We start from the raw sequence: 112,506 nt of genomic DNA on the forward strand, positions 1-112,506 counted from the left end.
GTACCATAAACAACAGCATTTATTGTGCCCATATACTGCCTCCCTTCACAGCAAAGAAAAAGATCACAGTCTGGTTTCTGTGATCTGTCTTTTTTTCCTCCAGGGTGACCTCACATTATCAGCTTGCTTCTACTCATGCTTATGCCACATACAAAATCATAATACATGTTTTTAAACCTCCACACATCTATATTTTCTTTCCTTTTAAAAGTAGCTGCCCATTTCTGAATATTTTCCCATATGTGGTAGTTATGCAAAAAGACTCCAAAGTACTGGAAAGAAGTACACCCAAATATCCAGACAATTCTGAAAACAAAATTTGAATTAAAGCCACAATTATATTTATTAGCTATGATCCTAGAGAATATAAATGAAAAGCATCATAATTTATTAAGAGAGATGCTGACAGCAACAAGAATCATTGTGGAACAACACTGGAAAAGAGAAACCTTGCCTTCAGTGCCGGACTGGGAGGCTAATATTTTATAATATGTGGCAATTGGTTTGGAGATGCTGTTTCTCACAATCAGGGCCAACCCTGCCATAAAGCCCAGTGAGGTAGTTGCTTCAGATGGAAATTCCAAGAGGCAGCAGAATTGTGCTGGAAAAGAGAGCCTACCCTGCACTTCTATACAAGTCTGCTGCCTCCAGCTTCAATGGGGAAAAAAATACAGCAGCACTCTTAGTTTCCTCAAGAAAGCAAATCAAGATTATTTTCTTAAGATGGAGCTTTTTCAGCCTCCCACCCACTATGCAGTGTACAGTTTAACTAGCTGATTAGCACTAGCACCATTAGGAACTTTTTTACAAGATGCTGCGATCTGGATTGCACAATGCTGCTTAGAAAAAGGCTTGGCTGGTATCTTTCTTCTCTTGCTTTTTAAAGCATCACTGGTAATCCATATCTATCCTATCAGTGCTCATTGTTTTCCTCCTCTCCCATCTACTCTGGAACAAGTTATTATTAGACTTCTCCATATACTGTAATTATGTACACTAGTAGTCAACAACGTTGCTTCTGTGTTGTGGGAATCTTCATTCTTCCCTCTCTCAGAAGTAAAAGCTGCCTCCCCACCTGAGAAGATCAAGTTCTGAAGGCTCAGATTATAAAAAATGGTTTATCATGTCCATAGCATACCTCCAGTATATCCTAACCCCATAAGATAGAAAAGGGTTTTGTAATGGTGCAGGTTGAGATATAGTCACCCCACCTATTTATTATGCAACTGGCTTGCACAATATGCCTCGGGGATAACAACTTTCATGGATCAAACTTTCTAGCTGACAGCTTGAATGAGGACCAGCACCCATTCTTTAAGAAATGGATCACAAAAAAAGTTGTTTGCCTGGCATACAAACCACAATTTAGTTTACATGTTGTATAAATCCAGCCTGTGTAGTTAATTTGATTCTGTGTGCTGTGCAAGTTAGTAATCCATGGTTAGATTCACTATAGTTACAGTAAGCATATTATGGAGTTAAGGTGCTGTGTGAATAAGGACTGCAGCTTTTCCGATGTAGGTAAACTCCAGCTGCCATCAGTCCCAGACCCAGGTTCAGAGAAAATAATAACTCATCCAAATCCAAAGAACCACTGATTCACATCTCATCATACAAGTCTCCAACACTGTAAGACAATGATGGTTCTCTTGCCTCCTGGAACATTTTGGTATCTTTGAAACTATTTTTGCATTACATCCTTTGAGACAATTTGGAACATGGAATTAAGAGCAAAGCAACTCATTAGTGAAGTTACTCAGTCACAGATGGCTGAATGTTAGTGTAGCCACTTCTATCCCCAATTCTTAAAAAAACATAATGTACACTTATGTGAGAAATCAATCTTTGATTAAGATCACAAAATCAAACTACAGAACAACAAACACCAGCTGTACTGTATTCACAACACATTTAATCTGGGTTCTGAATCCATTTTTGAATAAAGTACTGAATAAGTTGAATAACAACCTCCCTGAGCACAGTATGTACCAAAAACTACACCAATGCGGGCTGTGGTTGCACAAACGCCAAGCTAGTTAGCGTTTACGAACGCAGCAGCTGGATCTTGAACAGCCGCACATCCACAGAAGCACCTTCACCGCGCAGCATTTAAAGCGCCCCCCCCGGTGGGCGGAGTTGGCGCACGTGCAAAAACAGGCAGATTCCGCAGTAACAGCCAATCCCATCGAAGCGAACGCGCCTCTACCGCCGCTTCCTCGCGACAGTATTCCCCCTTTGAGAGGAGGAGCAACGGCAAGGGCGGGGGGAGATACGGGAGCGGGAAAACGGGCAGGGAAGAAAGAAGGGGCGTGTCCAGAAAGTTCGCCTCTTTGGACCTTGAGTCCAATTAGCAGCCTGGCCAAATGAGTGGCAGCCCCTGAAAGCCAACCGGAGGAGCGGCATCGGCAGTCCTGTCAGAGCGCAAAGCGGGCCTTCTTATATGCCGACATGGAGCGATCGAGTGGTTCTGTCAGGCACGTCTCCAACCCGCTCGCCAAGGGTTTGCGGGGCCGCCGCCGGCTCTCCGGCCCGGCAGCAGTCGTGAGCGGCGGAGGTGGCACGGCCGCGTGGGCTGCTGCCGGAGGGGGCCTGGTGGACGTTGCCGAGCGTGACGCCTTCGAGAGAGGGCAGGTACCCGGCTGCGGGAGAACAGTTGCCGGGGGAGGCGGCGTGGAAGAGGAGGGCGAGCTCTGGGAAAGTGGAGTCGGGTGTGTGTGTGTGTGTGACAAGCGGCTCCGGAGGATCAGGGTGTGGTTGGAACTTATTACCAACTTTTCAGCTACTTCTGCACACCTTCGGGATTCATTGGCCTGTAACAAAGTTACACAGATTTTTATGTTGAAGTGGGCTTAACTTCTCATATACCCCAATAAAGAGCAAGTTTCAGCTTAACGGATGGAAATGTTTCAGTCTTGATTAACAGCTTCTCTCTTTCAATCCTTCCCTTCCTTTTTTGCCTATCGACGTGGGGAAGAGAAGCGGCCTTTTGGCAGCATCTTTTTGGAGTCTAGTTGTCATCCCCCCCCCCCCGCCTTCCTTAACTAAAGAGAGGACACGACTAGAAATATGGCATGGTGTGGAGGGAATTTTTCGGAAAAAGAGTGTTTAAAAATTCGCTTGTTTTCTCCATTTAAGAAACGAACAGCCATACCAAACTCTTACAAGGCTGGGGTGGAGGAAGCTTGTAACTCTTTAGTGCAGTGGATTAATTCCATGAAATTAAAGACCAGGGGGTTGGAGAAATGGAGGTAACTGAGCAGACAAACAAACAAACAAACAAACAAAATCGAATCGGCCTACCTAAGAAGAGTAACAATACAGTATCAACAAAATTGGAACAAAATGGTTATTTATAGGCATTAATTGATGTGGTTAGAAATTAATGATTAACAATAATACTTGCGTTATTCAGTTCTAGAACAGTAACATACATCTGTTGCTTCAGAAGTTCAAAAGAGGTCTGTGATTTCTTGAAAACCTGTGCTAGATACTGTTGTGATATATAGCAAAAATATCCCACCATGATAGGCAATTTTATTGAAGTGAAATAATTTTATTTGTAAAAATTTTCCTAAGACATGTGTCATCAGAGATTCAGTATTGTGGTGAGCAGTGAGCTAACTTTTTAAACATTTCTATCAGTGATCTCAAAAGCAGCATTTTACTTTTCTCATATGAATAAATAGCAAGTATTAAAAATTGAAACATTGAGTTCTAGAATGTGCTTGTCTTACAAGTTAAGCCCATGACTTTTTTCTGGTGACCCCAGCTGCAGGAAATTGGGCCTGTGTCTGAAAGTGATATCCTTGTTAGTATTTTGTAATAGAGTAAAAAGTAATGTAATGAACACTAATAAATTTTCATGTGCCATAGCCAACTTTGTTGCTTATGTAAATTGGTTGCCAAAATGGTGAAATATGTGCACTCAGAATTCAGAGAAAACTTTAGTGACAAGTTAGGCCAAGGCCAAACCATGCAAGGGAGTGTTGTAGAGCACAAATGAATACAAGTCTGTGTGTGGGTGACCTACTTCTGCCTAGCAGCAACTAGTAATGATAAAAATAAAAAGACAGATTGTCATGAGACCTTTTTAGGTTGAGATGGCCATTGTCAAATTTTCTGATTCATATCTAGTATTATGGTTTCATGCTGGAATCTTCCTCTGAAAATGGTTATTTGGGTATAAGACAATTTTTAAGAACAGCTGTGGAACATTTTAGGAGATTGATGCAGCCCAATTTTTTGTGAGAATTAGATGTCCAGTAATTCTTGTTTAATCAAGATTGACCTGCTGAACGTCTATAAAGCCTCAGAGGGCACTATTGGCAAAATGTGGTATTTTTCTTGCAGATAATTCTTTTTTTTATATAAATTTTATTTAAAATCTTACAGAGAACATAAAAACTAACACAAACTAATACAAATGGAAAGAATAAAGAAAAAAATAATAAAAATAGAAGCTTCCAATTTTCTTTGCAGCAAATATAAGTGCAGTTACAAAATTATCTCTTACTCTGTGATTACAAAAAAAGCTCACTTTTTCTATTATTTGATTTTTTTTTTAATCATCAAAAACACAAGTCATAAGTGCATTTTTTTTCTGTTTAATGCAAGAAGTCTATAAGGGGTTTCCAGTCAACCAGAAATGTAGATAATGTTTTTTCTCTGATCAAAGAAGTTAATTTAGCCATCTCCGCAAGTTCCATCATCTTCACCAGCCATTCCTCCATTGTGGGTAGTGTCAAACCTTTCCATTTTTTAGCATATAATAGTCTCGCTGCAGTGATCATATATGAAATCTAAATTCCATGATTTTTTTCCTAGTTGCTTGTCCATTAGTTCCAAAAGAAAAGTCTCTGGATTCAGTTGTACTTTAATCTTTAGAATCTTCTGAATATATATGCATGTATATGTGTGTGTGTGTGTATATATATATATATATATATATATATATATGTGTGTGTGTGTGTGTGTGTGTGTGTGTGTGTTCAAAATTTTCTGGCTTTTTACACATCCACCAAACATGATAAAATGTCCATGTTGTTCACTTTTCCAGCAAATATTCGAAGTACCTTTATGCATTCTAGACAATTTCTCTGGTGACAAATACCAACAACACATAATTTTATAAAAATTCTGTTTAAAGTTAAGACATAATGTAAATTTCAATCCTTTCAGCCATGTATTTTCCCATTGTTCTATTTGTATATTGTAACCAAAATTTTTAGCCCATTTTATCATACATTCTTTCACTTGTTCTTCTGTTTCATATTTCAAAAAAAGTTTATACATTTTAGTACATAATTTTGCTTCAAACTCAGCCTCACATTGTTTAACACTATAAACTCTTTTATCCACTTTAAATCTTTCTAACAATTGTACATAAGAAAACCATTGACAAGGAAATCCTTCTATTGTTAAATCTTCTCTAGATTTTATTTCATGATCCCCTTGAGAAAATTCTAGTACATCATGGTAAGTTAGCCATTTATGTTTACTTATAATTTCTCGTCTATAAAATGCTTCTTGTGCTGAAAGCCACAAAGATGTTTTCAGGCAGAACCTAAATTTATATTTCATACTCTAAGAACAGCCCTCCTGACATAATGGTTTTTAAAATCTACATTCACCTTAGCATTGTCATACCATAGCCATCCAAATCTCCGATTGTGACCTTCTAACTCTGATAACTTTCTATTTCTTAACATTTAATTTCTTAAATTTCTATTGTAGGGGAGATGGGCGGGAGAGAAATCCAATAAATAAATAAATAAAATAACAATACCCACTCAGGCAGCAAAATACAACTTCAAATCTGGTAAGCCCAATCCTCTTTCCTTCGCATTTTGTAATCCCTTATATTTAACTCATGGTTTTTTCCCCTGCCATAAAAATTTAGATGTATTCTGCCATTGTTTAAATTGTACATCAATTGTCAAAAGAGGTATTGTCTGAAACAAAAATAATATTCTAGGTAAAACATTCATCTTAATCACAGAAAGTTTACCTAACAATGACAATTGTAATTTGTCCCATCTTGACATAGTTTTTTTAACTTCATTCCGTGTCTTAACATAGTTATTTTGAAATAATGTACAATTAATATTTGTCATAGTAATACCCAAGTATTTTACCTTCTTCTCTATCTTAAAACCCATTTTACTCATCAATTCTGTTTGATCTTGTATCTTCATGGTTTTTTGTTAACAACTTCGTCTTCTTCCTTTAAAGGTTCTGCCAAAACCAAAACCTAAATCGTCCACAAAAGTTCTTAACTTCTGTGACTCTTTTTTAATCTTTATGCTCACAATTCTCTCACCTTGTCTTATGTCTCTACAGTATTCAATATTTCAAGAACTAAAATAAAAGAGACAGTGGGTAACCTTGTCTTGTTCCTTTTTGTATCACACGTGGTCTCCATTAGCGATTATTTGTACTGCCTGGTGAAGTATAAAATTTCACCCATTTTATAAAATTCTCCCCAAAATTCATATCTTTCAAAACCTTAAACAAGAAAGTCCAGTTCAAATTGTCAAAACCCTTCTCTGCATCTAAAAAGATAAAGGCAGCTTGTTTTTCATTATGTTGTTCCAAATATTCCAAAATGTCCAACACAATTCTAACATTATCTTTCAGCTGTTTTTTAGGTAAAAAACTTTGATCCTCATGAATAAATTGTTGCAAAATTATTTTCAGTCTTTCAGCCAAAATCGTTGTAAACAATTTATAGTCATTATTCAGTAATTATATTGGTAATTTCTTACTGAAGTCATATTAGTGTTATATTAGCCTCTTTCCAAGTCTCTGGCATCTTTCCTTTCTGTAAAATATAATTCGTAGTATTTTGTAAGGGTTGTAAAAGTTCATCCTCAAAGCACTTATAATACAAACTTGATAGTCCATCTGGTCCAGGTACCTTTCCTGGTTTATGTACTCTTCTTAATTGCTTCTGAAATTTCCCTTATTGTTATAGGCCCATTCATAATTTGTCTTTGATCTTCTGTAATCCACGGTAAATTTTATTTTCTAAGATATTAATGTATTTTCTCCAATGGAATATCATATCCTTTATACAGATTAGAATAATATTGATAAAATGTTTTTAGAATGTTCACATTATCCATTAATACAGTATCTCCCTCTTGTAATTTCAATATCGTTTTCTTTTCTCTTTCTCTTTGTAATTTATAAGCCAGCCATCTCCCTGGTTTATTTGCAAATTCAAAATTTCTTTGCTTTGCATAATTCAATTTTATTTCCATTTTCTTATTGTTAACATAGATAACTGTTGCTGTAAAATCTTAATTTGTTGGGAGATACTTGTATTGCCTGGGAGTTCCTTCATTCTTCTTTTTATTTCATCCAAAATATTTTGTACATTATCTTGCCTCTTCTTCCTAAGTTCAGAATTATGTTGTATTAGATAGCCTCTAATGAAAGCTTACTTGCATCCCAAACCATTCTCAAATCAGTACCTTTATTTAAATTATTTTCAAAAAATTATTTTATTTTTACAATCCTCAACAATTTCATCTTTCTGTAATAATGCTTCATTTAATCTCCATCTGAAAGAACTAGATTTTCTTTTATAAATCAGACTCACAAGGTTATGATCTTAAAAAGTCTTTGGTAAAATCTCTAATTTGGAAATTTTAGTAGCCAAATCACTTGAAATCCAAATCATATCTATTGTTGAAAAAGATCTTTGTCTTTCTGAAAAATAGGTGTACTCTCTCGAACTACCATTCTTCTGTCTCCATACATTAACCAACCCTAAATTGTCCATCAAATTAAAAAAAAAAACTTTTGGGAATTTTACCCTGAGTAATTTTAATATCTTTCTCAGAAATCCTGTCCAGTTGGGGAGAAACCACTCCATTCCAATCCCCCATTAAACACTAACTGCAGATAATTCTTGATGGGATGGCTGACATAACTTGATTATAACATATTAATGTACTTGAGTAGATATGGGGCAGTGGGTTGTTCATTGCTAGCTGTTGATGAGATTTTAATTTATGATGTAATAATGAGATGGGGAAGAGCATTCAGAAGAACAGAAGTGGAGTTTCAGTTGCGTAATTTTTCTTGACCTAATACTAGAAAAAAATCAAATTCAGATTTAAAACCTTGGCAGATTCATACACATGAAGATGAAGTATCCTGTTCTTAAATTGTTAGAGCCTTGGGAATAACCCCAACACACTGAATTAAATACAGAAATGGTTTGGTTCTGTAAGCCAGTATAGATGTCTCATTACAGTGATTATGTGATTAGAATAAAAACTTCATTTTGAATCAGTTGGAATGCTAGAATGTTACCTGCCATCTTGTTTTCCAAAATACAGTGGGGTGATCATGGTAATGGAAACAAAACTGTTACTTTGTTTGATATAAGCAAAGTGGAAAAACTACACTTCTGTTCATCTAAATGAAGAAATTGATGATCAGTAAAATTCTACAGTATTCTTTTGTTCTTAAAAGTTGGTATTGAAAATGAATTGTGTGTCTAACAGAATGAGTATTAGTTCTCATACAATCTTAGCTGGATTTTTAAAATTAGTTTGGACTAAAATGCCAAGACATGCTGGGGTAGTTTATTAATGAAGATGTGCATTATCATTACTCTTATTTATATGTATGTATGTATGTATAAAACATATTGATGAATTTGACTTGTTTCACACATTGTGTTAAGCCATATTAAGGTTTATTCAGTAAATATTAGTTAGGGAAACCGTGACCTACTATGATATATGAACGTAGCTGTTCTGTTGGCAGCAGATGATGAATCTAGAAACAAGCTGACTTCCTTTGGCAGTGATTATTAATCCCAAATAACAAATATGTGAGGAATTTGATATAAGTTTGCTCTGACATGTACTCTGTTTACATCCTGTAGTGTGACTGCTGTTGTTCAGGGACTGCACAAAGGTAAAGCAACTCTCTTGGGGCAATCTGGGAAGACAAATTGAGTGTACCTGAGGACTGTCCTTATTGAATACATGTATGTGGTCTAGTCATCAGGTTTGAACCCTATAAAGTTACAGTTATCATTTATACATATTATATAATATTTTCCCAGTTTATACTCTAGGGCTCCTTTAGAAATAAAAATGTTATATATGAGAGAAGAAAAATATTTATAATTTTACTTCTATTATAATTATTTAATATATATATTTACTTCTTCAGAGCCCTAAAATATAAGCTGGGGAGAAAAGTTATAAGGTGAATTTAAGAAAGTTTGGATGGGCTGGCTTTTTCATGCTACAGGTACATTTGCTCATGCTGATCTCCATGAATATTGAACAAACATATGTTAAAGAGGGGAGAAGTTACCTGAAAGTCCATACAAATAAGCGGGATAATCTGATCTGTAGAGGAAGCCATTTCTAGAAAAATCCTTTCTCCTCTCTTATAATGGAAATTAAAGTGTTTTGCTTTGTACAAATACTACCAACAAGTATTTTTGGAGATTTTTTTCCTATTGGGGAGCCAAATGTTCTTTGCTCTGGATTTACCTATAAGCACATTCTTTCTGGCAGATGCCCAATGTGTTATCCCTTGCTGTGTCAGCACTACAACCATTCAGGTATTAAACAAGATGGTTAGTTTTGCTTAAATATTAGCTTTCTAAGTGAGCTATCTCTTAATTTTACTAAGAAGTTATATAGATTTGCTCAGAGCCCCTTGTGCAATGTGGGCGGCCATATCAGTTAAACTAACAAACAAATAAATATTGTACACAGAACACTGGCTACTTTTAAAATGTGCTAGCATCTAAAGAGCTGTTTTAAACAGCTATTTAGAGTGTGTGTGTAACTTTTTAAAAGAATAAAAACAATACAAATTTTGAAAAAAGTAAAGTAATGAGTGAAACAAGTATAAAGAAGGAAATAGAGAAGAGGAAGAAAAAAAAGAAAGGCAAGAAAAGGAAAAGTTATAAAGAAGCAGCTTCCTACCTCCTTAACAGCAGTTACAAGTACATTTATATTTTCCCTTCTCCCTATAAGGTTACAACATAATTTCCTTCTTTTCATAATCTACCATTTCTAATCCTCAAACCCATAAATCATGTTTATTTTTTTCTTTTTTCAGTAAAAATCCATAAGGGGTTTCCAGTCACTAATAAATCTAATTATTGTCCTTTCTCTAATCAAACAAGTTAATCTTGCCATCTCTGCTAATTCTGTCATCTTCACCAGCCATTCCTCCATTGCTGGTATATCAGAGTTTTTCTATTTTTCTGCATATAATAATCTCACAGCAGTTATATATATCAACAATATTCCATAACTCTTTTCTAATTGTCTATCCATTAGTCCCAACAAGAAAAGTTCCGGTTTCAACTGAATATTAATCTTTAAAATTCTTTGTGTGTATTTGAACCCAAAATTTTCTGGTTTTTTGCAAGTCCACCAGCCATGATAAAATGACCCTTCATGTTTCCACATTTCCAACATAAATTTGAAGTACTTTTATGCAATCTAGATAATTTTTCTGGAGTCGTGTATCAACAGTACATTATTTTATAAAACCATAATTTAAATTTCACTCAGCTATTTAATGAGTTATGATAACACCAGCATAGGCCAAAACAGGGGTGGGGGGGTAGGTGGCATAGTTATTGGTGTGAGATGACATAGGAAGAAGCCAGAAGTGCATCTATAATTCAGCCTGACTGTTCTAGGGTTGGGCACCTGTTTTAGCATGTGAGGAACTGTGTGGAGCTGTCATTGAAGAACCGGAAAAAGTTGCTGCATGAAACTTGGCTATTGTTGCTTCATGAATAATAGAACATAGGGCCTAGCATAAATTGATAGGAACTGGCCCATAAGAACAGCACTGCAGGCTCAGATCAGTGGTCCATCCAGCTTTGCAGTCTTTTATTTAGCCATGAGCAGTTCATCGTCCAATGAAAGTTCACAGACAAGAGCAAAGTAGTGAAAAGTCTTCCCCTTGAATTTGAAAAATGCACTTTAGCAGTTATTGACTTGAAGCCATATATCTATCTTTAATGTATAGCTCTTTTGTAAAGTTGTATTATAACATTCTTCAGGAGTATATTCAGCAAATGGAACCTGTATTCTGCTCCTTAATACACTATGCAGATAAGAAAACATGCTACATGAATTTGAGGATTAGTAAACCAAATATGTCATTCCTGGGAATACACAGTTGAATTTGAGGTGATCGGCATTGTCCACTAAATACTTAAAGTAAGGAAGCATAATTAATTCATGAACACTACATATAGTAATTGCTATTATTTTTAGATACTTGAGACTTACATGAATTCTGTAGCTGCTGAAGGATAAAATATTTGCTGCCTTTTCTATAAATACTAAATTAAAGTGATGGTAAAGGGACTGGTAAACCAAATCTACAAATCACACTTTCTGAAAATATATTAAAGGGGGTAACAAATAGCCAGCTTTTTAAAAGATCACTCTGCCTTGAACTGTATTGAATACAAGAACTGTATTTCCAACATAAACTTTTCTTGTATTCGTTTAAATCTAGAATTAGCACTACCCAAATAAATGAAATAGTTATGCAGTACCTTCAGATTCAAACTTTGTCAGCTGATATTTGTCTAAGGTGGTGGCAAAAGCTGAAGTGGGAATTGAGTCTGAAATTCTAACTTCCCAAAATGAAGAAAGGAGGCATTAATCTGGCCATTATTAATGAGTAGAACAAAAACCTGATTGATAGTTCCAGGTTATACCGTAATCCTGTTTTTGCCTGTAGATACAAGAGACTGTCACTGGGGAAAACTAAAAGGAAATAACATTCTGTTGTGTGTGGTTTCTGCACTGGATTATATAGGTACACTGAATTGCTTATAGAAGTCCCTTTTCATGTAAGTGGTGCTAGCTGTACTTTGTATTCAGATTTCCTTATCTTTATTATCATGAATGTAGCGGTTTATGAAGCATTGCTAGAAATGGTGACTGGGGAGGAATAGCAAATTTGTGATTCTGTTGAAAATGGGTTGTAGTTGTGTTATTGGTGAAAGCACTAGAAAAGAGAATCATCTAATATGATATGGTACAGCTATTTAATATGATTGGACCCAGGCACCTGATCAGTCTGGATTATTTTCTGCATTTGGGGAGTTTTCACTTCATCCTCTGCAATACTATGGAAGTCTTGATTGACATTATCACTCGTAAGCATTTACTGCCCTCTTGCAGAGCTATGTCAGTCCCATCATTTACTAGAGAGCTAACAGCAATGAGGAAGATAGAACATCAACTATAGTGCAAATGGAGTATCTCAGGATGCAGCAGATTGAGCACACAATCTGTTTGAATAGAGGAAGCAATGAAGAACATAGTACTTTACTGCCTCCATTGCTTCTGCACAGAACAAGCCGGCTTTGCTTTTCCACACTATGAAGCATTTCCTTTACTAAGATGTTAGACTGGAGGACTGAAACAGTCTATGGCTCATCATGGGCAATAAATGAATAAATGTATTTCTGAAAAGATTGGTCTTGACTTGGACTCTAATGTTGGGGCAAATCATAGGGATATAACTTGGCAACCACTTATGCTGTTATTTGGATTCTTTGGGGCTTGCACATCTCAAGGAAGTCGATAAGGTGTATAAAGAAATTTGGACTACCACCTGCCTGCTCAACTCTTGCTCTGCCTAGCTGCTTAATTTGGCCAGGATGAGACTGGTTCCTTGATGAAGGAGATAATCTGTGTCACCTTGCATATGGATTACATTTATCCAAAAGAGGCAGATTTATGAGATTGTAGTTCAGACTCAAATACTCCATTTACTGAAAGGATGAATGAGAAGCAGTGGCCTTGCAACTTCAGACACGTCTGAATTATATTGATTATCTGATGGCCAACTGAAAAGGACAGCCCAGGTATGTTACTGTCAGTTGTTTTATTGTATGACTGAATGGGAGGACAACCCTGCTAGTTCTTTTATTCTTTCTGGTGGCTTTCAGCATGGTATACAGTATCACTGTGAAATTGCTAGGGGAGCAATTTCAGAGTTTTCAGAATTCTGAACGTTGGTGACACTCAACCAGTCAACTACAGGAAGCAGTTGGTATATTTGAACATTGTCTTAAGTTCAGTAATGAGCCAGATGAAGGAAACAAGGTAATATTAAATTTGGACAAGATGGAGATGTTGTTGGTAAATAAAAAAACTGGACTTGGAAATTGAGATTTTGCCTGTTGGTGGGTGGGGTGGGGATACATGCCTCCTGAAAGAGCAGGTCCATAACTGAGGAGTTCTTTTTGATCCTCAGCTGTCACTGGATTTACAGGTTGGGTCTGTAGTAAGGAACATATTTGCACCAGCTGTGACCTTTCCTAGACTTGTTGGACTTGGTGGCAGTTATCTATACCTTGGCTACATTATGCCTTGGCTATTGCAACATACACTATATATTGCCTTAATGTCTAGAAGTGTCAATGTGCAAAATGCAGCAGCTAAGCTGCTAACAGTGCAAGGTACCTATTTTATATGAAGCTTGTGTTCCATTTGGTTTCAGACAGTACGTTGACAAATAGCATAAAGAAACAAACCTACCTCCACCGGCTGCACATTGCTTACTGAACACATTTAAGATGTTGTTATTTATTTATTTAAGTTGGTATACTATCAGCTATCAGCAGTTTACAACAAAGAAACACTTTTAAATCAAGACATTAACAGTTAAAATAACAAAATAACAAAACAAGTAAGTAAAAATCAACAGTTAACTATGTAAGATCACTTGACTCTGCAGGGAGTACATTTCAGAGACTTGATATGGCAAGAGTGAAAGCTTGATCCTAAGTCACCACCAGATGACTTAGGATCAAGCTTTGAGATAACGGACTTTGAGATAACATCTCTTTTTATACATACTGTACTGAGATCATCTGCCATAAAGTATGTATAAAAAGAGATGTTATCTCAAATAGCCTTAATCTAAGCCATACTGGGCTTCAATTGTAATAACCAGGACTTTGTATTTTGCTCAGAAACAAATTGGCAGCTAGTTCAGTGCTTTAAGCACAGGTGTAATACTGTATGGTATTTTCTTATTCTTTGTGAGAGTAACCTGGCTGCTGAGTTTTGTATCAAGTGAAGTTTCCAGATGCTAGACACAAAGCAACCATATTTAGAGCATGTTGCTATAAAGCCTGGAGATACTGACCTTTAAAGCCCAAACTACTTATAACCTGACCAGCTAAGAGACTGCCTGTCCCATTGTGAATTTGCCTGGCTATTAGGTTCTGCAGGAGACACTATTTAGAAGATAATCCCAATTGTTAGAGGACCATATTTTTGGCATGAAGGACCATAATTTTGGCTTTTCCTATATTGCTCCTGGATTATGGAATGTACTCCATGGAAGTTGCTCCTTTTCTCTTAGTTTAAAAAAACCTCAGAAGCTGCATCTCTGTCTCCCGGCTTTTAATTATAGATTAATGTTTGTATTTTAATTTATGTTTTATTGTATTCAGTATATTGTTAACTGCCTTTATTCACTAGAATAGGAAGATGGGATATACATTACATTTGATATATAGATAAAAATAAAACAGCGTCCACAAATGAATCACAAGATAGTCCATCCAAGATGAACAGGTAACTCTGCTTAAGTAAACAAATATTAATTGGGCAGCAAGGAGATACACAAAAAGAGCAATCGTGCCTTTAAAAACAGTTTCTGGATTTGATTTAAGTATTTTGGTTTTAATTAATTAATTATGAAGTGTGGCACTGATCTGGAGTGGGAATTGGTATACAGATGGCACAGGCTTGCTAAAGGACAGTTAAGATGCTGTTTACATTAAGGATCAACAGTATCAATCTCATAGTGGTATTCTCATTTTTTGTTCCACAGGATCCCTTCCCAGCATGTGGATTTCACCACCTGGTGAGCACTTAAGTAGGATGAGCTAATTCCTTTATAGCAAAGGGGTACAGATTCTGAAAGCTGAAGTTATAGCTTTGTTTAAAAATAGCTCCATTGTTCTGGTGGCCACTATTGACAGCCATCAATTTGTGTTCAGAAGATAACACATTAAATATTTATTGTACAGAAATGAGGCAGCTTTTAACAAATAAAAGAGGGGGCGAGTGGGAAACTGCTCCGGGGAAAGGAAAAACATCTTAGATTTTAATGTTTTTTCCAGCACAGATAGCTCTGTGTTTTGTAGAAAGTGCATGAGGTTGCTCTGACTTTTACGTACTTGAAAACAGACCAACGAAATAGTTTTGAAGAAGTTGATGAAGATTCTCAGTCATCTAGGTGGCATTATCTGGAGGTTGAGTCGTGGCAACTGGACTTCTTTTCTTTTTGGTTTGATACGTTTTGCTGCTTGTCCAAGCAGTTTCTTCAGTCTAGAAAGTTGGTTGGGGGGACCCCTGGAAGACATTTTTGGCCCCCTCCAACCAACGTTCTAGACTGAAGAAGCTGCTTGGACAAGCAGTGAAACGTATCAAACCAAAAAGAAAAGTCCAGTTGCCATGACTCAACCTCCAGATAGTTTTGGAGAAGCTAATACTGTATCTTAAGATGGGATTTATGCAGTATATGTGTTAACTATGAATTATTTGTTGTCTTTGTTATGAGAGAGTGCATTGCTCACTGAGCTTGATGGTTACAATACAGAACTATTATAGGCACACTGCCAAGCAGATTTATAACAAGTCAGAATTTCAGCACTTGGAATACACAGAAAAGGTTCAAACTATGGCTAAGGACAGTACATTGAAGTCCAAACTAGAAGAAATAGTTGTATAATTTCATCTTGTTAGAGCATTTAATTTTCTTATAGTTCTGGTGATCTGAGCGCTCTGTAATTCTAAGACTAGGTTCTCACATTATGCTAGAAGCCATATAAATAATTTTTAATCCAAGGCAGAAATATAATTTAAGAAAGCATCTCAGACTTGACCCTCCCTAGTTTCCACAAATATAGAGGGAGGGAGGGAGAGGGAAGCATATTCAGATTTGCAAGATTCTGTTACTGTAACCTTATAATAAAAGTAGTATTAACATTCATAACTTTGGTTTCCTAGTCTGGTCTACCTCAAAGGGCTGAGATACATACCAATACCAAAGAAAGGAGACTCTGCAGTCTTTTGTAAAGTATCTTTAATTTTCCACGCTAGCAGAAATAATGTTTAGGATCACCCAATGCAGATTAGAGCCATACATGAAAAGAGAGATCGCTTCCGTCTTTTAGGATTGACTGTCAGCAATAAAAGAACCAGCAGTCAAGAAATATGCTGCAGACTACTTGGTAAAGTAGCAATGAAAACCTTGGAAAAGATATTCAGGTACTATGATGTGTCTATACCTGTAGAGATCAGAATCATTCATGCAGGCAGTGGTTTTCTCTATGACACTCTATAGAAGTGAAAGTAAAAGTTGGACCGAAAAAGGTAGGATAGAAAGAATATTGGCATTTTTTAACTGTGTTGGAGAAGACTCCTGAGAATACCATGGACATCCAAGAAAACAAATAAATGGTTCATAGAACAAATCAATCCACTCAAGGCATAAATGACCAGGTTCAAATTACAATAATTTGGACACATTATGCCTAGTTCTCCTGAGAAGTCTATAATGTTGGGGAAGGTGGAAGACAAAAAGAAGATGATCAACAGCAAGGTGATGGGTGCATTGTTGGAAGATCTGAAGGACCAGGTTGGGGATAGATCATCCTGGAGAAAATATGTGGTTGCTAAAAGTTAACATCAATATGATGGCACATAATCAGTATAATATGTACTTTATGTGCCTTTTTCATATTCTGTAAGCTGAAAAACTATCACAAATCTTGAAAAAACACAAAAGTGGATAGGAAACTATATTCCAATCTGTATATTAGTTTTGGAGTTGTGAATCATGTTGATTCATTTTCAGTTACAGACAAGATTAAAGTTTCAAGTGTACTTCATTACAAGTTGCTCTAGCCTTTGGCAGCATTCTGTGATTACATGTTCTTGATGCATAGTGTAGCCTGCTTTTAAACTTCAGTGTATTTAAGTGGCTGTTTCTTTAAAATTGTATTAATCTCCAGTGTACTTGGAAAGTCCCTGTGTGGGTCATTTTCTTGGCGTGAGTCAATTTGTTCTGTAAGATGACCATTTCCTGTTTCCCTTGCTGGTAAGCATAACAGTACCCTTCTCATTTCAAATTGTTGTCTTTATAAGAAGAAAATTATTTTTTCCCAAATAATGTATGTTTAAAATGGGAAGGCAATCTTAGACTCATTAAACATATTGTAATAGAGGTAAACTAGACATAAGAAACTAATATTTCTTTTTGGAAGGACATCATTTTAAATTCAGGGAAGCTTTCCTTTTATAGTTAGTATGGGACTTTGAAATGGAGAGGCTCTCAAGTGAAAAGGAGTTGCTAAATCCAAGGCTAAGAGGAGGGAGAGTAGAATTGCCAATTCAGTATTTGCATGCTGTCAAGTGGACAGCAGGCACTGATAGAACAATGTTTTCTTTATAAGCTGAGCTCCATATCATTTGCTTTCTCAAATGACCTAGTGCACTTTTAGTAAATCTCCATTACCAGCTATTAGGAGAAATGTTTTTCCTCTTGTCAGCAGCCTCGCTAGCTGTGTTTTGTTGAGCGGAATGCAAAGTGGTACTTAATGAAAAGAATGGTAGCAGTCTTCTGCTTTTAATATTTTGCTACTTCTGTGTGTTTGTGTGCATGTGTACATACATATGTGCACACACATGCTGAAGTTTGAACTTTCTGAAGAAATATAGGGATAAGATTTATTTCCACAGTGAGGATTTGTTGTGTTATGTTATGCACACTCAAACTGAGAGGCATGAGAGACTCTTCCATTATAGTATCTGTAAACTCCACACCTCCCTTTTGGAATTTCTGTTTGACTGATTAGCAGAAGCTCCTCTTTTTTCTTGTTTCTAACTATTTCCAAAGGATAGAAAATGTAATGAAACCAATTGGCCTCTGAAAAGAACTCACTAATGACAAGGAAAGTCAAGACCCTATAGTATTCAACATCCTAAAAGTCTGTTCAGGACCATGGAGAGGTAGAGAGACTGAATCATATTGAATGCACACAGTCCCAAAGCACACCAATGGTTGCTGTACTGCTTTAATTTGCTGTGGGTGCACAAATAGATAACTGGGGGAGACCTTTGAAGCAGCTCCATTAAAACCTGAAGGACACAGCTGGTTTAACAATTCAAGAACAGATGCTTCCTTTGCCCCAGACCCACTTTGTGAAGCATCCCCTTCTATCCCTTTAGCATAATTCTGTTGCTATTTAACAAAGCCACCAAACAAAATTCTTTAGGTAGAGCAAATTATTATCATGTTCCTTTCCAGTTAACCTAGCATTTTTAGTACTCATTCATTCACTCATTTGCTCTTTTTAGAACCAGAAACAGGATTCTTCAGATCCAAAAGGCAGGTTCTCAAGACTAGGTACAGTAATACCTCGGTTCACGAACACTTCTGTTCACGAACAATTCGGTTCACGAACAGCACCGTTCGCAAAATTTTGCTTCCGTTCACAAACTCTGCATCAGGTGACGAGCACGACCCGAGCAGGCCATCTTCCCTGCTCTGACACGTGGTTGTGGCTTCCTGTAGGCAAGGGGGACTCTCCCTCCAAACAATAACCGCCTCCCCACCCGCCTTCCTGTCCTCCATGCCAGAAGTCGCCTCAAGCAAGATTAGTGTTCTTTCTCTTCATACTGTACTGTACTGTACTTTATTTCATATTTTTGTGGTTTAAAAAAAAATACATATGGTTCAGAATGGATTAACCTTATTTACATTGAACCTTATGGGAAAATTTGATTCGGTTGGCGACCAAAATCAGTTGGCGACCACATTCATAGGGATCAGAACGGATTAACCTTATTTACATTGAACCTTATGGGGAAATTTGATTCGGTTCGCAACCAATTCGGTTCGCGACCAGAATTGTGGAACAGATTAAGTTCGTGAACCGAGGTACCACTGTACCTTACAGTGGTTGCAATGTTTTGGGTTTTTTAATAATTTTTATTAAAATTTACAGATGCAAAGATAAACTAATACAAAAGAATTATAAGAAAAATATAAAAAGGAAAAGGAAAATAATAAAAGTGCAAAGAAGAAAAAATTTAAAAAATTTAAAAATACAAGAAGAAAAATAAAGAAACGACTTCCCCCTTCATCATGACAAGTACAATTTCAGTAACTTATCACCATCTCTGATACTACAACAAAAAAAATCTCTTCTTCTCATATCTCATCTCTTATCTATAAACAAACTCTGGGGAAACAGTGGCAAACTGAACTTAGCTCCACTCAAGAAGAGGACTCAGGATTGCCCACAAGCACTCCATACAGTAGCTCCCCACAAGGAGGCCATAAGACAGCAGTCTCCAGCAGATTTAGAGCTCTGGGAGCCAAGAGATTGCCATCTTTGCCCAAGCCATGCAGTCGGCGTCTTCAAAAGGACACTCTGTTTGCATACTTCCTTAATCATTTCTGGAACTTGCTTGTTAATGGTTTTTTGGATAGTAAGAACCTTCTGAATGACAAGTTTCATCACACCGGGTGAGTCTCCTTCAATCCTTGGCGAAAGAAGTTTTATGCAAGTTTAAAGACTTAAAAAAAATTCATATTTTGGAAGAAGCAGCAAAAGGGTGATTAGAACGTTGATTTTGGAAAGTTACAAATGGACTAAAGGGCCAGATAGATTTAAAATAAGATTTTGAAATTAATTACAGAATCCTTCCTGTGGGTTGTTTAGAATTCTATAAAAAATATATGAAGATTTTGAAATTAAGTATAAGAAACCTTCCCATGGGAAAATGCTGTTGATTAGAAAAAAACCTTATTAGATGGGACTTTGAAGTTTATACGCTAGAGGGAATCAGAAAGAACCAAAGATTATACTTAAAGGAGAAGAGACCCACTAATACAGAATGGAGCAAAATAACTTTGGAAGAATTTAAGGATATTTGAGAACAATGCACTCAGAAGTTACTCTTAAGATTGTCTGCTATTATAAAAATGGATTTAAAAGAGGTTATAGAAGAGCAACAGGTTCTGTTGGACAAGATTGAGATGGAGGCTGATTTGAATGTGGATTTAAAAATGACAGGTTACAAGGATGATATGGGAAAAGATGTTACATAAGATTTACAAATGAAACCAGCTGATAATAATTAAAAGGGATATATAAATAACAAACCAGAAGAGTGACTTGGATAACTTTCTTATTTTGGATTTACAAAAGAGACATGTTAAGGTTTTGAAGGAATTTCTGAGAAGAAACAAAGAGAAAATGAAAAGAAATCAAGTTCTGAGGCACTGTTTAAAAGTATCAAAGATCAAGATTGTTAAAAGCAAAGGGAATCTAAAGTTGGTCTATTTGATCAAGATTAAAATATATATGTTGTTTCTGGTAACTCTTAATGGATCTTCGTTGACCAGAACCAAATGATGAGGCTTTAAAGAGTTGTTTATAGACAAGAGATATATGGGAAGAAGAGATCTTTTGTTGTAGTATCAGAGAAAGTTGATTTCTTTCCAATTAAGAAAGTTTTAAAGTTACTGTAACACAGATTAAGTTATTGTGTTAAAAGTAAAGTAAAGGAATATGAAGTTGGTTTATTTGATTAAGGTTAAAATATATATGTGGTTATTTCTGGTAACTCTTAATGGACTTTTGCTGATGAGGACTGAATGACAAGGTTTTAAGAATTTGTTTATTGTAGTTGCAGTGTTTTGGAACCTGCTTTTTCTTCTGGCAGACAGGAAACCTTCTCAGAACTATTTACAGATAGTCCTGACTTAACAAGAACAATTGGGACCGGCAACTCCATCATTAAGTGCCACGGTTGCTAAGTGAAAAAAATCACCTGACTGTGACAGGCTTATAACATCATTTTCCATTTGGTCATTAAGTGAATCATCGTAATTAAGCGAGATATCATGTGACTGCAATTTGCAATTTGACTTGCATGTTCTCCATTAACTCTGTTTGTTGGAAGCTGGTTGTAAAGCATGTGAATGGCGATCACATGACCGTGGGATACTGTGACAGTCATAAATGCGAGGACTGATTGTAAAGCTTTTACACCATCATAAACAGTCGCCAAACAACATAGTCAGTGAGTGAGGACTATCTGTGGTTTAAATGAGGTTTAGCCCTGAGTTTTAGGGGATTATCATGAGTGATAAGGCTTAATTGTATACCTCAGATCAGATGCCACAAAGTGCAAGAGAATGCTAGAGCAATTAATGAACAGGGTTGAAGGAACATAAGGTTTCTTGCAAAGAAATTGAATGAGTTGGTCAAATAAGGAGAACAAACAAACAAAAAAGCAAGTAATCAACAAAAGATGGGAATCTTTGAAGATGCAAAGAAAATATGAATTTTAAAGAAATTATGAATTTTAAAGAAATTAAATTATTCAAAGTAAGAAACCTATTGAGGAAGCCATTGGGCCATTACAAAGTTAAGTTGTCAAAGATGCACTAAAGGAAAGTAAGGAAATTGCAGAGAAAGCTTTTGGGTTCTTTGCTTTGTTTTCACTGCTGAAAATATAGAACATATTTGTGGTATGTTCGATGGCTTTTTCAGGAGCGTCTGAGACAAAAACAACAAAAAACTATATCTAATGGACATAAATAAATCCCGAAGCCAGATGACACTGATCAAAGATCAACTATGAAGCTGCTGATTTTGTAACAAATATGCTCTTAAAGCAAATCATATCTTGTTTTAACTTTTTCAAGTAACAAAATATTTCTTTCCTCTTTTGAGGAGTATTTGCTTCATTTATATTCCACGTTAAGCATTTGTAATCCATAATCAAACCAAAAATTTAGAAAAATCAATACCTGTAGCACCTAGTTCAGTATCATCCCTTTCAGTTTCCCATTGCACTTGTTGGAGTTTTTGTGTACTCTCCTCTGACACCTCCATTTGAATCTCCTCTAGTTCTTCAAATTTTTCTAGAAATTCCCTTGCATTCTGGACAGAATTCAGTCAAAACCTCTGATGTTTAAAAGTAAAAATGACACCTTCCAATTTGTCCCATCGAATTGGGATATTTTTGTGCTTTCTCTTAGTCAAAAAGAATACTCTTCTCTTTCGCAACATTCTAATAGGAATTTCTTTAAGAACAATTATGTCTGTATTATCAATCTTCAGTCTTGTATTAAAATGCTGCTGCAAAACTTGATCCCTTGTCTTCTTCCTGACAAAGTGCACCAAAACATTCCTTGGAACATTTTTTATTCTTACAAATTTTGTATTAATTCTATATATTTGATCAATTTCTGCCTCTATATCTTCCTCATCCCAATCTAAAAAATTTGCTAAGACTTTAATAATCTTTTTCTCTTATGTCTTCAGCAGAAATATCTGGGGTTGCTCTAAATTTCAAAGAATTTTTTTCTCAATTCAAATAGAACCAGATTATCTAGTTCTCTTTCCAACTCTCCATCTATAATTTCTGTCTTACTCTCCAAAATTTCCACCTTGTCATTAATTTGTTTTACATTTCCAGTCACTTGTTTTACAGAGAGTTAATCTTCTTAACTTCTTCCATCTCTTTCATCTTTACAAGTCTTTCGTCCATTCTTTTTTCAAAAGCTGTCAATTTAGTACCAAGTGATTCAGCTAACTTACTGCCCAGTTGCTCAAACATTTTCTGAAGCAAGTCTGGTGTAATTCCTCTCTCTGCAGATTGCTCTAGCAATCTTCCCCTCTCCTCCATTCTTGCCTTTTTTCTTGTGGTTGCCATTATGATATTATAATCCAAAAATGAAAGTGTCTCAAACAAGAGAAAAAGAAAAGGCAAGCTTCCCCCCTTTTTTCCTCTTTTGTCTTCCTGTGCCTTTAATAATTTTGTCTCAAGTGGCACTCCATAGTTACAATCAGCATCACAATCAACATCTCTATAGTTACAGGCAGTATCACAATCTGGCTCATATTACCTTTATCTTTTGTTTTGCAAAATCCACCAATTGTCTACACCAGTGATTCTCAACCTTTTTGAAGCTGCCGCCCCCCTAAGGAGTGGAAAATTTTTCAACGCCACCCTTTGTGAAAATCCTGTAATTTAGGGTATGGCGGGGGGGGGGGGGAGTTACTGAATTATAAAAGGCAAAAATTTTAAGTAATTTTTTTCAGTAGACTTACACACCAAATTTGTTCGATTTAACTCGATACTTTTGCCCTGGAAGATAATTGCATTCCTTTTATTAAAATTAAAATGACTAATGCAAAAAAAAAATGCTTAAATGCTCTTTTATGTAAATACGTTTATTTATTTTTTTGATGCTCGTTTTTATATTTTTTTAATTTTTAATTTTATTTTTTTAATTTTTTTTGCAAATGCTTTTTTAATGTTTCAAAATTCTTTATTCTTAATTAGATAATTAAAAAAACAGCACAAAATACGCTAAAAGAGTAATATCAATGAAACATGCTTGATTATGTCAGTGGGACGGTTGTGCTTGATGGTTCAGAGCCATTTTCTAAACGTTCGGTTCAATATTGTTAGAGAGATGAAGGCGCAAGTCCCCTCTTTCCACGATTTGGAGTCAACTTCTCTTTTTTGTAATAAGATCAGTCACAGCACTGAATCCTCGCTCGACAAGGTAGGAGGAAGGGAAGGCAATTAAAAAATTTTTGATGATAGTCCACAGTCCTGGGTAGAGGCGATTGATGTTACTTTGAAGCCAAAATTCTATGAGACGATCACCATTCTGGAAGCTCGCTTTCAAAGTTTCATTAGTTGAAAGTTCGGCCAGTTCCTCCTGAATCTGAACCTCTGCTGTCTCAGTATTCATAAAAGGGTTCATGACCCATTGAGGGACTTCCAGGGACAAAATATCCTCAAAACGCTCAGAAAAGTCCTTGTGCAAAGACTCAAGGTGTTGACAGTAAACTTGTGTTTCATCGAAGGGGATTTCACTGCTCTTATGCAGATCCGACAAGATTGGAAACTGGCTGAACTCGTTGCGACCAAAATTCTGCTTCCACAAAGTGAGTCTTTTTTAGGAAGGCAGAAATAACAGATTTTGTTGTGATCAAATTGAGCTCTTCGCCTTGAAGCTGCAAATTAATCCCATTGAATTTTGCGAATAAATCGGCCATGTAAGCAACATCAATCTTAAATTGTAGCAATTTGTCTCTCAGAGCTACATCTTTCTCTTCGAGGAACTCAAGTACAGAGTCAAAAAGATTCCAGAACCTATTGAGGCAGGCGCCTTTGGAAAGCCAACGAACCTCGGTGTGTAGAAGCAAGCGATTGAATTCTTCATCGTTGTCCTTACACAGCTGCCCGAATAATTGATCGTTGAGAGCATTACTGCGAATTTTGTTCACAGCAGAGATGACATATTGTAATGACTGATGCAAACGGTCACTGAGGTTTTTTGCAACTAAATGCTGTCTCTGAATCACGCAGTGAACAGCTAAAATACCTGGTACCTCTTTCTTCAAAAGGGCGATGAACCCACAATGACGACCCACCATTGCAGGAGCTCCATCGGTGGCAACAGACATAATGTTCGCAAGAGGAATATTTTTCTCTTTAAAATAATCTTTGACAGTATTAAAAATAGGTTCACCTTTAGTATCTGCAATCAAGCTTCTTGCAAAAAGCATCTCTTGAATAATTTTTCCTTCCTTCACAAACCGGACGTACGCTAACAGTAAAGCCTCATTAGTACTTGGCAAGGTTGATTCATCAACCTGAAGAGAAAATTCGGTGGGTATCAAAAGTTTGCATAAGGAAGCTTCAACATCTTCAGCCATCTCATCAATTCGTCGTTGCACTGTATCATTGCTTAATGGGACATTTTTTATAACATTGGATGCGGCTGGATGATGTAAAACCGTTTCTAAAACTTCCTTGACAGCCGGCAGTATCAACTCTTCGCCGATGGTATGAGCTTTCCCCAATTTAGCAATTAATTTTGATATATTATAAGAGGCTATCAAACCATCATCACATTTTTTTGATGAGGTTGCTAGTAAGCCTGAGACAGACGGTGCCTTCAGAAACTTGTCCCTGATGTTCGTGAAAAACGACAAATCTTTATTTTGTTTGTCAGGATGAATTTTTTGCAGATGCTCCTCCAAACGAGACGGTTTCATTGCCTCATTAGATAACACTTTGTTACAAAGTAAACACATGGGTAGTTGCGAGTTCGACGGCAAAGGAACAAATCCGAATTTCAAGTACGTGGAACTGTATTGACGACACTTCTTTTTATTAACTGACATCATTGGCGGCTGCAAAATATGATGAGGGAAAGATAACTATTTCTCAAAATTAATAATTCACGACCACGATAAAGAACTAATAAGCGCACTTACCTAGCCGACTGGCCAAATAAACAATGAAAGTAAATCGAAACTGAGGGGAAAAAACAGAAATGAAGGGAACGAAAAACAACTCAAGAAACACAGGTCAAATCAAACATTCATATTGAAAGGACGCTCAGCGCATGCACTGCGATTAATCGTGCGGGAAGACAGCTGACGCACACGCTGCGATTAATCGCGCGGGAGAACAGCTGACGCATGCACTGTGCTGGTTGGGATCGGAGAAGAATCGTAGTGTCGAGTTCTTCAAGGTCAGCCTACCTAGAATACAAATTTGTCTCACCATTCTTAGAAGTGCGTGAGGGCAGCCGTCGCGTAAGTTCATTTTATTGCTGGTACAAATGGTATAAACCGGATAATCGATTTAATAAATTTTTTTGGGAGTTTTAAAATTAAGTTCGAATGCCAAAACATCCTCATTGCCCCTCTACCTCCCAAAACATGCCCACCGCCCCCCTACTGCCCAAAACAAGTTCACCGCCCCTCAGCATCCTCCCACCGCCCCCCGGGGCCGGTACCGCCCCTGTTGAGAACCAATGGTCTACACTCTTTAATGGTAAACAAAACACATTCCCATGAAGGTTGGGTTCATTTGTCTAATTTAATTCCAATTTGTTCAAAAGCACTTTCACCAAAAAATATTTCAAAATAACTGTCCCCTTTATCTGTTTTAAACTTTCTTACATTGACTCCTTGTTAAGCTTTTTGCTTAACTTTTTTTATTTATTTTAAACTTTTTTATTTATTCCTTTGTAATCCAGAAAAAAACAATAACTCAGCAAGTGGAATTTTCTTATCCTGCTGCTCAGAAAACCTCTTTTTAGCTATACAATTTGTATTAGTTTTTATCTTCCTTTTAAAAAATGTTTAAGAATTATATATTAAAAAAAAGAAACAGATTTGGAATAAATAGATAATTTTACACTGGAGAGATGATTTTAAGTAGAATCCTTCTGGAATTTATGTTAGAATTTCTGCTTTTAAGCTTATTTGTAAATTGTCTGGAGTTAGAAGTGATGATAGCAAACTGTGCAGGGTAATCAAATAAAATAAGGATTGTAATAATCCAGTACAGGTAGTCCTTGCTTAACGACCATTCGTTTAGCAACCATTTGAACTTATGATGGCATTGAACAAATGGTAGTTATGACCAGTCCTTTAAGTTACAGCCATTGCAGTGCCCCTGCATTCACGTAATCAAAATTTGGGCATTTGGCAGCCCACCTGCATTTATGACTGCAGTGTGTGCTTCACCTCCCACACTCACCTATCTCTCCCCCATCTCTGCTCTTTTGGCCGCCCTGCACTCCATCGTCGCCTACTCCTGTCATCTCCCACCACCGCCTGCTGATCTTCACCATCTTCTTCCTCTCACTGCTGACAAGGCATGCTCAGCTAAGGCAGCTGCTGGCCCTTCATGAGGCCTGCTCCAGATTAAGAATAGGAATTAGTTGCCCAACACTGAACTTATGCATTTTATCAGCATTCTCACAATATTGTTGCTATTATTTATTTTGTCAGATTTCTATCTTTTCTCTAAGAATATAAATATTTTTCATGGTGATCTTCATCTCCATAATAACTCTGTGAGGTAGTTTGGGCTGAGAAAGACTGGCCCAAAGTAATCTAGTGTGTTTCCATGGCTGAAGCTGGGTCCCCATGATCCTTGTCCAAAATTTGAATCACTATGCCACGTTGGTGTAATCAGTATCATAATATTAATGGTATATCTAAGGTTTAGAATGAATCCTGAAAGGCCTTCCTCCTGCTTCCTGATGATACTCACCATTCCAGAAATGGAATGATTTCTTCCTGAAGATTAAGGAGTTCCTGAAGATCAAGACACTGCTGGATGCTACTAAAATGATCTGTCTTTTTATTTCAAAGAAGATATTTGGAGTATGGCATCCTTTGGTTTTTTATGGATGTAGGATAAGTTACTCTCCAAAGGATGGCAAAAATTAATTGCAGCTTCTATTCTGCATAATTAAAATTGTAATGCTAATAACTTATTAGCACTATAACTCCCTCATGCTTTGCTGTTGGCTGCTCTTGATGAAGCTGATATGAGAATGGATAATTAAATTAATTAAGCTCTGGGCAATTCCATTAGCCACTCCCCCATCTCTGAGAATGATTTGATTTTTGTCTTCATGTTTAATCCACAATTTGCTACTTCTAATTGAATGGAATTGCCCAGAATTCCCTTCCATTAGAAATATTGACAGGCAATATATACTAAATGGGTGTGTGATTTCATTACTTCTGATTCTGGAGATCAAACTATAAACTAGCAATTGCAATGCAAAATCATGTGATTTTATGTTAATAAAATTAAAATGGCAAAAATAATAGTCATTGATTAACAGCCATGTAGAACATAACAAAAGCTTGCTTTCCTGCTCTGTTCTAGTATAAAATTGAAAATTAGGGCTGCCAATTGAATGAATGAATGCTGGGTGGGTAGAAGAAGGAGTATAAATTTAAACAGTTTAAATATAAAAGAGCTTTTAATAAAAATAAAATGGATGAGAATATATGTTCTTCCAGCATTTCAAAGTAATGAGAGGCTGCTGTTGTATATATGTATGTATTTATTTGTTCAATTTCTATGGCCGCCCATCTCAGACAAGTGACACTGGGTGGCGAATAATCATAAAATCAGTTAAAACCAAGTACAAACACCATACAAAAATAAATACATATAGCAGCCAAGAAAAATTATAACTGTAGATATCAGTACAACCAGGAAATCGGGCCCTTAACACACTTGGGGCCCCAGGCCTGGGCACATAGCCAGGTCTTCAAGGCCTACGAATGGCCAACAGGATTGGGGCCATCCTAATCTCTGGAGGTAGGATGTTCCTGAGGGCAGGGGTTACAGTAGAGAAGGCATGCCTCCTAGTACCTGCCAGCCGACATTCCTTGGCTGATGGGACTCGTAGCATGCCCAACCTGCTGGACCAAATTGGACAGGTAAAAACAACTGGGAGAAGACGGTCCCTCAGGTAAACCGGTCCCAAACCATAAAGGGCTTTTATTACTGAAAAGAAAGCTGAATCTATGGATTCTGTTGAAACTTAACTTGGAATATATATTTGGTGAAATTCTATCTAACTAATGGTTATCACTCTCATTTGCCTTTCTAGTTCTGCTAGTAATACAGTATTCCAATATTGTAAATTTGTAAATCTGATATTCCATTTTAAGGAAAGTTACCTGGTATCTGAATTATGCATCTGCAAGGAAAAATTGCTCCTGGATCAGACTGCCCTTTTGAAATGAAAACATTGTATTTTGTTTTATTCTTCATTCTGTTGTCTCATTTATGATGTTGATTGTGTTATCTATATTATCTATATATTTTAATCCTAGGGTTTCAAATGCTGCTAAACACTGGGGAGGATGTGATTTTTTAAAGCAGAAAAAGCCATTTTTATGAGTTGCTTGGTAGTTTCCCCTCTTTCTGTTGTACAGGGTTACCAGAAGCATTTTTTCAGGATTTTGGAGTGGTTTTGCATTCTAAATGGGCTTTGGACACAGAGTTTTGTCTTTGGGCCTTCCTAGAGAGGAAGTTTTGCCAAAAACTTTCTTCTTACTTATAAAGGAATAATGGTAACCTTGGCTCAGTATGTTTCCTTGGACCTTTCCAATTTCTTGGTATATTCCCAGTTCTTCATTCCATATGAGATATTACTTCCATCTCAGTTTTGACAGCAGGAAAGTCTCAGAAAGAAATTTCACGCCTGCTTTCCATTTGGAATTGCCCATCTGTTCCCACACTGACACTTCTAAGTGCCAGTAGGCAAATCCATTACAGGTAGTCCTTGCTATCCAACCACAATAGGGACTGAATTTAGGTCGCTAAGCGATTTGGTTGTTAAGTGAATCGGAGCTGATTTTATGACCTTTTTTACGTGGTCGTTAAGCGAATCCAACTTCCCCAGTGGTTTTTTGGTCAGAATTCACTTAACAACCACGTGGTTCGCTTAACCACATGATTTGCTTAACAACTGCGGCCATTTGCTTAACAACCATTGTAAAAAAGGTCGCAAATTGCTATCACATGACTGTGGGAGTTGTAAAGCACTGTCCCCAAGACTGTCATAACTCCAGACCGTTGTTAAATGAATGGTCATTAAGCAAGGACTACCTGTTCACTCATTGTGCTAATATGACCTGTATAAACCACAACTAGCTGGATTCACGCACTACATTTAAGCAATGTGAATAAACTAGATTGTGGCTGAGTGTGATATCTTTTAATCACTGTTCGGATGCTTTTCTGTTTTCTCTTAAGATGAAGTTCCATTAACCCATTAACCCAAACTGATCCTAGTCTCCTACATCAGTTACTATGAAGCCTTGATAAGATTGTGTTATCTATCTTTGTTTTTCCCCTTGGTGTATGGTATTGTGAGAAACAGATATCTTGAGAACAGTAAAGACTTTCAGCTACTGGTGGGTACGTATCTGTAGAGATTAACAACAGTTGTTTGGAACTGAAGTGAGGGTAGAGGAAAGACCGTCTACTTTTCTTGGTGCAGTTGATCTTCAGCTGTTGCTTTTCTTTGTAAATTCAGCCATGGATGAAATTGCGGAAGGGTAGAGGACATGTCCCTTATATTTGGTCTGAAATCTATTTGTCTGTCTGTCTGTCTGTCTATCTATCTGCTGTCAACTCTTTCAAAGCTAGATGTGAGTGAATTTGTGAGGTAATAAGAGAAAGAAGATTGATGTAACCATGGGCAAAAAGATGGTCCAACTTCTTTCAGCATTAAAAAGAAAGGCTGCAAGGAAACATCTATTCTCTCTTCGCTTGCTTCATCCATTCCATAACCTTTTTCTTTCCTTAGATTAGGAAGAACCTGGTTACTCAGTCCTCTCCCTCAGGGAAGGGAGGGAGACTTGACTCTTATTTCCACATCTCATAACTGACAGAGGGTAACAAATCAGCATTAGAAGTGATTTGAAAGTTGTTTAGACCCTCTTTTGTTTTCCCTTGAAGAAATATTGAGAAGCAAAGGATATTGGTTGAGAAGTTTTTTCTGTAATTTTTGCAGATTGGCAGCTCTGCAGTGATAAATAAATGAATTACTTGGGACTGTTTGCAGTCAACTGTTGATGAGACTGAATCTACTGGATATAGTAAATGTTTGAGAGAAAAGACCAAAACATGGCTTATAATTTCAAAAGTAACGTGAATCATTCTTCATCGTCAGTTTTTCAGCAGATCATTCCTTGCCAGCAACAAGCAAGGGTGGAGTGGGAAAGGGGAGGAATTGAGAATTTCCTTGCTTTTTTCACAGTCAGGATTTCTGATTTCTCTTCTCTGTAGTTCAAGAACAATTGAAATGTGAGTTTTATAGATTGGATAATACTGCTTTTTCCAGTTCTCCCACAAATCACATTAATTAGGAAAAGGGCTACGTTATGGTAGAACAACTTGCATCTTCCTTTCAGTTCTGAGTTCATGACAGGAAGTAATTTCTGGGTTCCTAAAAACTGTTTTTTAAAAAAATTATTTTTACTTTGCTGTTCCTCTGAGCAGTTTGAAGCAGCTTACATGCAAGCAACTATCAGTCCTATTAATCCACCAATCAAATTTCACTCAAATAATTGTGTCAGTGCCTTAGAATCTGGTAGTGTTACACAGCCTGTTTACAAGCTTGATTCCTAAAACTCTGGTGTGGCCTTGCTCCAAGATCTGGTGATGCACCAGATCTAGCACATTTGTTTAATCCTGAAGGCAAAGTTCGACCAGAATATAACTCAGGATTTTTTCCTATCTTTGTATTGGAGAGCCAAGGTAAGTAGGCTTATCTTATTTGTCCAGCTCTTTTGGTGGTTTATGCAACATTTGGTAATTTGTGCTACTGAGATGGCTCCATTGTTGTTAACATGTGCACAAAAGCCTTTGTGATTTTTAAATTTTTTAAAATAATTGTTTTTTAATACGTTAACTGTTCTGTAGTCTTATTGTTACACCACTCAGAATCACTTTTTTGTGAGATGGGCGGCCATATAAATTTGATGAATGAATAAATAAATAAATAAATAAACTTTGGGATGTTTCTTCATAAAATAAGCCTCCTATACAATGTTTTGGATCAGGCTGTACTGAGATGAGATTTTTCAGCTTCTGTTTGTGGAGACGTTGGCTCTTGGCCCAACTGAGATTTAATTGTGAAGGAAATTGCATATCCACCCAAACCCCCATTCAGCTCAGCTTGGCGTGGGCACTGTGGAAGCTTTCTGCTCTTGTTCAGTGTAACTTGGACAATTTGTTCCTTTTTGCTGCACATTGCAATTTCCAGCAATGCTTTTTTAATAAAGAAAATTTGAGGTGGGGGATGTTGGTGAACACCCTAATACTTCAGTTAAATAATTAAGTTGAGGTTGGCAGACAGTCTTTTATGAATGTACACTCTGTGTTACTCTTTTGTGTAGATCCAGCTGGCTTCAAAGCTGTTGAAGCTTTTTCCTGCTTTCAGCTTATGGAATGATGGTGTTTCAACACCCTCTTCTGAATAACAAGCACAAAATAGTTGTGCTCCTGTCTTATCTGTGATACACATATTTTTGGTTGTGACTTACAGATTCATACACGTACATATGCACAATCTAACTTTTCAAAGGCTTTCTTTTGTGGGTATTGTAAGGAATTTTCCCTTTTTTTAGTTTTTTATTAACTTGTTGGTTGTGACTTGCTGACTATTTCCTACACAGCTGCTTGAAATAGTTTTATGGTATTGATTTTGTGGATAGAATATTTCATTAAAGACAGACTAAAAAGTGAGCTGCTTATAGTCAGAGTAACTGAAACAGCATACTGTAAAAGCATCTGTAATAAACAAATATGTGCTCTAGAAGACACCAAAAGACAGAAAATCTTATATTCTTCTGTGTGTGTGTGTGCGTGCGCATGTGTACTCTACCCATTAGAAGTCACTCAAGATTTAAATGTCCTTTTGTGCATTGACATTAAATTCAAATAATTTCTGATTTGTAAGGTGGGAAATCTGTAGAATTAATTGCCACAGGTAGGTAAAATATCCATTATGGTAATATGTTTTTAAAGAAGGGTTAAAAATAGACTGTGTCATTATCTCATTGGCACAGTCTTTTTTACCAGATCATGAGAATAAATACAGGAATGCTACTTTTTTTTTTTTTTGACCTCTTGTGAATTCCTAGATTTTCCAAATTGTTCTTGTTAGAGGCAAAATATTAATCTCAAATCATTCAATCTTAATACGGCAGTTCTCATGTATTAAAAATCATACTCAAGACTTTTAGACAAAAATATTAAAAGATCCAGCATATGAATTGTACTGAATTTGCTTGACAAAATCATACCCTTTTTGGCAAGAGCGAGAGCCTGAATGTTCTTTCCTGTCACTTCTAGACTTGGGGGGGTGGGGGTGACAATGATTTAGCATTTAATGAAGGAGAGGAAGTAGAAATAAGCAGCCATGTGCAATTTTTGCAAGGCTGTTTTTGCAATCAAGTGGGAATCTCTACTGATGGGAGCAGAGGAACAACTTTAGGGCCTTGAATCTGTCACTGCAGTGCAAATAATTGCATTAAGTAATTAGCAGGGCTGTAGGTCCAAATCATTATGCAAAGTTCTGTGGGATAAGGGCATTGAGCCCCTGAGAGTTTTCTTAGTGTGCAGACAGAGCTCTGCCTCTTAATCGCAGGTGGCTTTTTTCACAATTCTGGTCTGTGCTGCTTCAAAATTCAGGCTGCCTATCTTTATTTCAGTTTTCCTCTGGTAACTTTGAAGAATCTTTCCCACATCCCCCTGTTTAGTCAAGCTCAGTCCCCAAAGTGATTTGCAAGCCAAATCCATATGAACCTTTTTTGAATTTACAGCTGTGTATCAAATATTTTTTTGGCACCTATGGTTAGCTGTAGCAGTTTGTTTTATTCAGTGGATTACATGATCAACATTCTATGTTTTTGTCATGAAAGTGAAGGTTTTCACTGGTGAAGTGAGGACAGTGCTAAATTTGGGAGGTAGGATGCTGATCCAAAACAATCATTAAAGCATGTAGACACAAGGCCTGATGCAGCTTTGCCCGAGGCTTCCCTCAGCAGCAGAGGCCATAGAATTTGATGGGCGCGAGGGGGCGTGTTGGAAAGGGGCGGGAGTCGGGAATTACTACTTGACAGTCAAACCTTTCAGCGCCTTTCCTTATGGCAACCAAGACCGTACGGCTAATTTACATGTTTGTGAAAGAAGCGTATTTGCTGTGACCGAGCGCTTAACGGGGCGGGGAAAAGGGATTCCCCTTCAGACTGGGAAACCCAGGAGACGATTCACGCGCGCGGGTCTTTGAGGAGGGGGTTCCGCGGTGGGCTCTTAGGCTCAGCGCCCACCAGCGGCACAAGCCCATCTCTCTCTTCCCGCCAGCCGGTTAGCCATCCATTTGCGTGCAAAAGGGTGGATGTCGCTGGGGCGGCGGCGTTAAACTGCGAGGCGTCCTGGTGATCCCTCCAGGCAGGAAAATCCTCCCTCTGCCGCGGGCGCAGCAAAAACTCCTCCCTCCCTCCTTCCGTCGGGTTTGTGACGGGCCTCGCCCGGCGGTGGCTTCTGCACGGTGCCTTTGTGCCGCCTGAGCATCTGCTTGGAGGAGCCCTCCCTGCCCTTCGAGGGAGGAGGGAGGAGGCTCAGGCTGGGCGGGAGCGCCAGCGCCTTTTGTCATTCAGAGCACACACGCAGACGCGTCCTCGCTCGCTCCGGCGCTGCGCCTGGCGAGGCGTTGCAGTCCAGCAGCCGTGGAGGGTCGGCTCCTGGTTACCCCCACAGCCGCCACCTTCCTTCTGCCCCTCTGGATCCTCTGGTCTGGAGGAAAGCGCTTGACGGAGGGGCCGAACATGGCTATCTCAGCGCTGCGGTAGGAAGATTACGAGAGAGACCCGCCCCACCGGCCAGGGAGGCGCGGGGCGGCGCGGCCCGGGCGACAGCAGCCCTCCCACCATGGAGGTGGGCAAGATGGTAAGGCTAGGGACATGGCCCAAGAGGAGAGTATTCTGTACCGGGCCAAGAGGATTGGTGGCCATGGCGGGCAGGCGTATGGCGCTTGAACTCACCCTGCCTGTGCAGGTGGGTGATCTTGGGATGCTCTCCGGCGGGCAGACGATGGGGCAGAGGAAGAAGCTCTGTAAGGGGGGCAGGTCAGAGGAGCTAAGCTGACTACAGCGTTCCTAGAGGAAACTCCTTTCCATAGAAAGCCTGCGATGAGTGCTGAGCGGGCTTGCTTAACCCTCCGCGCCGGTTCCTTTGGATCCGGCACCGAATCCAGGAAACCCGCTGGAGCGCTCTGCTTTCTGTTCGTTGGCATTGGAGAAGGGACTTGCAGGCTTGTCGCTTCCCTTCCATTTCCCGGAGAGAGTTTGAGGGAGGTGCTTGCTTCTACATTTCAGCCAGGGTTCGGGATCAGCCACCCATTTTTAACTCTTCTTCCCCTGTAGCGTTTTTCTCTTTTGCCAAATGCCAGACCCTGTTTTTTGTTTTCTTTTTGTAGAAAAAGGATCCTCCTGGTTGAATAACTCATCCATAGGCATCATTCCTGGCCCGTTCACTATCACCATTTCTCACTCTTCTTTCCCAATGGACTTTGGCTAGAGTGGGAAGAGCATCTCTCTTCCACCTTACTCAAGCGCGCTCGCGCTCTCTCTCTCTCTCTCTCTCTCTCTCTCTCTCAAGGCATGAAGTTTGTTAGACTTTTTTTTGCTTCTGTGGTGGAAGAATGCCTGATGTCTTCCTTTTAAGACACACGGCTGCTGGGGAAACCAGAGGCAGTATTTTCTTTTCTATATTGCCAAACTAGAAGTCAAGTCAGGCCAGTGCTGATTTTGGGACACAGCATGCAAATATTGAGACACCCCCCCCCCCCAAGAGAAATGGGAGGAGAGTCCTTCTGCAGCTTTGTGCAAGGATTGGAGCTGCTATTTCAAAGGCTCCCAGGGATTTCTTGGATTTGTGGGGAAAGGAGTTGGGGTGGGGCACAGGAATCATTTTCTTTCCTGCAGTCACAGCAAGTAAATCAGAGGAATTGGAACTGTGCTCAAGCAACAAAAAGAAGGCAGGTTTTATAGGATTGGAGGCGTCATGTTGTCCATCAGAGTATTCATGAATTGTAAAGATTACTGATTGGTTGTTAGTGACATCATTCTATGGTGGTAATTAAAAGTATATTGATAATTAATATTTTAAGGATGGCTGGATACCACAGCATGGTGTTGACCAGGCAGAGAGCGTCTTGGTTGAAGCTGGATGAAAGTGAATTGCTGGCATGGCAGCTTCAATGGATTACCTTGGGCAAAAAAACTGATGAATTAAGGGGAAGCAGAGGTAATGGAAAAGCTACGAGCCCAACAGTAAATGATTGTGCTTCATATTCTACTTGCACATTCTAATATTTTCCAAAAGGCAAAAATACTTATTTAATATAGAAGATAAAACTAGATATCTGCTGTTAGTTTCCAGATAGTTCTGATACTCAATGCAAATTTCTAGGCTTATAAAATCTAAGTGCAAGCTGCAAGTTTATAGATTTTAGGGTTCTAATAAAAAAAAGTGGATCCTATAAGCTGACATCATAATGTAACACATGAACTTACCTTAGCAACAGAAAGCCACTTGACTAATAGGATGTTGCAGTGTGTGAGATCTTTTGCAATGAAGAAAATATATTTGACAAAGGGATGCCAAGAAGGTACTTTTCCCTTCCTATGTCTTGATTTGATATGTGCATGGAAATAATCAAGAGAATGTCTGCTTTTGATTGAGATAATATCAGGATATCACTTGAAATAGAGAATATCCCATTCAGCTGTTCAGGATTTCCTAGTTAGCACCAGTGCCTCTAAAGCTATGGAACAAAAATAGATGGTTGGGTTGTTAATGTAATTTTCTCATAGCATCACAGTCTTAATCAGAGGGACCATCACAGTTTGATGGGCTACTGGAAATAATATCCTTTAAATTATCATAGCTAGAATGCAGTCAGATTTGGACAAGGTATTTTAATCCTTCATTCTGTGCTCAGTAGCATTATTCTTTACCATGCTTCAGAAGGTGATCCTAGGTCTTCAAATTAGGAGCATTGAGTCTCAAAGGTTGAAATAAATGTAGGAGATGCTTTCTCCAATTGCATACTTTTTCTGAAATTTACTGTAGCCTGGATGAAGCAGTATATGAACTGTTGGATTAAGTAAAAACTGGTATAAGGCTAGATTTATTTTTTTGGGGGGGGTTAATATACAGTAATAGAAAAAGAGCAAAAACATAGTATAATACATATAAAAACAGCTCGGTTTTTAAACACAGATTTTAACCTTGATCACATGGAGTAATACTGATCAGTCCTTCCATTACATCAGTAAAGAACCAGTTCATAAACAGAAAGTGAACCCATATCATAAATCTAAGATTGTAAATCTAAGGTGGTACTATCCATCAGAGAGGAGAGGCCCCATCCTGAGGTCATCCCTAGATCTGCCCATACTTGACAGTCCCAGTCTTCAACTCCCCTTTTGAGGGAATTTTGTTGAGAGGATGGTGGGGAGCCAATTACAGACCCTAGAGGAAATGAATTATCTAGATCTTTTTCAGTCAGGGTTCAGGCCTGGGATGGAGACTGTATTGATCACACTTTATCACGATGCAGCTTTATCAGGACCTCTCAGCGACCTTCAGTACATTATTGCCTGTCATTGGGGACAATGACTGACAGTAGTTTTACTCCTTCCTTAGTGGACTATTCCAGTCATTGGTTAAGGGGGAGGAGAAATAGGCCTGTATGTGATGTAGATATTTTTAATATCTACATTAAATCACTAGGGGAGATCATTTGTTGGTTCAGATATGGTATCATTAATATGGTTATGATACCCAGTTGTATCTAGGGCAAGGCAGTGATGCAATTGAAATTTTGTCCTGATGTCTGGATATTGTTGGGATCTGGATGGGTTGAAACACACTGAAATTGAATTCAAGCAAGACAGAGTTGCTGTTTGCTCATCAAGGTTCTCTCTGCTCCAGTGTTTATCATTATTATATAAGTTTCATTAAAAGAATTTGGGAAGAGAACTTTGTTCAAAAAAGCATAATGATAAATCTCAAAACATACAGAAGCAAGCATATATATATATATATATATATATATATATATGTATGTGTGTATGTGTGTGTGTGTGTGTGTGTGTGTGTATATATATATATATATATATATATATATATATATATATATATTTTCCTTATATTACTCAGGTCCAGGAGTTTTTCCTGTTTTCATAAATTTAATAGTATCCATTATTTCCTCAAGAGAAAAAAGTTTAGCCACATAAATAGCTTGGTCTTGTGTAATATTTGGAAGAGCTATTTTTTTAAAAAAATTCTCCAGTAACCTTCAACTCAGTATTATAAAGTTAAATATACAATTGAAGAATTGCTAATTTTTTAGATCAGTATCATTAGATAGTATGCTCTGAGCTTCGGTGATAATAGAAATGACATTACTTTGTTGCTGTTTGACTTGGGAGGCTGATAATTTACTAGGGCTTTCCACTTCCTCCCAATATTTTTGCTTGTTCCAATTTAGAGAATATTCTATAGCATGTACACAAAGGAATGACGTTCCAGTATAGCAAACATAAAAGTTCCAGTGTTCCAGTATGTCTTAGGTATATGTCAAAAGCTTCTTAATTTCCTTCAGTTTATTTTCCTTAATCATTTGAGAAAATGATGAAGCAATTCACTACTGAATTTATTAAGAAAAACAAAAGCCCAAGTGAAAGTAACTAACTCAGGGAATGAAAAATATTAATTAAAACATTTATGCTACATTTTGAACAAGCAACCTGCTATTTATAAGATAAGTGTCATAACTATTGTGTTGTTACAGCATTCCTGGTAAAGGTGGCTTTGGAAGACAGAGAATATGGTAATGAATACCATTGACTCAGTTGAGGAGGCATTCCTGCCTCTGCAAAGTAGGCAATGAACTTCTGAGTTAGTCTATAATGAAATAAAATGCATCAGCCAAAACAGACAGGAGTGCTCAAGGCAACATAAGAGGGAAAAGAAACTTTAAAACTGCAGTGGGAAAACACAGAGATAGCATTTGTAATGGGAAGGATAAGTACAGAGCAGTGTCCATTTCTGTTCTTCAAAAATCATTGTTGGCCTACTCTAGCAATGGAGCAATTGGGCAGTGCAGATAAGCCCTCAATCTTCTCTTTTCAGAGCTAAATATTTCCAATTCTTTCAGTTTCTAATGTCAGTCATTTAAGAGCTGCTTTGTGTCTGAATAAATTACACTGAATTAAATGGACCATTTCTAAATAAATAGGTGTTGTTCACTTTTCTTTTTCTGTTGTGCTTTAGAAAGACCAGTAGCATTTCTAAAGGGAAGTAGGTGAGAGATTGGTTTCTAAAAATTATATTTAGGGAGCTGGTGCATCTTTTGAGATGATTTGGAAGTTAAACTTGTATACAAGTTTGTGTACAACCTTGTCGATACCATCTTTGTTTGGTTTCTGTGTGTTCTCTGAGTTTGCTTTTCTTCCTGCAGACATTTCATTACCAGGCTAGGTAACATCATTGGTACATGAGAATGTAAAATTTGGTGGCTGTTTATATATGGCAAATTATCCCTCTGTGATGTCAGCCAAGACTGTATGAAAGAGGAGATCCTGAAGGATGTGGGCCTCTTGCATCTGGCAAAGACTGGAGGTGCCCAGAGATGGGGGTGGATTGTGTACACAAAGAGCTTGATACTTATGAACCTTACTGTCTGGCATATGATGAATATTCATTCCATTACTCAAGTTCAGTTTAAATGGTATTAAGGAAATGTTCTGGTTTTCATGTATCCTTTTGTATATAGTTTTTTAAATGTCCCTTTTAGATTGTTTCCTTGAGACATGTCTGTCCCGAAAATATTTTTTTACAAAAAAAAAATTCCAGAGAATTTGCTTTTACTGTTTTGTACAATCAGACCTAGAACATAATAAACACTTTTCCAGATATTAATATCATAAAATCTGGATCCATGCTGGCATTATCTTTTGTTTTTTTCTTGTGTCAGTTATGTGGTAAGCTGGGCCAGAAATACTCAGGCTGGACAGTTGGACAAATATGGTCTGAAAATGTGTCTCAGCTCTAGTTGAGTTTGTTATGGTATGGGCAAGCATTATTACTTGCTGTAGTACAGGGATGTGTAACCTAAAGCTTCAGGGGTACATACATCCTCTCATTTTGCAGCCCATGGACAGCCCCCTACCACACAAAAAATCAGTGGTCATTTTCCACCAATTTGAGATGGGAAACACAAAATACCATGCAGTATAAAAACATCAAAATAGGTAAAATAGAGTTTTTTTAAAAAAAAGCAAACTCTCAAAAAGTCCAATGGAAAAAAACAAGAAAACCCTGACCTCATTCGTATGTGTGACCTGGCTCTGTCTACTTCTCATTATTGCTCTCAAGCACTCCCAATAATGTTAACGTTGCCTCCAAAAGTTTCCCTACTCCACGCTAGAAACTTGGAAGAATAGAGAAGCATTTGATTAGCTTATTGTGCATTCCCACTGCATTGCTCTTAACAGCCCAGTTATTAACCAAGCTGTCCACTTCACAGCTTGTGGGTTACCCAGATTTGACAATGGAGAGAAAAGTTCTCCCTCTTGCAGGATTGGAATTGCTGCTTGTTCTTTGATTAAGGCCATTTTGTAGTTTAAGTGTACCTTCTATCAGTCTGCTTGGACAGTTAGAAAGATGGCAGAAAGGGCCTGGGTTATACTGAAATGGGACTTGGAAGTATAACCAAACTAGAACTGAGGAGCAGTCCTCTACAACCCTGAGGTTCCACAGCCTCTATTCTTAATAGCTCAGATACACTGTATTCTATAAAAGGAAGCAGTGTTCAGTGTTTATTGTCTCTGACCTTAGATTTAAGCTGCAGATTTCCCCTGCCTATTTCTGAGTCTACAGACATCCTTAAAAGATGTTATTAGCTGGCCCAAGGTTGTCTGCATTTAACTTTTAGCTGTGGCCAATCACTGATGAGTTTAATCTTTGTGTAGAGCCAGTAGTAAATATGTTCCTCCTTGCAGTACCCAACTATGTCGCTAATTTTCAGCTTAGGGTTCATGAACATGGATCAGAAAGTAAGCCATACAGTAGGATAAGTGGACAACATTTTAGTGGCTGAGACACATTTCTTTTTCATTTGGTAGCCAAACTACTGTGGGAAGACAATGGCTCTGTGATGCAAATGGTTGGGCCTATCCTAAATGTTGCTTGCATCTGAAAGTCAGCAGGAAATTGCACCTCAGTTTATTAGTGGTTTGCCACTGAATTTTCTGGAGGCTCAGCAGTAAAAAAGTAGGTTGGATTTCCATGAGATATACTTGGCTTCCCTTTAGGAATCAGGAGCAAACATATATGGGTGCAGAATTTACTGTTGCATGTGAAATCATGCACAAGATATGGCTAGAAACTCAAAAGGATTGAAACCAAGCATTTTTTTCCAGATCTTGTAATTAATAGTAGCAAAGATTCAAGAGATGTCTGTTAAGAGAAAGAGGCAAATTGTTGGCATTTTGACAGCAGAGATTTCCATATTAGTGTTATGCTAGGATTTCTTAATTACTGGGGCTTTACTCTGTGATAATTAGAGATAATAAGCAGCAATATCTAGTACGTGCCTATCTATTACTATTGCAGCCAGTGAAAGGGAGGGTATATGTGTGTCACCAAGCAGGCAACATCCTGCATGTTGCAGCTGATAATTGCCTTTTTGGAACCTGGTCCATATAGAGTTGTTGAAACAAGAAGTGCTGAAGAATGCGGCTCTTTTGGCTGAAGATTGACTGTTTCCCTCCTTTGTGGGTTATGGAAGCTTTCAACCCTGAGAATGTCCAGTTCTGTATACAAATCTAGGAAGGAGAAGGCTGGCTCTTGAGCTGGTACAGCAGGAAGGAAATGAGGCTCCAAAATTCTGCCTTGCACCCCCTAGTCCCTCCCCCAGTTGAGTCAGAGAAATCTCATTCACAACTCTGCAGCTGGGAGAATTCCTCCAAAGGAAAGCCTTTTCAAAGTTGCACTACAGTATTGGCTGTCAGCTTAGTCCGCCAATGCAACTTCCTTTTTCCTTCCTCCCTTCCTTCCTTCCCTCCCCCTCCAGTTGATAATGTTCTTTTGTAAGATGTCAGGGCAGTAATAAATGCTTCATAACAAGGCAAAGGATCAAGGATCTCTGCGGTTTTAAAAAGAGAACTTGATGACTTTCCAAAGAATATTTGGTTTGAGTTTAAATCTAGCACTCCACTTGGCAGAGCCAGGGGAAAAAAAACATGCTTAGCTTTCTAAGAGGCAGGATCCGGTTCTCAAACCTTGCAAATGCCCAAGGGAATGTTTCAGATTCCCTGACATCAGCACAGTGGCCCAGCATTAGGAGGGCTTTGGTTAAATGTTTCACTTTTCAGTTTTCCGTCTTGTGGTTACGACGTGTTAAAATAAAAGATTTTTCAACATTTACTTTGAATTTCTGAGTCATGACAAAATTTTCTTCGTATGTCAGAATGCTTGAGGTTTGTGAAAAAGGGGAAGCTAGTTTATGTTCTACTTACTTGATTGTAAAATTAGTCCTTTATTCTTTCCACTTCCCTGTCAGTTCATAACCACCTATGCTGTAGGTCACATATTAAAATCCTTTTTGAGTATCACAAAACAGAAGACTATGTCTCCCAGTACCAGAATAGAATATGATGGTCCAGACAACCTAAGTTTGCCATTTCCTGAGGTCTTTTGTTTTGGGCCATTCAAAATGGATTCAACATGTAGCCTATAGTATGGGAGGTAATTAATAGACATTTTAAAGGCAGGTAAGTGTCATAGTGGTAAAATGATGATGTATATTGGGGAAACCCACATTATGCACATGGATAAGATCAAAACTTTCTGGCTTTTTTTCTTCTGGGTTAAACTTTAAGATGTCATTTTCAATTATGGTGATTCTGTTTTAGGATGTATATTGTATGTATTTTCCTTAAATGACAAGAAACCATGCCATCATTTTTTAATCAGCATTTTCTGATAAGCAGCTGCTTAGGATCTACAAAAAGGAGATTCAGTTGCTGCTTGTGACCTTGGATCTTCTGTTGTCCAACTATGTCATAAATGGTTGAACTGTTTTGGGCCAATTTAGCAGCAGGAGATATTGAGGCTAGGGAGTCCATTTGATCCGAGACCAGACCATATTCTACTGTGAACTGAAACAGGAGATATCCAATGTGACAAAAGGATATTTAAAACAGTAATGCTATTTTTTTGACCAAAGATGAAAGCAAGCTCTGCTTCCTTTTATGGTATCCAAATATGGAGCGAGGTAATGGACAATGCTGAGTCATTTGGGGTGACAGCCTGACAGGATGCAAAGGGCACATGGCAAAACACATAGTTACTCCTGTACTGTTTATCTCCATCAATAGACCTCACAAATAGGAGAGCTGTCTTCTAATTGCTGAAATGACTTGTTGTTTCCAGGAGCTATATACACAATTGAAAAATGTCCCTTCATTCCATTTTTATAAAATAGTAAGCCACTTTAAAGTGAGGTGATGATGGGATTGTCCAAGATCTCTTGCAGGAGTTTTCTTAATGGAGACAGCTGTTAACAAATAAAAACATTTCTGTCAAAATAAGGGTACACTATTTTATAAAGGCTGTCCAAACCTCCCTGGAACTTCTTTCAATAGTGCCTAAGCCAAATTTGCTGGCTTAAATATAAGCAAAATTGAGAGTCTTTCTTCCATATCTAGACATAGTTCTCTTTTCACCCAATTCCTTGCCTTCTATTGGCAGTTTCCAGCATCTCATTGGAGTAGGTGAGCAGGTCTCCCTACATATTATGGTAGATAAATAGAGCAGTGCAGCCTCTCATCTAATTCTGCCAGTTACAGAAGCCATAAATGACACCTTGAGGCTTGTGTTGATTGGTTGTCATGCTGTGTCCCCAAAAAGCTGATACTCATTCATCAGTTTATGAACCAAACAAAGTTAACTTTGTGTTTTTAACAGGTGGAAAATGTGGGGCTACTGTACTATAAATTAACATACTTGGAGGAGGTGGAGCTGGTAGTTTGATAGCAAGCCAAAGTGATATTCTTTTCTAAGACTGCTTCCAAGCCGTAAATTATTATCACCATGAAACAATTTTGCCTCTGAGCTCTTATACCAGTGTCAACAAAGACAGACTGATTTTGTCTTCTTCCAGCACAGGAATTCTTTCTTACTCCTATTGGAGGCCTTGGCATTGTTCTAAGCAAACATTTCTTGGCAGCTGCTAAATATGGCAGCCCACAGTTGCTTCACAGAAATGTATCTAGAGATTTGCAGATTATGGAGGACTTGGTGTGAGGATGGGGTTCTGTCTCGATCTATGATCACATTTTCTTTTACTAACATTTCCCTCCTCTTCCTTCTCTCTCCTTCTCTCTTTTTTTTAAAGACTGTCAGCATCAACAAGGCCATTAATGCTCAGGAAGTTGCCGTCAAAGAGAAACATGCCAGAAATATCCTTCAAAAATTAGAGCTCTGGAAAAAGGATGCTGAAGCTGCAAGGGTGGGATCTATCTGGCTGGAGCCAAATTTCATCATGACCTGGCTGCGATGGGCTGGGATGAAGTACCTGCATTATAGTATGAAAAAGGGCTTGCTCCTGCCTTTTGTTTGTAGAAAAGTACAAGCTGTAACAGTGTGTTAAAAAAAGAATACATGAGCAAGGTTTGAGTTTTAAGGCAAGGCAGTTTTCCCTTTGACTGAGGGAGAAAAAAAAGATAAGGTAAAGCTGGCACTTGACCAGTTTTCCTGAAATAGGGAAGAATAATAGCATATTAGCCATCTGCTTCTGCTCTTATCAGTCCCCTTTAGAAACATCTGGCATGCCTTTGCCCTGGTTTTCAAGGTCCTGCTAAGCAAGCTTTGTAGGGCCATATTGGAGTAGACTTGTTGTCAGCTATTGATAGGAGGAGGGAGTGATGGTATTTTGCAGTTGGTTCACATAATTCCATTCACCCCAGAGTTGCACATGGGCTTGATGCTGCTCCACAGAGTTGTTACCTATGGGTGGAAGTCTTTATCTAAGATTCCTAGTTTGAGTATGACAAATCTAGTTTGTGCCCTGACAAGCCATCAGTTCCTGGGATAGATCTTTTTCTCACATCTGCAAGGATAATTGACAATTCCTAATGAAAGAAACTCCAGCTTGGTATCGATGGCATAATAAGTACAACAGGTCAGGGCTTTTCCCAGTGTATCTTCAGGATAGTTTCCCTTCTGGAGTTCTGTAATTCTTATCACGCTGCTGGAGAATGAAAATATATATATATATATCTGTGAATTCAGTCAAGTAATATTAAGATGAATCTGGCAGGACTTGATTATCCAGGCCTCACTTCAATCCTGTTGCTGTCACTGTTGTTTTACATTATTTTGTATTCTTTGTGCTACTTTTCTCTCATTTTCCTTAGCTTGCCTCTCACCATGCATCCTGGGAACACACCATGAAAAAGGAGCCCACACCTTCTGGTCTGTTGTGAACCGCCTACCCCTTTCCAGTAATGCTGTCCTGTGCTGGAAGTTTTGTCATGTCTTCCACAAGCTCCTCCGTGATGGACACCCAAATGTAAGGCCATCCTCTCTTCTCTTTTCCTCTAAAACCTTTGCTTTTGCTGGTAAGATGAAATAAATAACACACCTCAGGATAATGTCACTACTTAAAATCTTAAATGGACCTGGTAAAATTTAAAATGTGTGACTGGAATGTCTTTGGCACTCAAAAGATAGTATAGCTACCTTTAGATCAAATACAAGGAATATAACAAGTGATCACTTTTTGAACTTGTTGGTTATAGAATGCATTCAGGTTTAGTAATGTTCTATCATAATTTCTTAATGCAATGAGCCATACTGTTTTTAAGTTTTGTTTTACTCCACACAAGTGTTATTCTTCAAATCTTGAGACCCCACTTTATGACAGTGGCAAATACTAGTGCAGTAGAGATATGCTTAACCATGGTTAACACTAACTAATGTTGTTGCCTTACTCCTGATTATAATTCCAAATTTACAATAAGATCATTGTTTAGCTTATTGAACAAAACTCCATCCCTGATGATACCAGGAGACATCAGTACAATTTGCTTGTCATATGCAAGTACACAGGCTAGAGAAGTACAAAGTTGGTGCTTTCAACATGTTTGCTATGTGCCTATGAAATATTTGACCATACACACTATTGCAAGCCTTGGGCCTAAAACCACTTTCCAGTCTGCAGCCAGTCCTTAACAGTAGCTCAGATATGGGGATATAATGGTTATTGAAGGAAAGCCAACCATTCTTCTCTCAACATGCCCCCCCCTTTTTTTCAGCTGAGGATATTAGACTGGTTATTACCAAAGCCAATTGATTAATCTATTTGCCAATCTTAACTTCTTAGATTCAGTTTCTTTCTGATGATTCTGTTGTCATGGGGGCACTCAATGACTGTTCACATAGCCTACAAGTAGTCCTTGACTTACGGCCATTTGTTCAGTGACCATTCAAAGTTACGATGGAGCTGAATGAAGGGACTTATGACCTGTACCCAAAGTAATGGCCATTGCAGTGCCCCCGCAGTCATGTGATCAAAATTTGGGAACTTGGCTAGGCTCTCCAAAGACAATGCATTTTTCCAAAGACAGCACAGCCTTTGGAAAGCTGCTCTGTCCTTCAGTAGGCTTTCTGAAGACAGCACATTTTTCCAAAGACAGCACAACCTTCTTAGGAGCCACATATAGGAAAGGTTCACCAGGGAAGCTGGGTCCGAAAAGGAGACAGCAAAGGCAGTGAGGCGCTTCTGCTTCAGCTGTGGTGGCTAGGCGCAAAAGGCTAAAGGTCACTGTAGGGAACTGGGAGAGAAGGCAGCTGGGTGAACAAATGCTGGGGCTTCCCAAGTGCTGCAGCTTGCAGGGGTGGGCTGGGGTGGCTGAGGCTTCTAGGGGTGGCTGAGGCTTCCAGGGGTGGCTGCCGCTTTGCGCTGTGGCTCATAGGGTTTCTTGCAGCCCTAGAGTTGAGCGATTCTGGGCCTGCTTGCCACCCCACAAGGCAGGGTACAGAGCATCCAAAAGGGCAGAGATGGGGGGAGATAGGCAGATGTGGGGAGTTGGAGGCTATCCCTTACCTTACTGAGGCTCAGGGTTGGCTTAGATTGGGGTGGGTCCTCAGCTAACGACCAGTAAAATTTGCTTAACAACAGCAAGGGGAACTGCCGAGATTGCGGTCGCTAAGTGATGTGGTCACATGATGTCTTGCTTTATGACCGCATCGCTTAGCAACCAAAATTCTGGTCCCAATTGTGGTCGTAAGTTGAGGACTACCTGTATCTCCCTTCTTCCTGCAGGTCTTGAAGGATTCTGTCAGATACAAGAGTGAGCTCAGTGACATGAGCCGCATGTGGGTAAGTGCTATCTGGGCCTATGAAGAACTGCTTCTCTTGTTAATATACATACCTTCCAAGTTCTTCTGAAATCAGAAATCCCTTAAATCAGGAGGGCACAGAGTTGTTTTAGTCTGGTTGGATAATGTCATGTATTTTTTTGAAAGCTTAGGCTAGGAAAGGTCCACAGATCAGTGAGCTGAATTTGGATAAACTTGGCAAACTTGCCAGTTTGCCAAGAAGATTGAAGATATGGCATTTCTTGGTGTGTTTGTTTTATTAACTTTCTTTTGTTGAATCCACACTCACTGGGAAGCAGTGTTTGTATGGCATATGCTAGCTGCTAATAGCTTCCCAGACTTATCAGTTTGCTCATCCTTTTCTTGCTGTCCAGTTTCTTGAGAGATTGGTGGATCTAGGGAAAGAGTAACTCAGGTAAAGAAAGTGACTCCACACAACTCTCTCTCTCTCTCTCTGGGTGTGTTTCCCTTTAAGGGACACTGAAATCTTAGTATTGAATAAAAATAGTGGAAATTATTTTTTCACATTTAGAAAGAAATGAATTGGTTTGTTATTAACCGTAAAAATGAAACCAAAGGTATACATGGAAAGGAGCACCAGCTGCCACTCACAGGCTCTCTTCCATATCCCTGCTCTTAGCAAGTATGTAATGGCCTGCGTTTGCCAAGTTGGCATCTTGATATCTCTCAAGCATTGGAAGTGATAATTGCCTTCTGGATATTGGTTACAGGACTACTTTACAGGTTCTTATTTTTATAAATAAATAGAATACTGTATGGAGAATAAAAAGTTTATAGCTTTATCTTAAAATATAGTGTTGTAGTATTGGTAGCTGTTTGCACAAGAATATGATGGGTGAAAGGTAGCTGAGTGGAGAATATGTATATATTTTTCCTCTGAAAAGGGGAAAAATATAAAGGTCAAGGAAATTGACCCATCAATGGCAGCCGTAGACGCCTGCTTCTGAGTTTTGCCCAGAGGTGCTGGCAAGTTGTGAGGTTCTTATATAAGGATTTCCACATGGCTGAGAAATCCCTGTTAAAATAGAATGCTTTGGTAGTTATGGACATGGCCTAACCAGCACTACATTTGTGGAGTTCAGTGACGGACACTGTCAGTAGGGCTGTACCGGTGGGGATAAGAGAGGAAAGAGTAAAATACTGTGTATCTTTAATGTGTGTGTCCTTGAGCTAACTTAAATAATGGTCAAGGCAGTTATGATACATTTTTACACAAAGGGCTTTGAGGTACTGCAGGTTCTCCCCCATTTAAGCCTTTGTGCGAGAAACAAATCCAGCCCTGTTACTACATTTTCCTTAGGGCCATCTGAGTGAGGGCTATGGACAGTTGTGTAGCATCTACCTCAAGTTGCTGAGAACCAAGATGGAATTCCACACAAAAGTAAGTTTTTCTTTATTGCTTCTACACTTATCTTGGGCAGTGAGACATCTCACCATTTTCTTTTTCTCTGCAAAGTGCTCTGGATAGCTATGGACATCTTGAGATGGACAGTAACCTGAACTTGGGGTCCAAACAAGGTTAGAAGTAGGAGCAACTTCCTTGATGAATACTGTGGATTTAATCTAATTTATAAATAAGATTCCAGAGTTTTTAGGGGTGAATGCATCATAGGCTTGATGCATATCATTCATTTTGAAGACAACAGAACATTCTGGACCATGTCTGTGTAATGTGTAGTCCTGGCTGCTTTTATTGAAGAATATGGTCATTGGTACTCCTTTGACTGTCCTGAAGATTTGTAGTACTAATTTATTGGTCCCAGAGATGATGCTAGAGAGAATGGCCTGTTGGAACTCTGCTACATTTCTTGTTGTTTTTGTTGTTAGTTTTTTAATGTGCTCGGTGCCTTTATGGTATACTCCAGCATCTGATACAGGCTGATCTTGCTGGCACTTTAACATCAGAATCATCTAATCAATATCTCTGCCTGCTTGAGCAGGATTTCTTCTTTGGCAGACAGAAACTTTCCCCAAAGTTTCTCACCATAGTTTTGCCCATTCTCCTGCTTAACACAGCCAATTAAGAACTATATTTCTCCCATATCTCTTAGGGGAAGATATGGATCAGCCACTTCTGTATTCTTTGATCTGTAAGTGTTGTGTCCCCAACTATCTGTGTTCAGGGTCAGAATTGTTGATTATAGGACGATAAAGAGGACTGTGATATATGCATATGTATGTGCATTCACTTGTAAACAAAGCACATATAAGTGAAGTATGCATAGCAATGTAGGTGGAATTTCAGTTTTCCCAGTTTATCTGTCTCCTATCATCGACATACAGCCCTCTGAATGTTATTCTATAGGCTTCCCTCCACTCCTTAACTTGCACTGTGGTTTATATTGTGATTGGCTCCAGGCCGTCCCATTTGACTGGGCTGTATCCCATTTGGGAGTGGAGATGGCAGCAGGTATTTATAGAATGGAATGTGGCTGTTTGGACTAGGAAGCTTGGATTATATGAGCGTCTTTGTGAAGGCAGGCCTCTGATTTTATAAGCTGTTTCATAGGCAAGCAAAGTGCAGCCGGTATGCATGTGTGAGAGAGAAGGTAATTCCCTCTTGTGGTTGGAGGATGCCTGTGAATAGAACAGTAATGAATTACTGCTTCTGAATCTCTGGCAAAGCACCAATGTATCCAGCTGCCTGGATTATTTAATTCTTTTGAGATTCTGTTTTCTTTAAAGCCCACATTGTAGGCATGTCTTTGTTGTTACCGTTCTCTTGTTTCTTTCTGGGCTGCTGTTTATGATTCCCTATCATTAAGAAATATGCTTTTTTTTCCTCCTCTGCATTCCAAAATGAGATTCAGAGATGCACTCACTTAAATTTGGGAGCAGAGTGAGGGAAGGGGATACATATGCTTCATTTATACGCAAAGTCTTATGCCCTCAAAGTGATTCAATTGCCAGGCAGTCTTAGCTACCATCCCAGTTATCTTCTTTGCTTTTGGGCACTGGAACTCAGATGAATTTGAGAGCAGTATCCAGCAGGAGCATATTTATCCAGACCTGCCTTGAGCCAGACCCTTAGTACTGTTCTTAATCTTTGTTTCCCTTTGTATAGAACCCCAGATTTCCTGGAAACCTCCAGATGTCAGACAGACAGCTTGATGAGACGGGCGAGAATGACGTGAATAACTTGTAAGTCCTACTTGGTGAGAGTTATGGGGAAGTTGTGGATTTAAGGAGGCACAGATTAGTTTGTGGGGTTCCCTCTCATGTAGGCCAGAAAGATTAAAAATCAGGTTGAATGCGGCATCTGTGGGCTCATCCAGAGGTTTCCTTCTCAATATTGTTGGATTGCTGTGTAGAGTATTGTCAGTTTGCTCTCTTGGACAAATAAATAAATAAAACCACAAAGGGATTCTGCCACGTTGAACCTTCATTTTATTTTGTAGGAGCCTCTATTCAGTCTCTTCTTTCCATTTTAGTTTCCAGCTCACTGTGGAAATGTTTGACTATCTGGAATGTGAACTCAACCTATTTCAGACAGGTAATGTTTTACAGAGGGCAACAGTATTCAATATTATGGCAAGATGCTTTTCAGGAAACTGTTTGTTCACTCTTTGTAAGTTCCAAACACACGTGCATTTTCTGTCTCTTTAATGGGGATCATGGCTCATAAGAAGTTATCCTAAACTTTTCTTCTGCTCCAATGTGAAACAAATAGGCATTCTAGTTGATGATATAAAAAACCTAGATTAGGGAACTGGTGATGTTCCATATGTAGATGCTCCAATTCCCAGCATCCACAGCAAGATAGCCAGTGGTGAGAGATCCTGAGAGCCTGTAGTTCAGGGGCATTGTAACATAGTGAGGGCTGTGAGGTCCTCATTCCTGACTAAAGTGAAAAACAATATTATATTTGTGTTCATTGGCTGAATATGACCTAAACAAAAAATGCACATACTCTTGAGGCTAGGCAGTTGGATTACACAGGCATCTCCTCTGGTTTTTTTAACATAACCTAAAAGCCTTTTTCAACTGCAGACTGTGGTTGCAGATTTTTGTGGTGCTTCTATGCTTGCTCTGAAGATAAGCCTAGCATCAGAAAATGATATTTTAAGTTCAGTAAACTGAAGGAAAACTATAACCTCAGTGTTCATTATTTTATCCATTCCAGACTGAGAGGAGTAAATATGCCCTTTCCAGCCATCTTAAGACTACCCAGTAGACTTCAGGCTGGGAAAATGGCCCTTCCCCTGCTTCTTTGTCTTCTCCTGCTACCAAGATGGGTACCTTGCATATCTTGGCTCATGTCACAGAGTTTGCCTACTGTGACATGTGAACAGTACATGACCCTTTCCTCATTCTTTCACTCTTTCTCTTGAGCAACAACTGTTCCTGTAAATTACTTAGCACTCTGAATCTCATGAAACAGTTTTTTGCTCTTTGTCTGCCGCTACAAGTTTTGGTTCTAATATAAGATGTGTTTTAATAATGCCTTCTAGTTCTTGTCTTTAAACAATCAGGAATGAAATCAATTCTTCAATTTCCAGTGTCAATAAATCCTTGCTCTTGGTTGACATTTTTAATACTTCTCTGCTTATTGCTTGGACCCTCCTTGTGCTGCATAATTTCCAGGCGTGTGTGGGAGGGTGGGTGCCCATGGTCTATGTCCCCCATCACCCTATTTGTGCTCCCCCAAGTGTAAAATTGGGACCCAATGTTCTTTGCTTTGGGGCTGTTGGGAACTTTTAAGAGATAAAATAGGTGTCTTAACTTTGCAGAGATGCAAAGCAGCCATAGGGTCCCTTTAAATCTCCAGCTCTCTCCACCCCCATCCCGAGTCATTTCTTTTTTCCTGGTTTTGACTTCATCATTGACTTTCACCCTCTTTCTTGGAGCAATTTCCCTCAAATTTAACTTTAAGTTATAACTTTTGTTGTTACCACTCTGTAGATTCTGTTGTAGAGTGTTGTTATTTATGGTATTTCTGGAGGTTTTTATCATTGTCCTGTGATTAGAACATGAAAATTATCCAGCCTGTTAAGATAATTGAAGTAATCCATGTGCCGGTATGGTTCCCCTTCAGTGTTCAGTTCCTTGGACATGTCTCGCTCTGTGTCGGTCACAGCTGCTGGACAGTGCCGCTTGGCCCCTCTGATTCAGGTCATTCTAGACTGCAGCCACCTCTATGATTACACAGTTAAATTGCTCTTCAAGCTGCACTCCTGTAAGTACAAATCTATCTATTCCTTTTTGGCCTGAATTCCATCATCATTTTCATTCTTTTTAGCCACAGTAATTAGGATAAGGACACTCTCCATTTCATCACCTACAAGAAGGCTTTACTACTATCAGATTGTCCTAGGAACAATATATTATTTCATCATATTTAATTTTTGTTTTAATCTTGAAACTGTTTCACAAACATTATTTTAGAAATACAGCCTCACTTGAGATAGGCCAATATTACTATTTCCATATTGGATTACTTAGTTTACTTATTTTTTTAATTTCAATGAGGGCAGAGGAAAGGTGATAAAGGAAGATGTATGTCACTTAAATGTGATGTGAATTAGTTCGTTCATTATATGAGTATCTTAGAACATGAGGTATAATAGGAGACAGTGATAGTTTTTACCCTATATATCACAGAATAAACTGAGCCAGTCCCTACATCTGAGGTTAAGAGAAAGGGTTTTCAAGGCAGAGGATGAGAAGATCCATTGTGGCATTGTGCTACCTGAAAAGGCAGGCGTTATGTATATTTTAGTAATGCTGAGTGTTGACTGGTTCTCTTGTTTGCATGTCCACACAGATATAGTTAGCTGAGGCATCCAACATTCTCCTGTTCACTCTTTTTCTTGATATCTTTTCTCTAGGTCTCCCAGCTGATACACTCCAAGGACACAGAGACCGTTTCCTGGAGCAGTTCAAAAAGTAAGTGTGTGCTTGTGAGAGTTGCTTGTCCAGAGGAGGAGGGAATAGGAAACATGTGTTTGTATCATGGCTAGGGAAGTGGTCACGATGTGTTCATATTCAGTGGGCTATTCATATTGGTGGATAGTAATAGTTTAAAATTAAAAAAACAAACAAACAGCCAGTTTGGTCTAGTGGTTAAAGCACCAGGCTAGAAACCAGGAGTCTGAGTTCTAGTCCTGCCTTAGGCATGAAAGCTGGCTGGGTGACTTTGGGCCGTCACTCTCTCTTAGCCCTACTCACCTCACAGGGTGATTGTTGTGGGGAAAATAGGGGGAGAAAGGAGTATTACGTATCTTTGCCGCCTTGAGTTATTTATAAAAAATAATAATAATAAAGATGGGATAAAAAGTCTAAAAAAATAGTTTGTCAGATGTTCTGTCTGATTATTGGATATAATACAGTTTTCAACTTTGCAGGAGGTAAGGTGTTACATGACTGACTTTTTGGGATACATCGTGTGAAACATACAACCAGAACTAAAACACAGCATTATTCCATTTCAAATGATAATTCCTGCTCTCGCTTCAGCTGCTCTAGCAATCTATTATTTTATTTTTAACATGTGTTGGAAACACACTCTGGCCTCTGAGACTGAAGTTTATAAAAATGTTTCTATTTTCTGCCACCATACAAATCTTTGAGTAGTAACAGACTGATGTTTCAAACCACTTTGGGATCAGTACAAGATCTGATTTGTTCTCACGATATTGTCTGTATTTGGTCATTGAGTTGAAACTGGTATTGAGTTCACATTTTTCTTTGAATCACAAAGTTTCCAGAGATCTCCTGCTGCAGTTATGCAGCTCTTGTTGGTAGTACTATCCCATTGGAGGGAATTTTTACCCCACTTCCAGCTCCTGAGTTCAACTTAGTTATTATACAGCAGCTGCAATGATGCTTCTCTTCCTCATAGAGATTCAGCATCCTGTTCCTAAAGCTGTTCTGATCTCTCTTCAAATATGCATTATATAGTACTTACGTCCCCTCCCTCCCCTAACTGGCAGAGTAATGTGCAGCCTTGGTCACAGCCAAGTGCCTGGATGAAAAATTGCTGCATGCCTGTCCTACCACCTTTGTAAATCACAAGGACGTTGACTTTCCCTCCATAGCAACTTCAGATTTATTTATTTATTTATTTTGACAAACCATAAAAATTTAGACAAATAGGATTGTGAAATATGTAGTGTACAAATGTCCATAATAAATAAATAATATGTACAGAAAAATAGAGCTCATAGGAGGGAGAGTGCTAGCAATGAATCTTATTTATTTTTGTGTGATGTGGTAAGGAGATTTTTATTTTTCATGACCAGTAGTAATTCAGGGAGAGGACACCAATTAAATAATGTTCTTTGCTTTCTTCTGTTGGTCTTCTAGAAGGAAATAGAGTGAGCACTCACTGGATTATGTTGTTCTCTGTGATCACTAAACTCACAAATATAAAGGCATGATAAAGCTCAGCCTGGCTTGATACTAGCAGACATCTTGACTTTGCATTGGTTTCATATTGCCTTGTGAGGGATTGGGATGTGTAAATGCCAGTGGTGTATGTGGTCTTTCACAGCACTGTCTGGGTAAGGAACCTCTTTTGAACCTGTCTTCAGAAGGAACCAGCCCTGTCAAAATAGGCTGCATACCATTTCCCAGATGAGCAAGTCCACTGACCAACACTACTTCTCATTTTGATTATGTTTCTGTTTTCTCCCCATTCAGTCCCTCACAGACATCAGATCAACAGTTACAGCTTTTTGTCTTCTGTAAACAAATAAATGTGTCCCTTCAAGTCAATTTTTATTCCTGGAGATAGCCTAGACTAGTCTCTGCAGTTTTCTTGGCAAGATTTTTGGAAGTGGCTTGCCATTTCCTTCTTCCTAGAACTAAGAGAGAGTGATTGGCCCAAGGGTCACCCAGATGGTTTTGTGCCTAAGACAGAACTAAAACTCATAATCCCCTGGTTTCTAGCCTAGTGCTTTAACCACTACACCAAACTGGCTCAATATTTTTTCTATTTTCTGTAGGATCTAATAAAAATTGTGAGCTTATTCTCTGATTTAGCTTTCCTGATACCTTCTTTATGGTTGCAGGTTATCTAGGTATAGGAGACCTGATCTTCCTTCCATTTCCTATATGTGTCCTTTTTTGTTTCGAGATTATCATTTATTTGGCTGCTGCTTCTATTCCTAATGTTTCCCTTATTGGAATTATTTTCAGTTATGCTCCTAGTATGTTTAGGACCTCTCACTCATCTTGAACTCCCTTTCCCATTTAGTTTCTCTAGCCCTGCTTCTGACTGCTGAGTTTATTAAAGTCCACTTTTTTGAAGGTCCAAGATGCACATTTTCCTATACTTGGCTTTAGTTCTACTTAAAATCAAGGATTCCAGCATTATATGGTCACTTTCCTATAGTATTCCTGCTACTTCCACTTCTTCAGCTAAGTCTAGCCAGTTGGCATCAAGACAAATATAGCTGATCCTTCATTTTCTGAAGTAGAAAATGGTTAGCCAGGCAATTCAGGAATTTCCTGGAGGGACCAAGCTTGGCAGAGCATTTCCCTATTGGTCAAAATAATTAAAATCCTCTATCACTACTACTTTATGTCTTTTTGAAAGATATTCAATATATTTTTAAAAGGCTTCTTCCATATCTTAATCTTAACTGGGTGGATGAAAGCAATTGCTTTATTTATTCCCATCTTATTTTAACCTAGATGCTCTCTCCAGTGCTGCCATATTAATTTACTTGGATGTTTGAGCAGGAGTGGGTACTTTTAACATATAGTTCAATTGTTCCTTTTTATTATTTCTGTTCCTTTTGAAACAGACAAATAGTATCTTTCAACTATATTCCAGTTGTGGGTTCATTCCTCTAAGATTTGTCAGTGACAACTCTGCGTTTAATTTCTAAACTATCCACTATTATGCCAATGTGTTTTTGTTCCTTTATGATTGAGTAAGCCAAAATTGAGGAATGCACTGGTCAAGGAAGTTTCACCAAGAAATAGTAGCTCTTGCTCTTATTTAGAACTTTTCATTCCTATGCTGAGCTTGCCAGTGCTATCCCAGCCGAGGATGGTCTTGAGTTCTAAAATCATGTTTTGTTCAAATAAGAACCCAAGAGAAACACTACTGGTGGATCTGTAAAAAACTATAAGCAGGATATGTAGACAATGGTCACCTTCTGTTGTCGCTTGCAGCAGCTGATACTCAGGTCTAGACTGCCTCCTAGCTTAAATTTTTTGGTCTAGCAATGGTGACTAGTAGTTATTGATGGACTTTATTATTTTCTGTTAATTTGTCTTTTCGCCTTTTAAATTTAGCTAGGAGCGAATTCCATACTTAAGCTATAGTTCCTTTTAATTGACCTGAATCTCATTAGGTGATCTTAGTTATAATATTATGAAAGAGGGACAATATCTGTTTACATCATATGCTATTTATTTATGCATCCATGCATGCATTCAATTTATATGGCCGCAAATCTCAAACAAGTGACTCTGGGGGAGCTAACAATAATTTTAAAAAAGCAAAAAACAAAACATACAAAATACAGTTGGTAGCTGAGATAAGAACAACAACCATAAATACAAATACAATACAAATATCTCAATAAAACTAATTCACAGAGTCCAGCAAACACTGTTATGAATGTTATGGATTTAATTAATCTTTCCATTGGCTGTTTTCAAAACAATCTTGGATCTAGTACCAAAAATCCCCACAAAATTGAATTCAACTTAAATGAATACAAAATTCTATCAGAAGGACAACATTGGACCCCAGTGCTGTTATTTGCTGAGTAAGCTGCGTTGTCTTGCTAATCTGGATACTACAGTGAGCTGTAGGCTGGGTCAGTATGCCTCTATTGTAACTGCTTTGCATTATCATTTCTACATTACTGCTGTTAAATACCTCTTCTCTGAGCTTGAATGACCAGCCTGATTCTGGATTGCCATTTCATTTTACTTCCCTCTAAGTCTGGCAGACTGGCCAGACAACTATTTAAAATGTGTTTAGACTTTAATATATATTTCCTTAAATTTTGCAGGCTGAAGGATCTCTTCTATCGCTCCAGCAACCTGCAGTATTTCAAGAGGCTGATTCAGATCCCACAGCTGCCTGAGGTGAGAACCCATGACTTTCTATGAATGCCATCTATACAGCTGGCTGTTCTCACTTTTGTTCATAGTATTTATGCTGAAGACTTAGGGGAACTGTATGTCATAGCTGAATTATGCCATTCAGATGTATGAACTAGATGTAGTTTTGGAATGCCAAAATGGGTAATGTGCAATAATCTTGGGCACTGCAGTATTGACCCAACATATGTGATAAGCCGCTTCAATGCAGCGGTTCTTTGTTTAGCAGTAGCATTCTTCCTTCCATGCACTAGAATCCCCCCAACTTTCTGCGGGCCTCAGCACTCTCTGAACACATCAGCCCGGTTGTTGTCATCCCAGTGGAAGCCTCATCCCCAGACAGTGAACCCATCATGGATCTTGTTGAGATGGAAACCTCCTCACAGCAGGTGAGTGGGAGGGCAGAGTTCCTTTGAAGAATGGAAAATCTAGGCCCATCCCAAGAGGAAGGTATTTGTTCTAGTCAAGTTGATGTGAAATAGTGTTTCAGTTTAGCAAACTTTGTCACCATTCAGCCTTTTTCTGTCTTGTTGACAGAGATTTCAAAGAGCTGGAAAACCAATGCTAAGCCTTTTTCTAGGCTTTTCTGCTTTGGGTTTTGTATGGGCAGCTGCTGTATAGGTACCTGTCTCTCTACAAAATAGAAAGATCTGTTTAATCTCAAAAAGAAGGAAAGCAGAGTGGAGAAATCAACTGGACTTGAAGTGTCTTCTTGGTGACAAAATAATGGGAAATTATCTTCTGTGTGGCTGACTTAGAAAGAATGCCTGCTGTTCACTAACTGTAAACCAAACTCCTCCATATGCTTCAGTGTCAGTAATTGTTGTTTCCTTTCTCTCCTTCTGATTAGTCACTCTACTGAAAATTCCCTGAGATTTAAGTCAAGCCCCTCTCCCCGTGAGTTGGGACAGCATGAAGTTTATCCTTGCATGAAGCTGACTGCTTCCATCTTTTCTTCCAGAGTCTCTTTGACAATAAGTTTGATGATATCTTTGGCAGTTCTTTCAGCAATGATCCCTTCAATTTTAACAGCCAGAATGGGATGACCAAGGATGACAAGTGAGTGATGATTAATTTCTTACTATGCTGTTCCTTAATTTATAAGCAAACTTTACTTCCATTGTTGCTGAACAGATGGTTTTTTTATATACAGAGTGCAATGCAAACACAAAAAGTAGCTTACCGGGAAGCATCTTCATAATCTCTGCTTTATGTATGGGGCAGTGACAAGCTGCAAGTCCTCCTTTTAGGGTGGGAATGGAGTAATTTCTGATTATAGTTACACAAATGAGTACCTTGTTCCTCTCTGCAGCATGCCAAAGTGAAATACGTTTCTATAATACAAGCAAATAACATGGAAACTTGTTTTGTTTTCAGGTTTATGTTTTTTTGCTTCAGAATGTGTTTTTTTTTCTTCTGCACAGTATTCCTAGTACTGGCCATGCCCTAAATCTCCCGCACAAATGGCACTATGGCAGAAATGGTAGCATGACAGCCAAGCGTCTGTAAACTTTATTTCCTGTGACAGAGGACTTAATGTGTTTTGTTTTGAAGGATCAAGATTTTATATTGTTGAAGGCTTTCACGGCTGGAATATGATGGCTGGTGTGGGTCTTCCGGGCTGTGTGGCCGTGGTCTTGAAGTTTTGTTTCCTAACATTTCGCCAGCACCTGTGACCGGCATCTTCAGAGTGCAGGAGCACAGACAGGAGCAGTTCTCTCTGTGCCCAGGGTGATGTGGCCCTTTTGTGGGTATTTATAGAGATCTGAAGGGGTGGGGAGTGGGTGGGGTGGGGTGTGTGTGTGGGGGGGGGTTGGGTTAAGGAGTGGCTGCTTGTTTTGGTGTCAGAAAATGTGTGTATCTTCCTGGGGGTTGGGCTTGATTAATCACCCTCAGCGGCCACTCGTTAACAACTCAATAGAAGAAAAAACCCTGCCTAATCCTCAGGAAGATACACACATATTCTGACACCAAAACAACCAGCCACTCGTTAACCCAAACCCCATCCCCCCACACACCCCCTAACCCCCCCCACACCCAATCCCCCCCCCCCCTTCAGATCTCTACAAATACCCACAAAAGGGTCACATCATCCTGGGCATAGAGAGAACTGTTCCTGTCTGTGCTCCTGCTCTCTGAAGATGCCGGTCACAGATGCTGGCGAAACGTTAGGAAACAAAACTTCCAGAACACAGCCACACAGCCCGGAAGACCCACACCAGTGATCAAGATTTTCTTCTTAAAATATATTAGTTCAGTTCTTTTCTTGATTTGCATGTGCTCATGGGGTCTGACTTGAACCTTTCTCCATGCTAGCTTTCCTTCCATCCAATCTGAAAATGTTATATTCAGATTGCACAAGTGTTTCTCACTCTTTCCAGGGACAGGCTAATTGAACAGCTGCACAGAGAGATTGACACCCTTAAGGATGAGCTCAAGAACTTCAAAGCTGAGGTGAATACAAAGTCCGTCACTAATGGGATGTTTTTTCTGAGCCAAATATAGAAACTCATATTTGCTTTGGACTCTGGTCTGGAGATGAAAGTGTGTAGCAAAACCAGAAAAATACAGAAGCCCAGGAGATGTAGAAAAGAGGCATCTGCAACCTTTTGCTTTAATATCCAGAAAGAAGTGATAAAGCATTCCAGAAATGCAAAATGCTACCTAAGCTAGAATTGAAGACTTGGCTTTCACTTTTCCTGTCATAATAGCAGTCTCAGCCAAGGGTCAGGTATTTCCTTTTAATCTTCTTTGCTCTGAATTACATTAGGCCAGAATGAATTGACCCATAGGTATGCAAGCTAAGAATATGGTTTTTGCATTTGTTATCAGCAAATACCTCTTAAAGAAGCATTGATAAAGCAGCTGTTAGGGTGTTGAGACTTCCCTCCCAGAACACTGTTCAAAACCAGTAACCAGAAGTATTGATGGCATTAACCTTTTTTCTGTTTGTCCATGCCTGTCTGCCTCTCTACAACAACGTTTTGGAGTGGCACTTTTTAAAGCCTAATGGTTGCAGAGTCCCAAAATCAAGGACACAACTTCAACTTGATATGGAGTCTTGATTTATTTGTGGTGATATGTGCTTAATTGTACATAGCCAGAACAGTGTAATCACTTCAATACCTTGAGGTTTCCCAGTGATCTTTCAGCTTCACCCTGTCTCTAAACGTGGTACCTGCAGAGTCACCGCCTGGTGATGCAGCTGAAGGGGCGTATCAGTGAGCTGGAAGCTGAGCTTGAAGAGCAGCAGCACCTAAAGCAGCAGGCACTGGATGAGAGTGACTTCTTGCGCACAGAACTGGATGAGTTGAAAAAGAGGCATGAGGATACAGAGAAAGCCCAGCGAAGCCTGACAGAGATTGAGAGTAAGTGGAGGAGAGGATTTGACAACCCTGGCTTTTCTCATCAGAGATAGAAAGACTGCAATTTAGGCATCATTCACAGACTGTAGATATGTGGCCCATTCACCTGAACAGTTGTTTTACTAGAAAGTAATTAAAATTAGTTTCTATAGAAGTCATGTAGACTATGGTAGCAAACTAAATGATACCTATTTTGGCTCTAGGTTTTTAGGGAACAATTCAGAATGTACTAAAATAGGTAGACTAATGATATGTCAGCAGATTGCCTCCTTAACAAATACTAAACTGATTCACACTGGCTGCCTCAATTTATAGAAGCAGGACTTGTATTTGGTTTGAGAAATGCTATAACAGCCATCCCCAAGAAGAGTTTAATCAGTCTACAGCTGAGTCTTCTTTGTGCTGTCCAGATGTGACACTCAAACTGTTGTGAAGCAAGACCTCTCACTTGATCTTCAAGGTTAGAATTGGATCTTATGTGAGGGAGGATTATCCAGATACACTGGGCATGTTCCTTTGTCAGAGGGGCTGCCGTGTGGAGAGGAAAAGAAGCCCATTCCAGTCCTCCCTAGTTTTGTGCTGAAGTGAGACCTGCACTGGAGGGAGGTGGGTGGGTCAGCTCATTTCTGAAGTGGTCCTCCTTCCCTTCCTCTTTCCTCTTCAGTCACAGGCCCTGCCCTGTCTGTTTCTGTTATAGGGAAAGCACAAGCCACAGAGCAGCGCTATGTGAAGCTAAAGGAAAAGTACAGTGAGCTGGTGCAGAACCATGCAGACCTCCTGCGCAAGGTAATGCTATCTTACTTTCCTCCATTGTGAGTGCCAAGAGAAAACTAGGGGTCATCTTGCCTGGCTTGCTGCAGTGAGTTCACTGACTGCAAAGCAAAAAGCCTGAGGAACCAGTTAAGGTAAACCCTCGTTAACAGTTGACATACCTTCACAAGAGATTTGAGACTGTCTGGGTCAGCTATAGGCCTCTCTGCCATCCTCTGTAGAAATATACAATAAGTATACTCTCCACTCACTTAGACAGCCAATTACAGTTTTAGTTAGATCTCTTCAATATGGTCTAGAAAAGTAGCAGACAGAAAGAGGGTAGAATATATTTTTGAACTGGGCAGAGTGAAAGTATTTGATGTGCCTGCCATTTGAAAGAGATCTGCAAAATCTTCCAAGTATTAGTCAGAAACTAAAGGGACTCAAGAAAAAGTTCTGTTGAATGCTAGACCCCTCCAGGAATCTTCAGCATAGCATATGTGCTCCAGCCAGAAGAGTTACCAAATTGCCATATAAACGTTTGCAAGGTGGGGAGGCAAGGAGAATTCAGAGCATCCCACAAGATAGGACTCCCCTTACTAAGACAGCGATGGCTAAAACCTCCCTTTCTTTCCTTGCCTTTCTGTTCTGTCTTTTAGAATGCTGAAGTCACCAAGCAGGTGACTGTGGCAAGACAGGTCCAAGGTGACACAGAGCGTGACAAAAAAGAGCTTGAGGACTCCTTTCAGCGGTTGAGTGAGCAAGCCCAGCGAAAGGTAAGGAGATACCAAGAGAAGCACAGGGATTGTCATTTTTAGTGGAAGAGAAATGGAATTCAGAATGACAGTAGTAGGAATATCAGCAAATGGTGGAGGGAGCTGTCTTGAAAGAGCATGCAATCATTGTTTGATGCTCTTATCATTTTTCTGTAGACACAGGAACAGGCAGAGATCTTGGAAACATTGAGGAGAGAGCTCATTGCCAGCAAACAGGAGCTTCAGTGTCTCCGGAGCACTGTTGATTCCACTGTGCAGGTGAGTCTTCCTTTACCTTTCTGTGGTAAGTATAACCATAAAAAGAGCAGGACCCCAGTACCAACAACCATTCCAAGAGCAGAAACAAAAATAGCCAGAGGCATGAAATAGAAAATTAGATGGCTCAGTTGGAGAGAGAGGACTGAACACACATAGCCAGTTGCATCCCTGGAGATAAGTAGGGTTCTGGGTGGTATTTTATGTGCTTCTGATGGAACTGGTATACTCAAAGGGAAAGAAAGATTCCACTTCTCCCCCCCCCCCCCCCCCCCACCTATCTAGTCTGAAGCAGAGCACACCACTCGTCTGGCTGTCCTGAAGCAAGAGAAAGACACTCTCACTGAGACAGTGGCCCAGCGTGGTCAGCAGTTGGCAGCTTTGGAAGCTGAAGTACAGCAGCTGAAGGCTACTCTTGAAAAAGAAAAGGAGTACAGCAGTAAGACAATCCAGGAGTTGCAGAACCACTTGGGAGAAACAGTAAGTTGGCTGTGACTACATGTATAGTATGTTACTGAGAGAGTCCAGAACCAGCTTTCCTTCAAACCATGGAAGAGCTGAAATGTCCTCAGCCTCTTCTTGGATGGGATTTTAGGTTCTTTCCAGACCCAGAAGAGAAAATGGTCAAGCACATTAATTTATTTATTCCAATGTTCTCTTCAGCATTCTATTCTTTTAGCTGACTTTTCTGACCAACTGAGCCTTGGTCTTGAAATGCACCAATATTTTAGTCCTGTCTCTTGTTGTGAAGTGAATGGAATTCTGCAATAATTTAAAATGAAATTGTATAGTTTTACCTTCTTCCATGAGCCTCACCAACCACATTTGGTTTGCAAGCCATCCTAACAGAAGATAAACCTGGTTTACTTATATTTTGCATCACTGCCATGTGTTGCAATTTGCAATCCAAAGGCTGGGTAGCAAGAATTTGATGGGGAGTCAGACTCCCTATCTGGAAAACAGAGGGTGGGGAATGTGTATAAGCATGTGTTCCTTCCAAAAAGCAGAGGTGTAGGGACAAAGCAAACCCTTGATGTGCAAAGAACATTGAGGAAGTGGTAAGAATTTACAGCACATCATTGCTGATGTGATTGATGGGAGGAATCAAGCTGCAGAGGCAGACATTTCCTGTATGTGATAGGCTTCTGTACATAAGTATGTTTAATAAGGGGTGTGGATAATGGGGGTAGAATGATCTGAAGGATGGGCCCTTCCAACATATTTTTATGGTTCAGGGTGATCCATTCAAAAGAGAGCAATAAAGGATGTTGAATCACTATGTGAATTACTAGCAGGAAACTTGGCCCGTTTACCTAGTGCAACAACCCTTTACCTACTGCTTTTAGAAGATTATGGGTACCTTGATTTGGGGGAAGTTCATTTGGTCCCCTTTACCCTCTTCATCATAGCAGGTAGCAACATCTAGATGACTTGATTGATCTTGAAAAAAGTTAAATCATTGGGCCTGGTTAATGCTTGGATGGAAGGACTATAGGCTAGACTGGAAAGATGAAAAAACATTATGGAATAAGGCAATGGCAAATCACCAAAAATATGGATGTGTCTATGTAGTCAGTGGGAGTTGAGCTCAACTCAAGGGAGGTATTATATTTTATCTATAGTATTCTCTTCCCTCATAATTTGGTTATTGTGCTGAATTTATATGGACTGGAGCAGTCCTATAAAATTACAGTAACATTCGCACAAGGCCCCCATGGAATCTGCTGATTGTGAGTATTCATGGCAGAGGGCCTGGTTATCTAAAGGGCCATCTGTCTCCCATTGTTTCTTCCAGTTTAGTTTCTTTATTTGGGCTTCAGAGATATTTTCACAAAAAGATGAGTTTGCTTCCACTGGTAGGCTGAGAACTGAAGCCTAATGCCTCTTCCTTTGCTCTCAGGAAAGCAGCACACAGGCTCTTCAGCAGCAGCTCCTGGACAAACAGTTTGCACTCCTTCAGTGTGCTGTGAAAGAGGCTGAACAGATGGTACAGGATGCTCTTAATCAACTCGAAGACCCCACTCATATCAGTAGCACAAGCTCTGCAGGTTAGCCAGCAGGGTTAAAATGATGTGTAAAGCCAATTGCTGTTTCCTTCACTACTAAAATGTCTAATTTTTAATTTTAAAAAAGGGATGTAGTTGTGTATATATCACATTAAATCATGTGCTTCAAGTTGTACTTCTTAGAAGAGCTTATGTAATGCATTATTTTGTCATTGCATAGATTACCTTTTATCAAGGACCCTTGCAGCTTCTGATTGCATGGAGCGGCTACAGGAAGCATGTAGCCAATACCTTTCTGACCAGTCAGGTGAGACATCCCTAACTATACCAGTTGAACAGCCATTGTACAGCATCAACCATGCAAATAGAAAGCGCTGAAAACATACACTGTTCATGCATTCCGGAATTGCTGGACCCTTTTGCCTGTAACATTTTGTTAAAGAAAGTGAAAGAGTAGAAAAAACATATACCACTATGTGTTTCGTGTGGCATTAAAAAAACCTTGGTGAGCCTAAGAAGACTTTATGTGCATTACACTTATCCTTTTTGGTTCAAAAGGTTAAGGATTTTGTTAATATCTCCTGGATTCATGTGCTCTCTTTTTGTATCTAGATGTGAGCAGTTTGTTGTCATGTGTGCCTCTATTTGCTCACTTGATTGGTGATGCCATTCTGCAGGCTAGTGCCACATCGCACAAGGCCCCCATGGAATCTGCTGATTGTGAGTATTCATGGCAGAGGGCCTGGTTATCTAAAGGGCCATCTGTCTCCCATTGTTTCTTCCAGGCCTGTAGAATTGGGTAGAATTGGCATGCTCCAGGTCCTTTCCATTAAGCAGTGTCATCTGATGGGACCTAGGAAACATGCCTTCTCTGTCACAGCACCTGCCCTCTGGAACATCTTCTTCTCTGAGATACATCTGGCCCCCACCCTGGCCATGTTTAAAAGAGCTCTGAAAACATGGCTTCCTCCTCAGGCCTTGAGTCAGAGTGAGTGGTGGGTCCTGTGTGTTTTACTGTTTTTGAATTATTGTTCTTCCAGATGTTGCATTTTAATTGTATATTAGGATTGATTTACTATATGCTGCCCAGAGTCATCATAGACTGGGGGATACACACACACACACACACACACACACACACACACTCCCTAATAGCATGCATACATACATATACATAGTACATATAGATAAAATGCTATCAGGAGATGTAAGAGTCTTCTAGGTCATATGTGTGAGATTAATCTTTTCTTTGCATGCTTCCAGTGCTGTTGGAGACCAGCAAGCAGTGTGGGAATGAAACCTTGCGCTATCTGGGAATGCTGAAAGATAAAGCCACTTTGGAAAGTGCTGACTGGGCTACCGTCAGGAATTGTCTCAACCAGATCACTGCAATTGGACAGGTGGGATGCCCCACAGCTTAAGGAAGGATGAGAAGCAGGGTTCCTTGTCTGATCCAGGGGCAGCTATCCGAATCAATGAGCCTACCATACTATCTCCATTAAAGAGAAATTTTTGTTTGGGGAGTTTTGTGCTCCTCTTTTGCTGCTGAGGAACGTTCGTGTGAAGACAGGAGGAACAAGAGAAGGAGGGTGCAGTTTTGTGCATTATCTTTCAATCTGCAGGACCTGCGGCCCAAAGGCCTGGATGTTGAACAAGAGAAACTGGGGGATCTGGTTGATGAAGAGATGGCAGCAACAGCAGCAGCTGTTGAGACGGCAGCTGCCAGGATTGAGGTGAGATGCAGAAATGTTAGACTCCCACCCCACTCCACTCCCTCATGTGAAATTACTGGGAAGATGGGTTACCAGTTTAAGGTTTAAGTGGATAAGGGTTTCCACTGCTGTCTGAGATATTGGACATGCTAATTTGAATTCTGAACTCTGACCCCCTCTCCCCCTTATTGAAACAGGAGATGCTGAGCAAATCACGAGCAGGGGACAGAGGAATCAAGTTTGAGGTCAACGAGAGGTTGGTATTAAAAGCTGGCACTAATGCCTTCAAATATTAGGTTCCTCCTGCTGCTTATAAAGAAGTTTGAGCCTGGGAATTTAAATATTGGGAAAATTATGGGGGAGAGGGAGAGTGGCAATATCTGCCATACATTTTCTCCCACATGGCATTTATAATATTTGAAAACTGGACTGAATTGCTTTGTCCATTCAGAATCTCTTATTCCTGTGCTTGTGTCATGGATTGCAGACACACATGTTCCCTTGCAATCCTCCTTCTCATGTTAGCATTGGCACACCAAGGAAAAGTCCAGCAAATGATTGCTGTGTTTGCTTCCTTCTCCCAATTCCTAGCAGTTTTGAATCTCCATCAGACTGGGAGAGAAAGACCTTTAAGAGCAGAACTAATGCTGAGTTCTCATGGATTCTGAGAGGGTAAAGCGGAGACGTTTCTGAACACCAGTAGCTGATTTCCTACTCACACAGAAACAGCTTTACCAACTCCATTTTTTAGGATGCCAAGCTTTAGAAGGAGAAGACAAGCCTATTGCTGACATCCCTGGTTGAAATACAGAAACTGTGTCAATTGCATTACTAAAGTGGTTAAGCTCTGCAGAGAAACACATCAGAAAAATGCTTCTGGGAATCCTAGAGTGGAATTATTCAATTTGAGCTGTAATCTCTCCTTTTTTCCCATTACCACTGATTTTGTATCTTGCAGGATTCTGGGGTCCTGCACAGACTTAATGCAGGCCATCCAGGTTTTGGTGTTGGCTTCCAAGGACCTCCAACAAGAGATTGTGGAGAGTGGAAGGGTGAGCCTGTACCAGTCAATAACTTGCACTTCCCACCTGGTGTGCTCTATTGTCACCACAACTTCTCTATCTCACTTATTTCTATGAAACAAATATATCAGCAATTGTGGTAGCACTGATTAAAGGTGAGGCAGACAGACAACCTAATTCTTGCTGAATCACAGACCTAATGAGGCCTCATGCTGTTCATGTATTTATTGAATTGTATAATAAGATTGGGTGGGTAGTGGAGAGATTGGGGTCTCTGGGATCAAGATGCAGCATTAAGAAGGTGCAGAAGGGAGATAACACTATTATTAGGACTTTCATTATCTGGTACTTCCAGAAACTAGGATATGCTTGGTTTTTTTGACCATGACTAGTTGGGAGTTTGTCTTTCAGAGGAAGGAGGGGAAGGTATCCTTTTTGAGAGAAGGAGAAGAAGTTAGAAGTGCCTTGCCCCTCTATTTTACCCTTATCCCACTGCTTAGTTCCCAAATGTATCATTTTACCCTTTCCACTCTCTTTATAACAGGAAATAAGCAGGGTAAAACAAAGCTCCCTTTCCTTTTCTTTCTGTTTCTGTCTGAACTGTTCCCCCCCCCGCAAATATTTGTCTTTTGTTATAGTCCAAATGTGAAGGGAAAAAGGCAACTGTTTTCTAAGAATGGAGAGTGGGTGGGAGAAGCTAAATAAATTTTCCTTCAGTAAATGCTATCAACTTCTAGAACATCTAACCAGATGGTGTTGGTTTCATCTAGTAGCAGATGGAGACTCATAACATCATGTCTAGAAGACCTTTGACCTGCATGAACTTGTGTTGGGGTGCTGAACTTGTGGCAACTGTGGAAGATAATAAACATAGGCGGATTTAACTATTTGTTACTATTTTAAAATTTGTTATCAGATTTTTATCCCACCTGTATTTTGGTCAACTCAAGGTAGCATACTTACCAAATACTCCTACCTCCTATTTTCCCTACAACAACATCCTGTGAGGTAGGTTGGGCTGAGAGAGAGTGACTGGCCCAAAGTTCTTGTCTAAGGGAGGACTAGAACAAACAATCTCCTGGTTTCTAGCCCAGCTCCTTAGCCACTATACCAAACTGGCTCTCTCTCTATATTTCACTTATAACACTTAGATGTAATTCCTTTTCTTCTGCAGGGAGCAGCATCCCCCAAAGAATTTTATGCCAGGAATTCCCGTTGGACAGAGGGACTCATTTCTGCTTCCAAGGCTGTAGGCTGGGGAGCAACTGTGATGGTGTAAGTTTCTACAGCATGGCCTAGCCAATTGTGGGATTGTTATGTTGCCATTCAAGTTATGGGCAGACATCTGTGCAGTATTGCTTTGAGTCATGGCTAGAAGAGTGGAAGAAAATGATTCACTATTCATTTGTATTTGTCTCCGTAGAGATGCTGCTGACCTTGTAGTTCAAGGGAATGGGAAGTTTGAAGAACTCATGGTTTGTTCGCATGAAATTGCAGCAAGCACAGCTCAGCTTGTTGCTGCTTCAAAGGTAGGTTTTTTCACAGAGCTAAGTTGAGCCATGAAATTCAATGCTAGGGGATGTTTTATAGATATAAACAAAAAAAACTGTAGTAGAGTTTTCTGGAAACACAGCTTGGGTATCTTGAAAACATGGGTTTTGGGATGGAAGGATAAAAAATGAGAAAAATTGGGATGGACAGAAGCACTTTTTTTTGGTCATTTTATTTTTAGATAATGGTATTGCCATAGTATCGCCCCATATGCTTATGATTAGTCATTGAATGTTGTTTTCAAGATGGACAGTGGACATCCCTGTCTCTCCTACTTGTTTGTGGGAGCTGTATCTTTTTCTTTTAATAGGTTTTGAAGTTTCTCTGAAGATACATATTGTGGAGTGTCATATTTTCTATGGGGGTAAAAAAGTAGCATATAAATTATTTTTTCCCACCTGGAAAGAATTATCTGATTCTCCTGTTTGATCTCACAGGTAAAAGCAGACAAAGACAGTGTAAATCTCAGCAAGCTTCAGACTGCCTCTCGAGGAGTCAATCAAGCAACAGCCAGAGTAGTGGCCTCCACTAAGTCAGGAAAATCGCAAATACAGGAGAAAGGTAATTTTCTTCACTGCACAGGTAGATATCAAAGGTCCCTTTCCTTTCCTGAGAACTAATTTTATAAGGGTGAGTGGTAAATGGTCGTGGCCCTCTCTGAATCTAGTTGTCTTGCATATTCATCCAGTGGCTCATGGTCCATGGACACATTATGCTTGCCTGCTATGTGGCAAGAAATCTCAGCCAACTGAGGGTAGGGCTGGAGAGTGTCACCTTTTAATGAGAATAATAGTAATATATTCCCCTACAGATAGCATGGACTTCTCTGACATGACATTAACACAGATCAAACGCCAAGAAATGGACTCTCAGGTAAAGTGGGCAAGTAGCAGAGAAGGAAGAATGCTTGGCCAATTGGAGAAAAGACAAGATGACAGTATAGGAAGGGGTTGGAAAAGAGCCTGGTGCTATGGAAAGTATTATCTTCCCTGTTAGGTGCGAGTCTTGGAGCTGGAGAGCCAACTGCAGAAGGAACGCCAGCGCCTGGGTGAGCTCCGTAAGAAGCACTATGAGTTGGGAGGCATAGCCGAGGGATGGGATGAGAATGGTAAGTCAGATCTGTTAGATCTCTAACTAGGTGACTCACAAGCTCATGTATTGAATGGTGGGCCCCAGAAACTAGGGTTCATTTATTACTTTAGCCACAAGCTCTCTTGCTCAGTTGCAATGCTTTAGCTGTTCTTGCAATTCTTATCTCCTCTGGTATTGTGGAAATTAAGAAGAAAAGAAACATCATTGGCATCTGCCCCTTAACTAGAACATCCTGAGATGACACAGGCCAGTGATCCTGAAGTAGCCCCTCAACTCATTCCAGTCTGGTATGTTTGTAAGTCCAAGACCTTGACAAGGAGCAAGTTAATGGCAAGGAGACCGAGTCCTTTGAATTCAGCCTGTAGACATGGAATGAAATAAAGTCATACTTTTTATTTATTAAGCTAAGAGTGGGGATAAATGAAGTGGATTGTGACTGAATACTAGGATTCTTTGTCCACCTAAATAAAGACAATGATTTCAGGACTACAGTCCTGATTAAGGATTCCCATGGGAAATTTGTACAAGTCACGCCCTTGTAACTGCACATTTCAGGTTTTTTTCTCCTTCCATAAATATTTTGATTGCCGTAGCTCACAAAGAGAGTTGAAACCTATGTGAAGAGCTGCCACTTCTCTGATAGACTCAGATCGGAAATGCTAATAATATCACCATCTCTTGGATTTTATTGTATTTAATAACTGTATTTTATATTTGTATTATTTATGTTTTTACTGATTTTAAATTGTTTTGTTGTGAACTGCCCAGAGTCCCTCCTTGTGGGGGAGTTGGGCGGTGATATAAATTTGACATATAAATAAAAATAAATAATTGTTCCTCTTGTTCTTCAGGTGCAGATTAGGATCCCTGAGAAAGCAGCCAGACAAGAGGACCCTTCAGTTGGTGTGACTACTTCTGAATATGAATGATGAACTCATTTGAATATACCACAAAGCCTGTGCTCATCAACAATGCATTCATACTTGGGGCTGGCCCTGTCAGGGTTCTCTTTTGACTAAGAAGATAGCAGCAAAGCTGTGGGGGAGAAAAATAGATCCTTAGCAGCAACAGCAGCATCCATAGTATTGCCCTGCCATAGCCATAAAACACAAATTCTGCATTCATGTGTGTTGCAGCATCTCTGCAGAGTTGGATTTCCTCTTGCCCCTTCCCAGGTCATTTCCTTATTTTGCACAGCCTCTGATTTGTTAACTTGGGCTCAGTACCAGACCAGGGATAGTGCTGATCTTGCTGCTCATTCTCTTTGCTTGCCTTTTCTCAGACCCAGGATGGTGGCAGGTGATGCTTGGTGTCTGAGTCTGCCATACACATAGATAAAGGTACCAGTCTCTCTGAGGGCCTCTTCAGTCTCTACAGAAGAGGGGTTTATGTAACCTGGTCTGCCACATCTCAGGAACTGCTATCATCTCCATTTCTCATTCTGCTGCCCATCCTACCTTGCTCCAACAAAGTGGGACACTGTCCACTGCCTCAGAGTAGTTCACTGTGCTTTGAGCCAGCAATAAACAACTGAGAATCTAGAAGTAGGAATTGCTAGTGGGGAAGGGAGGCTGAAGGGGCCCAAGGAACTGGCTTTATATTTGACAATTGTTAGGGGCACCAGCTGTTAGTCCACATATCAGCCAGTTGGCCTTTGACCACCTGTACTCCATGAGCAAAGCAGAAGCTGCCTAGAGCCAGATGACCTCAGCACAGCCTGTTAGTTTTCCTTCAGCCATCTAAGAAATGACCAGTAGCACTAGGCAGCTGTGCCACCTGGAAGGTGAACTGGATTCTCTTATAGATTATGTGGTTTCTCTTCCCACTGCCTTCTATACCACTGCCTTCCGTGACAGCTGCCTCAGGCACCTCATGATCACTGTGAGCCTCTAAGGAAAGAAAAAGCAGAAGAAAGAAGAGGAATAAAGATGCTGATGCCTATAAATTGGATATTTCCTTTCAGTCCTGCTCTTGCTGTACAGGGAAGGGCCTGAGGACTAAGCTCTGCCATTAGCATCAGGCAAAATGTTATACCAAAGGAAGTCCTGAGTGAAGAACATCTATAGTCTGACATTAGATTATTGAAAGCTGTCTTAGTGGTTGTCAGATATGGAGAATTTTACTTACTCCCATCTTACTTGTGCTGACTAGTGCTATTGTCAGCCAGACAACAGAACAATACGGGCAGCAAAACCTGTACTGTCTCCTAATTGAAGCAAGACTGCCAAGGGAACAATCTAGCCAATTCTGCTCCATATCTCAGATGGGGCAGTCAGCCTGAAGCTATGTATCTTTCTGCTGTGTTGGGTAGGGCTGCTCTACACCTGATTTCTGCAGGCAGGTTGGCTGGTGTATGTCAGATATAGGGCTGGGGGCCTTCAGGGTATGGTCCAAGTAGAATAATTTGGCTAACTTGTCTTGCATTGCCTAAGATGTCTCCGAAGTAGTGCTTATATTTAGCAAGTGCTGCCAAGGGACTTGGGGTTTTTTGGAAGTTCTAATCTTGGAGAAGCCATGAGAAGGCTACTGAGCCTAGTATCAGCTCTTCTATGGAGACTAGAGGCCATTTTGGCTTTGCCTTCAAGTAAAGAAGCTCATGAATCTGGTTCCTGAATGAGCTGCCATGGCCTTTGGCATACCTAACTCCTTGCCAACCTCTTTGTCCCCAACTCAGATAAGCTTATCTGTTGCACACTGCCATTCGGGGAGGGGGCAAAAGACCTAGGGCTTCTTCTCTTCCTTCTTAAAGGGTCTCTCCATCTATCTTCTCTTCCCCCCTCGTTCTCTTCCTGAAAACATTGCATAGGCCAACCAGCCTATCAAATACTGGTGCCTGTTATGCCCCAGGTCGCCTTGCCATATGGCTGGCAGCCCAAGTACCAAATAGCACTTCTCCCACCGCCAGCTTGAATGAGGCCAATCAGCTGCCTGTCTGCCTCTCTCCAAAACATCAGGTACTATCCTGTTGCCACAGCACACGAGGCATTTCCTATGGCGCTGAAATGCCCTTGCTCAGCCTTTCCAGGGACATCCCTTCTACGTCTGGTGCCCTCCCCAACTACCTCAGGTTTTCAGGCTGACTGGCCATGCATGTGGAGGACAAAAAGGAAGAAGACTGACTTAATGTGAGACTTGGATAAGGACAGTTTTGTTGTGCTAGAAAAGTGACTTCCTCAGTGCTTGCTCTTTCTTGTGTTCTTTTTTTTTCTTCTTTTCCTAAACTGAGCAGGTGGTGGTAAACAAACTTCCATTAGAGCAGTTTCCCTTAAGTGACAAAAAATGCTACCATGGGCCCAATCTCCAACAACTGACCCAGGCAGCCAGCTCTTTTCTTTCCAACAAAACTTTTAATTATTATATTAAATACATTTTTCTTTGTATAATATGTTAAATGTGTGTGTTCAATTTTTAAATAAATATTTCAACCCACTCGTATTGGGTTTTGAGTTTTGGAAAAGGAATTAAGGGTTGTAGTTCTGCTTTTAGTATGTTTTTAGCTATCTGAATCCTACAATGTGCCAAAGCCAGCATCAAAATTTAAATTGGCTGAACAGGATATTATATGGATCAGAAATGCACAACTTGAGGGTCACGATTTTCACCATTTATTACCCAATTGCAATTTTTAATAGGTGGGAGAAATGACTAAATATATTACAAAAATATATTTAATTGTTATTAAATGTATATATGATCAAATGTTTTTGTTCTGACCCACCGATTTTCAGGATGACCTTTAATACATCGCTCAAAAACCAAGGGCAACTTCTGGCCTAGAAAAAGTTGCATTCTTCTAAGAAAGCAAGTTTCTCATTTGAAGTTGCAGTTCCCAAACTTAAAAATCCACATTGCCTTTCTGCAACTGGTATCAGAATTATATAAATTCATAGCAGTTGTTTTTGTTCTCCCATGTTATGTCATCATGGAAAACTAGTGTCCATTATAAGTCCCTGGAGACTTTATCCATGACTGAATGTGAAAGGTGAAGTGAAAAGCATTGCCTTACTACCAGAATAGAAATAGCACGTATAGCGTTAAAATATTGATTCTAGCTGTGTGTGGTTCAGATGAGGAACTGGACCTTGCTCTTGTGCTAAAATGGGAAAAAGAGATTGCAGAGAAGCTGAATGAATTCTTTGTTTCTGTCTTCACAGGAGAAAAATTGGGGCATAGCCTGAGCTCCTGTTCTCAGGAAGGGGATCAGATTAACTGAGCCATATAGTGGTGACAAAAGAAGTGCTAGGCTTTATTGACAAACTGATCATCAACAAATCACCAGGCCCCAATAGCATCCACCCAAGAATTATTAAGAAGCTTAAAGCTGTGGGCCTTCTAACTAAAATATGCATCCTGTCTCTACACTTAGCCTCTGTAGTTGAAGACTGGAAGCTGGCCAACATAACTCCAATTTTTAAGGGCTCAAGGGGAGATCCAGGAAATTATAGGCCTGTCAGCTTAACATCTACTCTGGGGAAGATACTGGAAACTGCCATTAAACATAACATTATCAAACATTTGGAAACAGGCTTTGCTCAAGCATATTCAATATGGCTTCACTAAGAAGCTTCTGTTTAACTACTAGAATTTTTTTAGGGTGTTAATAAACTTGTGGGTAAGGGTGAGACTTCTCAATAAGCTTAACAGCCATAGTATAAAAGGGCAGATCCTCTTGCGAATTAACTAGCTAATTAATAGAAAACAAGGAGTAAGAGTAAATGGACATTTCTCACAATGGAGGGATGTAACTAGTGGGGTTCCCAGGGTTCTGTCCCAGGACTGATGCTTTTTAACCTGTATAAATCTGGAATTAGGCATGACAAGTGACAAGTTTGCTGATGATACTAAATTGTTCAGAGTGGTAAAAATAAGGGACTGCAAAAAGCTCCAAAGAAATCTCTGCATGTTGGGCATCAAAATGCCAGATGTCATTCAACCTTGCAAGTGTACAATGATCCACGTGGGTGCCAAAAATCCTAACTACTCATAAAACTAATGGGATCAGAGCTAGCAGCGACTGATGAGGAAAGTAATGGTAAACAATGAAGGTGTTGACACAGTGCATCTGCTGTAAAAAAGGCCAACAGCATGTTACAGATAGTAAGAAATGGTATCATAATGCCCTTATGTAAATCAGTGCTTTGATTGCATATGAGCATGAAACTCAGCAAACTCAGGGAGGCAGTGAAGGACAGGAAGGCCTGGCGCAATATGGTTCATGCGGTCACGAAGAGTCGGACACGACTTAACGACTAAACAACAACAACAAAATGATTGCATCTGGAATATTGTGCGCAATTCATGTTGCTGGGTCTCAGAAAGGATATAGTGAAACTAGAGAAGGTTCAGAGAAAGGCAACTAAGATGATCAAGGGGCTGGATCCAGGAGAGCACTGCTTATCTTATGTTATTTCCTGCTACCTTTTCTGAATCTCTACATGGTGGCCAAGTCTAAACAGAACTCAGCGCTAAGACAGCCAGGTCCTTACCCAACTGACAAATGTCCATTTATTTGCCACAATCCAGTCATATGCTGGAGAACTTTGGCTACTTAAGCCTTTTTATGCCATTTTATACAAATAAGTAAAAATGGTTGCTTCTGTTTATTTAAGAGCAAGGATATCATTTTCTCTGGGTCCCTACTCCCCACCCCTTAAGAAGGCCAATGAAAAACAAAAATTAGAAACAGTTCCTTCAATTTAATTTATGCTTCAATTAAAAACAACAACCAGAAATTCCCCGAGCAAAATGTCCTTAAAGAAGGAGATTTAAAACTACAGTCCCGTGCATACTTACTGGAAAATATGCATTGCATTACTTGGATTTTTGTTTGTTTGTGCCTAATGTAATCCAAACAGCAAAACATCTTGTGAGGCTGGGATATAATTTGGGTAGAGAAATGCACTTAGGTCCTCAAGTGAGAATTGTGCTCAAAAAGGGCTGATTGACCTGACATCCTATTTGAATGGTATGTGCAGTCTTCATGATCCTTTTGGATAGCACTGATTACAGATCCTTCTGTTATCTCTCTGGGTTGGGTTCAGGAGATTCAATATTACAATGACCTTGGCCCTTACTGAATGATCAATTGCAGAGTACCCAAATATTTGTTGTATCCTGAGATCTCTGTGGGATCTCAGAATGGTACATTTCCTATGGTTTATATATAGGGTGTACCAAAAGTGAGGCCCCATAGACAATTTATTATTAAATTACATTATATGTTTGAATTGGTTGCTATTTTCTTCTAAACACTTCCTTGTTTCACACATGATCTTTGAACTTTCCTAAGTACAGTGACATTTTATCTGGAAAAAATGTTAATAAAACATTGTGTTTGGCCTATGGGGCTGACTTTTGATACTCTGAATGAATGAATGAATGAATAAATGAATGAGTGTGCACACCTACACATACGGAGAGAAGTCAACTGGAATGCAAAATTACATAGTACTCTTTCATTTTACTAAGAAATTTCAGTAACTGCAAAACATTGCCAAGATGCTGATGAGGGCCAAAATGTCCAAACATACATAATACTATTTAACAACAGTTGCATTGGTAATCAGTATGTGTGTCCTAATTCCAAATGCTTATGTCACCCCAATATTATAGTATTAGAGAACAATTGTATACTTCTATAATTAATGCATACTTCCCATTCCTAATTTTGCTTACATTGTTTTATAAGACTACAGCTCTGAAAAGCAGCCTATATCCCCTGCTTTCATTTTACCCATAACACTACCACAACCCTTCCTCTTCTTACACTCCTTCAAGCAGCATTTATCTAAGATTGCCTTGGGGCCCTGAGCATTCTTAGAAAATAAACATGATGGGTCATTACAGCTTCCCTGCCCATTAAAATAAATGAACATGGTTCAGTTCGCCCACTTGCCACTTAAAAAAAAAAGTACATTGAGATGATGAAGAGAGGACAGCAGGGACTAACTTCACTAGTTTGCCTTAGAGAAAATTGGAATTTTATAACTGGTCATGTCCTCCATGGCAGCCATGAGAGTAGCCTAGTCCTTAAAGTTGTTAGGATAGCTTAAATGCAAAATGATCAAAATTGGCAAAATATACAAAAAACAGCACAGTGTCTTATATTTTATAAAAGGAAAATAAAAATAAGTTGACCAGTTCCTCAGTGGCAATAGCAAATTCTTATAAGTAACAAAGCAAAGATGGAGTTTTTGGAGACAATGGGCTCCACTAAGCAATCAAAGACCAAAGTTTGAGATACATACGTATTCCCTGACCATGTTTCTATTCATTTTACAGGAGTTTAAATCTCAAAGGTCAGACGATTTGCATTCTGACACTAAGGAACTTGCTGACCAGGCTGACTGATTATGCGCCATCAAGTCAATGTCAACTCTTAGCAACCACATAGATAGATTTTCTCCACATAATGATCTGTCCCTAACCTGGTCCTTCAGCTCTTCCAACGGCACCCCATTGCCACTGACTGATTCTATCCACCCTACTGCTGGTCATCCTGTTCTCTTTCCTTCCACTTTCCCAACATCACAGCCTTCTCCAGAGAGCTGGGTCTTTGCATAATGTGTTTGTAGTAAGATAATTTGGGCCTGGTCATTTGTGCCCGAGTGAGTACTCTGGGTTTATTTGTTGATGATCCATTGGTTTGTTTTCTGGGCTGTCCACAGTATTCTGAGTCTTCTCCAACACTAAAGTTCAAAAGTGTCAATACTGTACTCTTTCTATCCTGCTTCTTCAAAATCCAACTTTCACTTCCATAGTCACAAGGAATACCATGGCTTGCACAATTCTGATCTTTGTAGGTATAGACACATCACGGCATTTGTATATCTTTTCCAAGGCCTTTATGGCTGCTCTCCCAAGGGTTAGTCTGCAGTGTATTTTTTGACTGCTTGTTCCTTTACTATTGAGGGTTGATCCTAAAAGGCAGAAGCTATCCACCACTTCAATATCTTCATTGTCAGTTCTAAGGCTGATTGTCCTACCTGTTGTCATTAGTTTGGTCTTCTTTATATTTTAGTCCCATTCTTTCACTTTGCTCCTTGATTTTTTATTACTAGGGTTTGCAGATCCTTTACATTTTTGGCTAACAGGGTAGTGCCATCAGCATAGCACAGGTTATTGAAATTTCTTCCAGTTTTTTTCCTCCAACCATGCTCATCTTCAACCCAGCTTCCCTTAATTGGCATATAGGTTGAATAAATAAAGGGAGAGTATACAGCCTTATCTCACTCCTTTGCCAACCTGGAGCCAGTCTGTTTCCCCATGTTCTGTCCATACTATGGCTTCCTGACTTGTATGTTTCTCATGAAGACAATGAGATATTCTGGGATTCCCATTTTTCTGAGCACTTTCCATAGCTTGACATGATCGATACAATCGAAGACCTCTCTACAATCAATGAAGCACATAGTGACTTCTTTTTGACATTCTTTGGCTTTCTCATTTATCCAACATATATTATCCAACAATGTACATATCTTAAAAATATTTTATTGCTAAAAAGTGCTAATCATCATCTGAGCCTTTAGCGAGTCGTAATATTTTGCTTGTGGAGGGTCTTGCTTCAGTGTTGATGGCTGCTGACTAATCAGGGTGGTGGTTGCTAAAGGTTGGGGTGGCTATGGCAATTTCTTAAAATAAGGCAATAATGAAGTTTGCCACATCAATGGACTCTTCAAGACATATTTCTCTGTAGCTTGAAATGCTGTTTGATAAACGCGATGCTTGCGAAGCGCATTAAGGCAAAGTGCAATAAAAGGAGGTATGCCTGTATTTGAGAACTCCTGAATAGGAGTTGAAGTGCCTTCCACATCAATAACATCATGACTCCTCCTTGAAAATGCCAACTGTGCCGATACATATGAAGTGTTGAAGACCCTCCCCTGGCTGATACTATAAGCTCAGAAGGAACAATACAGGATTGCTGTTGTTCAGTCGTTAAGTCGTGTCCGACTCTTCGTGACCCCATGAACCATACTGCGCCAGGCCTTCCTGTCCTTCACTGCCTCCCTGAGTTTGCTCAGTTTCATGCTCATTGCTTCAGTGATGCTATCTAACCATCTCAGCCTCTGCCGTCCCCTTCTCCTTTTGCCTTCAAAAGGATTATTACTCCAGAATTACTCCAGCAAATACAGGATTATTACTCCAGAATTCCCTATCGGACACCAGCGAGGGACCGGAGAGATGCTGCTTGTACAGTCCCGTTTTTTCGCCATCGAGGGTGACAAGCGTTGCTGCTTCCCTTCCTTCAGAAGGAAGCGAGCAGGAAGAGAAGCCACGCTGAAGCCACGTTTTGGTCACTTAGCCAGTTCAGAGAAGAGCCGGTAAACGCCCCCCCCCGCTCTCCCTCTCGCTCTCTGCGGTGCCCGCAAGCACCTCCCCCTCCACGAGACGCCACGAGTCACGCCTCCTTTCCCTTCGCGCTAATTCCTTCAACCCTGAGGCCACGCCCACCCCAGCTCGCCTCCCCGCCTGCCTCTCGCTCGCTGTCTCTGGCGCGCGGTGCATGCCGGGCAAGGAAGGGGGAACCGCGAGAGGAAGGAGGGAGGACGGCCGTGGCGGCGTCGCGGCCTCGATGTCTCGGGGCGGCTCGGCGCCCGGCTGGGGCTGGTGGCCTCCGTCGCGGCGGCGGGGGCGGCAACAACAGCGGGCCAGGAGGAGGGTGGCTGCCGGTTCCGGCTTCCTGGAGGGAATCTGGGCCTCTCCCGCGGCGGTGCTGGCGGCGGCGGCGGGACTGGTAGCAGCGTCGCTCTCCTTGCTGGTGCTCGTGCTGGGCCTCTCTGGAGCGGCGCTCTCCCTGATCGTGGCAGCGGCGGCTGCAGGGGCCTGGATAGTCTCCTCGGGGTTAGGCGGCGGCAAGGACCGGAGGGGGACCCCCTTGCTGACCCACCGCACCCCCTTCGCTGCCAAGAGCAGCGAAGCGGTCCTCGCCAACGGGGGGCCCTCCATGAGCTACTCCTCGCCCGGGCTGCTCGTGCCTGAAAGGAGGCGGCGGCAGATTTGCGGGTAAGGGAAGTGAGTGGAGCTCCTTGCCCTTTCAGCTCTTACAAAGACGGGCCCTGCTGGGAGTCTGTCAGTTGCAGTCTGTACATGTTCGTATGCCTGTGCTTCCAGAATGGAATTGGAACTGCAGCAATGTTGCCAAGGTTCTTTGGGCTCTCCAGTTGTGAAAGGGAAGAGGAGCATAAACTTGACTGGATAGAGGTTTCTTTTTCCATGGCTACACAGCAGTATTCCAGTGACATTCTTTCTCTTTCATCAAACTTGGTTAGGGAATCACTGGAGAAAATAAGGCTAGAACCTGCTTCTCTTCTCCTTCTTCCCGCCTGCTTGTACATGGGGAAAGGTAGCCATATACATTCAGACTGCATGCGCATGTTTGCACAATATATATTCTCTAATTTGAGCTAGCACTCTCTCATTCATTTATTTATATATATATATATATATATATATATATATCTCATAATTCTTAGCAAAACATATTTTGAGCTAGTCAATTTAGCTAAGTATTTGCTAGAGCTCAAATGTGGGGCCTCTTGCATGAAGAACAAGCTGTAGGTTCAGAGAGCTACAGTCCTTTCTCCTGTAGAAAGTTGGGCTACTTTCTGCTGTTCAACCCAGCATTCTTTTTGTTCTTTCTGTTCTGCATCTTCTCCCATTTTTGTGGGCTTCCTGTAATTAATGGTAGTTAGGATTTTTGGGGGGTTTTTTGGGGGGTACAATTTCATTCTGTCCCTCTGGTTATAGAGCCAGGTACTTCCCTGTTCCCATCCTTTTCTGGTTTGTCTTTTCCTTCCTCTTCTATGCATGTTTCATTCTACTTGGCAGAGATGGCTACTGTTTTGCTTGACCTTGGTTTTGGGGACTAAAGAGAAGCAGAGGTTTGGGGAGGTGGGGTGCTTTCTTTACACTGCCTGGGGAAGAGGAATAATTAAATCAGCATCTTCATCATATTGTGTTTTGTTGTTGTTTTATCTCTCAGCTTATTCTGACATCATTAAACCTGGCTTGATTTCAGCACTGCATTCTCCTTTTCCCTCATCCATTACCACTGCCTTATCAGAGCTCTTGTCAGTTTCCTCTTCCATCTGTGCTCTGGGTTTCCCTGGTGGAGAAGCTCAAATTCCCTTGCTTTGTCTATGGCAGGTTTGCTGCCTTTCTCATATTGTATTCAGACCAGATGTGATGGAAGGGAGAGAGCTGGAAATCTAAGTGGGTCTTGTCAGTGACTTACAATGAAGGTTTTTCTCAAGGTTGTAAGCCAGGCTGAATATATTAGCTGAGGTAAACAGCAGTGTCGTGTGTGCATGACAGATGTTCTGTTCTTATTGTAAGTCAGTATTCTCAGGTGATCCACTTTTCACTTAAATTGGCAGGTAGTAAATAGTCTATATAAATAAAATATTCAACTCAAAAATAAGTGAATGAATTCTATGGCTGAAGTTTGCTGCAAACCATCTTGGATTTGTAGTGCTCTCATTTTCTGGATTTATTGATTTTCATGTTGATGAGAATAGCATGCTAGATCTTCTATTTGCACTTTGAAATAACTTACAGTATGAACTGATGGGAAGTGATATCTATTCATTGCTGACAAGACTAAGTACTGAATATAATGAATATAAAGGATACTATGCATTGGTCTGAGATACCCTTTCTGATGGCACTTTTTACAGGAACAGTCTTGCTTATTTATTTTATTTATTTATTAAATTTGTATGCCGCCCATCTCCCCCAGCAGGTGACTGCTTAAGTCTTGCTGCTTAAAATTATTTCTCCATTTTCCTTGATTACATGCTTTGTTCTCCACTCTTTCCAGGGAACACCTGAGTCCATCAACTCATTTTATGCCCACTCCTCGTCGGCGCTATCCTATCCAGCAGGCCCAGTATGCTGCGTTGGGAACCCTACCTTCAATTTGCTGGGATGGCTATCGGCGGAAAAACAGGCTATCCATTCACCATTCTAGCATGGCCCACAGCCCTGTGACAGTGAAGATTGCTCGACCAGACAGCAACATTGGCCGTTCCCCACTGTGAGTCTGCTTCAGTAATCACTTTTGAGCAGTTCTTAGGTTTGCAAGCTTGAAGGTTGACTCTTGGAGTGATCTCACCTCTCATTTCTCTTCCTGATTTATGATGATGTGTGTAAATATTGTAGAAAGATGGGCAATCTCTTAAGTTGTTTCCTTGTGCCCCAGTAACTTAGAACACATCCTGGTTAGTTGATTGGTGGGACTGACTGAGCTATTCCTCTTCCTGTTATCAGCCTCCACAATCCTTGGCGCTAAAATGACTTCTTCATCACTCATCGTATTGCCTTAGAAGTGCTTTGTGAGGTCACAAGTGAATCCTGAGCTGATGTGAACAGGCTGCCTACATTCAGCCAGTTTTCAAACTGAATCCCATTGGATAGAGGTCCAGTGGGCGTGAGGAGTGCAGTAACTTAGCTCCTGGGATATCATATGGGTAGTAAATTCACACTTGTGACTACTATTATTTCGTCTGACAGGTTGGAGCAGTTGGTTTCTCCTGTGGCTTTCTCTTCAGCACCTAACACTATCCTGGATCCATGTGCAAAAGAAACTGTCTTGAATGCTCTCAAAGAGAGCCGGAAGAGAGCTGTGGAGGAAGAAGAGGAGGACCAGAACTTTCCAGGTGGTCAGGAAAACAAGAAGAGGTAATGGCTAATGGTCTCTCTGGATGCTGCAGAACAAGTCTCCAGAAAATTAGCACAGTAGTTAAACACTTTGGTTTAAAGAGTGGAACTCAAGCTTATACGTTAATCTGAACAAAACACTTTCTGAGGTGGGTCGTAGCAATACTGCTTACACAGGGACAGGAGTTATTCAATATTTTAATCCTCAGATCAAGACAAATATTCTTACATATTCCTTGTAAACTTCCTGCATTTAGTAAGGTCTGCACCCCAAAGCTATTAACAGGTAATAGATTTGCAGCAAACATGTAGTTTTGTATGCAGTCAAGTTATATATATCTCAGTCAGGACTTGCAAGCCAAGCAACAGGGCTTAGAAGAATCAGAATGCTTGCACCAGTATCTTCTCCTGTATCTTCTGTAAGTTACCATAGCATTGCTTCATGCTTTCGTTGACTCCAGACACTTTGTAAGCATATTGCAACCATGCTTATAATAGAAAAATATGGCAAAGGCAGGCAGGAATGAGTACACAAAATGTGCACCTCATTATAGGTTTTGAGCCATCTAAGATCAATATTCCCTGTAACAAATTATCATATCTAGACCAATTATTTGGGCCCATGTCTTTTGGGACATCTTTATTCTTTGCTAGAAAATGAACAACTTATTTTGAATATGAATAACATTTCCAGAAGTGCAGTTGCATTTCTTCATACTGATCTTTTGATTATTTTAGGACATCTGTATAATAAAGTCAATAGATTGTTTCATGGACTTTGTACAAACTGTTTTCAATAAGGCTGCTATACCTGGAGAATGTTTTTTTTTGCTGGGGTGAAGAGATATAGCAGATGCCATGGTAAGTACTGGGACTGCTACCATTACTCATGGTATTTTAAGTTTGAAAACAGTTTAAATATAACGTTTTTAAAAATACATCACATCCACTTGCCACAACAGTAAGATCCCTTCAAGCTGAAATCCATTGAATAGTTTCTGCTTCACCTTTGAAAAATTGGCAAAATGTGTTTTCTCTCCCTCTGATCAGCCTCCCTATTTTTGTGCTGGTGGTTGACATGGAATTTTAATGGGTGACTTTACTCCTTTACACTAGCCTGAGAATGGAACTGAACTTCCTCATTATAGTGAACCAGTTGGACCAGAGTTCTTTGGGATTGCTGGTAGAAGGGATGTGCTCTTGTTTCCACCTGAAATCATACTTTTAATCTTTTTATTTCCTGCAGACGCCATGATAGTACTGGAAGTGCTCATTCGGCATTTGAGCCCTTGGTGGCTAATGGAGCACCTGCATCTCTTGTCCCCAAGTAAGTCCATGATGTTTTTCCTTATAATGCTAACAAATGATCCTGTGTATGTTTTGGAGAAGAGAGGATCACATGGGGAAAATGTTTGAGCCCTTTTCTCCCTAGTTGCTGGTTCTCCTGTCAGTTGAAGGATCCAGATGAATTACAGTGTGTGTGTAATTAAGTAAATTAAATTAGATAAGTAGGTAAAACAAAATAAAGGAATTGGTTTTTAAATGCCTGGCTAAAGAGATGTAGCTTCACAGATCTTTTAAAGTTAGGAGCGGGAGCCAAATACAGCTCTTGGGGGAGTGCATTCTGTAGCTTTGAAGCTATGTAACAGAAGGTGGTCTCCTGTGGGTTAGATAAATGGGCCTCTGAAAGCTGGAACATCATTCCGAGAAGAGGAGGACATCATTTTCCTGGAGAGAGGATTCCAGTTTGGCTCTCCTGGAAATATATTGTGTATACTTTGTGCTTGTAAACCACAAGAAACAAGATAGGTTCCTTCACTGCACTTTGGAAGTTGTGCTTCTTCCAAATTGTCTTGCAGCATACCTATAACCTCTGCCTCTTTTCCCAGGCCTGGGTCTCTGAAGCGGGGACTCCTTTCTTCCCACTGCCTAGAAGATTGCTCCTCTAAGAGATCGCGCACCTCTTCCCTCAGTTCTGTGAATAGTCTGTCTGTGGGTGGAATACCAAGCTCTATCCGCAATGCTATTGCCAGCTCATACAGCTCCACCAGAGGTCTCTCACAGGTACGCTGTTAGATGACTAGCTCCCTTAATGCGTGAGACAGTGTAGGTATTTTCCCAGTTGTAGGCGAAATTGTGATTCTCAAAAGATTCCTAGTGAGCCCTCTAAGAAGCAAAGATGCGATAGTAACTTGCTATTCTCTTCTTCTTTCTTAAACAAAACTTGATCATCTGCATACAAATATTAACTTCTCTGTTTGTTCTCAAATTAGAAGAATAAATATGGCAACAAAGGGACTTGTCTCTTAAAATGTAAAAATATATGTTATGACTGCAGATCAATGAAGTTTAGTTTGCCAGTTTTCGTAAATGGTTGTAATACGGTCTGTCTGAATTCAGTCCAAGTTTTTCATGGAATCTGATATGGCATAGGAATGGAAGTTGTCAGAAGAGGGTCTGGAGTTGGCTTCTTAGTTGGTAGATTTGTCAGAGGTGTACAAACCCTGCTACTAGTTTGTATGCTGCAAGTAACACTATAAAATCCTTTCATTCAGTCTGATAATTGTCATCCAGGTTGTTTACTAAGATCCTTGTGACTTTTGACAGTCCCAGCTGAATCTGCAGGGCACTTGTGGATGTTCCTACCTGGACGATATCTTCATCACGTATCCATCCAAATAGTAAGAGTGGAGTAGCCAGCCAGTGCAGAAAATTATCAGGAATTTTGCAAGCAACAGAGGGAATTAGAAGAGCCTGTTAGAATCAAATGGCCAGCAAATCCTAGCAGTGGCTGACAGTTCTACAAAGCCTGAAGGTAGCAAGCTGCTATGGCTATACTCAAGCAGACTTCTCACAGGAGTGAGTCTAAACTTTCTCACCAAAATGAATAAGCATGCTGGATGCCAATCTGTCCAGGCAGAGACTACTGAGAGATTGAAACAAAGAGATACAGCTGAGTTGGGGAGCCTGGTAGAGCAACAATGTCACAGAGGCCAGTGATTGGACAGGGTTTCAAGAATAAATGTGGCATAAGTGATTCTTGAATAAGTTTATTATAAGTGTGTAAGTTTTAGATGGCAGCATTTAATCACGGAAGATTCTTTGTGCCATTCACCTCCTGTGTAAATAGGTTTCAAAAGAGGCTACATTAACTTCCTAACCATATAGATTCTCTGCTTAGGACCTAAGTAGAGTACCGAAGAGATTCTTCTTGTTCCTAATAATACTTCTTGCTTCATTTTCTTTCCTTCAGCTCTGGAAGAGAAGGGGGCCAAGTACCTCTCCTCTTTCCAGCCCAGCATCTTCTCGGTCTCAAACACCTGAAAGGCCTAACAAGAAAGCAAGATATCCCAGCTCCAGCATCACGTAAGTGCGGTTTTTCTTTACCCTTCTGATATTCTGTAGTCTTCTTATGGTTATCAGAAGCTAGAAGGATCAAGTATAATGCAATTCCTTCAAATCCTCTTTCTGATAGATACTTTGGTTTCCATAGACATATCTTGTGTGTGTGTGTGCGTGCGCTTTCAAGTCACTGTTGACTCCTGTTGACTGCCTGGACAAATCCCTGCAGTTTTCTTGGCAAGATTTCAGAAATGATTTGCCATTGCCTGCTTCCTAGGGCTGAGAGTGAGTGTCTGGCCCAAGGTCAGCAGTTCACTTTGTGCCTAAAGCAGGACTAGAACTCATGGTCTCCCAGTTTCTAGCCTGATGCCTTAACCACTACACCAGACTAGCTTTCTATAGATATATCTACAGTACATGATTCCTCCCTTCTCTTGTTTCACTGGTGAAGTTGAACAAAGAAATCTTTCCTGCATTTAAAGGTCTCCTGAAAAGAGATCACTCTTCTGCAAGGAAGGGCAAGGTTTGCATGTGGTCTTTAATAGGCAAGATCCTGACTAGTTTTTTGGGGGGTGGGGTATGTATTTATCGAAAAGAAAGCTGACCATTAAAAACATTTGGAATTCCAAAAGTGTATAGAAAGCATTTTCCATGACATTTGACCAAACTGCATCTCCAAAGTTAACCTGACCATTAGACAAATTGAAAGAGTGCTTTAGGCAGTGAATGAAGATGTGCAGTGAATTGGGCTGTTGTCCTTGCAATCTGTTGCCTGGAATTTTTTGTCACTAGGGCAACACACTCAGGTGACCACAGGGGCCCTGAAAATCTCCTCAAATCATCCAAAGGGCAGATGGCCAACTATTGGCCATGAAATGAGTGACAGTAGTCCATGGGAGGAAAAATGGTAGAGATGAGGGAAGCAGGTCTTCCTCCCACCTCAGACTGCCCCTCTGCAAATCTTCCCACCCTGAAAGAAGAAGAGCTTAAGCATCATATCTCACTTGCGTTCTCCTGTGCTACAGCGAAGAAGAGCCTCAGAAATCCAACACACAAACGCCCGTGACAGCAGACAAAGAGATGCAGGAAGAAAAGAGTAAGTGGAAGGGATGGGGATGAGATGTGCCAAGAAGAAATGGGGAGCAAGACTGAGGTGCAGCATTGAGTCTGGGGTATGATGTGAGGATCCTAAACAAAAAAGAAAGAAAGAAAGAAAGAAAGAAAGAAAGATCTCATTGTGGGTAAGGGGGAAAATGTCTGTTTCACAGCAGTCTGCTTTAGAATGACTTTTACACAGATGGATTGTGATGATTTTACAGCTGCTCAGAATGAAAAAAAAGTCATATCTATGCAATAGCAGCAAAGTGGTGTTTCAGTATTTCAAGCCTATGTTGCTAAGCGGTCTTAGCTATATATCTTTTTTTCTCTGTTGCATGTTTTCTAATCAGTTGGGAGGCTCTATTAAAAACAACTTACAGACTATCTTGAGGTCTCTGGAGGAAATATTGAAATTTTAGTTAATACTGAGTCATAAAAATATTCTTACAATGTATCAGCCCAGCTTATTCCTGTTTATTTTTCTGTAGCTTCTGTGTTCACATTATGCCTATCTATTTTTTAAAGCCTTTAAAGATGTTGTATTTAGACACGGATAATTACTACTGCAGAAGCCTGAGCTGCTTCTGATTGGGCAACCACATGCATATCTTGTCAACTGTGGTCTCCTTCTCTAGTTTCAGAATCACCCTTGCAGAATAAACGCAACTATGTGACTTCACTATCTTCATCAGGAAGCAATGGCAAGCGCAAGCGGAAGATTCAGCTACTTTCAGCTCATCATGGAGATAATTTCACCTTGGTATATCTCTTCAGTGACTGCTTTCTTTCCTTCCTCCTTTTTTCCAGGAGCAAGAAATGTTGGGCACATAGTTGGGCTGACATACGGAAGACACCATATGGCTGGTGATAAGCTATCCAGCCAAGAAGACAAGATAGTTAAATTGAGTAGGATGGGTGCTGCTAAGCATGCCACATGCCTTGATGCCTGAGAAAAAAGTGGGAAGCATTAAAGTCATGTAATCTTTGGATTTATTTATACATTCTCAGAGCTAAGGGAAGAATACCTCTGTCTTTTGTGTGGTGCTATTTTATGACAGTGCTCTTTTGCTCATTCAGAACAAATACTTAAAATGTTGTTTTCTTGGCAGCCTCCACCACCTCAGCTGGGCTATCCAGTCACCCCAGAGGACTTGGATGCCGAGAAGAAAGCAACATTACAGTGGTTCAACAAAATCTTGGAAGAGAACATTGGTAGGTGATACCTCTTGCCTGCTCTAAGCTGTCCTTTGAGAGTCTACTCCAAGAATAGGAGATTTATACAAACTAAAAGTGGCTAATGATGATGACTCTTTCTGTGCAGGTCTCAAAATGTCTCTTTTGCTTGTTCTGTTGGCTCTTGTTAGTCACAGATACATTAGTTGGCTTTCATGTCAGCAGATGCTAGATAATGGACTCTTGTGACCTTACAATTGCCGGAAAGCTCTGATGGTTTTCCCAACAGATTCCACTCCAAGCCCACCTGTGGAGACCACCTCTTCACCCCAAACCTTGAACTTTTCCCTGATATCTGGCAAGCCAACCCCCGTATCATTGCCCGTCTCTACTGCAACAACCAATCCTCTTCTGGAGAGCCTGAAGAAGATGCAAGATGTAAAGAGCTCTTCAGTACAAGCAGGTGAGCAGTTTCAGAGGGAAAGGGACATTCATTGGCTGCCTGTGAAGAACGTTTGAGTGTGATAACGGTCTATGCTCTGAGGTTGGTGGATCTGAAGCTGTTCTTAAGTATTTATCAGCTTCCTGTAGAATTGACATTGACGAAGAATGCAGGGGAACAAGGACTAGGATTTCTGTAAGTAATCTAGGTCTCATCTGATGATCCTAGAGATGGGTAGGGTTAGGAGTTTTATGTTCATTAAAATATTATAGATGATTCCATTAAAACGCTTTTTTTCAAATTTTGTCCTGAACAGGATTCAAAATACAGTATCTTGCTTCCCGCTCTTCCTTTCCAAAGATCCAGAAGCAGGCTGAACTTTATAGCCTTAAAGCTCACCTTAAAAAAATCAGATGGTCCCATAAATTTATGAATTCTTTGCATTTATAATGCAGAAACTATTCAGCTCACAGACTGACCAACGAGGCCTTCCTTTCCCCTCTTGAGCTAAAGGGAAAAGGCAGAGGCAATTTAAACTGACTAGTATGCTTTTTTCCATCCAGAAAAAAGATTGCTCCTCACCTCCTTCATAAAGAAAAATATTCTTTTTGTTCAAAAATATTTTTCCCAGTTATTAAGGGAAAAGCATTGGAGCTCATCTGGCCTACTGGAGTATTTGGAGACTAGAATCCAGACTTTCCCCTGGACCCAGGTCTCCACTTACGTTGTGGAGATACTGTGGAACTCCACAGGCCTGGCATCTTGCCAGCTTTGAAGCAGAGTTTTCTACTTTTGAGAAATTCCCTCCTCCTGGGGCCTATTCAGTCCATTTGTTGGTTTTCTTTTAAATGGTTGGAGCATGTCCTTTTTCAGGAGACATTTAGAGCAATTTGGAAAATCCTTAAATATGTTTTTTAATGTTCAGTTTTACAGAATTATAACCATCATTTCATCTATTCCTTTCTGTTTATTATCTGAAGAGGAATTTCTGATTAGATATGTGTAATCCTGTTAAGCTAGCTCCTGAATGCCAAATAGCTGACTGTTGCAGACCATTTTCTGGGGATTAGCAAGCAAAATGGCCTACATTAGACAAGAGAGGATAAGATAGATTCTGAAATGTTTATCGTGCAGCCTAAAGAAATATTCCTTACCCTCCATCCATGCTGGACAGTAAGTCCAGAATATTTTTGCCTTTTTGATGTATCCAGCTTTGAATTTCTCCCAAGGTAGAGATTTAATTCTTGAACTTCTCCCCTGGTTGTAATGACAGTTGGATTGTTTCAGGGTAGGAATATCACCCTTTTTCTCTGCATATACAAAAATGAAACAAATTCTATTCTGCAGTAAATAGAGAAGAGGAGGAGGGAAGAGAACATTTAAGTATTCCAGATTGTCTAATATAAATATAGTGGTACCTCGGGTTACGAATTTAATCCGTTCCATGACTCTGGTCGCAACCCGATTTGTTCGCAACCCGAAGCAAATTTTCCCATAAGGTTCAATGTAATTACCGTTAATCCGTTCCGGCGTCCGCGGACCACGCATCAAGGGCAGAAAAATGGCCGCGGACCACGTGGCAGGGCGGAAAAACGGCCACGAACCACGTGGCACGGGCAGAAAAATGGCCACGGACCGCGCGGCAGGGCGGAAAAACGGCCGCGGACCGCACGGCAGGGCGGAAAAACAGCCACGGACCATGTGGCACGGGCGGAAAAATGGCCGCAGACCACGTGGTACAGGCGGAAAATGGCCGCGGACCACGTGGCACGGGCAGAAAATGGCCGCGGACCACGTGGCACGGTGGAAAATGGCCGCGGATCCGGTTCATACCCTGAGGCGGAGTTTGCAAACCGAGGTAAATTTTTGTGGCCAGAGGTGGTCGTAACCCGAAAAGTTCGTAAGCAGAGGCGTTCGTAACCCGAGGTACCACTGTAAATGAGTAACTATTTACTGTGGAACAGTGTCTCCTCCTGAGTACAGTAATGTAGTGTTTTCTCAAATTTTTCCTTCCCTCTACCCCAGCCAATACAGTTCCAGGGGCTGCAGAGACTCCTCAGATACCAGCCTTCTCTGCCTCATTGGATTCGAGCTCCTCTGTGCCGGTGACATCTCCTGAGGTAGCGAAGCCTCTGACGCTCAACGTACCTGTTTCCCTGTCTGCTGCTGCTCCTTCTTCAGGCACTGCCCTGCCCACTAGCAGCACAGACAGTGTGGTGACAGCTTCTTCTGATCTGGGCCACACTCCAGCCAGGCCCTCGTCTGCTCCAAAGCCGAGCATCCTCTTTGGGATCCTCACCAGTCCTCCAGCCGACAAACCCCCAGCTGCAACGACACCATCTTCTTCTGCACCCAGTACAGTGCCTGTTTTCAAACCAGTGTTTGGCAGCCCAGCAAAAAGTGACAACTTTGGCTTCTCCACAAGCAGCACCTCAGTGGTTCCTGCCACTGTGCCATCTGAGACTACGCCTTCTTTGGCACCTCCTGTCCCTCCCAGCAGCACATTCAAACCCATCTTTGGATCGCTGTCCACACCGGCAACGACTGTTCTGCCTACAACTGCGTCATCTTCTCCCTTCACATTCAGTCAGTCTCCTCAGCCGGCAGCATCATCTGGGCTTCCTGCCGTTAATGCCTCCAGCAGTTTAGGGTTCCCTGTTCTCTCGGAAGCCACTATGACCACCTCAGTGTCACCCCCTGGAACAGCAAGTGTGACGTTTGTCTCCATGAGCAAACCAGTGTTCAGTTTTGGGCCTGGCATTCCATCCTCTGCCGCTACCCCCAGCAGCAGCAGCAGTGCCACTACTGCCACGGTTGCCTCCACATTGGCATCCCAGCCCTTGCTCTTTGGGGCTGTGCCCAATGCCAGCACAGCTGCCATGCCTCTTTTCCAATTTGGCAAGCAAGCTGCACCCACAGGCCCCACTGTCAATCTCTTGGCACCTTCCAGCACCACTGAGCCTGTTCCCAGCATTGCTGCTGCTGCCGCCGCTGCTGCCGCCGCCACCACCACCAGTACTTGCTTCAGCATTTTTAGTGGCAGCAGCAACAGTTCCACGCAGGCCTCTTCAGCACCATCAGCCACCACACAGCCTCCACTGACATTTGGGTCCTGCACCTCTGCATTCAGCGGCACCTTTGGGGCTGCCTCAAAACCACCCCCTCCATATCCCGCAGTCACAAGTCAGCTGGCTTTTGATGCAGGTGTCCCTGAGGGCCAGCCAGCAGCTCTCAAGCCACCAGCAGCAGGACCACTGAACTTTGGGACTCCTTTCAGCTTCACTGGCTCAGTAGCCCAACCTGCAGCCCAGACAGCGTTTGGTAGCACTACGCAGACCCCTTTTGGAGGGCCCAGTCCTTTGACATCCTTTGGAGCCAAAAGTACTTCCCAGCCAGCATTTGGAGTTGCGTCGTCCATCTTTTCCTTTGGGACAGCCACCACGTCCAGCACTCAGACTACGAGCAGCAGCACAGGAAGCTCTGTATTTGGAGGTTCAGCCCCAGCTCCATTCACCTTTGGGGTGTCGAATCAGCCAGGGGTAGCAGGCAGCGCCTTTGGCGTTGGTGCCAATGCTACCGGCACAGGAGTGCCTACGGTTGGATTCAGTTTTGGCAGTGGGCAGAGCGGAGCTGCAGAGGGAGTGACACCCTTTGGAACTTCCTTGGCACAAAACCCTCTGGGTGCCCAGAACCAAAACTCTGCCTTTGCTTTCAGCATCCCAAGCACACCTGAGAGCAAGCCAGCATTCGGAGGTGAGTTGCCTTTGCTTGGCCTCCTGCTTGTTCAGTCTCTGGCAGGAGAGCAGGATGGACCTGACAAAACAGCATCCCTACTCATTCTTTTGGGGGGATTGGCTATCTTCAAAATGGGTTATAAGAGAAGCATAGTACACTTGACATTGCTATTTTCTAGTTTCCCTATTCTTATGGGCTGTTTTGATTCCTAGGCCATGATCTAAAAGTCCTAGCTTTATATTTGCAGCCATTGAGAGTATGTGAATTCATATCTCTGCTCAGGAAGATGCATACAGATGAAGATTTTTTCAGCTCTGACCAGGTTCTGTTTCCATTCTGTCCCCTAAATCCAAGTCTCAGTTCCTCCAGCCCTATCTGTTTCTCTGTGCTCATTGCAACAAACATTGACAGTTCGCTTCAAGTGTAGGTGATTGAGATAATGAGACTTGAGCCCAACTTAGGTAGCCATAGATTGGACCAAGTTGCGTGTGAGGAAATAAAATGAATAAAAGGCAGGGATTTCTGGGTTGACAGTGCCTGCTCCTTGGCTGATTTTTAGAGGAAAGTAGAATGGAGAAGGGAGTAAGGGGCTGATAGACCCCTTTGGTGTTCCCCCAATACAAAACATCCAGAGAAAGTGGTTTCTGTCATTCTTGTGTGCCTGACAATAGTAAAGAGCAGGGATTGTCATCTTGTTTCTCATTAATGTGAATTCATCCTCTAGTAGGAACTTAACCTTGCTACTATTTTGTGGTTTAGGAACTCCCACCCCCACATTTGGACAAAGTACACCTGCACCAGGTGGTGGCACAGTAGGGAGCTGCAACCTTTCCTTTGGAACACCCATCACCCCCACCTTTGGAGGAATGGCACCTGCTGCTTTTGGTAAGAGTTTGAAAGTTGATGGGCAGGAGGCCTTTGTATTGCAAGATGGGCGGTCTTTTTGCAACATCTAGAGCTGCAGGGATCACAGTGAAATAGTGAAATCACTGGAGAACAATGTTGTTTTGTTTTGCGGGTCTGGGGGTGAGGAGATTTAAAATAAAATAGGTGTGTTAAAATAAGGAAGGCTTGACATTATTATAGTTCTAAATCCAAAAACATTGTCACCAAATAAAGTGATGTTGCCAAACTTAGATGGCACATTCTTCAGAAGGGTCCAGGGACTGAAAATCACCTATGAGTAGCAGGTTACACCCCCCCCCCAAGCCATTTGACTTACTTGCTGTGCCCTAACAGTCTCTGTGGGAAAGACCAAAGAAAGACCTTTTGCTTCTCTGTCCCCCTCCAGGGCCAGCAACACCCACCTTCTCCATTGGAGCCGGATCCAAGACAGGAGCCCGCCAACGGCTGCAGGCCCGGAGGCAGCACACTCGTAAAAAGTAACCAGGAGCAGCTTCCTGCCTGGACTTCAACTCCCAGTTGATCTGCTGACAGACCCTCCTAGTCATACAACGCAAGGAAGACTTATTCTGGTGTACATCCTCGGCGGGACTGTCCTGGGAGTCTCTTCTCTGTAACAACCACAGGAAGCTATTCTGGATCAGAGTGATTTTTACCCCTTCGAATGGGATAGGAGAAACCAAGCCCTTTTTACTTGAACAGTCTATGGCTGAGTCTGGATGAAAAATTTGTACATATCCTCTATTTTCCCTTCTCCATGTGGACCTCTCCCATTAATCTTCCCTTCTTTCTCTGACCTTAACTTCATTCCTTTTTGGCTGCCTAGTGAAGGGAGTAGGGTGTTGGGGAAAGTGTTTGGCTTGCAGCCATCTAAATGTTTCTGACTGAAACCAACCGTTAGTTCCCGTCCTCAATTTCTTCCCTCATTGGAAGCCTTTTCCAGGGAATCTTCAGGGCATCCTTGATCCAAATTCCCATCAAAACCTAGTCCAAGGTAAGACCCCTCTGTCCCATTGGGATAGCCACCGTCTTGCCAAGGCTTCTGGCTTCATGTGATTTTATCTTGGCTCTGAGTTGGAACGCTAATCGTTGTTAGCTGTGGCTACAGAGCCTAACAACAGAGAAGTGGTTGAACCTGAACGCTACCCAGAGTCGCTTTGTGTGAGATGGGTGGCTATATAAATGTGACAAATAAAGAAGAAACCTGGAGAAATGTCTTAGAATCAGAGGTCCAGAGGGATCTCCCTCACTTGTATGCTGCTCCGTGAGCATCTGGCGAGGGAGACAATGCCACTCACCACTGCTGCTTTTCAGTTATGCAGCCTTTCCTTTCCCCCTGCCCTCCCCCCTTTCAAATGTCTGTGTTTTGCTCACAGTATGTTTGTGTTCTTTTTTTTTATTGCTCTGTGAATTGAGTTTGGAGGAAGAATTGAATTGTATGCGTGGCGGCATGTTGGTAATGCCGGACTTGTTGTAAACATTTTTCAGGGTGCCTGTCTCCAACGGAGACGAACCCTGCTTAATTGGGTGTGGACAGTCACTGCATGGCTACATGTGCTGAATGAACTGAAGTGTGAAGACTTCTGCTTGGAAGGCTGGAAGTGCCAACTTGGGTCTGTAGCCAAGACCTTCAGAGGAAGGCAGGAAAGGCCACCTCCCTGATGCTTTGTGGCTCCAGGACCTTGTGGAAAGTTCTTATTCTGTGCTGGGCCTCGGAGTAGGGAGGAACAACATTTCTGTGGTGGAAGAGTAAAATCTTAAGCCCTGTGGGGCTCTGGCTGAAATCTGATTTTTTTTTTTCCCAACTCAAAAGAGCTTGAATCACAGCAGTCAGCCATTGCGGTAGACAAGCAGCTCGGCAACAAAAATGGTTCCTCAGCCAACTTTGCTCTTGGAAGAGTCAGGCCAGCTGCCAGTGGTGTGAGTGTGTGCGTGAGCCTGCCTAATTCTAAATTTAAAAAAATATTTAAACATTTTTTAACAAAGTGAAACTTTATTTTTATATTTAAGCTAAATTGCCTTTAAATTCCTTCAAGCTTGGTTCATAGAGGTGTGAAAGTACAAAGTTGTTCATTAGCAATTTGCCTGTGCTGTTATGAGACAACAGGGCTTATAGGGAAGTGGGGGGAGCATCTGCTTTCTTGCCACACCCCCCTCGGGCTTCACAGGTCAGTGTTTCATGTGTTCGTTTAATAATGTGAGTATGGCTCAGTCTGTTCCATAATGCTTGAGAGCTCTTGCACGTTTAAGCGGTGCTGGGAAGGAGAGTCTGGATCAGTGCTTGTCATTTGGAGGGAAAGCAGATGTATGGCTAGTAAAAGAACGGCCGCTTCTGTGATCTCCTTGGAGCGAAGACTGGCTTTGCTGGGGAAAAGGGCCATCTTCAAGAATCCCATCCAATATTTAATATGATATTAGTTAATATTAACCAATTAACTAATATTTTTTTAATAATATCAGCTAATGTTTAACCTCATCTCTCCACGTAAGGCCATGGAAGGTGTGGATGGCTACCCCTCTGCTAGCAATATGGGGATGTTTTTTCTTGGTGCTCCGTGTCTGCAGTGAACCAGTCATTTCTCCAACTGGGAAGCAATTGACCTCACCTCCCTATAAAAATAGAGCACCTTTTGTTACCAAGATATTGCTGTGTGTGAGTGAAATGAAGTATGTAAAGACAAAAAGAATGGGCTGACTTTTTTAAATGTTGCAATGAAGACTTGGATCATTCCTGTCAAGGGTTTTAGTGTGAATGTGCAATTTCTTTTCCTTGCTTATGTTGATTTAAAATAAAACTGCTTGAGCCAGAATGTTTTTTTTTTTTTTTTTTACTCTGTTCTTCGGCCAAATAGCCTCCTGGAGTGGCTTTACAGATCAATAAAAAAAGCTAGTCTCTGTTCCAGTGGTTTGCACTTTCCTTTCATATCTGTGTTACCTACAAACATTGAAGAGGGTCCTCCTCCACAGCACAGGGGTCAACTTTCCAGCTCAATTTCTCTGAAGACCTCCATATATACGTCACTGCTACCCTCCACCATACTTGCTTGTACAGAATGGAATGCAAGCAGTTAGGTGAGGTTAAGTTACAGTTCACTCAGCTGTCAGATGAATGGAACATACAATGTGCAAGTTCTCATTTCAGTATGTCACATCAACTGCAGAAAAGTTGACTTTCTTTCCCGTCCAAGGCCTTTCTCTTGCAAATTCCACTGATAAAGACCAGTGTGCTTCTGAAGAATTTCACTTATTTGGAAAAGCTGTCTGTTTCTTTTTTCTTTTCCTGGTTGCAGGATTGGGATTTGTTTCTAATTTACTGCCAGTCTCGGAAAGCAGCACTGCAGAACTACGAGCAAAACCACAAAGAACAGAAAGCAACTTCCTATATATCAAAATGCAGTCATGACATACGTTAAGGCTAATTCGAAGTGTGCAAAACCTTCCTCAAGCAAAATAATAGGAAATCTCTGGCTGGAGATAAAAGCTATGCAGAGAGTGGATTCAATCTAATGTGGGGATAGTCTGCTGGCATGCAAATTGAACCTTATCTAGTGCAGGAATTATGTTAGGCTGCACCAAGGACTCTCCCATGATTTGCTGGGAAGATAACCAGATGGATGTTGGCTCTCAGTTTCTAGAAATAAAATCTGTTTCCGGCCTGTAATGTTTGGCAGTCTTATATTAGGTGGAAAACAAATTACTGTTTCTTCTTCCTAGCAAGATGTGCTTTGATAAAGCCATCTCTGCACCTGAAAAACCTCAATTTCTATGTGCGCTGGGCCCATGCTCCTGTCCAAGACTGGCTAACTACTAACATCATTTTTCCTTATCCTTGTTCAGTGTCCCTTTTGCCATTTGTTTTTAACGAGTTGAAAATCCAAATGCAACTCTAACAACAGTACTGTGTTGATTTTGAATTACTACACCTCAAATAATTTTGAGCATTTCTTGATCTAAGACTTCATGGCACATCGCTTAGTGGTCCCCATAATGCAGGTTTGTAAGCGATAAATCGAAGCTGATCTCAAGACTTACTAGGTATCTTCTCTTAAGAGATAATTCATTTTTCTGTTGCACCAAGAGAAAACAGATGAGCGTACAACAGTGTGTGAGCAAGCTATGGGCAGTCTTATTTTAAAGTATGAAGAAGTTGTACTTTGTAAAGGTATCTTATATTTGAAACTTTGTGGCTGAAGCATAAAAGATGCTTCTTGATGCTTACTAGAGACCCCCACAAGATAGACATTGCTTTACTAAGAGTATCTGGTTCTTGCTATGTTATATAGGGATCTTTACCTCCTTTCATAGGAGCAAGATATTTGCTGCTGTAGAGGCCTGAATAAAACTACAAGGAAGCTGCAATTGGGGGCAGTATACATTCCAATTAACTGTGAAAGATAAGGTCCTGCTGCCAGGGTTGGGAGGAGGAGACTCACAACTTCATAGGTTTGGCCTCCAGAATCCTTTAAGACTTTTTCAAAGGCAGGAATCATGCCTTCTTTATAGCATAGTAGGAGTAACACATAGAGCATTCTTTCACCTTGCAGCACACGCTTCTGTGTGCTTCCTTTCCAGTACTGCTACAAAGAATCCATTGGTCAGTGTTTCTTCTGGCGATGCCCGAAGACAGGACTTAGCTTCAGGAAAAACAGGTAAGCCACGAGGAGTCCAGGATGGCAGGACTTCTACCAATCTCCAAGGAAGACAAGCAGAGAAGTACTTTAAGAAATCAGGGCTTCCCTGTTCCTTCTGCACTGCTGCCTAGTACCTTGCAGTGGTACTCAGACTTTACCTTTGAGCCCCGGGACCCTAAGCAGCTACACATCAGCATCTTATACTCTGGCTGATCTCCAAAAGCTAAGCAGGGTCAGACCTTGTTATTCTTGAACGGGAGGTCACCAGGCAGTCATCTAGACTGGGAAATCAAACAAACATCCTAGAAAATGGCAACAGCAAACCACTGCTATGCTACTGCCAAGGAACCTACATGGAAGTGTCCCTGAAGTCACCAAGAATTGAGTTTAACTAGGAAACTTTAATTCCTAATGGCTATGAATCTGAAAAATGTCATTTTCTGTTCCCAGCTACCCCACCCCTAAAAGAGAAGACTGCTGCTTTCAAATGTATTGGTCAATGAATTGGTGTCAAGAAGAATGCACGGACCATGAGGTTTGGGAACATGGGAGAGGTATAGATCAACACACCAGGAGGGCATCAACTAGGAAGGAGATGAGCTATACTGACTTCCAAGAGACTTCTTGCTTTACAAAAGCCCTCTCCACCAGCAATCCTTAAATAGTAGCAAAGAAGACCCACCACACTTTGCAGCCCAAGCTCTACCAGCTTCAGGAAGCCTGACCCTGGTTTAACCACCTTCTTGTACCTGAAGGCTTTCCCCTCCTGCTCCAGCACATCCTGCACCACATCTTCATTCTCTTCTTTGTGCACTGAGCATGTGGAATAAACCAGGCGGTGAAGGGCAGGGAACTGCAGTGCGTGTGCCAGCATTTTTCGCTGGAACCCAGCTAGTGCCTGCAGTCGCATTGGCAGGGAGGTGCTTTCCTCCTCTGCCAGGCGGTTGACCATACCTGCAACAGAAACATCACACACATCAATAGCTGTTGAAACGTGGCCTCCAGGGGAGCAGCTCACTGGTACTTATTGGGCTCTCAGTCTTGATAGCTACCTAAAGGTACCCAACTTTATGAACCTGGAAAGGGTTGAAACCTGGCTCTGGAACCATAAAGTTATATATATGAAATTTATTTGTAAATCTATGCATACAAACCCAGATCAACTCCATCCCATTACACTTAACATGGAAAAATCACCATTACATCTGAGACTCAAATCATAAATGGCCCTCCCCAAAAAACCATTTCCAATTGCCCTAATTAGCCACCACCTCGCCATCTTGGATAGAAAGGTATAACACATGGCCTTGGGCTTTTAGAATACTCTTGACTGTTCCAGTTCCAGGCTGTAGAGAAAATATAGCCTTGTTGGTCTCTCATCCATTTTTCTAATATGCTTGTGGCTAACACAGGCCTGAGCTGAAAATCCACCTCCATCCATTATTCACCTGAGCCGCTGCATGAAGGATCCAGAAGAATGTATCTCACTTGGCTGTACTTGGAGTCAGTGGGATCTGTTGCTAAGAAGTCTTGGTGTGCCAGATGATGGCAGGTGACCCCTGCCCGTACCAACATAGTGCTCATGGTGGCCAGGCGCTTGACATCGATATCAAAGGCAAAGATTTGCCTGCATTTCAAGAGAGTGAAGGAAGTTTTGAGTGGCCATGAACATCATGGGCATCAGAGCAGATACATCCATAGGAGAGATGGGTAAAAAACAGTAACTTCACCACAAGCTGGAGCCCTCCCCCCACCCCAAGGGTAGGTTGTCCTAAGCTCAGTCACTCTGCAGGGCATTCCAAAGGACAGACTTGAGAAGACAGGACCTATTTTCTCTAACCTGGCTTCTTTGAATTTCTGCTTTCTAGTTGGAAAGAAGCAAATGAGACCTGGCCCCATCCTGGGATCTACAAAGACTAGAAGGTTATAACTTCAAAGTTCATCCCTCTCTCTGGAGGATGTGCTATTGCTAACATCAAGGGGTTACATTACAAAATATAACTTTAGTTTAGCAGCTAACAATGATTTTTTTCACTAAGCCAACAAAAATGTAGACAGAGTTCAAGCGCCAGAAAATATCCAGGGTAGGCCATGTTCTTGTGGCTTACAGGCATGCACTTTAATTATTTTGTCATCCCAGAGACAGCATGATGAATGATGCCATGATGTCACAGGAATGGCCAGAACCAGTTTTCCACAGCTTGCCTTTGGGGTAGTTAGCAAAAGTCACCCCAACTGTTTTGTGGTTTGCAGGCCTTTAAGGGGAGAAATGAGTGCTTTAAACCACTCACAACCTCCAGAACCCTCCAAATAGTGTTCTTTGGTTCACAGATATTCTGGTTTCTTTCACTGCTGACGAAACCCAACTGGCTGGGTTCACACACAGCATTAATCCAGAAACCACAATCCGCAAGTACTAGGTCCATACAATGCTCTAAGCCAATTAAAAACAAAATTCACATTACATTTTAGAATGATTTATGTGAATCCAACTATAGTCACAAGCCCCTCTGGATTATAAATGTAAACTTTCTAGAAATGTTGATGCTATGGTGAAAAAATTGGGGAAAAATGTTAAATTTACACAACAGAAACTTTCTTAGCAAACCTGAACTTGATTTAATGCTCTTAATGTGTCATTTATAAACAAGCAAAATGTTATTTGTTACTTGGTGAATTTATGAAACCTCCAGCACAATCCAATGGAGATTTCCTCAGATGATCACTCTTTATTTGTACTTTTGGATAAACTGATGCAGAATTAAAGCCACAAATGTATGAATATTACAAAATAAGATTTCCATCAAATAATTTAATGGTAGTAGAGGCAGATAATTTTTTTCTGTGTAAGTATTTCTTGGGGGGGCTGTTTTGCATAAATATGATTTTTTACATGAATTAAGCTGTGATCATAGCCTATACTAAACAAAGAGCTGCAAACTGTTGCAGCGACTTATATTTAGCCAAACACAGCTATCTCAGATTTTCTCACCTAAATACAAAAAATAAATTGCAAATGGAAATTGCAAATTTGGGAGTAAACAGAAAGAAATGCTTTATAGAAACCATGGCACACTATCATGATTATTAAGGATCAGCAGCATATTTTAGATAATGCTTTAAACTTCAACACACTGGAAATACTTGAATATTATCTAGAGAATACAAAGCAACTATATTTTCCCAGCAGTAGAGATTACTTTATCTTAAATTTAAAAATCTAATTTATACATTTGGAGTAAATTAAACCTTGCCATGTAAACATTTCCATTATTCCAAAAGAGAGTATGGAAGGAGAAAGGTTGCAGAGCCTAGAGCGGATACCAAGCAGCTAAAAAATGTAGGAAAGAGCTTTGAAACTGCCTTCTGCTTTCTTGCATCGAAGTGTTCCTGTTCTTTTTTTTTTTTAATCAACCTCCAACTGGGATGAAATTGTAGGTGACTGTTGACCAGGAAGTTTAGTTTACAGAAGGAACCCATTCTCAAAGGGGAGGCTGGCTGAGACTGCAGAAGTCCTCTTCCAGGAGGAGGAAACAAAGGAGACTGCCTGGGGCAAAAAATGTGCAAGGGAGATGGGGAGATAGACACACAATGCTAAGCAGCACCAGAGGGAGGGGCTAAGAATGGGGCAATCCTCAATTCACCAATCAGATCTGCAAAATTTACCAGGAGAGAGGGAAAAAATGAGTGGGGGGGACTTGCTGGTACCATTCTAACCTAGAGAACAGATGCTCCCAAAATCTATTCCAGGTTTGTTTAGCAGCCTAATGGAAAAGCTGCTTTGGCTGCATTATCACCCGGATCATCTGCTCCTTCTAGAGATTACTGTTGTACTGTGAACTACCACAGAAAATTCTGTACCCGAGAAAGTTGCCTAAAGCATTTTCATAAATAAATGGCACTGCCCTTCCCCTTACCCTTTGTTCTTCATGATGGCAGCCAGCTGGCTGGTTTTGTTGCCAGGAGCAGCGCAGGCATCAATCACATGGGACCCCGGAGTGGGGCTCAGGAGGAAGGCCGGGAGGCAGCTGGCCTACGGTCAAAATATGCACACACACACTTATCCGCAGACCAGACACCTTCTTTCCATATTCTCTTGCCTCAATAGCAGGTTCTCAAACGTGTTGTCAAGATAGATTTAATGCCCACTGCATGCATGCCCACAGGCAAAAAACTAGTCTCTCTGTCTCTTTTTTTGTTGTTTTGGCAAATAGACAGCCTACTAAAGCTAAGGTGACGTTTATGTATTTCACTTGGAGAATTTATCACAAGATGAAAAGTGGTAAGTTATCACAAGATAAAATGGGAAATACTTCAAAACTATAGCATAAAGCCTAAAATTGGGTGTGTGTGTGTGCAATTTAAAATAGTAAAAAATAACATAGTAAGAAACAAATCCTAAGGAGAAAGAAACACAGAAAATCCTTCCTGACTGTTCTACTCACTGAGGCAGGAAAAAATGTTCCATGTGGCCTTTAGCCATCAAAAGTAATGCCTGGCTTAGTCCATCCATCTCATCAAGCCCTCCTGACCAGCGTAAGAGAAAAGGCTCTAGGAAGATGTGAAGGCAGATGTCACTGGGCTGAAGCCACCCAGAAGCTGTGCTTGGAAGGAAGCAGGAAGCCATCTTGGACTCTGCCAGGCAACTCCATCACGGCAGATCCGCTGGCGGCTAAGCAATTGCACCAGCCCTTCCCTCTGGCCCAGGTGGAGATGTCCTCAGGCCACTCTGCCCCACCCCAGCCATGCTCACCTTGTCCTGGAGAATGATGTGCCCAGCCTGATAGAGCTGGTTCTCGTGAAGATCTGTCTGCGGAGGGAAGATCAGCAGGTTGGGAAGATGGAGGTCCAGCAGGAATTTCTTCCCTGATAAGATCACTTCCTCCATACTGAAAATGATAGTAATAAAGATGGAGAGCTGTTGCTTCTTCCCCAAGCCAAGAAACTCTCCCCTACCAGATATGCAGAGCCAGGAAGCAGAGCTCTCCAAATGCAAACAGCATGGCACAAATCAGCCTGTCCACTAATGAAGAAAGTGCCTTTCTTTGAGGTTTCCAGGTGAGCGTGGAGAGAGGCTTCCTTGCTGGTCAAGAGCCTCTTGCTCTGCAGCAGGAAAGCAGGATCAGAGATGAAAGAGCAACCAACAATCGCTCCAGGAAAGGGCTTGTGGGAGGGCAGAGAGACACCTGGCTGCTCCAGAGACAATGTTACGGTCTAGTTTTGTGTTATGAGGATGAAAACTAACTTCCCCCAGACCCCAACTCCTTCTCCCTCCCTCTCTCCCTCCCTCTCCCTCTCTCTATTAACTGCAGCATCTTCTGTTACCCCCATTGGAGTAAACTGAGCTTAACTATAGCTAGTGATAACAAGCTAGTTTTAAAGAAAGGTAAGTCTCCCTCAAGCCAGGTTTGCCTCAATTACTACAGGGGCATGTCCATGTTGTCTCCTTGGCAATGGCATGATGGTGATTTGCCACTGGGATGTTTCCCAAATTTCCTCTAGCCTAGAGTCCTGACATTTCCTAGTGGTCTCTCATCCATTGTAACCAGGTTAGACTCTTAGTTTTTTTAGGCTAAACTGTAGATATGCTAGAAGGAAAACAGAAGCTTTCAGTCTCCTCCTTGTGGCTGCACAAGAGAGGAGGAAGAGTGCACAACTGCAGATTCCCCAAGGTTCAAAACATTAAAGCTGCAGACAGAGAGCCTGCCTGTTCCTGACATAGGGAGCAGGGGTTGGAGAAGGCTAAACTAACCGGGCTGCTTTGCCCTGGTAAGAGTAACCCTGGCGTTTGAAGTAGTCAATGACATCATCCAAGCATGTCTTCAATGAGTTCACTCGGACGTAACGTGGCATCTGAAGTGCTGGAAAACAAAGAAACAGGAATCTTCTGAAATAAAATTCCTGGGTTTTCCATAACTTCTAACTGCTTTGTCTTTTGTTGATCTTGATCTGGTAAGAGCAACATCTCACATAGCCAGGATAGAGACTGTAGCCAGACTGAAAGAAAGCTGCCACAGACACTGCCCTAGTTCACACATTACACTACATCATAGTTTGTTTAATCATGGCCTGAGTAAGCTACAGTTTGTTGGGTTCAGACAGCATAATAACTCATTAACCATATTTTATGAACCACAATGGCTAGTTTGCACAACACATTAAGCCAAACCAAATAAATCCTATTATGGCTTAACACAATATGCAAATCTAGCTGCACTTTGGCTGGCTGACTAGTTGTCCTCGGTTTCAGACCCACAGTATTAAAGTCTGCACATTTGCTGCTAAGAGGTCCCCAAATGCTTGAGAGAGGCTGAAGAACAGGCTTTCTGAAAGCTGCAAAATTTTGATTTCCTATTTTTTCAGTTGCAGCCTGCATGATACTGCCTTCGTATTTCAATTTGACCCTCTGACATCCTCCAAAAGATCCAAGCACCTACCTTGGTCAGCTTCTCCAGCTGGTGGCAGAAGGTCTTCATTGCGGCTCACTTTCTTCTGGACCTTCAAGCGGGCAAGCTCAGCCTGGAGACGCGCACGGTGCTTCAATATCAGGGCCTTCCCACGTCCTCCACCCTGAAGCCCCTTGCCAAGGAGTAAGTCATACACCAGCACCTGAGGAAGGAAAGGAGCAGGAGAAAATAGCTTGGACCTGAGCCCAGGAATGGAACATCTGGCTCTACATCCACCTGGACTGGACTGAGGAGATGTGAGCTGTGGTGTATCTGGGAAAGCTTTTTAAAGAAGATTCAAAGATGCACAGGACACGCCTGGACAGCATCAAGTAAGAGTCCTTGGGAGTCAGGTGGCATATAAATTTAAATCATCATTAGATCAGAGCCCTAAAGACACAGGGTGATGCCAAATGTTTTCTTCTTCAGTGAGACAGAATGAAAGAAGGCACCTTCACAGAAGGTACTGAAAGGCACACCTAGCATTGTTGGGGTCATGGATATATTTACTTACCAAAGTTAAACCGGACCTTTTCTCCACAAGCTCAGGACAGCTTATGAGGAGATTTCCCTTCATTTTATTCTCAAATTACAAGCTGGGCTGAGAAAGAAGGATGGGCCCAAAGTCCCCAATGACTTTCTGTGGCTGAAGGAGGACCTGAACGTGAGTGTCCTCAATCCTAATCCAACACCTTTATCATTATACCAAAATGATTAAATTATTCTAGCCAAGTGCAACCATCTCCTAGTAATACGAACAACACATACAAGAAACAGAGTACAGTAATGAATTTGGAATACAGGAATCTCCTGTGTCCCACAAATCCCAGAGAAATGCCTGGGTGGAGAGAGAAAGAGCCAGAGAGAACAGCAGAAGAGAAAAAACAAAACAAATCCAACTCAAAACAAATGGCTGACATTGCATACTTTTTCTACATTCCCCCCAAGTCTTATTGCTGGACTTCTCCTCTCTCCCATTGTTCCACTCTCCATTTCCAAAGGCTTTATCAGGTACCAGAAAAGGGGCCTGCTGTTGCCAATTCCCTCAAATCTGTCCACCTGAGCAGCCCAGTGGGTTGAAGTCCCTTAGAAGGCACTGATCGTCTACTTCCATGCACAAATGGTGCCTGCAATTACCAAATGCAAAGCAACTCCAGGGAATCTGGATTTTAAGAAAAATGGCTACAGCCTTCTCATAAGGAACGATCACACCTGTTCACCTTGGCCAGATGAGGCTGCAGCTTCTTTTCAGCGTGGAACAAACCAGCAGCATCTAAGATGGAATCCAGTACAGAAGAATAGCGAAGGGTTTCTGAAACAAGTGCATAGAGCAGCCGGGTATTCTGCAAAAGATAAAAGGAATGTTATTGATGGAATCAGAAGAATCAATAAGCAAACAATGCCAACAAATCTGGAGGACAACACAACAGCCAACACATTGGAAGAGGCCAGTTTACATACCAATATATATATAAAAAAAGACTTAACAATGTGTGCAAACTATCACACAGTATCTTTAATTTCACAGACAAGCAAAATAAATCTCAAGATCATCCAAAATCACCCAGAGTCCTTGGGAGTCAGGTGGCATATAAATTTAAAACAGCATCATCAGATCAGAGCCCTACAGAGACAGGGTGATGCCAGATGTTCCAAGTGGTTTCAGAAAAGGCCAAAGAACACAAGACATTACTGCTCATACATGCTGGATAATTGAGAAAGCCAAAGAATACCGAAAAGAAGTCAATATGCACTTCATTAAATATAGAAATCCTTCAATTGTGTTGACCATGTAAAGCTGTGGAATGTCCTTAGGAAAATGGGAATCCCAGAACATCATCTTGTCTTCATGCAACCCAAGACAGCCATAGTCCAGATGGAACATGGCAGAAAAAACTGGCTCCAGGTCAGCAAAGGAGTGAGACAAGGTTGCATACTCTCTCCTTACTCATTCAATCTATATGCTGAGCATATACTGAGGGGGGAAAGTGTGGTTTTAAAATGGGACGATGAAATATCAATAACCTGTACTATGCTGATGACACTACTCTGATAGCTGACAACACAAATGGTCTGCAAGCTCTCATAATGAAAGCCAAGGAGCACAGTAAAAGAAAATTGGATTAAGATTAAATATAAAGACGACGAAACTCACGTCAACAGGTACAGCAACCAGACATAGAATTGACAATGAAGATACTGAAGCCTTTTAGGATCAACCATCAACAGTAAAGGAACAAGCGGTCTAGAAACATATCACACACTAGCTACTTGGTATAGCAGCCATGAAGGCCTTAGAAGAGATATTCAGATGCTTGTGATTCGTCAATACCTAGAAAGAGCAGAATAGTGCAAGCAGTGGTATTCCCTGAAACGTTCTATGGAAGTGAAAGTTGGACTTTCAGGATAGAAAGAGCATTGACATTTTTGAATGTTGATGTTGGAGAAAACCCCTGAGAATACCATGGATAGCCAAGAAAACAAACAAATGGACCATTGAACAAATCAACCCAGAGTTCTCACTTGAGGTACAAATGGCCAGGCTCAAATCATATTTGATTTCATATTTGATTTGATTCATCATCAGAGTCCCCCATTGTGGGGAGATGGGCGGGGACAAATTAAATAAATAAAATAAAAATAAAAAATAAATTTTGGATACATTATGCAAAGACCCAGCTGTTTTGAGAAGAACAGAAGAGGCCAACCAGCTACAAGGCGGATGGACTCAATTACAGCAGTGATGGGAGCACCAGTAGAAGACCTGAAAGGCCAGGCTGGAGATCTGTTCAGTCATACTAACTTGATGGCACATGAAATCACATGAAATCAGAGTTTTCTTCTAAAAGAAAGGCTTAATTTGTGCAATCACACACTAGCTACCACACTTCAGCCTGGAGTACCATGTGTAGTTAATTTTTGATTCAGAGTATTGTGCAAACTTAGGAAATTGGGTTAATTCCATAAACTATGGTTGAGTTACCCACAGTAAATGTGCTGTTTGTCAAAACACAGCAACACCTGATCTTCTCTGGACTAAGATTAAGCAGGGCTGGACTGGTTTACAAATGGGATGGGAGACTACCAAGGAATTCCAAGTATGTAGACTACACAGAGAAGTTCATAAAATATCCTGGAAGAGTTCAGTGGCAAACCACATCTGTACTGTGCCAAGAAACTGAATAAAATTATCAAATGTCGAGTTCGACTTGAGGATATTGTTCCCCTACTATAAGCATATTATGCAAACATAGCCAACATCTCTCTGGCATCACGAGAAACACCTCGTTTGAGCGTAACAAAATATTTTTTTGTATTACACCAAAAAATATTCATTGATCTCCTTCAACAGCCGTTTCCTAAAGAAATCCACAAGCAGACACGAAGATAACTGTCGTCCCGCAGTGCCTATAGCTAGCCCTTAAAAGATAGTCTATGCTCGCACGTGGAGGATCCATTAATCCCCCCCCACACACACACACACTTCTTCTTTTTTTTACGCTAAGTTGGGCAAAGACCGTCAACTTGCCGGGAAGTGACTTCCATAGACGAGAGTCTTGAGGGAACCTTCCCGACGCTCCAGCCTTGCCAGGACTGAAGCAGCTACACCATAAAGACCGGAGGCCGCGCCACTTCCCTGCCGGCGCTGCCGCATCGCACTCGGGATGTTTGGGCACGGACGCTAGGAGCCCCCGGCGCGCACGCGTTCAGCAAGAAAAAGAACTGCGCGTGCGTACAGCAGGGAGGGTTTCATAGAGCTATACTAGCTTATTAATAAATCCGCCACATAAGCCTTTAAACCCAAGGAATTCCGAGGTTGTTTTTTCCTTTCTGAGCTGGAGCAAAATGTCACTCACAGAAATGAATGGGGAAATGTGCAGTTTTACTGCAGCCATCACTGGGCGTCCATAAAAAACAAGGATAAACTTAGAGAATCGCTGTGTGAAAGACAATCAGTCTCACAAGCTGCTCCGAGTGCTCTCGCTTCTGCCGGCTGGAACTGGGGAATTCTGGGAATTAAAGTCCACACATCTTAAAGTTGGCAAGGTGAAGGCTACCAGAATTGGGTTGCAGGAATCAAGACCATAGATGGCACTAAAGACTTAGAGTTTTCTTTTTTCTGTATGCCTTGATTAGAGAATCAAGTGGCCATTCGGATGTTTGCAACCCAGGTCTTGTTGTTGTTCAGTCGTTAAGTCGTGTCTGACTCTTCGTGACCCCATGAGCCATATTGCGCCAGGCCTTCCTGTCCTTCACTGCCTCCCTGAGTTTGCTCAGTTTCATGCTCATTGCTTCAGTGATGCTATCTAACCATCTCATCCTCTGCCGTCCCCTTCTCCTTTTGCCTTCAATCTTTCCTAGCATCAGGGTCTTTTCCAAAGAGTCCTCTCTTCACATTAGGTGACCAAATATCTGAGCTTGAGCTTCATTATCAATCCTTCCAAAGAGCAATCAAGGTTGATTTCCTTTAAGATTGACTGGTTTGACCTCCTAGCAGTCCAGGGGACTCTCAAGAGTCTTCTCCAGCACCACAGCTCAAAGGCATCAGTTCTTCGGCGCTCAGCCTTCTTTATGGTCCAGCTCTCTCAGCCATACATTACTACTGGAAAAACCATAGCTTTTGACTATGCGGATCTTTGTCGGCAAGGTGACGTCTCTGCTTTTTAATATGCTATCTAGGTTTGCCATAGCTTTCCTCCCAAGGAGCAAGCGTCTTTTAATTTCATGGCTGCTGTCTCCGTCTGCGGTGATCTTGGAGCCCAAATAAATGAAGTCTGTTACTGCTTCCATTTCTACCCCTTCTATTTGCCAGGAATTGATGGGTCCAGATGCCATGATCTTAGTTTTTTTAATGTTGAGTTTCAAGCCAGCTTTCACACTCTCCTCCTTCACCCTCATCAAGAGGCCCTTTAGTTCTTCTTCACTTTCTGCCATTAGGGTGGTATCGTCTGCATATCTGAGGTTATTGATGATTCTCCCTGCAATCTTAATTCTGGCTTGTGATTCTTCCAGCCTGGCATTTCTCATGATGTACTCTGCATATAGGTTAAATAAGCAGGGTGACAGTATACAGCCTTGTCGTACTCCTTTCCCTATTTTGAACCAACTGGTTGTTCCGTGACCGGTTCTGTTGCTTCTTGGCCCGCATACAGATTTCTCAGGAGACAGGTAAGATGGTCTGGTACCCCCATCTCTTTAAGAATTTGCCACAGTTTGTTGTGAAGGCTTTTGCATAGTCAATGAAGCAGAAGTAGATGTTTTTCTGGAACTCTCGTGCTTTCTCCATGATCCAGCGAATGTTGGCAATTTGATCTCTAGTTCTTCTGCCTCTTCAAAACCCAGCTTGTACATCCGGTAGCTTTTGGTTCACATACTGCTGAAGCCTAGCTTGTAGGATTTTGAGTCTAACCTTGCTAGCATGTGAAATGAGCACAATTGTGCAATAGTTTGAGCATTCTTTGGCATTGCCCTTCTTTGGAATTGGAACGTAAACTGACCTTTTCCAATCCCGTAGCCACTGTTGCGTTTTCCAAACTTGCTGGCATATTGAGTGCAGCACTTTAACAGCATCATCTTTTAGTATTTTAAACATCTCAGCTGGAATACTGTCATCTCCGCTAGCTTTGTTGTTAGTAAGGCCCACTTGACTTCACTCTCTAGGATGTCCGGCTCAAGGTCAGTGACCACACCAGCATGGACATCAGGGACATTAAGATCTTTCTTGTATAGTTCTTCTGTGTATTCTTGCCACTTCTGTTACAGCGATAGAAATCACGCCACCTGTATTGGCCCTCTAGTTTTCAGGTATACTGCTATCTACTGCCACCTGTTGGTGGCTTCATGCTAGTTACCTAAGGGGAGGTGCATAGTTCCAATAAATTGTGGGTGATTGTATGCTTCAGTGCTAGTAGGATTTAGTCATCATGTAATCGTTTTATAAGTTATGTAGTTGTAACTAATAACTAAGTAGTGTACCTCTTCTCTGAGAGTTTTTGGCTAAAGACTTTGGAGTTGAATTTGTGTATTGGATAAGTTTTTGTTTTAAGTCTTGGATGCCATATAAAAGAGAAGAAGTGATTTTTATATGATTTGCATAAAACTTTTACAGTGGTACCTTGGGTCATGAACGCTTCTGTTCATGACCAATTTGGGTCACGAACAACACCGTTTGCAAAATTTTGCTTCCGTTCGCGAACTCCGCATCGGGTGACGAACAGGATCCGTGGCCATTTTCCCTGCTGACACATGTGGTCGTGGCTTCCTGTAGGGAGGGGGACTTTCCCTCCAAGCAATAACCGCCTCCCCACCCGCCTTCCTGTCCTCCACGCCTCAAGCAAGGTTAGCGTTCTCTCTTCATAGTGTACCGTACTGTACTTTGTGTCATATTTTTGTGGTTTAAAAAAAAAAAATACATATGGTTCAGAACGGATTAACCATATTTACATTGAACCTTATGGGAAAATTTGATTCGGGTTGCGACCAATTCGGGTTGCGACCAGAGTCGCGGAACGAATTAAGTTCATGACCCGAGGTACCACTGTATTTGTTTTATTTTTCTCAATAAACAACCAGATATGTTTTATAACTTCTGGCTGGATTTATTTGGAGGACAAGATAACAACATTGCATTCTTTAAATCTCTCTAACGCTGGTGTGTATTTTTGGTGTGGAATGTACTCACACCTCTACTCTGCCTGACACTGTTAGGTCCCTGCCTTTTTTGTCCTTTATCATGCCAGCTCTGGTCTCCCTCAATGGGAATGCAGCCATAAACACCATGGCGTTGGGCTGATACCTTGGCTGAATTCACAACTTACGATGGGAGAACATCAGCTACAGACAGCATTGCTACTCTGGTTTACCTCAGAGCCAGGATGATGGAGCAGTTCAGGTGCAGGAGTGGGTGTCAGAGTACAAGCAGGGAGACCAGGTCCAAATCCACCCTCAGCCAAGGAAACTTACTGGGAGACTGACCAGTCACTCTGCCTCACATACAAAGTTATGAGACGAAAGAGGTCGTGTTCTGTGCTTAAATATAAATTATGTCAACCTTCAACAGCAGTAGAGGTGAAACATGACTGCACTGCTTAGTGGGAGATTAGATTTTTATCCCACCATTATTATTTTTTTTATAAATAACTCAAAGGGGTGGACATATCTAGTACTCCTTCCTCCTCCTCTTTTCCCCACAACAACAACCCTGTGAGGTGGGTTGGGCTGAGAGAACGCGAGTGGCCCAGTCACCCAGTCGGCTTTCGTGCCTAAGGTGGAACTAGAACTCAGTCTCCTGGATTCTAGGCCAGCACCTTAACCACCAGACAAAACAGCTCTCTTTACCTTCTGACTTTTTGATATGCAGTGGCTGTTCATACAACACACTCAACCAGGTTAGTTAAATACCTAGTGCCTCCATTTTCACAGCATACTGAGCTTAGTTAGTGACCACTTTGGTTAGTTTTTTGTGGTTTAATGTATTCATTTAATGTATTTACAGTTCAAACCAGTAAATGGGCTGATTCAGTAACCAAGGTAAGCATGCTGTATCAACATAGCTCTTCTGTTCCCCAAACCTGGTATTTGCTTTAAAAAAAAAAAAAGCAAAACAGAGCATAACAAAAATGGGCCAAGGAAGACATTTTAAACATCAGGCAGCATGAGCCGCTGCTGCTGGTGGCGTCTCTTTGCCTGAAAAAGGCCTCACAGATTCATGAGCTTTGTGGAATTTGAAGTGAAACCTGAGGATTCCTTGTTCCAGTTAGTTATAAGATTGGTCCTATTATGTCACTACTTTGATCACTTCTTTTTCCTTGTACATTCAACATAAAATTAAAAATGCAGAAAATTATTAAGGCTGCAACATAGCCAAATCATTCTGACAGACATTTAATGCCAGCAAATCAAGAGTCAATTTTGATTTAGTGGTATATAAATAAAACACATCTGGACAGGACCAGCACAACACAACCAGGTAACAACAGCCATAATAATAAGTAAAACTGCAGATATGCCCCAAATCAACCTGAAGAGGCATCTGTGGAGGGAGGGGTCAAAAAAGTCAAGGTGATGGTCATGACTGAAGCCCTGCTCTTTTTTTATGTTGGTTCTGTATGATGCAAATAAAATAGGGGTGGGGCTTCCATTGTGTGATGGTAATTACCAACTTGACTTTTTATGTACTGTATTTCATTTCATTTTAATAGATATTTGAAAGCACAATCAAAATAGGAGCAGAAATAGAAATAAAAGAGCAACCAAAAAATGGAAAATAAATTTACATACAGTATAAAACTGAATTAAAAAATTCAAAATAATATTAGATGAGTACTGAATATAAAGATGATTTTATATCAATTTAATCAAATGTTTATTATTGTCATAGACCAGCATAATGAACTGATATCAATTTAGCACTTTAAAACAATTATTAAAATCAGATATTCAATCATTAACAAAGGCAGACAGCAAAATAAGAATCATTGAGCAAAATTAACAATTAATAAGAGTTACATTAAATTCGATGTCAGACTACCATCTTGACTTTCTTGACCCATCCTGTGAATGCTTC

General features: G+C 40.7%; 3 protein-coding genes across 6 annotated transcripts; 2 read left to right on the plus strand and 1 right to left on the minus strand.

Annotated features, from left to right (window-relative positions):
- Window positions 1-2,372: 2,372 nt before the first annotated feature.
- HIP1 (huntingtin interacting protein 1) lies at window positions 2,373-72,963 on the plus strand. Of its 4 annotated transcripts, none has more exons than XM_088152188.1 (31): window positions 2,373-2,631; window positions 43,903-43,966; window positions 44,936-45,078; window positions 46,834-46,890; window positions 48,211-48,291; window positions 49,975-50,051; window positions 50,342-50,403; window positions 51,946-52,086; window positions 52,739-52,796; window positions 56,885-56,960; window positions 57,230-57,364; window positions 57,937-58,034; window positions 59,357-59,429; window positions 60,160-60,343; window positions 61,038-61,126; window positions 61,753-61,869; window positions 62,026-62,127; window positions 62,410-62,604; window positions 64,025-64,172; window positions 64,351-64,437; window positions 64,743-64,850; window positions 65,394-65,530; window positions 65,753-65,863; window positions 66,040-66,098; window positions 66,801-66,894; window positions 68,039-68,139; window positions 68,288-68,393; window positions 68,853-68,976; window positions 69,227-69,288; window positions 69,412-69,523; window positions 70,359-72,963. In XM_088152188.1, exons 1-31 carry the CDS (start codon window positions 2,449-2,451, stop codon window positions 70,367-70,369), a joined length of 3,195 nt encoding a protein of 1,064 aa, XP_088008314.1. In that variant the 5' UTR covers window positions 2,373-2,448; the 3' UTR covers window positions 70,370-72,963. The 4 variants fall into 4 exon arrangements, with proteins under 4 accessions (XP_088008314.1, XP_007436950.1, XP_025028097.1 ...); XM_007436888.4 differs by lacking the exon at window positions 2,373-2,631 and adding an exon at window positions 33,959-34,379; XM_025172329.2 differs by lacking the exons at window positions 2,373-2,631; window positions 43,903-43,966 and adding an exon at window positions 33,960-34,379 and having other exon boundaries at window positions 44,924-45,078; window positions 70,359-72,962.
- A 6,043-nt stretch (window positions 72,964-79,006) lies between these two features.
- On the plus strand, window positions 79,007-94,046 carry LOC103058479 (nuclear envelope pore membrane protein POM 121C). The gene is made up of 13 exons (XM_007436886.3): window positions 79,007-79,515; window positions 81,332-81,547; window positions 82,024-82,191; window positions 83,417-83,497; window positions 84,060-84,234; window positions 85,424-85,536; window positions 86,538-86,608; window positions 87,246-87,370; window positions 87,720-87,822; window positions 88,073-88,246; window positions 90,251-91,978; window positions 92,720-92,845; window positions 93,252-94,046. The coding sequence occupies exons 1-13, from the start codon at window positions 79,016-79,018 to the stop codon at window positions 93,344-93,346; spliced, it is 3,675 nt and encodes a 1,224-aa protein (XP_007436948.2). The 5' UTR covers window positions 79,007-79,015; the 3' UTR covers window positions 93,347-94,046.
- Window positions 94,047-95,780: 1,734 nt separating this feature from the next.
- On the minus strand, window positions 95,781-107,640 carry NSUN5 (NOP2/Sun RNA methyltransferase 5). Its single transcript, XM_007436887.4, has 10 exons — window positions 107,470-107,640; window positions 105,161-105,283; window positions 103,932-104,103; window positions 103,247-103,355; window positions 102,248-102,383; window positions 101,412-101,527; window positions 98,943-99,121; window positions 98,244-98,448; window positions 97,401-97,553; window positions 95,781-96,206 (listed from the first exon to the last, which is right to left on the minus strand). The coding sequence occupies exons 1-10, from the start codon at window positions 107,593-107,595 to the stop codon at window positions 96,104-96,106; spliced, it is 1,422 nt and encodes a 473-aa protein (XP_007436949.1). The 5' UTR covers window positions 107,596-107,640; the 3' UTR covers window positions 95,781-96,103.
- Window positions 107,641-112,506: the final 4,866 nt, after the last annotated feature.

The sequence above is a fragment of the Python bivittatus genome, unplaced genomic scaffold (genome assembly GCF_059951505.1).
Source record: "Python bivittatus isolate LINGU-HERP-01145 unplaced genomic scaffold, Pbiv_v1 ctg000690_np1212, whole genome shotgun sequence".
In the NCBI taxonomy this organism is placed as follows: Eukaryota; Metazoa; Chordata; class Lepidosauria; order Squamata; family Pythonidae; genus Python; species Python bivittatus.

Coding starts and splice junctions, on each gene's coding strand:
- NSUN5 (XM_007436887.4), bottom strand. CDS start 107,595: ATGCGGCAGCGCCGGCAGGGAAGTGGCGCGGCCTCCGGTCTTTATGGT. Junction 101,528..102,247: donor ACATCATTCTCCAGGACAAG/GTGAGCATGGCT, acceptor TTTTGACCGTAG/GCCAGCTGCCTCCCGGCCTT. Junction 96,207..97,400: donor ACAGAAGCGTGTGCTGCAAG/GTGAAAGAATGC, acceptor TTTTGCTCGTAG/TTCTGCAGTGCTGCTTTCCG.
- HIP1 (XM_088152188.1), top strand. CDS start 2,449: ATGGAGCGATCGAGTGGTTCTGTCAGGCACGTCTCCAACCCGCTCGCC. Junction 48,292..49,974: donor AGATGGAATTCCACACAAAA/GTAAGTTTTTCT, acceptor CCCTTTGTATAG/AACCCCAGATTTCCTGGAAA. Junction 64,173..64,350: donor CAGTAGCACAAGCTCTGCAG/GTTAGCCAGCAG, acceptor GTCATTGCATAG/ATTACCTTTTATCAAGGACC.
- LOC103058479 (XM_007436886.3), top strand. CDS start 79,016: ATGCCGGGCAAGGAAGGGGGAACCGCGAGAGGAAGGAGGGAGGACGGC. Junction 79,516..81,331: donor AGGCGGCGGCAGATTTGCGG/GTAAGGGAAGTG, acceptor CACTCTTTCCAG/GGAACACCTGAGTCCATCAA. Junction 88,247..90,250: donor GAGCTCTTCAGTACAAGCAG/GTGAGCAGTTTC, acceptor CCTCTACCCCAG/CCAATACAGTTCCAGGGGCT.